A 143,094-nucleotide genomic window follows, 5' to 3' on the forward strand; every position below is an offset into this window, starting at 1 on the left:
GGCCTCCTTGGGCAGTGCACTCATGTGCACAGACCCCCCCACACACACGTTGCATGTTGTGGGGTATTTGTACACTGTGTGAAGGTATACTGCTGTGATTGATGTAATAAGGAGCTGAACAACCAACCAATAGCTAGGCAGGAGGTATAGGCAGGACTTCTGGGCAGAGAGAGGAGGTGCAGAGTAGACACCAACAAGACATGGAGGGATAGGCATACAAAATGGAAGAAAGATAAAAAGTCACATGGGCCGGGCGGTGGTGGCGCAGGCCTTTGATCCCAACACTGGGAGGCAGAACCAGGTGGATCTCTGTGAGTTCGAGGCCAGCCTGGGCTACAGAGTGAGTTCCAGGAAAGGCGCAAAGCAATACAGAGAAACCCTGTCTGGGGAAAAAAAAAAAGTCACATGGTAAAATGTAGATGAGTAAAAACAAGTTAAGTTATGAGCTAGTGGGACAAGCCTAAGCTAAGGCTGAACTTTCACAATAAATAATAAGTCTCTGTGTCTTTATTTGCCAGCTGGTGGCCCAAAGAAAAATCCGACTACATGTGGTACCCAATGTGGGGCTCAAATATCCACGTAGAGCCTGAAAAGTGGTCTCTTGGGTAGGCTTGGCATGCAGAGGTGCGGCTCTTTTAAGAAGCTCTGCTGTGCATGAGGCTAGGCTCTCAGGGAAGCAAGGGGAGCACACACACCCAGCTTATTGATATTAATTTAAGATTATTTTTGTTATAATGTATATATGTTTCTATTCTTGTTTAAGGTATTGTACCTATACAGCTCATTTAAAAATGTAAAGTTTTAGTCATTTAGAGCTAGTTAAAAGCAAGCCTAAGCTAAAGGCCAACATTTCACAATTAATAGGAAGTCTTCGTGTCATTATTTGGGAGCTGGTAGGACAGAGAAAGACTCATTACAGACACACATACATGTACATAAATAACAGTAAGCAAAAAAAAAAAAGAGCTATATTTGAAAAAGAGAGACAATGATTTGCTCACAGTTTGGGAGGTCCAAGAGCCTGGTGCTGACATATTCCAGCCTAGATGAGGTCGTAAACACATCATGGCAGTCAGGTGGGGGTTCACGAGGAGAGACCACATGGAATAGCAGATTTCAAGTTTACTCTCTCTTTTTGTTGTTGTTGCATTTTTTTTAAAGACAGTCTCACTCTATTCCAAGCTGACCTGGAACTTGCTCTGTAGCCCAGGCTGGCCTTGACCTCAGAGTACTCCTGACCTCTGCCTCCTAAGTGCTGGGATTCAGGCAGGAGCCACTGTGCCTGGCATTCCCACTCTTTAAAAATGCTTTTTAGTAGTATACATTAATTACACATAATAGCGGGTTTCATTATAACTTGTCATAGATGTACATAGTTTATTTCGATCATATTTACCCCCTTATCCTCTCTTCCCCCATCACTATTGCTAATCATTTTCCTCTTTCCAATTAGCCCTCTTCTACTTTCATGGTGTGTGTGTGTGTGTGTGTGTGTGTGTGTCTGACAGAGAGCTTATGCAAGCCCAATAAACTAATGAATTTCATTAGGGTCACTAACAGGAGCATGAGAACCTTAACCAGTGGCCACACCATCAACCATTAACTGCATAAACCCCCCAGACAGGGGTGGGGTCCAGCTCACTCTGTAAACCAGTCTTTCAGGAACTAACCCTCTCTGTGGGTATCCCCAGTGACCTCATTGCTCTGGGCCTCTCCTCTTAAAGGTTCCAGTAGGGAGTGGAGGTGTAGCTCAGTGGAAAAGTAACACATATATCATGCAGGAGGCCCTGGGCTCTATCTCCTGGCCCAAAACCATTCCATTGCCACACTCAGGACTAAGCTTGCAACACACCAATTCCTGGAGGACAATCCACATCTACACCACAGTAATCCCCAGAACAATTTCAGACTCCTTATGGTAACCTCCCATTGCTAAGAATGGTGGGTTAAACTGACTGTCTGCCATGAGCCTATAGGCCAGAGGATTTAGAACTAGGAGACTGAGCCAACCTAGGCTAACAAAGTGAGACCAGGTCTCAAAAAACCCAAGTAAACTCCAGGCAGTGGTGGCGCATTCCTTTAATCCCAGCACTGGGAGGCAGAGGCAGGTGGATCTCTGTGAATTTGAGGCTAGCCTGGGCTGCAGAGTGAGTTCCAGGAAAGGCTCCAAAGCTACACAGAGAAACTCTGTCTCAAAACAAAACAAAACGAAACAAAACAAAACAAACCCCCAAGTAATGGGCTGGGGACAAGGCTCAGTAAGTAAAGTGCCTGCCGCACAAGCATGGGAATGTGAGTACAGAACACGAGGACTCAGGTAATAAAGTGGGTGTGGCAGCCTGCTTCTATAACCCCTGTGCTGGGTGGAATTGGGGTACAGAGACAAGAGGACATTGGACATTGACACCCATGCAACCCTACACGCAATCTGCAGGGCGCAGCAGCATCCATCTGGAACCTGGGGGAGGGAGTGAAGTAACAGGCAGGATCCCTCTGCCATACCTTCACTAACAACACCTAAGTCTCACAGTGGGGCAGAGGCTGGGTGGTACCCTACTCCCACGTAGTTCACAGACATCATCTCTGGGAGCCCCCACAAACTCACCCTCTGTGTTATTACAACTCCCAGAAGACACTTCCCTGGCAGAAGTGGAGATAGAGACGGGAACAATCCCAGAGCTTATGGGCCAGCTATCCTGGCTGGTTCTGTGAGCTCCAAGTTCAGTGAGATGCTCTGCCTCAAAAAATAAGGTGGAAGACTAGGCAAAGGCGTGTTGCTGCCTTCTGATCCCAGCGCTCTGAGGCAGAAGCAAGTGGATCTCTGTGAGTTTGAGATTTTTGGTGTGGTTTTTCAAGACAGGGTTTCTCTGTGTAGCCCCTGGCTGTCCTTGAACTCATTCTGTAGACCAGGCTGGCCCAGAACTCAGAGATCCTCCTGCTTCTGCCTCCAGAGTGCTAGGATTAAAGGTGTGTGCCACCACCACCCCTCAGAGGATTCCTATTAGCCTGGGCTACATAGCAAGACCATGTAGCTTGAGCTACAGAGTAAGATTGTGTCTCAAAAGTCCCAAATCAAAACAACAAAGGCCTAAACAAAACAAGGAGTGCTATTTAATGATAAAAACGCCTTCGCTTCCCCAGAACAGCCTGGAGCATAGTGAATGCTCACTGATTTCACTTAACTGAACACACTGTCCCCCAGCTTTACTGTCAGAACCTCTTCTACCCTAGGAGGCCTGGCCAGGAGGCATTGTGAGTCATAGCTGGCAGACAAGCGGGGTGAAGTGATCCAGAAATGGGGCCAGGCCTGGGACCGCAGCTTGGGCACCTCCACCACATCTTCCAGGTAAGGAACAACTCGCAAGGAATGTCAAGGAACAGTCTTCCGGGGAGTTGTAACCCCAAGGATAGATGTGCAGGGGCTTCCAGAAGTGGTCTCCATAAACTAGACATGGGTGGGGAATCAATGAGCCTGCCTCTGCCCAAATGTGTGTTGATTTAATGCAGGTGTGGCAGAGGGAACCCTGCCTGTATTTCTCTTTACTCCCACCACCGGCAGGAAAGGTCTTTAAAACAACACACCGTACAATCAGTACTTTGTAGGTGTTGGGAAAAGAGATAAGAAGCAGGTAGAGGGGGCTGGAGAGATGGCTCAGAGGTTAAGAGCACTGCTTGTTCTTCCAAAGGTCCTGAGTTCAATTCCCAGCAGCTACATGGTGGCTCACAACCATCTGTAATGAGATCTGGTGCCCTCTTCTGGTTTGCAGGGATATGTGCAGACAGAACACTGTAGACATAATAAATAAATCTTTTTTTAAAAAAAAAAGGGCCGGGCGGTGGTGGCACACGCCTTTAATCCCAGCACTCGGGAGGCAGAGGCAGGCGGATCTTTGTGAGTTCGAGGCCAGCCTGGTCTCCAAAGCGAGTTCCAGGAAAGGCGCAAAGCTACACAGAGAAACCCTGTCTTGAAAAGAAAAAAAAAAAAAAAAAGAAGCAGGTAGAATGGAACTCTGGGCTTTAGAATCCTTGAGGTAGTAGTCTGCTAGGAACAAAATTCAGCTCTACTGTTCAGGATCCGAGTCTCCTTAAAGCTAGGCTTAGGTCTAGGCCAAGACATGTGTCCCAGGATATCACTGACCACACTGGACTTCAATACTTGTCTTTCCAGTTGGACCAGGAACATCTTGAGGGTAGATAATGGCTGTGCTGATGGTACCCTCTGTGCAGACCAGGCCTGGCAAGGAGCCACGTAAGAAAGACACTCTGTGGAATCCATACTAAATCTGGCTCTGCAACCTTCAGCAGCCTCTCTTAAGGAGTGATGCCTCAACTGTCCACCTTGCCTGTACTGCACGTCAGGATGCCCTGGCTCACCTTTCTAACCTACTTTCCTGCTTGCTATTCTCAGAACCAACCTTATGCCCAGGCTCTTCCACACATCTGGAACATGACAGCCTAGCCTCACTGTCACCCTGCCTCAAAGCTCTCCATTACATTCCCATTCCACTTAGCAAAGGCTGTCCTACTGATCCCCACCTGTGGTCCCTTACAGCTGCATTCCCAGGCCTTTCTCTACATTATCTCTTGCACACCCACAAATGAAGGGTCCTGGGGGAGTTGTTTTGGTAAATGCCGGTATGAATAAGCAGGAATGGGCTCCCCTAGTGGCCTGGAACTGTAGAGCCCTGGTGGTGGGGACAGCCTGTCCTGAGCGGGCGGCTCACCGGCCATTTGCTTCTCAGCAGTGCCACTGGCTCGCCTCCATCAATTCCAGGACAGCAGGGCTCCAGACACCCACGCGCTCCGCGTGGCCCACCCACACTTCGCCCTGGAGGCCTTCAAGTCCCTGGTCGCGAGCCACGCGAGCCACCTATGGGAGGAGCTGCGGCAGTTCTGGGCCGACCACTTCTCGCGCCGCTTCTCGCCGCGGAGGCCGCCGCTGCGCCACTTCTCATCCATGTCCACCTTCTACCTGCTGGACCACCGCACGCGCCAGGCCGAGCTGGGGCTGAACTACGGCGCGCCGCGCACCCGGCTGAGCAACGAGGAATTCGTGTTCCGCGGCGGCCGCTGGACCGCGGAGGAGGAGTGTCACTCACGCCCGCGGTCGCCGCCGCCCTCGTCCACCGGCCCGGCCTGGGAGCCACAGGTGCAGCCGATCAAGAGCCAGGTGCTGCTGGAGGAGAACAACTACCTGAAGCTGCAGCAAGAACTGCTCATGGACATGCTGACCGAGACCACCGCGCGCCTGCGCCTGCTGGAAAAGAAGGGGGACGCGGATGTAGATCCCGAGGTCGCGGCGCGCGCCTGGCAGAGGAAGATGCGCAAGCACGGGGGCGCGGGCGTGCTTATGATCCCGGCGCGCGCTCTGGAGTCGCGGTGACGCAATAAAGCCATGCAGAAAGCCGAGCTGCGCGTGCGCGTCTCACCTCGTCCAGCCAGTGGCTAGGGTGGCCGCTTGCCCGCGTGCAGGCCCGGTGCTTCATGGTGGCACTGTGTGCGGTCCAGATATCCGGGTGCAGGAGGCAGAGAGCGTGTGGCGCTCGGGCTGGGGAGAGGTGGGCAGACTGGGGCGTTGCGCTTCACTTTTTCTTTTTCTTTTTTTTTTTTTTTTTTTGGTTTTTCGAGACAGGGTTTCTCTGTGTAGCTTTGCGCCTTTCCTGGAACTCACTTGGTAGCCCAGGCTGGCCTCGAACTCACAGAGATCCGCCTGCCTCTGCCTCCCGAGTGCTGGGATTAAAGGCGTGTGCCACCACCGCCCGGCTTCACTTTTTCTTGATCCAGGGCCTTAAAGGAGTTTCTTGAAACCTTGGGTCCTGCTTTCCCGCACTTGCCAGAGTGGTTCACTTTGCTGTTTTCCAATCATGTCTCCGATAGGGTCTGATTTTTCTCCTTCGTGGAATAAAGGTATCTATTTGACTGAACATTTTTAAAAATACATTGGGAGCGGGGCAGTGGTGGCATGTCCCTGTAATCCCAGCACTCAGGAGGCAGAGGCAGGTTGATCTGAGTTCCAAGCGAGTCTGGTCTACAGAGCTAGTTCTAGGACAGCCAGGGATACAAAGAGAAACCCTATCTCGAAAAACAAAAACGAACCAACCAACAACAACAAAATGCACTGGGGCCCCACAACTTCACACATAAATAAGGTGTGTGTGGCATATATATGTGTACAGCACATATATGGCATATGTGTGTATGGTGCATAGATACATGGCAGGAAAGAGCTTGACACACAGCTCAGTGTTAGAACACTTGTCTAATATGCAAGGCCGTGTGTTCAAACTCCATTACTTCAATAATTCATTTTTGAGTTAAGGGTCTCACTATGCATGCTGGGGTTAAAGAGGTGTGCCACCACACCCAGCAGCAAACAACTACTTAAACATGTTTCTAATACACGGGAGGTTGTGGAAAAGCTGATAAGACACATATGAGAGGCCGAGTCACAGCAAGGGGGAAATGGATTTGACACTTTGCAGGGGGGCGGGGCTCTTCTCTAGAGACCAAATGCACATCCCTTGTCGAAAATCCCATAATGGGCGGTGAGCTCAGAAAGCAGAGGTCATAAGACCAGAGCTTCTACCTACAGACAAGCACTCCTGAAGAAGACCCACACACACCCTGCACAGCGGGGCTTCCTCTGAAACCCCAGATTAGACACAAACCACACTCAAACACCTGTTTTCACAGAGACATTATTATTATTTTTTTTTTTTTTGGTTTTTCGAGACAGGGTTTCTCTGTGTAGCTTTGCGCCTTTCCTGGGACTCACTTGGTAGCCCAGGCTGGCCTCGAACTCACAGAGATCCGCCTGGCTCTGCCTCCCGAGTGCTGGGATTAAAGGCGTGCGCCACCACCGCCCGGCTCACAGAGAGATTATTAAGCTGGGAAGAAAAGTTAGAGTGGCTACTTTCTGACTCAGGCAGAAAAACAGCAGCAAATGACCTTGCACGTGTAATTTTTAAGAGGAGAAGGGGAGGTCTGTGTTAGAATGGGCTGGGATGTGGGGTAAAGGAGATAGAGAACAAGGGAGAAGGGGACAAGGGAAAGGGGGCAGGGGTATTTGTCCCAGAGGGACAAAGGACTGCCTTCTGGATAGAGGAGACAGAAGTTGCACATAGGGAATGGGGTTTATAAAGGGAAAAGGGGAGCTGGGTAGTGGTGGCACACAATTTTAATCCCAGCACTTGGGAGGTAGAGACAGGCGGATCTCTGTGAGTTTGAGGCCAGCCTGGTCTACAGAGCCAGATCCAAGACAGGCAGGGCTGTTTCACAGAGAAACTCTGTCTCAAAAAGCAAAAACAAAACAAAAGGTAAAAGGGAAAACCCCATGTTAGGATGAAGTATTTAATTTTGATTGGGCATGTTAATTAGGGTGACCACAGGGGACTTTTGATGGCTGGACTTCAGTACTTTGATAGCTGGACCTTGGTAGTCAGCCTCAGGAGGAGGAAGTGGCCAAATAAGAGAATAGACCTTGGGGGCTAACTTCAGAAATGCAATCTAAGGGGTTTTAGTAAGGCAGAGGGAACTGGGGAGAAGAGCAAAGGCCTGCCAGAGCGACATGAGTAGGCTAGAGTCCCTTCACTACCTACCAGCTCAGGTGGCATATGGCAGCTGAAATTTGAGCAAGGGCCAGGAAAAATGGTCAATGGTAAAGACTGATACAGAATGGAGTACAGCATAAAACCAACCAAGTGTTCCTGGTTTGCACCTGTGATCCTAGCTAGCACTTGGGAGTCTGAGGCAGGAGGATTGTTTCAAGTTCAAGACCAGACAGGGCTACATAGTTGCAGGCCAGCCTGGGCTACAGAATACACCCTTGTCTCAAATACACATACATACATAGGAACCCCAAACCAACCAAGCAAAAAGGAAACAGAATGGACAGAGGACCCCTTATCTAAAAATACCTGGGACCAGAAGTATATCAGATTTTATTATTTTGTATTTTATGAATTTTTTTTGTTTTGTGTTTTGCCTACATATATGTATGTGCACCATATAATTGTCTTATGCTTTCTGAGGTCAGAAGAGGGCATCAGACCCCCTGGAACTAGAGTTAGGTGCTATGGGCCACAGGCATATTATAAAAACTCAGCTGGTTATGGCAAAGCCACTACCTGAAGGGATCAAGGAATTCCTTCAGAGGAAGCCAAATTACAAGGAGTATTTGGTGATATTTGTCTTGTTATATATCATATCAGCTGTCTTGTTATTAAAATCATGTGTGCCTTCATAGTTTTCCCAATTGATTTTTCCCTAAGAATTGCTAACAGTGTGGACTGATCACTCTTTGGACATATACATTCAAGGTATTTGGAGAACAGCTTCAGGAAAGGCTTCCTTCCCCCCAGCCTATCCTTTTCTCCCCTTTTAGCACTGGAATCAGATATCTCCCTTAGCCACTTTCAAGGACTAACAGAAATAACAGACCAGACCACCACATGCTAGTCTCCTGATTCAAGGTAAATTCCACAAGGAGACACCACCTAGGTCAGGTGGACCTTAAGTAATAGCTTTACTTCTTACCTAACCACTTTTCAGAATATAGACTGAACACATAGATCCCCTTTTGATATACTAACTAGTCATTAGCACTCAGTTGACCTTCTCTTTTACCACTCCCATTTGGGGTTATAAAAGAAAGCCTGACAGTTGCTGCCTGAGGAAAACTCTTTTTAATATTTTTATTTTATAATTAATTTACATATCAGCCATGGATTCCCCTGTCTTCCCTCCTCCCACCTCCACCTTTATGACCCCGTAAAATTCAAGCCTGGTAACCTTGCTCAACCAGGGGATTGCTATTGCTTGGGTTTATAAGTGGGTTCCTGGGAGACTTAAGAGAGAAGTGGAGGACTGAGAGACGGAGAATGGAGAGGGATAAGGAGGATTTTGACCAGAGAGAACGTGTGGACGAGATGGAAGATGAGGAATAGCCAGATGGGAAAGTACTAGCTGGGTAAGAGTGAGATGAAAAGAACCTAGATGAGGCAGAATTAAGACAAAAGAATTAAGATAGAACTTAGAGGGAGCAGTAGATAAATATAGAGAGAAATCAGGCAAGAAAGGAGCTAGGCACCAGAACAGAACTGAAGCTGTGTAAACAGGAAGTTATCCCAGAGGAATTAAAGCAAGTGGACTAAAGAGCTCGGTGTGGATCCCCTGAGACTAAAGTTACATGGGTCGTAAGCCTCCTTATGGATTCTGAGCCATTGAGCCATTGCTTCAGCTCCTAAAACAGGGTCTCACTCAGCAGTCCAGTCATTCTTTGTTAGAATCACAGCAATCTCCTGCCTCAGTCTCCCAAGTGCTGAGGTTACAGGTGTGCACCACCACAACCCGACTGATGCAGCCTTGGGATCAGACTCGGGGCTTCATGCATGCCGGTTAGTACTCCACCAACTGAGCCACTTCTCCAGCCCCAAGATAATAGGTCAACAGGGGAAAGGTTTGTCCGTTCGGGACTTCAGAGGTTTCAGCCATAGTCTCTGGGCCCTTTGGCTGCACAGTGAAGCATGGTGAGAGCACACGAGGAGCACCTCTGTTCAGAGGCAGGAAAGCAGAGAGGATGGGTCCAACATCCCTTCAGGGACACGGCTAGCCACCAGCTTCCTTCTTCTAGGCCCCACTTCCTAAAAACTCCACCATCCCGACAGCGTTGCAGGCTTACAGTCTTTGGAGACGGTGTTTAGCAGTGTCCTCCGAGACCCAAACACTCCATCCTGCAAGGCAGCTCCTTAAACGGAAGGTAAACAACTCAAAATAGCTTCAGGAAGTACCTGAAACTGACCAGACTCACTAGCCCCTCCTTGCCACAAACAATAAAAGTTGAGAGCCTCTCTCTGATGAACAAAAGCTGAGTAACATCGGAGACTCTCGGAGAGCTAAGCTGAGAAGACTCTGAAACCAGACCAAGCTGCCTGGAAGAAGCAGAAACCAGCCGAGCTGCCTGAGAGAGGTTTAGACCGTCTGAGGAACCAGGCAAGGCCACTCTGCAACCTGTTGAGCAGCCTGTAGGCTGTGCAGTGGGCTCCAGGTTCCCAGTTTTGTGAGCTGTCACCCGTGCTGGGGTGGGCTTTGGTAATTAATGCAGCTGTCTTTGAGTCATTTCTGCTCCTGTAAGTAACCCCTCATCTATATTTCTGTGATTACAATAAAACTCATTGGTTCTACCAAATTGAACTTTGGTGATATCCATACTTTGGTGTGTCATGGGTTCCCTAACTGGGATGAGTGGATATGTGTGTTGCATTTCCCCAGGAAGAGTTTTGTTACACAACAGGCATGTTGGCCTTTGAGGGACATTTCAGATCGAAACCATGACAGTACAGAGTTTTGTACTGGTGAGATCATGTCGTCACTCAAAACATGTCAGATTTTGGAGTGTTTTGGATTTCAGATTTTTTTCAGGTTAGACTGTGTTAGCAAAACACAAGAAACAGGAGCAAAACTGATTTTAGAAATTTGTTTGCTTGGAAGTGGTGGACCATGCCCTTAATCCTAACACTTGGGAGGCAGAGGTAGGCAGGTCTTTGAGTTTGAGGCCAGCCTGCCCTACAGAGTGAGTTCTAGAACAGCCAGAGCTACAAAGAGAAACCCTGTCTCAAAAAAAAAAAAAAACTCAATAAACAAATATAATAAAAATAAAATTAGTTAAGGGGTTGGAGAGATGGCTCAGCAGTTAAGAGCACTTGCTGCCCTTGCAGAGGCCTGGGTTCAATTCTCAGCATCCACATGATGCCGGGCAACAGTAACTCCGGTTCCAGAGGATCCGATGCCCTCTTCTGGCCCACACCGGCACTGCATGCATGTGACACAGACACTCAGGCCAAAAAACACCCATCACATAAAAATAATAAAAACAAAGGCAGGGTATTTCCTTGGCTGACTAGCCACAGGGATTTGCCTGTTTCTGCCTCATCAGGGCCTGGATACAAGCATATGCCACCGTACCTGGCTTTTTTTCCCCAGTTTTTTAAAAAGCAACTTTATTGAAGTATAATTTACACACCAAATTAAACAACCACAATTGTATGTTACCTTGCCAGCCCCAACTCATAATTTTCTTATTTATAGGTTTGAATTTTTTGGCCATTTCTTTTTTCCAAGTTTTTCTTTTTAAAATTTTTTTCATAGTTATTTATTTTTCTATTATCAGCTTGATACAGTACAAATTCTTATCCTAATAGTGAAATGTTTCACTGAGGCTTGCCCAGTGATTGAGTAAAACCAAAACTTATTATAAGCCACAGTCATCCTAGGGTCCCCCCTGCTATGTAGCCTCCCTGGATCTGTGGGTTGCAGTCTGATTGTTCTTTGCTTTATATCTAGTATCCACTTATGAGTGAGTACATATGTTTGTCCTTCTGGGTTTGGGTTACCTCACTCAGGGTGATAATTTCTAGTTCCATCCATTTGCCTGCAAATTTCATGATGTCATTGTTTTTCTCCACTGAGTAGTACTCCATTGTGTATATGTACCACATTTTCTTAATCCATTCTTCAGTTGACGGGCATATAGATTGTTTCCAGGTTCTGGCTATTATGAATAATGCTGCTAGGAACATAGTTGAGCATGTATCTTTGTGGTATGATTGAGCATTCCTTGGATATATGCCCAAGAGTGGTATGGCTGGGTCTTGAGGTAGATCGATTCCCAATTTTCTGAGAAACCGCCATACTGATTTCCACAGTGGTTGTACAAGTTTGCACTCCCACCAACAGTGGAGGAGTGCTCCTTTTGCTCCACATCCTCTCCAACATAGACTGTCGTTAGTGTTTTTGATCTTAGCCATTCTGACAGGTGTAAGGTGGTATCTCAGAGTTGTTTTGATTTGCATTTCCCTGATGATTAAGGATGTTGAGCATTTCTTTAAATGTCTTTCAGCCATTTGTGATTCTTCTTTTGAGAATTCTCTGTTTAGCTCTTTAGCCCATTTTTTAATTGGACTGTTCAGTATTTTGATGTCTAGTTTCTTGAGTTCTTTATATACCTTGGAGATCAGTCCTCTGTCAGATGTGGGGTTGGTGAAGGTCTTTTCCCATTCTGTAGGCTGTCATTTTGTCTTATTGACCGTGTCTTTTGCCCTACAAAAGCTTCTCAGTTTCAAGAGGTCCCATTTATTAATTGTTGTGCTCAGGGTTTGTGCTGCTGGTGTTATATTTAGGAAGTGATCTCCTGTGCCAATGCATTCAAGACTACTTCCTACTTTCTCTTCTATCAAGTTCAGTATAACTGGATTTACGTTGAGGTCTTTGATCCATTTGGACTTGAGTTTGTGCATGGTGACAGATAGGGATCTATTTGTAATCTTTTACATATTGACATCCAGTTATGCCAGCACCATTTGTTGAAGATAGTTTCTTTTTTCCATTGTATAGTTTTGGCTTCTTTGTCAAAAATCAGGTGTTTATATGTGCGTGGATTAATGTCAGGGTCTTCAATTTGATTCCATTCATACCTGGATTTTTTCATGGAGTTCTGCAGATTGAACTTTGATCACGGTGCTTCTGTTTTATCAGCTGAGCCATCTCTGCAGCCGGAGAAGCACAACTCATAAGGGGGGAAAACAGGAGTGTCCTACTAGAAAACAGGAAGTACTTGTAAGAACTGTGCAGGATAAGGGGGTTGGAACAGATGTGACCACTCACGGCTCTGGCAGGTTTTGCCCTCCCTTCTCCTCCATTCCCTCTGCCTTGCTAAAAAACCTTTAGATTACATTCCTGAAGCTAGCCCCCAAGGTCTATGCCCTTATTTGGCCACTTCCTCCTCCTGAGGCTGACTACCAAGGTCCAGCTATCAAAGTACTGAAGTCCAGCAATCACAAGACCCCTTTGGCTCACGTAATTAACATGCCCAATCAAAATTAAACACCTCACCCTAACACAGGGTTTCCCCTTTTACCTTTATAAACCGCCATTTGCCTATGTGTGACATCAGTCTCTCTATCCAGAGGCAGTTCTTCGTCCCTCAGGGACAAATACCTCTGCCCTGCTCCCTTGTTCCCTTCCCCTTCTCCCTCATCCTCTATCTCCTCTGTATCTTTTTTTTTTTTTTTTTTTTTTTTTTTTTTTTTTTTTTTGGTTTTTCAAGACAGGGTTTCTCTGTGTAGCTTTGCACCTTTCCTGGAACTCACTTGGTAGCCCAGGCTGGCCTCGAACTCACAGAGATCCGCCTGGCTCTGCCTCCCGAGTGCTGGGATTAAAGGCGTGCGCCGCCACCACCGCTTGGCCTCTCCTCTGTATCTTTTATTTCCTGCTCTCTGTCCCTCCTGGGAAAATAAATCTCCTTTGTGCTGAGTTTCCTTTCTCATGCTCTGTAAGAGACCACCAAAACATGTAAGGCAACTGGGGGAAAATTGTATGTGTGGGTGCATGTTATGTGTTGATGCTGACTATGTAATATTTTTTTTAAAAAGATTTTTTGTGTGTATGTGCACAAGCGTGCCTGAGTTTATGTGTGTGCACCACATAGGTGTAGTGTCTGTGGATGTCAGAAGAAGGCATTGGAGCTTCTGAACTTACATATGATTGTGAACTATCGTGGGTCCTGGGAACTGAACTTGGATCCTCTGCAAAAAACAGCAAGTGCTCTTAGCCCCGAGCCACGTCTCCAGGGCATGACTGATTTTGATTGATCGATTGATTTTGAGACAGGGTCTCACTATGTAGCTCTGGCTGAAACTCGCTATGTAGAGAAGGCTGGCTTCCTGAGTGCTGGGATTCAAGGTGTTTGACACTACACCTGGCTTAGTCCATCTTTCTTAACATAACACTCTTATAAACCTGGTATTAATTGGCTCAGTGGACTGTGCATCAAACATCGTCTCTCTCATGCCCAGTTCCTTCGGTCATACCTGTCCTTCATCTACTGTCCCATGTTCATGGGGACATCAGCTAGCAAAAACAAAATCAGCAGCCACTTCAAGGTCCTGCTTTCTTCCCAGCCTCCATGATTTCAATGTACCCTTGTACAACGGGCCAGAATAAGTGAGTAAATGTATAAGTAACTGAGCATAAAATTTCAGTCAGAGAAAAACCGAACAGCTTTGGAGACAGCGTGCAGCGATAGTTGTACACCATTGTGAATAGACTTAACACTCCAAATTATACAGTCCCAATGCTTCCCTCTCTAGGACTGTATAATGAAAAGGACATGTGTGCACACCTGTAATCCCAGTGCTCAGAGGTGCAAATGGGTAACTAGAAGTTCAACGTCATTCTTGACTTGAGACTTTGCATAAAAACAAAACAAATGCAAACAACCAAATAATAAAGTAAAATCAGCGGCTAGCTCAGTTGGTAGGATGCTTGTCTAGAATGCACAAGGCCCCGGGTTTGAGCCCCAGCACCGTTACACTTCTGTCACGCCAGCACTAGAGAGGTAGAAGAGGAAGGAACTAAAGTTCAAGGTTATCCTCAGCTAAATATCAAGTTCCAGGCTAGTTCGAGATGCCGAAGATCCTGTATCAGAAGGGGTGGGGGGCATCTAGAGACATTGCTCTAAGTAAGAAATTTGAGAAAATCCAGGCAGGGTATGCAGAACCACAGTGTCCGTATTACTGCATTAGCTGTATCAATTACTATGACTGTATATTTTACTGTATTAGCTGTAGTAATTACTATGTAGCTATGACCAAACTACCTAATTAAAGGATAAAGGATCGTGTTTGACTTTCAGCTTCAGAGGGTTAATCTGTAATTTCTTTGACTCGTGGCTTTGGTAGAACATCATGGTAAAAGGACTGTGTGATACAGATTTTTTTTTAATCTAGTGGCAGAGAGGAAGTAAAGTTATTAGTCACTTTTCCGTTGCTGTGATAAAATATTGTGGCCAAAGACAACTTAAGAAGAGAATTTTGGGCTGAAGAGATGTATCAGCAGTTAAGAGCACTTGCTGCTCTTACACAGGATTTAGTTTCAGTTTCTAGCACCCACATGGTAGCTCACAACCATCTGTGGCTCAAGGTCCTCTACAGACTCCTGCATGCACTCAGGCATGTACATAAGTAAATATTTTAAAAAGAGGAGAGTTTCTTTTGTCTGATGGTTGCAGTCCACCATGGTGGGGAGGCGTGGCAGCACTCGGCAGCCATGGTGGCAAGAAAGAAGCTGAAGTAAACTGGAAGTGATCTGTTTGTGTCGAAGCCTGCCCCAAGTGACACATCTCCTCCAGCAAGGTCACACCTCCTAGTCCTTCCCAAACAGCATCACCACCTGAGGCCTAAGTGTTCAAATACCTGATGGAAGACGTTTCTCATTCTAACCACCACATGACAAATATAGAAGAGGCCAGAGCCAGGTATAGCCTCCAAGAATACACACGCCAGTGACCTAGTTCTACCAGCTAGGCTCCACCTCCTACCTTTACCACCGTCCAATAACGCCGTCTGTGGTGGTTTGAATGAGAATGGTCCCCACAGGTTCATATGTTTGACTGCTTGGTCCCTAGTTAATGGGATGGGAAGGAGGAGGAGATGTGGCCTTGTTGAAGGATGTTTGTCACTGAGAGTGGGTTTTGAGATTTCGAAAGCCAGGCCCAGTGTCTTTCTCTTGGCCTGCAACTTAGGGAAGAGATGCACTCTCTCTGCTACTGCTCCGGCACCGTGTCTGCCGCCACACTCCCTGCCATGATCACCACGGACTCACTTTCTGAAACTGTAAGCAAGCCCTCAATCAAATTCTTCCTTTTATTGTTTTGTTTGTTTGTTTTGAGACAGGGTTTCTCTGTGTAGCCCTAGCTGTCGTAGAACTCACTCTGTAGACCAGGCTGGCCTCCAACTCATGAGGTCCGCCTGCCTCTGCCTTCCAAGTGCTGTTAAAGACCTGTGCCACCACCACGCCTGGCAAATTCTTCCTTTTATAAGTTGCCTTGCTCATGGTGTTTCATCACAGCAATAGACCAGTGACTAAGACACTGTCATATTAAGAATCCATCAAGAAGCTGGGTGGTGGTGGTGCACACTTTTTTTTTTTTTTTTTTTGGTTTTTTCGAGACAGGGTTTCTCTGTGTAGCTTTGCGCCTTTCCTGGATCTCTCTCTGTAGACCAGGCTGGCCTCGAACTCACAGAGATCCGCCTGCCTCTGCCTCCCGAGTGCTGGGATTAAAGGCGTGCGCCACCACCGCCTGGCTAGTGGTGGTGCACACTTTTAATCCCAGCACTAGGGAGACAGTCTCAGGTTCAAGACCAACCTGATCTACCCTATCTTGAAAAACAACAACAACAAAATCCATCAAGAGATTAATCCATCATCCAGTCAGGGCCCTCACGATCCAATCGATCCAATCGTCTCTGGAAATAACCTCACAGACACACCCAGTCATGTGTTACCATTCTCATAGGATCGGAAAGGTTAACAGTTACAATAAACCACCAGCATGGCATCATTGGTTTGGGATTCAGAACCCATTTTGGTGACTTATGATTTCTTGGACTACATAAAGAAAAATTAACCTAAACAGAGACTTGCAGGGCACAGGCCATATAAGAAAAGGAGCCCTTAGGAAAATAGCAAAAGGAATGTCAGAACAGAAAGAAAAACAGTCAAAAGTGCTGCAGCATGCAGTGTGGGTGCTGGGAGAGGCAGGGGTAAGGACGCTGGAAGATTTGTCAAGAGGATTAGTGAACCCTAAAGACTTCTATAATGGTTAGGTGGGCTGGTGAGATGGCTCAGCAGGTGAAACGCACTTGTGCAAGCCTGCTGACATGGGTCTGACCCCCGTGTAGGTAGGGGGAGCACTGACTCCCAAAGGGTGCCCACTAGCCTCTGCATGTGCTCATACATACATCATACATACATACACACATGATACGTGCACAATAATAATCATTTTTGTAAATAGGTTTCTGGGTATGGTGGCTCATTCCTTTAACTCTAGCACTCAGGAGGCAGAGGATCTCTGCAATTCCTGGACTGGCCAGAAGAGAAACACACTGAGACCTTGCCACAAACAAACAAACAAACAAACAAAACCAAGGGGGCACGAGATATGGCTCCACGGGTAAGAGCACTGACTGCTCTTCCAGAAACCCACCTTCCATTCCCAGCATCCATACGGCTGCTTGTAACTGTCTATAGCTCCAGTCCTAGGGAATCCAGTGCCTTCTTCTGGCTTCCGTGGATACTGGCATGCAATGGTGAACAGATGTGTGCAGGCAAAACACTCATACACATAAACGAAAATAGTTTTGTTTGTTTGTTTTGGTTTTCGAGACAAGGTTTCTCCCTGTAGCCAGGCCTGTAGCCCTGGCTATCCTGAAACTTGCTCTGTAGACCAGACTGGCCTTGGATTCATAGAGATCAGCCTGCCAATGCCTCTTGAGTCCTGGGATTAAAGGCATGCATGGCTTATTATTTTTTTTTTTTAAGATTTATTTACTTATTATGTATACAGTGTTCTGTTTGCATGTATCCCTGCAGGCCAGAAGAGGGCATCAGATCTCATTACAGATGGTTGTGAGCCACCATATGGGTGCTGGGAATTGAACTCAGGACCTCTGGAAGAATAGCCAGTGTTCTTAACCTCTGAGCCATCTCTCCAGCCCGGCTTAATTTTTTAAAAAACACAAAAAGAAAAAGGCTAAAGCAGGCCTGCAGGGGGTTGAGGATTTAGCTCAGTGGTAGAGCGCTTGCCTAGCAAGCGCAAGGCCCTGGGTTCGGTCCTCAGCTCTGGGAAAAAAAAAATGGCTTTAGACTGGTGGTGGTGGTGGTGGTGCATGTCTTTAATCCTAGCACTCAGATCTCTGAGCTCAAGGCCAGCCTGGTTCTACAACACGAGTTCCAGGACAGCCAGGGCTACACAGAGAAACTGTCTCAGAAGAAAAAAAAAGGATTTATGTTACATATATATATATATATAATCTCTCCCTCTTTTTATAATCTAAGGAATATTAGCTCTCAGTACATTTTGAACACAGCTTGAGATGTAACTACAGTGACTGACCTTGGCTGAGGGGTGAGGGAGCCAGGACCAGTCTTCACAAGATTCAAAATCTGTTGGGTTGGGGGTGCAGCTCAGAGCACTTGCCGAAGCTGGCAAGGCTCCAGGTACCATCCCAAATACCACAAAAACGAAACATTTTTACCACAACAGCAAGCAATTGAAGACAAAGACCGTTTTTCTAAAGAATGCACCGAGCGAACTGAAGAGGGCGCAGAACTGCAGCCCTTGACGATCACGATCACGGTGGAGCTGTGAGATGCCTTCCTCCTCACATGGATTCTCACTGACTAGTTTAAAATGGTTGCCAGGCCATCGCCTGGCAGTGGCAGAGCTATCCTATTTACAGCAAGGAGGCGGCAGGGCGAGCCCCATAGGGACCCACCTGGCGCTCCCACTGCTTTTCCCAGGTCATTGCAGCTTTGGGGAGTTGTCATCTGGGCAGGCCAGCTACGGGGGAGGGGGAGGTTCACCTCCTGGCGGTCCGAGGCTCTTTTAATGTTTTAGTCTGCTGGGGATGGAATCCATGACAAGTGGGCTCGGTAAGCGCTCTTCCGCTGAGCTGAACTCCCAGTCCATCTCGACTCAGCCAGCGTTCTGATAATCCTTAAAACTAAAAATTTTAGTCCATCCCTCCAAAATCCATCCAATCTGTTTTTTGAGACTGGGTCTCTCTGAAACTATGAATGGTCTAGAACTCGTTCTTCAGACCAGGCTGGCCTCAAACTTGTGATCCTCCTGCCTCTGCCTCCGGAGTGGTAGGATTATTGGCTAAAAATTAGATCCATAAGTTACTGAGTATTCAGCATTATGGCAGTTATAACTACTGAGAAGAAAAAAATCCATTCATGTTTCCATTATCAAAAGATAGTCTATGAGAACATTTTAAAATACCTGCTCAGATATATTTTTCTGTGTATGTGTGTAATTATACGTATTTCACAAATCTGAGTACTATGCCTCACTTGGCTTTGAGGCATCAAAAGCTCATGCTGCCAGATGTGATGGCATACACCTTTAATCCCAGCACTCAGTCTCAATCAAACAGAATTGAAAATATATTTTCCATTGGCGGTGGTAGTGCACGCCTTTAATCCCAGCACTTAGGAGGCAGAGACAGGTGGATCTCTGTGAGTTCAAGGCCAGCCTGATCTGCAGAGCAAGTTCCAAGACAGCCAAAGCCACACAGAGTAACCCTGTTTCAAAAAGCAAAATCAATAATTATTGAATGAATACTGCGAATGTAATCAATGAATACCACAAATGTAGTTAATATCATGAGTATAATTAAAAATTAAAGAAAATCAAACAAACAAACATATTATATTTTGAGGACCTTCAGCTTTTCATACTTTCTTATTTTTTCTCCAGAGACATGGGATTAAAGGCGTGCGCCACCACCGCCCAGCTCTTTTCACGCTTTTAAACCTAAATCTTTCCACTAGGCATGGTAACACCTACCTATAATCCCAGCACCAGAGCCTGAATGAGATGGGAGGATTCTACTAGTTCAAAGCCAGTCTGGGCTACATGGTGAGCTCTAGGCTAGCTTGGGCTACATGTTGAGTTCCAAGCTAACCCAGGCTATGATGTAGAAACTTTTCTCAAAACAAAACAACAACACAAAACAAAAACCCAAATCTCCCAATATATATTTAATTATTTTAAGAGCTGCTTGAAGTTCATTTTAGTTTATACTTTGAGATAGAGCATCAATGTTCTTTTGTTCCAAATTGCCAGACATTAATTTTAACATTTATTGAAGGTATTTTCTATGCTGGTAGGAAATGATTGATACCTTAGTGGATAATGAATTCTAAACTGCACTTTGGGCCTCTCCTAGACTGTTCCATTGCATAGTCAATGAACCAGTATCATATATATATATATTTTGGTTTTTCGAGACAGGGTTTCTCTGTGTAGCTTTGTGCCTTTCCTGGAACTCACTTGGTAGCCCAGGTTGGCCTTGAACTCACAGAGATCCGCCTGTCTCTGCCTCCCAAGTGCTGGGATTAAAGGCGTGCGCCACCACGCCAGGCAACCAGTTTTTGTCATCAGCTTTAGGACTCATTATTTATATATCCCTAAGAAAAAAAATTCTGACAACCAAACTCTGACATGCCACTTATCTTAAGCTATATTCATATTTTGGATAAGTTAAACTGTAAAAATGTGTTTTACAATTGCTGAAAAAAGATAGTGACTGTTTTATGTCTAGATGGGAATGGGTGTTTTCAAGGTTTGTCTTTGTTTCCCCACATAATCCCTTTTTAAAATGTATGTGTACGAGGCTAGGCATGGTGGTACACATCTTCAGTCCTAGGACTTGGAGAGACAGAAGCAGTCAAATTTGAGGCCAGCCTGGTCTACCTAGTGAGTTCCAGGCCAGTCAGAGCTACACAGTGAGACTCTATCTCACACACACAAAAACAATGTATGTATATGCTGCTGTGTGAATGTATGTCCCATGTGTGGGTGCCCACAGAGGCCAAAAGAGGGAATCCCCTGGAGTTGTTCAGTGTGAGTATTGGGAACTGACCTCAGGTCCTCTGGAAAAGCAGCAGGTGGTCTTAACCACTGAGCAATCTCTCCAGCTCCTCATATAAACCTTTTAATAAGTAGCCTATTCATGGATTAGAATGTACTTCATATTTGCAGATAAGAAATTCATTTAGGCTCAAATAATAACAACAAAGCTACAGCTGCTTCAAGAAATGCAAGCCCCTACTCTTGCTGGGCGGTGGTGGCGCATGCCTTTAATCCCAGCACTCGGGAGGCAGAGGCAGGCGGATTTCTGTGAGTTCGAGGCCAGCCTGGGCTACCAAGTGAGTCCCAGGAAAGGCGCAAAGCTACACAGAGAAACCCTGTCTCAAACCCCCCCCCCCAAAAAAGAAATGCAAGCCCCACGTGCATTTTACACCCTGAAACAAAGGCCAGGATGTATATCAACCCCTTCGATGTCTGGAGTAGGGAAAGAGCAGCTGATATCAAGTATATGCAGCAGCACCATCTGACCCTCATCTTTCTGCTGCAGAACCCATGCAAGACCATCCCTCTGTTAAGACAAAAGCATTAGTTATGTAGGATAACCATCAGTAAGTACAGAACAGTATCAGGACAGGAAGAGGAAGCTACATAGATAATCTCGTTTCTTCCAGAATACAGCAACAGGGACTGGGGAGATGGCTCGGCCAGTAAAGGTACTTGCTTTCCAACACTGGGGTTTAATCCTCCACTTGGAAGACTTTGAGCCTTGCTCATTAAATTTAATATCTGAAGTATCTTCTGCTGCTTAATCTGCTTAGCTGCTAAAGAGCTTTTTATAGTATTGTGTAAGAGGCATCCAAGAGCCAGCTGTGGTGGCTCAAGCCTGTAATTCCAGCAATCTGGAGGCCAAAGGAGGAGGATGTCTATGGACACCAGGCTAGCCTGGGCTATATCAAGTTCAAGGTTAACCTGGGATACAGAGACTCTCGATCAAAAAAAGAAGAAAGCAACACTAAGACCAAGGACGAAGAGACAAGCAGATCTTTCTGTGTTCAAGGCCATCCTGCTCTACATAGCAAGTTCTAGGCCAGGCAGGGATATATAGTAAGACCTTGTCTAAAAACAACAAACTAAATATGAACTAAGTAGACCAGACTGGCCTCACTGAGATCTGACTACCCTGCTGGGATTAAAGATGTGTGCAATTGTGCCTGGCCCCAGAAGCTGAACTTTTTGTGTGAGAAATCTTTGTGTTGGACAATTTACATAAAGGAGAATGGCTATATCATAAAATTTACTCCCCCTCATTAGTGATCTGATGCAGAGAATTACCATTTTCCCAGTATTAAATTAGTAAAGATTAGAGGAAAAGACACTGTGTTAGTGAAATTGGATTTAGGCATATGGAACCCTCAAATACAAGAGGAACTTCAAACTCTACCTTTCATTATTAGAAGTTAAAAAAATACTCAGCCTTCTGTTGAATAATTGTCCATCTGTAAATCCTAAATTAGGTGTGGTGGCACATACCTTAATCCCATCACTCCAGAGGTGGATGATCAGACATTCAAGGCCATGCTTGTCAACAAGGGGAGTTAGGGGCCAGCCTGGGATATGTGCAATGATGCCTCAAAAACAAAATCTATCCTCAGGAAGGATTTTTTTCTATGATTATATGTTGTATTTACTCTTATTATGGAAGAAAACCCCCCACATACAACTAGAAAAGAATCTAAAAAAAACATTTTAGGAATGTGGCTATGTTGTTAAAAGGGAAACTTTGTTTTTTTTTGAGACAGGGTTTCTCTGTTTAGTTCTGGCTGTCCTGGAATCCACTCTGTAGACCAGGCTGGCCTCAGAGATCCACCTGCTTCTACCTCCTGAGCGCTGAGATTAAAAGCGTGCACCACCACTGCCCGGCTCATTTTCTACCCTCCTCAGGTCAAGGTCTGGAAGTCCTAAATTGAAAGGATTCTCCCATCTCAGCATTTCGGGTACATGGAAATACAGGCACACCACGGTACAAAGTGAAAAAGATGATTAAAACATAAAATGGTATGCATGCCTCAAGATGTAGTTCAGGGCCAGCGGTGGTAGCACACGCCTTTAATCCCAGCACTCCGGAGGCAGAGCCAGGTAGATCTCTGTGAGTTCAAGGCCAGCCTGGTCTACAGAGCGAGATCCAGGACAGGCACCAAAGCTACACAGAGAAACCTTGTCTCGAAAAACAAAACAAAAAAACCTCCAAAAATATGTAGTTCAGTAGTAGAGCATGCATCTCTCCCTCCCATCGAATCATCTAATCATAAACCAATAATAAGACTAGAGCTCTCAAATGCTGCGAATTAACTAAAGAGTCCTTTTTTTTTTTTTTTTTTTTTTTTTTTTGGTTTTTCGAGACAGGGTTTCTCTGTGTAGCTTTGCGCCTTTTCCTGGAACTCACTTGGTAGCCCAGGCTGGCCTCGAACTCACAGAGATCCGCCTGGCTCTGCCTCCCGAGTGCTGGGATTAAAGGCGTGCGCCACCACCGCCCGGCTAAAGAGTCCTTTTTGGGGGGCAATCTATTTCATGTCTCAAGAAGTTTCATGATGTGGGAGAGACGTACTAGGCAAGCACTCTACCACTAAGATTTCTCCAGCCTTCTTTTTGAGACAGGTTCTCACTAAATTTCCCAGGCTGCCTTGAACTCACTCTTGCCCAGGCAGATCTTGAAGTCGCAATCCTCTTTGGCTTGAGTTCTTGCTTTTAACCAACCTTCTGGCTGGAAGACTTGGGGAGTCTCATCTTTCAATGATCTAGCTAGAGTTTTCCGTCTTCTCTAGATCCTCTGCAGATGAGGTCTTGCACCGTTATTCTCTCTGTTTCATCTGAGTTTCCCTTACACCTAAAGTTTCACGTTACACAGCTCCTGTTGCTCTCTCTCGCTGAAGGCTTATGATGTCCTCCTGTATACTTAACCCCCTTGCTCAGGCTTAAAGGGTCCGAGTTATGCCCGCATTTCCGCGCACTTTTCCTTTGATTCCTCCATTTTTGTTTGTTTGTTTGTTTGTTTCGAGACAAGGTTTTTCTTTGTAACCCTGGCTGTCCTGGAACTCGCGCTACAGACCAAGCTGGCCTTCGCCTGTTTTTGCCTTTCTAGTGATGGGATTAAAGGCGTGCGCCACCAGTGCAAGACTCTCCATTTTTATCAAATTGTCCAAACCGGATTTGGTCTCCTCGATATTGCACTTGGGAGGAAAACGTATTTCCCCTGCAACCTCTTGTGATGGCACTCAGGTTTACCAATTGTGATACCCACTGTGGCACCGCCCCTACACTGTCTCATTATTAATTTCTACTAGGGCTGGCTGGGGTGCGTCAGAAGGTCAAATCCGGAGACTCGGGGCATCATCGGCTTTCTGCGGTGCTGCCTGAATTCAATAATATTACCCATTTATTGCTGTGTGCACACACGGGGTGACCCGGGGGCATTCTCGACCTCGGTGTCTTCACCTGGGAAAGAGGCTCGTTGGTCCGGCGCAGCGCTCCGGGGCTGAGTCCTGCGCTCACCTGGCCGACTCGGCCTTCACCCGCGAGGCGCAGCACACAGGGCACTTCGCGTGCGAGGGCCCGCGGCCCTGGGAAGGGCGAGGGGTTCGCAGAGTGCGAGTTCGTTGGGCAAAGTGGGGTGCAAGACTCTGGCTCGGGCACTTGCAGCCCGTGCGGGACGGGGGCTGAATCCCCCAAAGCGGCAGGTAAGGGGACCCGCCCCAGGCCCCCCGCGGTGACCGCGGCTTTGGGCGCAGGGGCGGGGCGGCGTGGAGAAGATGCTTGGCACCACCCGGCTCTTTATCTGCCACCGGTTTAGGCGAGAAAGGGTGGGGCTCCCTTTTCCCCCCGGGCTGTCTTTCAAAACTGACGGGAGCGGGTGAAAAGCTGCGGATTAAGGGTAGAACAACCACCTCTGCAAACCAGAACTCTGGGTTCCTAGCTAGTCCCTACGGGGGGGGGGGTGGTGGTGGTGGTGGTGATCGCCGCCATTCCCCTCCCCCACTCTGGCGGGTATGTCTAGAGAACGGTTTGGAGGAAGACGCATGCGCAGGAAGTAAAACGATAAACCGCTCAGACGCCAAGCGCAATAGTTGCAAAAGGGCGCAGGCGCAGAAAAAACCTCGGCCGGTTTATGAAGAGGGCTGGGCCCAAACGCATGCGTGCAATCATCTGACGGCGGGAGAGCGCCCGCTGTCTGGTATTACGCATGCGTTTAATCTTTGTGTGACGCAAGTGGGCGGGGCAGGCCACGGGGTGCGCATGCGCAGAGCTTGTTCGGAGGGCTTTATTTAGGCTGCGCAGGCGCCCGCTAATCATTTCTCCTCAGCCACGCCGAGGCTTTGTGTGGAGGTGAGTGGTGGTCCGTCTTCGTTTGCTGCCAGAGCCCTTCTCCGGCGCCTGTTTTTGTGACGATTGCTTGTCCCTGAACCTAGGTTACAACCTGAGGGGCCGTGGCAAGCGCAGGCTGCCACCGGGAGCCGCGAGGGTCCCGCCGGCGTGGCAGCGCCGCCTAGGCCTGCAGGCCGCGCCGCTTCTATTGTGTGAGGTGTCTGAGGAGGCGGAGCGGAAGCGGCGGCCGCCATTTCCTTGCCTCCACCATGGCTCTAGGCCGGGGTCTCCTTAGCTTGGGGCCCTCGACACCGGGCACACGGGGTGGCTTCGGGCGTCGGGTCGCTAGCAGAGGCCGGGTTGCATGCTTGAGTCTCCGGGGCTCGGGGCTCTGCGCGGGCGGGGCTCCCGCCGCGGCGGCCCGGTCCCGCAGGGCGCCTGGCAGTGGGAGGGCCCTTTAAATGCCTCGTTCTCGGCGGCGCTCCTAACACACCCCCCACCCCACCCCCGCCGCCCTGCAGTCTGTTTCGACGCCAGGACCCACGGAGAGACGATGATGCTGGGCGCAGAAGGTGGAGAGGGCTTCGTGGTGAAGGTCCGGGGCTTGCCCTGGTCCTGCTCCGCGGACGAAGTGCAGCGCTTTTTTTCCGGTGAGTTGAGGCGGGAGTTGTCAGCGGCGCCCGCGGCTGCGCTGGGGCGGGGCGGACCTGCCTCTCGGGCTCCCCCTAGCGGGTCGCGGCCCCGAGCCGTTCCCCCGGCGCCTGGCGCCCTGCTGCCCGCTGTTACGCAATGGTAATTGCGAAATCCGACCCCCCCCCCCTCCCCTTGGGGATGCTGGCGCCCCGATGGAAATTTTCTTCTTCGTCTTTTCTGCCTCTCAGCACCAATCCATGCGTTCTGAAGTTGTCTTTACTTAAATTTAAATAGGGAAAGATGTTATTTCTCCTCCCGCAAACAAGCAGTTGGACAAGTGATAATATTAATTCTGCCTAGAAGCCATACTGCATTCCGTATATATTCATTTGAAAAGGGGCGTTCTGATTCAGAAAGTTAATTTTTCGTAATTAGATTTGGTAATCAAATCGTGTTCTAGATCTGGTTACTTCATAATCTGGCTCCCTTCACAATTGAGGACGTCAAAACCAAGGAAGTTTTAGCACTGTAGAGTTTTGTTTTAACACATATAGGCTTCCTGAATAATTTCTCCCAGACTCTTGTTCCCACTGTTGTAAGAGAAGACTAGTTGAAAGTTTTATTTGGAAAAAGTTGAAAAGTTTTGTGAAGGTACTTATAGTGTTGACCTTACTATCTGAATTTAGCTGTGGTAACAGAAAACTGCCTGTAAAACGTGTATTGGAAGCAATTGCAGGGGGCAGTTGCCGAATGGGTTTGACTTGAGCTGTGTAACTTGGAGCCATTAGTAGTTAACATTGATCCCCTTTCAGGTGAGTTCTGGGCTGGAGTTTGGATTTGAATGAGAAATTGTCATGTGGCTGTTGGTGCCCAAGCCAGAAAACAGGAACTCACTTGGTAGCCCAGGCTGGCCTCGAACTCAAAAGAGATCCGCCTGGCTCTGCCTCCCAAGTGCTGGGATTAAAGGCGTGCGCCACCACCGCCCAGCCCAATGAGATTATTCTAAAAGATTGCAAAAAAGATGTTTAGTGCACCGGGCGGTGGTGCCACACGCCTTTAATCCCAGCACTTGGGAGGTAGAGGCAGGCGCATGTCTGAGTTCAAGGCCAGCCTGGTCTACAAAGCAGGTGGCAGAGGCAGGTGGATCTCTGAGTTAAAGGCCAGCCTGGTCTACACAGCAGGTTCCAGGAAACAAACAAACAAAAAATGTGGAGTGGAAACTTGAAGACAAGGCTATAACTTCCTTAGAACTTGCTTTTGAGTATTGAGTTATCTTGATGAATTAGGAATGTATCTGCAGTAATTTGATGGTGCCAGTGCTTGGTCAATTTAGTCTTAACACATGGTGGGTTTTGTAGTGACATGAATATGCATTTCATCTGTATCATTCGTACATGCTTTTAGGTTTTAAATTCTGTATTAACTGTTGTTTTCTTTTCAGACTGCAAAATTCAAAATGGGGCCCAAGGTATTCGTTTCATCTACACCAGAGAAGGCAGACCAAGTGGAGAGGCTTTTGTTGAACTTGAATCAGAAGATGAAGTCAAATTGGCCTTGAAAAAAGACAGAGAAACTATGGGACACAGATATGTTGAAGGTTTGATTTACATTGCCCTAGTAACAGTAAATGTTTAAACACATAGAGGTCTTACCCCTTCTGAATTTTAGGTATTTGACCGCATGGAAAAATGGTCATCTAAGGGAGTTTATGGCAGCTCTTCCTAGTTATTTAAAAACCCAGGAAATCTGAACTTTGATCTCTAACTTAATTGACTAATTCTAAGCACCTCTTTCAGTATTCAAGTCAAACAACGTTGAAATGGATTGGGTGTTGAAGCATACTGGTCCAAATAGTCCTGACACAGCCAATGATGGCTTTGTACGGCTTAGAGGACTCCCTTTTGGATGTAGCAAGGAAGAAATTGTTCAGTTTTTCTCAGGTATGTAGTCCTGTTTGTTGCTGAGCAGTGAGGTATGGCAGCTTCTGGCGACATGATTTAGTATTAGACTTAAAAGTTGAGTAGTCTAGGTACTTAAGTAGGCTGTTAAATTGTTGTTATTGAATTCACATTTTCTTCCTGGAGACCTTCAAGTAACTTGAGCCCATCTTAAAGGTGGAAATTAGAAGTACTTCCAAAGTGTTAACTTTGCCTATATTTAGTATTGTAGTTCAGAGTAGACCTTTGAGGATTCTACTCAACCATCTTAACTACTTCCTCATATTGCTGTTTAGCAAAAGTACTTCAAGTTAAAGGTAAGCTCTTTTAACATTAGATTAGTGTGAGTTTAGATTGTTATACTTTATTGTATTTGTTGTAAGTTAACTTATTTTGAGTCAAGGGACCAGAAATACATCAATTAGTCTAATTCTCTGTAAATTTTGTACTTAGCTAGCCTGTTAGAAGTCAAATGTAGCAAGTGTAGGTTGAATGCTTATAGTCTCAGTAAGAAACAGTATAGAGTATTTTAAAGTTCTGGGCCTAAAGTATTTAAATGTTTTTATGTTGACAAGCTGATAGGATTGCATGTTTAGGAGAATGTTAAATCTTTATTAATCTTTATTAATACTCTTGATATCATAAATGGAATTAAATCCTTTCATAGTTTTTATTTAGCATATGTGTTAGAACTTTGACTTAGATATGTATCAATATTTTATTTGAAATCAAGTCTGTTTTGTTTTTTATCTAAATTGGTGAGAATTGAATGCTATCTGTCAACGTTAAATATGAACATAATTTCATATCTTCTAGGAAAGTGCTTTAAGGCCTTTTTGTAAGCTTGGGAATGTATCCACGGGAAGGATTTTTCATAGACGGAATTTCCAGAAGTGAATCATACTACTATTAGAGCATATAAGAGTGCATGATTGTTGTGTAGATAGTTATTGTTGAAAGTTTAGTTTGTATGTTTGTCAATTATGATTCTTAAATAATGTTTTCAATTTTTACATTAATGTTTAAATGTGTAATTTTAAGCTTGAAGTTCCAATAACTTAAAGAATTGAAGTATATAATGAGGTTAAAAGGAGTCTTGTTTACTTAAACTGTTATTTTAATGCTTAAAATTTTTTAAAATTTTGTATAATTTTATTAAGTTGCATAGATTAAAATGTTTTTAATTGTTTAATTCTTAATTCACCCTCTGGAGTATCAAGTTTTTTTTTTTAAATGTATATATTGTGCCTTGGGTGTGTTAAGAATTGAGTTATACTTTGTTAATAGTGGAACTTCTTATTATTGCAATGCATATTTTAAGAGTACTTGTTGAAAGCATACCATTCACCTAAAGTTAAAATTCTGGTTTATTTAAAGCTATAAGAAGAATCATTTCTGGGCTTGTGATGTTAATATTGCCCCCCTACTGGGGTTATTTGTCCTTGGGTTGAAGGGTTGGAAATCGTGCCAAATGGGATAACATTGCCGGTGGACTTCCAGGGGAGGAGTACGGGGGAGGCCTTCGTGCAGTTTGCTTCACAGGAAATAGCTGAAAAGGCTCTAAAGAAACACAAGGAAAGAATAGGGCACAGGTGGGGATGGATGGTTGGTTGGATATGTCACTTTTCTTATGGTAAACAATTAAATCCATATTCTCTCTGCTTAGGAGGAGGAAATAACCCATTTCCCATTCCCAGTCAATTGATAACCTGCTATAAATTGTAAATTCTTTATAGTTCATGTATTTCATTCAAACTAAATTTTAGGTTTTAAAATTATCCCTAGTTTATTTGGGCCATCTTTACAATTTTGTAGGACTCTTTAGATTATTAACCCCAATCAATAGAGTCGAGAGACTATGGCTTTAAAAAAAATTAATGCAAACCTGTCTTTAGCTGTAATAACACCCACATAGGAAATTAATATTACCATAAGAAAATGTGATACTTTCTGATCTTGTTTTTAAAGTTGAAATGCAACAAACTTTCTTGCTGTATAAATATTCTGCATATGTATTAATAAGCATAGCTTTCAAGAAATTGTCACAAAAGGTTTTATTCTCTTTGCTTGTGACTATTTTTCATTGAAGCATGCGCTTTTTACCTATGCTGATTCCTACTAAAAGCATAGGCTGGGTATTGGCGAAAAGAAGTGTGTAGTGTGGGCTAGACTGTTGGTGGAGGCTGGCTTTTTAGCCCACTTGCTATACATGCTGCCAAAGGATTTAAGAGTTGAAATATTGAAAGTTGAGTGGAATTCTTCCCTCCTAAACCATTTATTTGTAATTCTCCTCTGCCTCTAAGGTTGGGCTCTGCCTCAGAGGAGTTTGTTGTTTTTTTGTTTTTTGTTTTTTTTTTTCTATAAAGTATAAATAGTCTTGAGTGAATTTCTGGTCATTGCCTATGCAAATGTAAGAAATCTGGCTTTAAATATTAGTCAGTTTCATGGCTATGACTAAATTGTTTTTCTTGTATAATAACTACTAAGTAACTGTATGACATGAACTAATGTTTTCTCTCCCCTCCCCATCCCCCTTCCTTTTGGACAATGCTTTAGGTATATTGAAATATTTAAGAGCAGTCGAGCTGAAGTTAGAACTCATTATGATCCACCACGAAAACTTATGGCCATGCAGCGGCCAGGTCCCTATGACAGACCTGGGGCTGGCAGAGGGTATAACAGCATTGGCAGAGGAGCTGGTTTTGAGAGGATGAGGCGTGGTGCTTATGGTGGAGGTGTGTATGTGCCATTATATGCAAAGTTGAACCAGTTTCTTTGGTCTAGGTGGGTTTTTTTTTTGTAACTAATTGTATTTCTTATCTTTCAGGCTATGGAGGCTATGATGATTATAATGGCTATAATGATGGCTATGGATTTGGTTCGGATAGATTTGGAAGAGGTAAGGTAAGAATTGAATTTCTCAGTTCAAGGGTACTTACACACTTGTCCATCTAGACCTCAATTACTGTTTTTCAGGAATGTCTGACCACAGATATGGGGATGGTGGCTCTACTTTCCAGAGTACAACAGGACACTGTGTACACATGCGGGGATTACCATACAGAGCTACTGAGAATGACATTTATAACGTAAGTGTTCAGATAAATTCACCTCAGGTAATTCAGTACAGCAGTACAAATGTGGGATGGGATGATCATAATAAAATTTAGATTTAAAAATTAATTTTTTTGAAATCACTTGTATTTTAGTTTTTTTCACCACTCAATCCTGTGAGAGTACATATTGAGATTGGACCTGATGGCAGAGTAACTGGTGAAGCAGATGTCGAGTTTGCGACCCATGAAGATGCTGTTGCAGCTATGTCAAAAGATAAAGCAAATATGCGTAAGTGTAATTAAAGCACTTGTAACCTCAGGCAGTTCAGTGACTAGCATTTAGAGTAGAAGATACAATTAATAGTAAGAATTTATAGGAGAGGTTTGATTGGGGTAGCTTAGATGTATTGAAAAAAGCTTAGGTTTTTAAAACTATTTGGGGATTTGTGATTGGACATAATCTTAAGTTTGTCCTTAATTGGTAGTTTAGATGAGTGTTTTGAAAGCTAGAGTTCTTGTCTGTAGAGATGGCTTAGTGATTAAGAGCACTGGCTGCTCTTCCAGAGGTCCTGAGTTCAATTCCCAGCAACCACATAGTGGCTCACAACCATCTGTAATGAGATCTGGCACACAGGCAGAACACTGCATACATAATAAATAAATAAGTCTTTAAAAAGAAAGCTAGAGAGTTCTTAACATGGGAATTTTTCTTTTTTGTCAACATTTGTGATTCACAAATTACTTTTAAATTGCTTGTTTTCTTTTACCAACAAACATTTTCAAACTTTTTTTTTTCTCATTTCAGAACACAGATATGTAGAACTCTTCTTGAATTCTACAGCAGGAGCAAGCGGTGGTGCTTACGGTAGCCAAATGCTAGGAGGCATGGGTTTGTGTAAATATCACTTTAGTGTCTTTTTTTTAAGCTAACCTTGTATGCCTTTTCTCTCATTTCAGAACACAGATATGTAGAACTCTTCTTGAATTCTACAGCAGGAGCAAGCGGTGGTGCTTATGGTAGCCAAATGATGGGAGGCATGGGCTTGTGTAAATATCGTTAGTTTTTTTAAAAACCAAAACATTTATATCTGTATAAGTAGATAGCTTAGTATATAATTAATTAGCCATAAGAGTTTGTCAGCATAATAATTTTGTTATAATCTTAAGTTAGCAAATAGAATTAGGCAAAGAAATTTGAGCAAATTTTATAATTACTGTATTAATTACTAAAGTCTTGTAAATAACAAAGCTGCTTAGGGTAGATTACTTAAAGTAAATATAAGTACTTTTGGGGGAGGGGACTATTGAATGTGTTACAGTGTCTAAATTGTAAGTCTAAAATACTTAGCAAAAATACAGGAATAAAAATTTTATTTTGGGAACTTAATTAGTTGGGCATGATTAACTAGGTGTTAACTGATACTTGTATAGTGACATATCTAAATATATATCAAGCTAAGGGGGGAAACCCCCTAAAGTTTCATAAGATCATCAAAAAATGGTTCTATTTAGTGAATCATGTGTATTTAGTCCTCTATGCTTATAAACAATTGACTAGCTCAGATAATGAATATAAAGGTTAATCTGGTCATAGTCTTGTCATAGATAGTAGGCAGGAGACAGGAATATAAGATCAAGACTGGAAAATTGTAGACATAGAATTACAAGCCCGGTACCACCAGGTACCACATTGGATAAAAAGCAAAGCTCTAATGTTCTCTTAACTTAACAGCAAACCAGTCCAGTTACGGTGGCCCAGCCAGCCAGCAGCTGAGTGGTGGTTATGGAGGTGGCTACGGCGGCCAGAGCAGCATGAGTGGATATGGTAAGTTTGGTTTTTTTATATACCTAGAGTAAGTTTTAGGTTGGTTTTAGTTGGGGATATTACAGGCTTCTTTTTAAAAAAAAGAGTGGGTTATTAAATGGATTTCTTTTTATTATAATTCTTAATAGTGTAATTTGTAGAAACAGTTATTGGGAGGAGGGGGAATGTATGGGTTCTAGTCATTGCAATTTTGGAACACTGTCAAGCCAGAAATCAACTATGTTCATTTATTAAAACATTAGTTTGCTTTTCTGCTGTAGCATTAAATTTTTGATGGAGGTTAATATTTTTAAATATTGGTGGTTGGGTTCAGGACAGTGTCTTATTAGGGATGGTTTTATTTTTTTCAATTGGTCTAAAGAATGGTGATTTTGGTATTATAGTCTTACCCTACAAAATCCTTTTGCAGACCAAGTTTTACAGGAAAACTCCAGTGATTTTCAATCAAACATTGCATAGGTAAATATTTTCTCAAAAAATATAATTTAAATTCCCAATAGCAAATACTGATAATATTGTGATAACACTTTATATAGTAGTCAGTGACTCTGACTTGATTCCATGGAGGCTGCCATTTTGGGCACAGTGAGTTGCCTTTAGTCCAACTTTTGTCCTCTCACTTCTTGCCCACCATGAATAGGCAAAGCAAAAGACTTCCCCTGTGCTCCCTATTCATGCACACCATTCGATGGACACATGGTACATGTTTATGGTAAATTTTTTTAAATGCTTTTTTTTTTAGCTTTAAAAACTGGAAGTAATTTTGCAATTTTTGAAAAACACTAGTTTTCCTTTAAACTTAAAATTTCCACGTTGATCCTGAAGAATCCACTTAAAATGGTAGCACAAGAGTCTGGCAAGTTGGTACTGCAGAGAAAAGGGTTTAACTGAGATTTGTTTGGAGTCGGGATTCCCTTTTCCTAAACATGCTTCTCGCCAATTGGACAGCAGCCATTTGCACTCGTATACCTTTTAAACTTTTTCTTGGAATGTTATTTTATTTAATTGATTATTTGACACCATTCCTAACTTGTCAAATGGATTTCTTTGCAGGTAGCCAAGGAGCAGTGAACAGCAGCTACTACAGTAGCGGAAGCCGTGCATCTATGGGCGTGAATGGAATGGGAGGGATGTCTAGCATGTCCAGTATGAGTGGTGGATGGGGAATGTAATTGATTTTGATCACTGACTCTTGGTCATTTTTTTTTTTTTTAAACTTCAGTTTAACAGTTTTGCAATCTAGCTAGCCTTGTGATTGATGCCTCCTCTTAAGTGAACATTGGCATCACTCAAAGGACTACAGTTCAATGTTGAACATAGTCACCTAGGATGATACAGTGAAGTTGAGTGAACTGTAACTGTTAAACAATTCCCAGCTTTTCTCTAGTTACTGTAGGATGTACGTAAGCAGTAAGCGTATTTAGGTTAAAGCAGTTGAATTATGTTAAATGTTGCTCTTATACATACATTACATTGAACACTGTTGGTGCATGTTGAAAAGACATGCTTTTTTGTAAAACTCAATATAGGAGCTGCGTCTACAATTAAAGTGAAACATTTGGCATGTTTGTTCTAATTTCATTTGATAAACCTGTAAGGCACGTGAGTTTAAAGCTTTTTTTTCTCCCTTTTTTTTTAAGTTAATGGAGTAATTTTGAGACGCAATATCATTTACTTTAGGATTTTTGGTCTTGGTGTTTGTATGAAATTCTGAGGCCTTGATTTAAGTCTTTCATTGTATTGTGATTTCCTTTTAGGTGTATTGCGCTAAGTGAACCTTGTCAAATAAATCTTCCTTTTAAAAGCTACATTTTTTCTTGTCTGTGCTTCGGTGTCATGTAGACTTGGTTGGTGTTTTATTCCTGCCTGGGGTATAGGTCCATGTCTCTATGACAAAAAGACTGGGTGGCTGAGGCTGCTGTTTAGATGTCTTCAGACTTCTTCCAATGCAAGTAAACAGAAAGTAAACCTGGCTGTTCGGTCTTAGTTTGATTGAGCCTGGCTGCCTATAACTTATTCCACTGAGTACAAGGCTCACAAGGACCAGTGCTCACTGTATGTCATAATAGGCTTTCAGCCAGGTGGTGGTGGTGGTGGTGGCACATGCGTTTAATCCCAGCATTTCGGAGGCAGAGCCAGGCGGATCTCTGAGTTCAAGGCAAGTCTGGTCTGCAGAGCGAGATCCAGGACGGGCACCAAAGCTACACAGAGAAACCCTGTCTTGAACCCCCCCCCCCAAAAAAAAAGGGGGGGCGCTTTCAGGCATGGCTGGAACAAGTGCCAGAGCAAAGGGGTAACTCCTTATTCAAAAGGCACTGTGATGTCCTCAAGAATATCCATAAATGTTTTCTTACAGGTTGGAGTTTTTTTTCTTGAGATAGTCTCCAATCCCCAGGCTGGTCTCCAGCCTCCTGAGTGCTGGTTCCGTGTGTGCTGCATCCCTCCCCACTCAGGATCTTACACCTGGCTGAAGGTCTACCACAGAGCTATACCCTTAGCCCTCAGATGCTTTTGGAATATGCAAGGTGCATATTCCACATCCACTTGGAAATAAGGTGCCATTAATAACCTTGGCAGTTGTGGCTCATTCCTTTAACAGTGCTTGGGAGGCAGAAGCAGGTGGATTGTGAGTTTGAGACCAGCCTGGTCTACAGAGCAAGTTCCAGGACAATTGGGGCTGGTAAGGGACAAGAGACAAAACACTGAAAAAGTTTCTGTATCCCTGGCTATCATGGAACTAGCTTTATAGACTATGCTGGCTTCAAACTCAAATCCTCCTGCCTCCCTAGTGCTGGGATTAAAGATCGCACCACCACCCTGGGAGAAACCCTAACAACTTGGAGACAGGATCTTACTGTGTAGCTATGACTGGTAGAAGCAGAACCAATTCCTTTAAGTGTCCTCTGACCTCCATTTGCAAGATGGTATACTCATAGACAAGAAAAATGAACTTTAAAGTTCAGTGCTAGGCACCATAGCACATGCCCTCTAGTCCAAGCACTAGGAAAGCAGAGCAGAGGTAGGCAGATAGATCCCTGTGGCCTTTGCACACAAACGTTATAAAATCTGTCTAGTCTGCCACGATCTGTCTCTCTACATTTATGCTTGAACAGAAGTATTGTAGAGCACATGTTCCTCTGTTCAGGCTGGAAGGTTACGTATCAAACCAGGGACTGAAGCATTACCCAGACTTGGCAACTAAATACTGGTGACTTGGGACCTGGAACTATTATGAATAATTTACTGAATATTGTGTTACTTGGTGGGTAGAGTTGAAGTTGGGAGGACAAAGGGGATGATGGAGAAAAAAAACTCAAAAACCCTGAACATGTGTATGCCAGATGGTGGGACTTGATGTGCGCTTTTACTGAGCAGCAGCATGAAAATAGGTGTTACCTTGCTTCCTCTTGTGTGCAGATGAAAGATGTGACACTCAGAAGTGAAGTGCCTTGACTAATGTTCTCAGAAAGCTGGAGCCTAACTTGGGTAACTTTTTTTTTTTTTTTTTTTCTTCGAGACAGGGTTTCTCTGTGTAGCTTTGCGCCTTTCCAGGGACTCACTTGGTAGTCCAGGCTGGCCTCGAACTCACAGAGATCCGCCTGGCTCTGCCTCCCGAGTGCTGGGATTAAAGTCGTGTGCCACCACCGCCCGGCTTTAACTTGGGTAACTTTTTTTTTTTTTTTTTTTTTTTTTGGTTTTTCGAGACAGGGTTTCTCTGTGTAGCTTTGCGCCTTTCCTGGAACTCACTTGGTAGCCCAGGCTGGCCTCGAACTCACAGAGATCCGCCTGGCTCTGCCTCCCGAGTGCTGGGATTAAAGGCGTGCGCCACCACCGCCCGGCTTAACTTGGGTAACTTAACTAGAACAGTTTGGAGGCAGTACAGTGGGATGTGAACTTAGTGGGAAATTGGTCCTGTTTGAGGTTAGTAAAAGGGGCTCAAGCAGGGAAGGAGTAGACTCCTTTGGCCCTTTTCACTGCCTGCAGTTTAGAACACGGGTTGGAGCTGTTCAGGCCTGGTTTTAATGCTGGCTGCACAGTCCTTGCTGTTGGACTTCGGGTAAATGGGGGTTGGGGAAAGGCAGATGAGAAACAACATCCTCGTTTCTCATCTGCAGAACATGGGGAACCTTGCTGAAAGTAAAGCACCAGAACCAGTACTGACGAAGTTGGGGAAGCTGAGATAGGCTTGGGTTGGTTTGGGGCAGAGTCTGGACAGTAAACCAGGTCAGGGAATTGGTGAGAAGGTGTCAACTATGAACAAGGTATTAGGTCTAGAAGGGTGGAAAAGTACAAGGACTAAGAGACAGGTGGACTGGCTGCCTTGTCTGACGGATGTTACAATACTTGAAATAAGCCTTCAGAGTCTCAGGCCAGCAAGATGGCTCATTAAGTAAAGGAGTTTGATCCCTGGAAGTCACATGGCGGAGAGAACTCATTCTAGGAAGCTGCCATCTAACCTTGCACTCTGGTACATGTCTGCCTCCGTCCCATGCCTGCCCAACGAAGTCTGAGGCCATTGGCCTGAGTGGGTTGGGTATGTGAACTTGCACTTGGGTGGGACCCTGAGAAGATGGCACAGTCTGCATGGCCAGAGACATCTGTGCTAGCACTTCAAGTCCCATGTAGCTAGATGGTTCTGATGTGTGGCTCAGCTTTGCCATGGTGTAGAAGTACTTGCATAACCAGCTTTCAGGAAATTATTGAGATAATCCAACACCTATAAAATAAGCTTTGTATGTTTTGCTGGATATGGTGGCACATGCTTGTAATTCCAGTACTTGGGAGGTGGAGGAAAAGGGATCAGTTCAAGGCCAGCCTTGGCTGCATTTGAATTTGAGACCAGGCCAGGCTATTTGAGACTTGTCTCAAAACAAAAAGGAGCTGTGTTGGCTGAGTCTGCCTATTTGCAAGCTCAATGTCCTAAGCACTTTTAAGGCATGCTAAGTGAGGTGTACAGTGGCCATTCTTGGCTCATTCCTACATGATCGCAATGAGCATGCAACCCCACTGCAAGTCAGGCATCTGGGGAAATATGTACTTGTACTTTGGTGACAGGCTTGAGGTCCTTTACCCTGGCCTTGGTCCACCTGGGTGGAGCAGCCTGAGTCTAGCAACACAACAGCTGAAGAGCTCTAACAGAGCAGGCCCTCCTCCCCAGGCCTCGCTACGCCCTCCACAGGCAAGCTGGAGGCCAGCACTTTGTACAAGAGTGAAAAATAAAGGATTTTATTGCAGGGCCAATGGTAGGTGTTGACAGGGGCATGATGGCAAATGCTGGGTGTTGAAGCAGACAAGGCACACTGACAGACCCATGAGTTCAAAGCACTGCAGAAATCAAGGTTTCTATGGGATGTGGTAGGAAAGAGAAAGGATTCTGTACCGGTGCAACTGCTGCAAAACACGTTAATCCTTTGAAAAGTGGAAGTGACAGTAGCAAAATCATGAAGTTCCACCGTCCCAAAGCCAGGACACAACTGAGGACACAGACGTGTCAGACCAGAGGAGCTGGCTCCACACGAACCGTGGACAAATGCTCAGCTGCCACTGGCGCTGTCATCAGAGGCTGACAGCGTGGTGAGGGTTTCATTCTTTCCTGTGATTCTCTTGGGCCCTTACAGGTCTCTGGAGACGCAGAGTTTGGCACTGTACCTGAGGCTTTCCTCCACTCTGAGGATGGAGGTCAACAGGTTAAGGTCCCTACTGGTGGGGCTGCTGGCCTCAGGAGGCCGTGGAGGAGCAGCGCTGCAGGAGCAGGGTGTGACAGCTGTCACACACGCGCACTGGCTTAGGGTAGGAGGGCAGGGCCAGCTCGTTGCTGGAGCACGTGTTGCAGAAAATGTGGCCACAGTTTCGGCAGTGGTGCTGGAAGACAGGAAAAAGGCCATCAAGACAACTGGGGAGACGCAACCCTACACCTACTCTGCTTTGTAAAGCCTGGCTTCTCTAACGGCCATGTCTTAGACTTAACATGCTCTCAGATAGCCTCTCCCGACTGGGGGCAAACAGTTGTGGTTTATAAACGGGCTGAGAATCTGGTACTTATTGGAGTTAGGTTTTTTTGTTTTTGTTTTTTCCAGAGCTGAAGACCGAACCCAGGGCCTTGCGCTTGCTAGGCAAGCGCTCTACCACTGAGCTAAATGCCCAACCCCTTTTTATTTATTTATTTATTTTTTGGTGGGGAGATAAGGTCTCACTATGTGTCCCCTGGCTGGCATGAAACTTGCTTCTGTCTCTGCTTCCTGAAAGTGGGGATTAAAGACATGCATCACCACACCTGGCTGTGTTGGGTTCTTTGGGCATGTGATGGACGCCAAGCTCAGCCTGGACAGCCTCTGCTCCTGGCTCTATAGACAATTAGGCTAGACTGCACAAGACTGTTCACGGGGGGATGGCCAGACTCTGCTGCCTCAGCCTTCAGCAAGTCTTGACAAATGGGAGGTCATTTCCTATTCTGAACTTAACTTAGTTTGGCACTTCAGCTTTCTGTTTCCCACAGATGAAAGCTACGGATGGGAACAGAGAGGCGGTGAGCCCACAGCTGTGGACAGTGATCCCCTAAATGCCCAGGATTACGTACTTTTCCAAGCCCATTCTCTGTCCAATTGGTCTTTGATGAGGCAGTTCAAGGTCCCACTACCATGGACCAAAAAGGCACCCAGGAAGGACTCTCTGTTACTAGAGCCTTGCAGCAGGCTACATGGGTAGACAGGGCGCAGTTCACCCAGTGAGGTTCTTTTGACCTGACACCTTACAGCTTCCTATGGTGGTTTGCTGAGTCAGTCAAGTAACTGGTCCTGCTGCACACAGAGGATTGCCCCGGTACACCCGCTTTTAGCAGCTCCACAGAGAAGCCACTCTGCTCCAAGCATGTCAGTCATTAAAGGACATGGGGCAAGGGCCTCCAGCCGAACAACAGGCACAGCTGCAGTGCAGAGACAGGCGCTTCGGACGTGGAGAGGAGAATCTGGGCGCACGTGGCCGCTACATACCTTTCGCCGGGAAATGGAGAACTCCTTCTCACACTGCTTACAGTGGGTTGCTTCATCATCTTTCAACCACGTGTGGCCCTGAGGAAGAAAACAGACCTGAGAACTTCACCTCCTATCAGCCCCTGGAGGCTGCATCTACTGTCTTGTGACTGTCCCTACTTTCTTGGGAGGCCTTGCTGTTTCACCAGATGTAGCCTCAGAGGAATAATGGAGCCTTTCTGTCATACTGGCTGCAAGTGGCATTCACATATCCTTACGAAGTGCCTGCTCTCAGCATACTGGCCACAATCACGGCTGATTCACTCCCCTGCCCCTTTAAGAAGTCCTCTATACCTGAGGTCACTACAGTCCCAGTGCTGCCTGCAACCCCAGGCCCAGCCTGAGACATGATCCCATGACTAGCTAAACTGGCAGGAGGGAAGGCTAACCAGATCCACGCTAGGCTCAAACAGGTGACATGGACCTCTACAGAGAGACAACGTGTAGGGAGGAATGCCTTCAGGTTCAGTGAAGCTCTTCTGCACACCCAGCCCTGCATCCTCAGTGGCTCTGGGAAACAGCTTGCTACATTACGTAAGAGAAAAGGAGGCTGTGGAAGAGGGTGTTTTGCAAGTTGTTACCAGGGAAAACTGATCTGGGAAGTATCATCCCTTAGGAATTCTGTATGTGATCAAAGGGGTCAAGGGCCCCTTGCCACATCCTTCACTGTGCCAGAGAAGCAGGCTGCTGGGGCCCTCTGGAGCTGTCCGCTGCCACTGCCATACAAATACCGAATGGCAAGACAGAGGCCTGCAGCTGACAACAATTATAATCAAGGACCTTCATTTAAAGAGCAGGAGCAGCTGGGGATCCATACACCTGCTGGGCTGGAGGTGGCTGCACAGCTTGGCCTCCCACCGTGAAGGAGCCCCTCTCTGCCTTTCAGCTTCTTTCTGCTCTGCTGTGGCAACCGGGCGAGGCAGGCCTCTCCTCCGGGCCCCTTGTGTGTGTGCAGAACAGAGCTCCACTGTCCGCTAACTTCTTGGGCACACAGCAGGTCAGAGGCAGCCACTGGGCACAGTGCCTACCGAGAGCTTGGGCTTAGAGAAACCGCCACCAGAAGAGCCAGCCTCCAGCTCATGCCTGTCCACCTGCGGCCATCTCAGACATGCGTGTGGTACTATGTTGTCACCACTGTGGGGGAAACAGTAAGCAGTCTTTTTTTTTTTTTTTTTTTTCCGACAGTTTCACTGTGTAACCCTGGCTGGCCTGGAGCTCGCTATGGAGACTAGGCAGGCTGGCCCTGAATCCAGAGATCGAGGGCTTTTGCCTCTGGAGTACCAGGATACAGGTGTGCTCCACCGTGATCAGCTCTAAGTGACTTTGCTCATATAAGTAACTTCGATACCTTCAGTGCCTTGTTTACTTCCTTTATGTCTTCCATCTTTAGTTTGGACCTATAAAAAAAAAGACAGTATTTTAGTAGGAAAGACTGTGACACTGCTAATGTGGTGACTATGGCTGTGTGTGGAACACTGGAGTAGGAAGAGGGCAAAACAGGGTTTCTCGGTGTAACAGTCCTGGCTGTCCCGGAACTGGCTCTGTAGACCAGGCTGGCCTGGAATCACAGAGATCCACCTGCCTCCCAAGTGCTGGGGTTACAGGCGTGCACCACCACTGCCGGGTAAAACATGGGTTCTTTTCAAGTGCTTCCCATTTTTGTGTGACCCGAGGTTGTATATTCACACCCCTAGCTCATGTGTCTGCTAAACCTGGGACCATGTGGCTTAAGAGCAGACTTGCAAGCCCACGAGGGTCAAAAAGGACTGAAGTGGCTGAGTGTCGAATGAGCCGGGCGCGATGGCGCACACCTTTAATCCCAGCACTCCAGAGGCAGAGGCAGGCGGATCTCTGTGATTCCAGGCCAGCCTGGTCTACAGAGAGAGTTCCAGGCCAGCCAGGACTACAAAGAGAAACCCTGTCTCAATAAACAAACAAACAAACAAACAAACAAACAAACAAACAAGAAGGCTGGCGAATGAGCTCCGGATGTCTAGCTCTGGCTTCTCTGGGTAGCTGTCCCTGCACTTAATGTACTTGTGTAAGGCCAGGGAGTCCTGGCCTAGCTGCCACTCTCGGTAGAGACCTCAACCTCCCAGGCTTCTTGGAGATTGTTCAGCCCACTGCACAGTCCAGCAGGGACAGGCTGGGAGGCTCCACTAACTCTCCATCCTTTAAGATGAACAATTCCTTCACATAAAAGATAGGTTTGAACAAGGTTTAGATTGGTAGAACTGCATCTGCAAAAATGAAACACTACGCCTTTAATCTCAGCACTCAGGAGGCAGAGGCAGGTGGATCTCTGTGAGTTCGGGGCCAGCCTGGTCTACAGAGCAAGTTCCAGGACAGCCAGGGCAATACAGAGAAACCTTGTCTCAAAAAAACAAAAACAAAACAAAATGAAACTCTACATGCTGGTGATCTAGGGAAACCTTTTGGACTTTTTTGTGTGTGTATGTGTGGTGTGTATGTATGTATGTGCACATGCTTATTCACATATGTCATATGGGTACAAATGCATATGTACAGGCCAGAGGAAGATGTTGGTATCTTCCTTGAGCACTCTTCTACTTTCCTTAGCTGGAGCTCCCAGACTTGGCTAGTATAACCAGCCACCTCACCCTGGGGATCTTCTGTCTACTGAGTGTTGGGATTACAGGTGGATCACCACACTGGATGGCTTTTTTATGAAGCTGCTAGGGATCCAAGCTCCAGTACCCATGCTTGTATGGCAAGTAAGTGCTTTATCCAATGAGGCATCTTCCCAGTCCCAGGAGTAGTTCAAGCTGGTCTCAACTTGGTGATCCTCCTGCCTCCACCTCTTTAGTATTTCCTATGGGTATGTGCTACCACGACTGGCAAAGGCCTTTTAGGTCCGCCCCCACCCCAGGCTCAGAGGTACCCTGCAGGTTGATGCAGGGACACCGTGACAACTGCACTGGGGCTAGAGCCCTTTCTTATTTCTATGTTTTTACTTACTCTATTGAGACAGGGTCTTAGGTTCCAGGCTAGCCTGGAGCTCGATATGTAGATCAGGCTAGCCTCAAACTCATCAGCTTCTACCTCCCAAAATGCTGGGAATAATAGTGTCCACCACCATGCCTGGCAACAGCTCCTACCCCCTTTTTGGGACAGGGTCTGACTATGGTCCTGTATTAGAACTCACTATGTAGACCAGGTTGGCCTTGAACTCACAGAGATCTGCCTGCCTCTGCCTCCTGAGTGCTGGGATTAAAGGTGTGTACTCTCACACCTGGGGCCTTAAAAGCTGATTAGTCTAAAATGTCTTAGATTTCTAGGTGACAAGTGGTTTCTGAGAGACAGGTGAATTAAGCCAGAGCTTACAAAACAGCATCAGAACATTCAAAACCACCATGGCCTTCATTAATGACTAGCAGGTAGCCCCTTTCTAGTCTAGCTGTAGAAAAAGGCCAGCAGACTGGCTGGACCAGAGGCTGTCCCATGGACAGACCTTGGGAGACCAGGTCAAGATGGTAGCCTGTCCACACAGACCTCTAGGAAACAACTTGGGGAGTGTCTACAAGTCTCCAAGATACAGAAACTGCAAATGTTCCTATAGCTGAGAAGAAAGCATTTGCTCCTTCGAAAACAGCATCAGAACATTCAGAAAACCACTGTGGCCTTCATTAATGGCCAGCAGACAGCCCCTCCCTGTCCAGCTGCAGAAAAAGTTTAGCCAACTTACTGGACCAGAAGCTGTCCCAGCATGGGCTTACAGGAAGGGAAGATGGGGGAACGTGGCTACTTGAGCGATCCTGTCTGGGTTGCATGTACACCTAACTCTGCTACAGCCACACGGCTTGGCTCTGAGAGACACGGTGACTGAGTATCTCCAGATAGGATTCCAAAGCTAGATCAGGTGGTAGCACTGAGACATGCCCAAAGTCAGAAAATCACTGACATCTTTGAGGACCATTGGGTCTGACTCTGTTTTGTGTCCATCCAGTGTGGGGACAGGAAGAAGAGAGTCCCAGGTATAAACCCAAGTAGTCCCCTCCAGCCAGCTCCACATCTGCTTCTGGAGAGTGCTTCTCGGCTGCCCAAGGAGTTGAGCTGTGCTTGACATGGGGACAGACACTTGGCCTTGTGTTTGCTCAGGGCGAGTAGGCTAGGGTGGGGAAGAGGGCAGAACACACCAAGTACCGGGTCAGGAGAAAGCAGTGTGGGGTGTGCGAGAGGGTTAGGGGTCAGAGTGGTATATTGCCCAACGGTAGCCCTGTGTATCTCCAGAAAGATGCTGGGAGAGAACAGAGAATGAGCAACCTTTGTTTGCACCTGAAAGAGGCCAAAGCCAGAACATTCATTCTCCTTTCCTAGTAACAGGAGACCATCCAGCAGCCATGGTGGTGCATGCTCTAATCCTGGTATGGAGGCTGCAGAAGGCCAAGTTCAAGGCTAGCTTGAGATACATAGTAAGACTGTCTTAAAACAATCTCTGGTATTAAACTCATACAGCAAAGTAGGAGACCTTGGGGCTGGAGATACTCAGTAGTTAAGAGCACTCACTGCTGCTCTAGGGGACCTGAGTTCAGCTGCCAGCATCCACGTCACGTGGCTCATAATTGCCTGTAACTCCAGCTCCAGGAAACCCAATGCCTTTGGCCTCTGAGGGCATCAGCACTTATGTGAATATACCACCTCCCCACTTAAAAATAATAAAAATAAACTATTTAAAAAACAAAATAGGAGACCTTCCAACTTTGCAGACAAAACAAAAGGTTATATATATTCTCATACTTCTTGAATTTTTCTAGCTTTTTCTCTCTCATTTGGTTCCCATCTCTGAACCTCTTCAGGCTACATGTATCCTTGCAGTTAAAGGTCACAACTCTCCAGTGCTCTGGTCATGGGTGGAGCAAGAGGAACTTTTCTTCTGCTAGCCCTGCCAGGTGCCAGATACACCAGTGTCTGGTCACAGGAGAAAATAATCCTCAAGGGACTAGGAGTCACACAGTTGCCTCCTACGGCCTGGCTTCCTGAGGTCACCGAGGAACAGCTGCGAGGCTTCCTGGCCAGCTCTCCCAGCACCAGGCCTGGAAGGTGCACAGATCTAGCCTTGCATGTGAGTGCTCTTACTGGCTGAGGTGCAGTCCCATTTCCTGGAGGGCTTGCTCCTGCTCCTCACAGACCTTCCGTAACTCCGCCTTCTCATCTTGGAGCTCCCGTAGCTCCTGAAATAGACAAGCCACATGTCACACACAACTACATTTTCCTTTTTTAAATGTTTAGTAACCAGTGTGGTCAGGAGATCAGAATGTCTTGCAGAGGCAAAGAATAGTTTTGTTGCATGAATATCATCCAAGAGAGGGTTCTCTTGTGGATAATTTTATACCAGCTATGGGCAGATGATACAGTGGGACCCTCTCAAGCAACAACTACAAGTGGTTCTAAGATGGATCCAAAGATACAAGACAGGGATGAGATACATTCAGGCCAGTTAAGAAGAGTTACCTAGGTTGGGCATGTTGGCCAACACTTTTAATCCCAGCACTCAGGAGGCAGAGGTGGACAGATCTCTGAGTTCGAGGCCAGTCTAGTCTACAGAGTGAGTTCCAAGACAGCCAGGGTTACACAGAGAAACCTTGTCTCTAAAAACCAAAAACCAAAAAGGGGGGCAGTTACGCTGCCCTTGCTGTTCCTGGTGGTATATACTTCACGCTTTTAATCCCAGTATTTGGGACACAGAAGCAAGTGGATCTTTTGTGAGATCCAGGCCAGTCTTGTCTACATGGTGAGACCCTGTCTATATAGTCCCTGTCTTAAAAAAAAAACAGTTACTCCAACGGACAAGTAAAGCTTTGCTTGTCTACTAAAGGCTGGGTTTTAAACGCATAGTTATCTGGGCTGGATATAGTAATGCATTGTGTGATCTTAGTTCCTGGGAGGTGGAGACAGCATTAGGAGCTCAATGTGCTCCTCTACTACATACTGAGTTCAAGATCAGCCTGGGCTACAAGAGACCCTATCACAAAACAAAACACAAGTCACTCCCCTCCCACGACTATCCTTCAAAAGTGGCTTTAAATTTTTTTTCCATTTATTTCTTTGTGTGTCTGCATGTGCATGCATGGGTAAGGGCACACATACGGGGAGGTCGGAGGGTAGCCTTCAGGAGTCTGTTCTCCCCTTTTACCCTGAGCATTGCAGGGATTGAACCTAGGTGGTCAGGCTTAGAGGCAAGCTCCTTTATCTGCTAAGCCATCCCATGGGCTCTAAAGTCTATTTCATTCTAATTAATTAATGAGTTAATTAATTAATTTAGGTTTTTCAGTGTAGTCCTGGCTGTTCTGGTTCCTTGAATCCCTCTGCCTCCCAAGTGCTGGGATTAAAGGTGTGTGCCACCACCGTCCTGCCCTAAAGTCTATTTTAAAATACCTTGGGAGAAAAAAAAAAGTCTCTGGGTAGAGGAGATGGCATAGTGGGTTAAGATACTTTCTACCAAGTCTGACAACTTGATTTGACTTCTAAATCCACAGAGTGGAAGGAGAAAACTGATACCTGTAAGCTGCCCTCTAACTTCCACACGTGCACACGCATGTATACACACACAAAATAAATACATTTAATAAAGTATTCCCAAAAGACCTTTAATAAAACTCCAACTGCTAATCCCAGCACTAGGGAGGCAGAGGCAGGCAGAACTCTGTGAGTTTGAGGCCCGCCTGGGCTACAGAGTGAGTTCCAGGAAAGGCGCAAAGCTACACAGAGAAACCCTGTCTTGAAAAAACAAAACAAAACAAAACAAAACAAACAAACAAAAAACCCTCCAACTGTTTTGTACTGGCTGGTCCTGGAATTCTTTTCTTCACCAAACCCTGGATTTGTCAAGGTCAAGGTCTCTAAAAGATGAAAGGGCTGGGCATGGCGGCACACCCCTTTAATCCCAGTATCTGGGAGGCAGAGGCAGGCTCTGTGAGCTCAAGGTTGGTCTGCTCTCTATATAAAGTTTCTGGCCAGCCAGAGCAACACAGTAAGACCCTGTCTCAAACAACAAGATGATGGGAACCCCCTAGGCTGCTGTGAGTGACAGTGAGGAACTGTGTCTCTGCCCCCTTTACTGATGGCATCCCCAAGCCTGCTGTGTGGTATGCTGTTGTGGAATATTTGCCTACACTGTGAGGATATGTCTTTGCCAAGGCGTCTTCTGATTGGTTTAATAAAGAGCTGAATGGCCAATAGCTAGGCAGGACTTCCGGGGACAGAGAGGACTCTGGGAAGAAGACAGGCTGAGTCGCCAGCCAGACACAGGGAGGAGACAGGAGGTGTGGGACGGAAGAGGGGCAATCAAATTGGCAGAGCGTAGATGAATAGAAATGGGTTAATTTAAGTTATAAGCTAAAGGCCAAGCTTTCATAATTAATAATAAGTTTCTGTGTCATTATTTGTGAGCTGGCAGCCAACGAAAAAGCTTGCTATAGTGTGTAGAATTCAAATGCGGACTCAAGTATTTTGAGGTGGGTATGTTCAGGTCCAGTGTCCTCCCCTCCGCTCTCTGAGACTGGCCTGGCTCTTGTGCCCCTTCCTTCCCTTGAAGCTCTTTCGAAGAGCAGTGCAGAGCCTCTGGCCCACGCTGCACAGGGCACCCATTACTACTCTGACAGCTGCCTAGTCCACAAGGCTGTGTGGAGGGGAGCGCACATTTGGCTTTGTTGCCCTGGGGTCAGTAGGTCTGGGAGCCTGATGTTAGGGTGCATGGAGGTATCCAGGAAATCAGTCCAGCATGCTGCTGTCAGCTGACTCTCCTGAGAGATCTGCTTCTACAAGAACGTCACTAGGGCAACACCCACTTGCTCACAGGATCCAGGACATTCTGAGAGTGACACTGGGGACTCCAGAAAACTGAAGTGATGTCAGAAGGAATTGGAGCATGGGATGATTATAGGGTCTGGTTCTGCCTGTCTCCTGGGATGACTTGAGCTTTGGGAAGAATGGCCAGCTAACCTCTGGGGAGAAGTCATGTGCACGGGCTTTTGCTGAAAATGTTGACTGGTTCCTCACAGTTTCCTCAGACAGGAGGCCAGCACCAGCATGCCACAGTAGCTGGTTTTAAGACCACCTGTAAGGGGCACCCCCCCTCCCCCAGGGTACACGGGTGGCTGGCCTGGCTCTCTCCCAGGCCTCTGCTTCTCTATCTGCTCTTTCCAGCTCCTCTATGCCTTCTGTTCCCCCTCTCAGACCCATGTGGCTGACTCCATGGCTTACCCCCGCCTCTGCCATCTCCTCTTAGGATAGATGCCCTGTGCACAGGGCGGGAACAGTGCTCCAGACTCGGCTCCCACACAGAGGCACTGGAGAGACTGGCCTTGGCAGCGGGTTCTGGAGAAGACGCGATGCTTTGCCCACAGGCAGCCATCTTACCTTCTTTAGTCCTTCCACTTGCTGCAGCTCTGTCTGGAGCAGACAGGAGGTGTCTTTCTCACGCTGTAATTCTCTCTGGAGAGCTTGCCTCTGTTCTTTTTCTGATTTCAGTTCTTTCTCTAGACCTGAGCTGTTGTTTGCCCAAGAGTGAACTAGAGTTAGTTTCAGTGGGAGATTTCCATGGAAGACCCACCATCTACCATACAAGATAGGGGGAACCATCTGAATGGCCACATGGACATCAAAACCCTTACATGGAGTGAAACCAGGCCTCCTCCTGTAGGGTCAGCCGTACCCCCAAAAGATTAGGAGCTGCCAGGTACACACTTGGCTGTTTACACCAAGGAGCGGAAACCACTGAGGACTACAAGGACCAGAGAGCAGCAACACAGTTCAGTATCCGCCTGGCTTTTTACAGCCCACATTCAGTAGACAGGAAGATCCCAAGGAGGTGGGATAGAGTGACCAAGGTCAGGGGTGAGCTTGGCTGGATCTGACTCATCTTTCACCAGCTGAGGAGGCTGGGGACACAGCTGGCCCCGGGAGCCTGCCTGCTCAGTTCCTGTTTGTGAAGCAGGGCACACACTCTCATGCTGTCCTGCCTTGCAGGGGTGAACTCAGGTGCGAGACTGCCTATCTCCTACTCTTTCTTCTTGGAGACAAGAAGAAAGGTAGGAAGCCACTTCCTAGTCCTGTCCAGCTGACCTCTCACAGGTGCCCCGGCTCCTTACCATTGGTCACGCAGCTGGGACAGCTGTAGCTGCAGGGCACTGACCCTTCCGCTGAGCTCCTGCTGTACTTTGTGGCTCCGTTCCTCTGCCCCCTGTCTGGCCCTTTCCGCCTGCTGTAACCTGGAAGCAACGCCAAGCAGACACATTCGGTCTTTGTAAGGAAAGGCTCACACCTCTCAGACTGAAAAACTTTTGGCTTGAGCTGCTTGTCTCCTTCCTCCCTCCCTCCCTCCCTCCCTCCTTTCTTTTGGTTTTTTGAGATAGGGTTTTGCTCTGTAGCTTAGGCTACAGAACTTGCTACCTAGTTCAACTGGTTTCAAACTCATGATCTTCCTACCACAGCTGCAGTGTGTACCACACACAGGTGTACACCTCCATGGAATAGCTTGTCACCTAAACGGTCATTTACACGGTGGATGCTGCTCCATCTTTTCCTTTCTTTCTTTCTTTCTTTCTTTCTTTTTTTTTAAATTTTTTTATTTTTTGAGACAGGATTTCTTTGCGTATCTCTGGCTATTCTGAAACTCAGACCAGGCTGGCCTTGAACTCACAGATCCTCCCGCCTCTGCCTCTAGAGTGCTGGGATTAAAGGCGTGTGACACCTTGCCCAGTAAACTGAGAATTTTGATACAGTCTAATTCACCAAGTTTTTCGTGGTGGTTTGAATAGAAATAGTCCCTAGAGGCTCATATATTTGAATGTTTGGTCATTAGCGAATAGCGCTACTTGACAGGGATTAGGAGGAGTGGTCTTGTTGGAGGAAGTATATCATTGAGGGTGGGCTTTTTGGGGTTTCAAACGCTCAATTCAGGCCCAGTGTCTATCTTGCTCCCCCTGCAGCCCACTGATCCAGATGTAGAACGCTCGGCTCCTTCTCCAGCACCATGTCTGCCTGCATGCCACCATGCTTCCTGCCATGATGATAATGGACTAAAGTTCTAAACCTGTAAGCCAGCCCCAGTTAAATGTTTTGTTTTTGTTTTTTTAAATAAGATTGCCGTGGCCATGGTGTCTCTTCACAGCACATGAAACATCAACTAAGATATAGTCATGCTTTTATGCTACCTCAAAAAGAAATCTTGGGGCTGGAGAGATGGTTCAGTGGTTAAGAGCTTGGGTTGCTCTTCCAGAGGTCCTGAGTTCAATTCCCAGCAACCACATGGTGGCTCACAACCATCTATAATGGGATCTGATGCCCTCTTCTGGCATTAAGTTGAATATGCAGATAGAGCACTCATATACATTAAAAAATAAAAAATCTCTTCGCCTACCCCAAAGTTATAGTTTTCTGTTTCCTTCCAAACACTTTTTAGTTTTTCACTGAAATTTATGATGCCTTTTGAGCCAGCTGTTCTGTCATATTGGAGGTGTGGGTTGAGAGTCACTGGTTTGCAGACGGAGACCAATTGCTCCAATACTATTTACTGAAAAGACCATCTTTTCTGTGCAATGGTGGTGCATACCTTTAATCCCAGCACTTCAGAGGCAGAGGCAGGTAAATCTCTGAGTTCCAGGCCAGGTAGGTCTATAGGACTGCCAGGGCTACATAGAGAAATCCTGTCTTAGACAACCTCCCTCTAAAAAAAAAGACTGCCTTTGCTCTATGGAGTAGCATCCCATTTCCCAAAAAGCAGCCACATTTGTGTATATCTACTTTGGGGTGCTATCATTTTTTAAATTTTATGTGTGTGTGTGTGTGTGTGTGTGTGTGTGTGTGTGTGTGTGTGTGTGTGCTGGAGCCTGCAGAGACTATATCTCGTGGAGCTGGAGTTAGAGGTCATTGTGAACAATCCAATATGGGTGCTGTGAACTGAACTAGAGTCCTCTCTAATAACAGTAAGTGCTCTTAAGTGCTGAGCCATCTCTCTAGCCCCTGAAATTCTATGCTGATCCACTGCTGAGCTGATATTTGAATGTGACAGTGACAATCCACTCTTTGTCTAGTTCCAAAGCCTGACAGGACATTCTGATGCAGTGGTCAAAAGCCAGACTAACTGACCAGAGCTTAGGCCAGACTGGTTGGTGCACCCAGCCTTTTCCTTAGACAGAGGGTGGGCAAAGAAAGGACAGTCAACCCAATTTGTCTGTACTTCTCCGTGAGACTCTGTGGTTGTTTCTGTCCAAGCATGCCCAGAACCTTCTAGAGATGTCCTGTCTACCAGGGAAGTGGTTACCTTTCTTCCATTTGTTTCATGCTGGACATCACTTGGTTGGTTTTCCCTTCAAAGGATGCAATGGCTTCATTCTTCTGCTGTAAAGTGTTCTCTGCATTCTATGAAAGCAAGGAGAGGGGACCATAAGCTGCCCAGGCCTCCTCCACACCTCTGCATTACAACCGGCCTCACTGTTCATACGGACTTGGCAACACTCTCAAGAGTATGTCATTAATTGCTGTTCTTCCCTAGAGCCCTGGAAGACAGACCAGGTCAAGGCTCGAGCTCTGGCAGAAGAGCAAAGCGGCAGGTACTGGGGTCTGCTTGCTGCACTCAGTGTGCACTCTGCTCCCGAGGATCCTCTTGGCCTGGGCACACTTGCCAGTTCATGTGTCCCTTCAAGGGTTCTCAAGGGAGGCATTGTCAGCTTCAATTTACTGTTGAGAGGGAGGCTCAGAGAGAAGAGCCAGTCAGAGGCAGGGCTGTTCCCACAGCCCTGTCTGTGAGACTCACCCTGTCCCAATTTTAATCAGAACAGGTATCCAGGCCCAGCAAGCAGGAGGGAGCACTCTGTAGTCACAAGATATACACCGTATGATAAAGGCTACAGAGAGGCTGTTGCAGAAGGAAGTCGGGATGAGTTCCTAAGGAACACAGACTGCACTCTCTGACTGAAGCTTACACTCAGGACAAACTGATGAAACAGAACAGCATGCTAAGTGCTGTTCAACTTAAAGAAAAAGTAACGGAAACTATGCAATGCTCAGACCTGGAAGACCACAGCACCGTGATACTCACTGCAGTGAAATGAAGCTGTATCACAACTTACACATGAAGAAAAGCAGCTGAAACACGACATGCCCTAGCTCTAAGAGGCATCTGATTCCGAGACGCTGCAATGGGGAGACATGCTTCTCTGGGGATGAAATACTTTTGCCAGGATTTGAGGGACACAGTTTGTTCTCTTTTTGGCTGGTGCTGACGATTAGATAAGCATTCTGTCCCCGAGCTGCGGGTACCCTCAGGTTCCGTGTGTGTGTGTGCGCGCGCATGTGTGTGTGTGTGTGTGTGTGCATGTGCATGTACGTTAGACAAGTATTCTGTCCCCGAGCTGCGTGTACCCTCAGGTTCCGTGTGTGTGTATGTGTGTGTGTGTGTGTGTGTGTGTGCATGTGCATGTACGTTAGACAAGTATTCTGTCCCCGAGCTGCGTGTACCCTCAGGTTCCGTGTGTGTGTGTGTGTGTGTGTGTGTGTGTGTGTGTGTGTGTGTGTGTGTATGTGCGCGCGCGCGCGCGTGCGCATGTGCATGTACGTTAGACAAGCATTCTGTCCCCGAGCTGCATGTACCCTCAGGTTCCCTGTGTGTGTATGTGTGTGTGTGTGCATGTGCATGTACGTTAGACAAGTATTCTGTCCCCGAGCTGCGTGTACCCTCAGGTTCTGTGTGTGCGTGCGTGCGCGCGTGCGCATGTGCATGTACGTTAGACAAGCATTCTGTCCCCGAGCTGCGTGTACCCTCAGGTTCCCTGTGTGTGTGTGTGTGTGTGTGTGTGTGTGCGCGCGCGCGTGCATGTATGTTAGACAAGCATTCTGTCCCTGAGCTGTCGGTACCCTCTGGTACCCTTTCTCTCTTTCTGTTTTTTTTAAAGTTTTATTTATTTATCATGAATACAGTATTCTGTCTACATGTATACCTGCAGGCCAGAAGAGGGCACCAGATCTCACTACAGATGGTTGTGAGCCACCATGTGGTTGCTAGGAATTGAACTCAGGCCCTCTGGAAGAGCAGCCAGTGCTCTTAACCTCTGAGCCATCTCTCTAGCCCCCCTTTCTCTCTTTTTCTCCATCTCTCTCACTCTGTTTGAGACAAGATCTTACGATGTGGCCTAAGCTGGCCTTACCAGTCTGTGATCCCATGTCCCATTCTCAGGAATGCTGGGATTAAGTGATGGATCACAGGTATGCACCAGCTTTCTTTTTTTTGGCAATGGTGGGGATGGAACCCAGGGCCTCCTGCATACCAGGCAAGTGCTCTATTCCTCAGCTCTCTTGTGCTAATTTCCTCTGCATGGTGAGACACGTGTGTAGCTTGATCTGCTTGGGGGGTCCCCTGGCGGTAGGATCAGAATTCATCCCTGGTACATGAGGACACTCTAGGATGGGACACCTCGTGCAGCCTTGAGGCACAGGGGAAGGGCTTGGACTTGCCTCTACTGGATGTGTCTCACCATGGGAGGCCTTGCCTTCTTGTGGGGGGAAGTGGGTTGGGAGGGGGAGGCTGGGGGGATGGGAGGAGGGAAGAGGGGGAATCTTTGATTGGTGTGTAAAATGAATGAAAAATTTTTCTTAATAAAATAAAATAAAATTCCATGAAAGCAGGTGTGGTGGTGCATGCCTTTAACCCTAACACTTGGGAGGCAGAAAAGCAGCCAGCCTGGCCAAATTCCAGGGCAGTTAGGGCTACAAAGAGAGACCCTGTCTCAAAAACAAACAAATCCCAACAAAAACGACAACAATAAAACCCCTAAATTAAAAAAAAAAAATACTATGAACGAAGAGAAAGTGAATGAGCTACAGAGGAAATGCAGAGAAGGTGGAGCATAATAAAGGCGAGGGTGACTGCTTTATTACTAACACTTCTGACACCAGTGTGTGGGTGGCTCCCATGTCTGAACCTTGATGCCCCCTGGGTATTCTGCAGTTCAGTTTAAGTCTTGCTAGCACCCTGCAGAGCTGGTGCAGATGCCACAGGTGAAATGCACGCCACAAGACTACCCACTCTCCTCACCCCAGCGGAAGTCCCAAGGTTACCTCCAGCCTGTTTCTCTGTTGGCACGTTTTAATCAGTGGAGAGGTGGACATGTGGACAGACAAGAGGGTCGACACAGGAGTGCTGCTCTCTCTCCAAGCAAAGGCTGCACAGAAGGGTTTGACCCTGTCAGAGCTGATGTGACAAGCTGGGAGGCTGGTGGTCCTCACCTAACAGCCGTGCAGAGCAGTCAGTAAACTAACTCAGTCACCCAAACTAGGGAGACAGTTAGTGCCCACTCTGCCACCTCCCCAGGAGAGGTGGCTGGGGAGAATCGGAACGCTGGCAGCTGTCAGTGGTCCTTACTGCTTGGGCAAGGTTCTGGAAGATGAGAGTCTGGGCCAAAGCTGCTAGTTTGCAGAGATGCACAGCAAGAGTCCAGAGGAAGGGCCTGGAGGAGCCAACTGCTCTGGACCACTTAGCATGTAAGACTAAACACTAGGCTGGGCATGGTGGCACATACCTGTAATCCCAGCACTTGGAAGGCAGAGGCAAGCCTGGTCTACATAGTGAGTTCCAGGACAGCCACGTATACATAGTGAGACCCTGTCTCAAAAAACAACAGAATAAAACAAAACAAAAGACTAAACACTGGGCCATAAAGGCCCTGTCAATCAGCTCATGCAGGCTGGAGGTATGGATCAGAGGTAAAGCACTTGCCTAGCATGCAGGTAGCCCCACTTAGTGAAAATCAGACCCAAGTCTCCTTCATGTAAGTCTAGGATTTTGGATGATCTGTCATTAATAAAACAGAGAGACAAGACACACACCCAGACTCAGACCCTGACACAACCATGCAAAGCAGTGAGCAAGAGGCAGAAGTGAATGCACTGAACCTGGGTCCCTGATAAACACATGGGAGAGAAATAAAGAGACCAGAGCCTGTGACAGAGGTGACAGACTGCCAACAGCCAAGAATCTGCTATGAAAAAGACTTATGACTATGGTTCCTACCGCAGATGCCAGGCTGCAAGCTGACGCCAGCAAGAGGCTGGCCACCAAAGCTGTTCATCTTCTAGAACGACTTACTCCCCACACTCCCTCAGAATGTGGCCAAGGATGGTCGTGGCCCTTGGGTGACATAAAAGTCCTTGTAGAAGGCAGAAACAAAGCCCACTGTTGGGGGCTGTGGTCTTGGCGGTTCCTACTCAGACAGTGTGTATTTCTTTTCCAAGTGGTATTCTTCATTTTTCTACCCCAGCATCACAGGCTGTGATGGGCCAATGTGAGACAGACAGTTGGCTTCTAGCTCATAGGTCATGTGGACTGCTGGAGAATTACTGCCCATCAGCCAGGGGCTGTGGCCTTTGAGGAGGATGCACGGTCTGGATGGAACTTCCCAGCAGAAATCTTGAAGCTAACTATAGACAGACAATTATGTGCCCACCAACAAATATTCTCTTTTATATGGCTGCAGCCCAGAAAAGATGGAGTTCCCAGGGCCCTGCAGCTACGATGATCAGCCCTTCCCCATGGAGCTGACTGGAGGCAATGTGTACAACCTCCTTCTCACTTTGAGACAAGAAGTGTTTGGCTGGCTCTAGATGGTTCCTTTTCCTCTTCCCAAGCAGAGGGAGGACTAGTGCCCTGCAAAGCTGCAGCCCCTCCGCCTGGGTCTCCGAGTGACCACCAAGAGCAAGCCTGCTGCGAGGCTTACGGTGTTACAGATATACTTCCATGCTTCAAAGGCATTCTAGTAGATTATTAGAGCAGTTTCCCTAACACACACTATTATATCTCTATATGGGCCAAAACCTGAAAAAAACCGTAAAAACTTAAAACAGATGTGGTTTGACAAGAAGTCCTGGCACCCACACTGGGAAGCTCACATATGCTGTAGGAATCTGACGTGTCTGGCCTCCTCAGGTACTTGCACACACGTGTGTATACATTCACAAAGCCATAAATGTACACACATAAACTAAACATTTAAAATAAATCTACGCAGCAGGTATGGCAGTACACACCTTCAATCCCAGCATTCAGAAGGCAGAGACAGGCGGAGCTCTGAGTCTGAGGTTAGCCTGGTCTATGTAGTGAGTTCCAGGCCAACCAGAGCTGAGACCCCGTCTCAAGCAAAAAAACGCAAACACTGCAATAACACGGGGCTGAGGGTCAGGCTTGCCGCATCCTCTGCAGGAGCGGACACAGCACCGGAGGGCGCTGGTGTAGACATGAGGGCAGTTCTCACCTGGACTTTGTGAAACATCTGTAAGTTGATTGCTTTGACTTCCTCCAGCTGCTGGCGGAGGGCGACAAGTGTGTCCTGCTTCTCATGGGTGTCCTTCTCCAGCAGCTTCATGGCGATTTCCATCTCCGTCTTCATTCCGATCTGTAACTCCAGCTCCTTTTCTAGTTCCTTCAAAGACACGGACGAGGAGAGCACTGAGGCAGCATCCTATTTAACTGACACGGGAGTCACTGCACAGGGCAGGCTTGCAGGACGGAGAAAGGTCTGGTGGGATTACTTACAGCATCCTCTCCTCCCTGCTTCCGCTTCCTTCCTGACTTCTCCCCTCTGTCTCTCCCACCTTCCCTCTTCTTTCTCCCCTCTCTTCTTCCCTCCTCTTAGTAACCTAGGCTGGCCTTTAACTTATAATCCTCCTGCCTCAGCTCCCGAGTTACTGGGAGTACAGTACCACCACAATGGCTCTGTATCAAGTCAACAGAACACTGACTTGGCAACATGAGCCCAGGTTCTGAAGACAGGTCGCCCCCAAACGGAAAACAGAACCTCGAGTCTGCAGGAACGCCAGGCTTGTCTCCGAGGAGACCTGACGGTAAGACTGCTGGTTCTGAGTACTTCGGACTTTACCACGGCACAGGGGCCACCGTTCTGAAATGGTTCTTATGTCCTGGGTACCTCAGGGCACAGTGCCCCACATTTATTCCAGGAAGCCAGGACGAGAAAGCACACAGGAGAACTAGGTTTGGAGAGGAACCGTGGCTGCCAGTGCACAGACTGAAGTGAGTCACAGAGCCTGTGACTGAGGGGACAGACTGGTCTCATAACCACTTAGAAAAGATTCACACCATGACAACAAACACAAATGACGATGATACAGAACTGCAGTGTAAAGATGAGTTAAAGAGGACAATTCCTGGCTTTCTGTGAGTGCCAGCAAGTGTAAGCATGTGTGTAGAGGGGAGGGCAGACTCTTTCTAAGGGCACTGGGTCCCACTTACCAGTCGGACTTTCTTCTCCTCCTTCAGCTGCTTCCACACATCACTGTACATTTCGTCCAGGCCCTGCCGGGTCTGCTTGTAAGTCTCCAGCTCAACTTTGGTGTCCTGTTTTGTTATCTGATCGCACAAGAAACCCAAGAATGACTCACTCTTGGAAAGTGAACTAGCCACTATACATTTCAAAATGTCACAACCCAAACAACAACAACAAAAGGATAATTTTCTATTTTTTTCCCCCCGAGACGGGGTTTTCTTGTGTATGTTTGGCTGTCCTGGAACTCACTCTGTAACCAGGATGGCCTTGAACTCACAAGATCCTCCTGCCTCTGCCTCCTGGGTGGGCACCACCATTACCTGGCTTAATTTTCTACCTTTTAAACATGATGAATCTTGAGCCAGGTGTTTGTGTGTGTACACACATGTATACATACAATATATATGAATATGAATGACAGCAGGCCAATAGATCTGCGTATGGCTGTGTAACAGGATCTCGCTATGTACCTTGGACAGGACTTGAACTTGTGATCCTCCTGCTTCTGCCTCCCGAGTGCTGGGATCACAGGTGTGTGGATAACCCACTAGATTTTTATAACAAGGTAGGCTGTGTAATGTTTTAGTTAATTTTCTTTCCTGCTGGGAAAGACTCTTATTTGATCCACCACACAGTGTTTGTTGGCCATCTTTACCTAGTGCCGGGGCCTGGGGTGACTCAGCCCTGATCTCTACCACTGGGCCACCAGGTGAGGCAGAGCATCTGCAGAAGCATCTGCTGTGAAGGAAGAACAAGCACTGAGGGAGTTTGGGAGGAGGAGGGCATGTCCAGTCATGGAAGCAGGGACCGATGACAGCCCACTCCGCACTGAGCCGAAGTTAAACTAACACCTGGAACCCGGAGTGCAAAGGCTGGGAGTTTCGGGAGTCTTAGTGATCTAGGTGGCCTGTGAGTGACACGGGTGGGGACAGCAGCAAGAGGTACTGATGTCAAACAAGACACCTTTGTACATTCTGGGACTGGGACAGAGTTAGCTCACAGCTGGCCTTGCTATCTGCAGGCTCAGCACCAGTGGCCTCACTGAGCGTGGAGTGGGGATAGTGAAGAAAACCCTCTGCACAGAATAGACTCAGACTTTCTTCCCTCGACAAGCCAGGGCGGCCACTGTTTCCACAGGTCACTTGAAAGCATCCTGAAGGACCTGTGTGGGCTATCTGTGACTGTGACGCCATTTTATACAAGAGACTCAGTACTCAGGGGGATTCTGAAGCTTTTCCTCCATGATGCAGCTTGCGACTAACAATGGATGTGTGTGTGTGTGTGTGTGTGTGTGTGTGTGTGTGTGTGTGAACACTTCCCAGCCATCAGGTCACCCTCTCACCTCCACACTCTTTTCGCTTCTTTCCCGAATTAATTCATTCTGTTCTCTCAGCTGCTGCTGCTCCTCTTGCAGGGAACAAATTCGGTCTGTTGCAGCTGAAAGCTGATTAAGAAAGATTTCTTACATGTTTTAACATCAAAATTAATCTTGCTGTCCAAATTAAGAGCTGACATTTACTTAGATCGAACAATGCATCTTATTGTTTGATATTTTACTTCCTTGCTTTGAATAGGAAATGCATGGTTCGAACTTACAAAGACACCTATGAAGTAAACCCTCTGTTGCATACTCCCAGCTTTCTGTACCATCTCCAATTTCTTCCCTCACATTGCAAAATCAGTTATTTGATGCTTCATGCGAGTGATAATTTATGTATACACACACACACACACACACACACACACACACACACACACACACAAACACATGTGAGCATGTATGGGAAAAAAATTAGAGTTCAGATATACACTATTACAGGAGCAACAAACAGAAATCTGTTATTCAAACATTTAGTTTGTTATTCAAACAAATAGTGGTGTCCCCCCCCCCCCTTCTAAGACAAGATTTCTCTGTGTAGCTCTGGCTGTCCTGGAACTGGCTCTGTAGACTAGGCTGTCCTCGAACTTACAGAGATCTACCTGACTCTGCCTCCTGATTAAAGGCATGTGCCACTACTACTTGGCGGTTAGGATAGCTTTTAATGACTTGAGAACATACTTATACCAAAAGAGGGAAAGTTTATATGGTATGCTCTCATCTGTAATCAAAAAAAAAAAATCAGTAGGCTAAAAATTTGTAAAATAAAGGCTATTTATGCTAACGGCAGGCACAGGGATGGTGGACTGGTTTGGTTTGATTCATCATTTTTCTTAGGGGTGTTTTTGTTTTTTGAGACAGGGTCTCACTGTGTAGCTATCGGCTGCCCTGGAACTCACAGAGATCTGCCTGCCTCTGCCTCCGAGTACTGGGATTAATGCTGTGTGCTACCACACGCAGCCCCACTTGCTGGTGTGTGTGTGTTTGTGCACTTACGCTTGCCTGTACACGCACATGTGAATACCAGAAGTTGACAGTGGGGTCCTCTCCATTGCTCCACCTTTTTTTTTTTTTTTCTTTTTGTTGAGGCAGGGTCTCTCAGTGAACCTCGAGTGTACTGTTTTGGCTAGGCTTGCTGGCTCAGCAAGCCCCAGGATCTCTGCTTCCCAGCATGGTGGTTACAGACGCATGCGGTCCTGCCTGGCTTTGACTCAGTGCTGGAGATACCGAATCAGTTCCTCATGCTTGTGGAGCAAGTATTTTACTACTGAGCCATCTCCCTGATTCCCATTTTTAGTTTCTTGATAAGCAGAAATATGTTTTATTGTCAAGGGAAATTAAAGATTTTGGAGGAAAGACTCGAACTTCAATCATCAGAAACAGGCCCTCCTCCTGAAATGTGTCATCTTGGCTTCAGGGAAGGAAAGCTGGATTTGTTCATGAATGTGTCTAGCAAGCGGCTATCACAGGAGGCGAAGGGGGTGGGACAACGCAGAAGCCAGACCCCTCCCTATTCCAGCTCCAGGCTCCAGCTTGCGGAAGAGGAGGGAGACCGGAGGAGGAGCAAGAAGGGAGTCATCTGTCCACTTTTCCTCAGCGGAGGGATCTTGAGGCACTGAACTGTCCTCTAAAATCCTTTAGAGTCCTCCACAGACCCCGGGCTGACCTTTCTAAATAACAGCAGTGCCTAAGGAAGACCTCCAAGGCTCTGAAGGTGTTAGTTGTCAAAAGGGAGAAGCATGCCATGGCCATCAGCTCCTTCCCATCCCCTGATCCTCCTGAGGGATTCTCTATAGGACATCTTTTTTGTTTGTTTTTTTGAGACAGAGTTTCTCTGTGTAACCTTGGCTGTCCTGGAACTTGCTCTGTAGACCAGGCTGGCCTCGAACTTAGAGATTCGCTTGCTTCTGCCTCCCAAATGCTGGGTTAAAGGTGTGCGCCACCACCGCCCGGCTCTAAAGGACATTTCTCCCTCTTGTTACATGCTGAAGAAAACACCCAGCCACCGAGTTCCAAGACTACACTCAGCCCTCCGGTTGAAGCATGCCACCTGAATGAACAGCAGCACTTTCTTCTAAAGTCAACCACGTCTCCAGCCCCTCCCCCAGTGCTGCTTCATGGGTATTTATACCACAGCAAACTGACTGAATCTCTACAACAAAATTATAAAATTGATCTATCACCCTACTTGGAGACATTAAGACAAGGCTTAAAGACCTACCGCCTGCCTCCACAGAAACTCCCAGGCCTGCCTCCCAAGCAAGGTATGTGTGAGTCCCCAGGCTAACTGCAGTGGCTTCTCCCATGACACTGCCCTGGGAAAACTATCTTTGTATCTCCTTCAACTCACACAATCCGGAGCCTCTCCCCTGGGAGCCCCTCAGGACAGCAGTCAGCCCACAGTGAGCCTTAGCAGGTCCTTCACTCAGAGACCCTCCTGGCCCCTGCACCCTGCCTCTGTGCTGTGGGGTGACCCTTTTTAAGCCCCTTCTCAAAGCTCTCCTCCTTCCTACTACCTGTGGAAAGTCTCAAGGCTGAGCAACCCCCCTCCTGCTAACAGGAGACAAGATGTGTCCACCAGGGAGACTGCCGGGCAGCGGGCAGCAAGCCTTCTTCCTCGGCCTCAGCCCTCCTTCTTCCTGTCCTCTCATTCTCTCTCTTCCTAGTGAGAAAGCAGAGAAAGACCATGCTGTGGGGAGACTGGATCTGTGCTCGCTACAGGCCAAAACAGAAAAGTGGGCTGGGGTGCCTCTTCCATGCTCTCTGGGGCAGCAGGGAAGCCTGTGATCCTATAGCAAAGGTGGGTAGAAAAGAAAACTACCATCTCACGTCCACCCGATGGTGCTCTAACCAGAGGTGATAAAACAGGCCGCCGGAAACTGCCTCAGGACCAGCTTCCGTGTCTCCCCGGGAACCCTTCACAGTGGAAGGTAAATGCTCTGTCTTCCGTGTAGCCCAGCTCCACCTGAGGCTGGCTCCTCTTCCTCCCAGTAGGACGCTCTGGTCAGATGTACCAACCATCCCATCTCTTTCTCGCTATGCTTTTTCTTGTACTACGTACTGAACCTAGGGCCTTGTCTATACTAGACAACATTCTACCATGGAGTCCTCTTTACTTTCTGAGACAGGGTCTCCTTAAGTTGTTCAGGCTGGTTCTGAACTCACTCTCTAGCCCAGGCAGGCTTTGAACTTGCAATCCTCCTAAGTAGCTGGGATGACAGGCCTCCTGCCACCAGGCTGACATGTACCACTTCTTTTAACCTTGGGTCATGCTATTTTGTTTAAGCAAAAGTTACAAACCTCTTCTTGAAGCTTTGAGTTCGTCTTTTCCAAGCCATCTATCTTGGTTTGAAGATCCCCAACTGTGCAGCTGTAGAGAATAAACACACTGGGTCAGCCTAAACTTCAGTCCGTGGACTGTTTTCCTAAGTGGTGAAGGAGAAGGCAGAGTCCTGACTTTCTGCATGAAAGGGAAGGCGCAGGGCTGCTCAGAATCTGAAGTAGGAACTCAGTGTGTGTGGATACTGAAATAACAACAACCAAAACTACTGTCAGCCGGGCCGTGGTGTGCACACTTTTAATCCCAGCACTCAGGAGGCAGAGGCAGATGGATCTCTGTGAGTTCAAGGCCAGCCTGGTCTACAGAGTGAGTTTCATGACATCCAGGGCTATATAGAGAAACCCTGTTTGTTTGTTTGTTTGTTTAAGATTTATTTACTTTATGTATTGCTATGGGCTGCAGGAATATAAAATAGAGATTCAGCTGTATATGATAAAGCTATACCTACAAGGATCAAGGAATCCTTCTGGAGAAGTCAAAAATCAAGGAATATTTGGTGATAGCTGGACCCCCCCCTCCCCCGCCACCATAGACCCTGTTAATGTATGAATGCTCTATCTGCATGGATGCCTTTATGCCAGAAGAAGGCATCAGATCCCACTAGAGATGGCTGTGAGCACCATGTGGTTGCTGGGAATTGAACCCAGGTCCTCTAGAAGAGCAGCCAGTGCTCTTAACCTCTGAGCCATCTCTCCAGTCCCTTATTTGTTTGTTTTTTTAAATATTTATTTTATGTAAATGTGCTTTGCTTGAATGTGTGCCTGGTAGCTAAGAAGGCCAGTAGAGGGTATCAGAGCTCCTGGTACTGGAGTTACGGATGGTTGTGATCCACCCACGTGGTGCTGAGGATGGAACTCAGGGCCTTTGCAAGAGCACCAAGTGCTCTTAACCACTGGGCCATTGCTTCAGCCACTTCTACAACATTGTAAGTTACTCTTATTCCGTGAAAAATGTAAAGAACCCGCCAACAGGACAACAGCAGGTGTGATGACAGCAGTAAGCCGCTGGACTGAGAGCAGGAACTCAGCTTCTGCTCTGCATGCCACGCTGTCTTTGCTGTGAGCATTTGAAATGCATCAACTCACTTAATTCTCCCCATAATCGGAAGTAGTCGGTCATTCTGTTAATCTACTTTGCAGATCATCAAACATAAGCATTTATGTTAAAGAACTTAAATACATATATGAATGGCTCCTTCTCTCACCCAACTTTTTTTTTTTGTGTGTTTGTGTGTTTGTGTGTGTGTGTGTGTGTGATGGGGATGGAACCTCGTTTTTTTTTTTTTTCTTTTGGGCATCTCTATTTTAAACTGGGCATAGTGACTCACACCTTTAATCTCAGCACTGGAGAGGCAGAGGCTGGTGGATCTTTGTGTGTTCCAGGCTCCAGGCCAACCAGGACTACATATTCAGACCCTACTTCACACACACACACACTCTGTGCACATGTGTGCAGGTACCAATGGAGGTCAGAGCTGCCAGCTCCCTCTGGAATTGGAGTTGTAGGCAGTGGAGAGCTGACTGAGGAGGGTACTGGAACAGAACTATGAGAGCAATATGACTTCCTAACTGCTGAGCTCTCTCTCTAGCCCTTCCTTCCATTTTCATAGTATTTGTTTCTTTCCCTAAGGCTGTGGGGTAGGGGCAGAGGCTGCATGCTCTGCGTATTTACCTCTCGATGCTGTATAACAGCACAAACAAAGCCAAAGAGCCCCCCAAAGCTGTTTATCAGGAAGGCGTCCTCTTCCAGGCTGGACACATGAATGTGGCTTGGGTGATTACAACTGGCCTCTCAGTTTGGACAAAATGTAGCTATGACAGTTAAAACGGTGGGTCTCCTGCAAAGCTCTCCGGTATGGAGACAGAGTAAAACTGGCACTGAGGAGGAGCGAGCCTTACCTTAAGTGCCGATTAAGTTCTTCCACGTAGTTTTTCTGATCGAGGACATCGGTAATTCTTTCATGCCTTGTGAAAAGAGTACACAAAGATAACAACTTCTTAAGTTCATGTCAGACCGCTTCTAACGGTTCCCCACCCTTCTGAAGACTTTGCAGAAACCAAGAGGCAGTCAGAGCTACCTATGAGTAAACAGAGCAGGGCCGGCCTGACCCAGCAGCAAGGCCTGAGGATAGGCCACCCTGACAGCAGGTCTGCAGATAGACTGCCTGGGCTTCTGCAGGGCACAGAAAGCCAGGGGCATTTGTGCATCGTGAACACGCCTGCCTGCCACATGCAATGGCTCCAGAAATGGCAGAGAACTCAGTTTCACTTTCCTGAAAGAAGGGGATATACTCTGAAGGAAACAGACTTTGCAGAACACGGCAGAGCAACCTACAGGCCAGGGAAGTTCGAGTCAAAAAGTCTTCACCATTTGGCAGTCAAGCTTTCCCTCTGACTGACTGATTCCTTTTTTAAAAAATTCCAATCATTTAAAAATTATGTGTTTTCCTGTTTGTCAGTATATGCACCATATGCAAGTACCCACGGGAGCCAGAAGAGAGTGTCAGATCTCCCGCGGCTGGAGTTACAAGCAGTGTGAGCCACCTGATGTGGGTTGTGTACAAGAACAGCAAGCGTTCTTAACCATGGAGCCATCTCTCCAGGCCCTTTCTTTAAATCACATCTGTGTGTTTGTGTGTGCGCACGCACGTGTAGGTCGGAGGACAACTTGTCAGTTCACTCACCCTCTGGGTCCCAGGGATTGAACCCAGGTTGTCAGGGTTGGCAGCAGGCACCTTTACCCACTGAACCATCTCACTGCTTCCTGTGACCTCTTTAAACACACGTTACATATGTAGTTCACACACACTGACATATGTAGTCACATACATTTACACATGTAGTCCACATAAAGTTACATGTGTAGTTCACCGTTTCATGCCACAGGTGCTGGTTTGTTTTTCAGTTGCTATTTTTTTCCTTCTTTTACATGTTCTTCCCTTTACACAGCTCTCCCAGGGAACCCACAGTAACGGCTTGAGTGAGCTTCTCTGGGTATATAACCATCACTCTAGCTAACATAAATGTAGTATACATATCATGTGTATATACTGAACTTTTGGCTTATAGAAAAGGAATACATATATTCCTTGGCATCCTACTTTTCCCACCCATCATCTTTCGGGAAAAATCTCAAAGTCCACTCTGCAAGAAGCTCTGATTCTCTCTTCACATCTGCATAACACACAATGGTGTGTCCACTACAGATGGCCCATGATTCTTTTAACTCCTTCCTGGTAGAGAATCTCAAGATGTTTTGGATATTCAATAAAATAAATACTGAAGGACTAATGAAATGGTCCAGCGGGTCGAGCACTTGCTGTGCAAACCTGAGGACCTAAGGGCAGACAGAGAGAACCAACTCTGTTGTCCTCTGACCTACATGTGCGCTGTGGCATATGCATCCACGCACATGCCACACATGCGCACACGCACGCACACGTTTGGAAGGAAGTGACCACAGCAGCTTCCTATGGGGAGAGGAGTGAGACTAGGCTGGAATGGGCAGAGGAGGTGGTATGAAAAGGAACTTTCACATGCATGCTCTATTCCGAGCTCAACTCCTGAAACAATGAGGATGCCATGAGATTCACCTCTTGTAACTAAACTAACTCAACAAAGCTAAAATTGCAGAGCAAGACCAAGCCACCGTCTTGCCGGCCGGTGAAGAGCTACAAGCAGCACTGTACTCACTCTCTGCCGCTGTCAAGATCCTGGACATCCTTCAGATAGAGGGAAAAGTCAATCACGCCAACCTGAGAGAAATAAAGGCCACAGGCTTAGATAAGACATGGCAGCCCTCCTTCCCACAAACCTTGTAAGCCTTGAAATTCAGCACGATCACTCCACTACTGTACCTGCATCCAAAGGAGGATCATGGTATTATTTATAAAGCAACAAAGGACAAAGGTTTTGGGGTACAAAATACTTTTATACTTTTATCTCTTTTTTTTGGGGGGGCGGGTTTTGAGACAGGAGGGTTTCTCTGTGTAACTTTGGAGCCTGTCCTGGAACTCACTCTGTACACTAGGCTGTCCTCGAACTCACAGAGATCTGCCTGTCTCTGCCAGAGCTAGTGAAGTCATGGATTTTTAAGAGGAACCTACAGCCACCACTTTACTAAACCAGCATTAATATTGAACTACATTCTAAATATTTATCCTTATACCCACAGATAAGTGTAGTCCTTACCCTCATTAAAGAAAACTTTTCTTTGCAACAACTGGAGACCATTACAAAAAACCACAACCAATCAAAATGTAGAGTTGTGGAGCCCAGTCCCAATGGACACATCTGTAATACAACTCCCACCCTAAGGCTCAGGGATCATTGTGAAAGAGGGGATAGAAGGATTTTAAGAGTCAGAGAAAGCCGGACAGTGGTGGCGCACGCCTTTAATCCCAGCACTCGGGAGGCAGAGCCAGGCAGATCTTTGTGAGTTCGAGGCCAGCCTGGTCTACAGAGCGAGATCCAGGAAAGGTGCAAAGCTACACAGAGAAACCCTGTCTCAAAAAAACAAAAAAACAAAACAAGACAAAAAAAAGAGTCAGAGAAGCAGGGAGTTTGCTGTGAGGTTGTGTCTCCTCAGAATGTCTGGAGCACTCCTTATGAAGTCTCATCAACATGACTGCCTAAACATGAGCCGAGCAAGGACAGCAGTAATAGACATGCTAATGAGCATGGGGGTGTGAAGAGGGGGAAGCCCAGGAGGCTTCAGCCTACACAAAGAACTGCAGGCAACCAAGGAACACTGAGATCTGGAGAAAGTCTTCCTCAGGGAAGAGCATACCAGTTGGTTATCTAACACTAAGTGATCAGCCCTTAAAACACACATACAAGTAACTTTCTACAGACTGAGCAGGTTGTACTTATGTATTTAGGAACACACACACACGATTTTTTTAAGGGAATACAAACTTTCAAAGAAGAAAACCAACAAGTAAAGAGCCAACTTTGTGTTCTACTGAAGTGTATTAGAGAACAGGAGGGTGACTGTCTCCTAGTTCAACCTATGAGGGAACATAATCCCTGGAGGAGGCAAAGGCCCACGGGAAACTCAGAACAGTTTCACGTGTTAAGCAGAAACACATGATTTGGGGGTACAGGAAATGACACAATAACCAAGTAGGCCTTATTTTAGGAACACAGCAGCAGTACTGTTATGGGAAAGTCACACATTAACTGTTCTGTTTAAGTCAGGTGCCAACCAAACAAGACATCGGCTAGAGTTCAAAGTCCACTTCTAATAAAATCACAAAGTAAATTAGAAAGCTAAAATAAAACAGTATATACATTTACCTTTCCTAGAGATATCCATCTGTCTGTCTATCTCTTTATCTATCTACTGATCTATCTCTACATTTTTGGAGACCGAAGTCTCACTAAATGGTCCAGCCTGTCCTCAATCTTGCAACCCTCCTGCCCTGGTCCCCCAAGTACCTGGCTTCCAAGTATGTGCTACTATGCCCAGCTTAAAACAGGACTTTTATTTTTATTAATTTTTTTTTTTTTTGGATGTGTGTAAGCTGTTGTCTGTGGTGTGTGCACGTTCGTGTATATGCATTCAGAGGCCCCAGGTTGACTCTGGGTGTCTTCTGTTTGAGTCTTTGAGCAGAGCTGACTATTTTATTAAAGGTATGTTATACAGGCTTCAGCCTAAGGATTAGAAAGAGGTGCTCAGAAGCCAGTGAGGCTCTTGAGAGCAGGCTGCGGGCTCACCTTTTTTTGAGAAGGGTCTCACTACCTTGCTGGCCCCAAACTCACTAGATCAGGCTTGCCTGGCACTTACAAAAATCCACCTTTCTTCTGCGTCCCCAGTGCTGGTATTAAAGGCCTATGTGGGAGCCCATTCTCGGGTTCCTCGTGGCTTTACCCAGCAGGTCCACATAGAGGATGATTAGACCACGGGCCTGAGTGCAGGTGTCTGAGATGGTCTGCACTTGGCTGTGCTGGGGGAGGAGGTCTTTTGCTCCACCCCTTGGCGTCTCTATAAAAACCCTGGGGCAGAGACAGTCGGGGCCCGTTGGAATAGGTTCCAGGCCCTCTCGAGGCTATCCTTTATTTTCTATCTGTTTATCTCCGCGATATTCTCCGCAATAAATCCTTCTATCTAATATTTCCTGCTGCTCGCACTCAAGAAAACTCTGGGGAACTGTGGGGGTGGTTGGGTAAACGCCCCACAGAATGGCGCCATGAACAGGGACTAAAGAAAAAAGAAAAAAAAGGGACTAAAGAAAAAAAGGGGGGACTAAAAAAAAGGGGACTAAAGACAAATGAACAGGGACTAAAGACAAAGTAATAGGAACTAAAGATAAAGGAAAATAATAGTTTTATTACAGAGTTTTTGGCGAAAGTGCTGAGTTCAGCCCTGCCAGTGGATGAGGCATGCCGGTGTTATGGAAAATATATATTTTTTATATATATTGAGAGGCAGGGGTTTTATCCTCGAGAGAAAAGGAAAGCGGACTGGAAGGATGTCCGATGCTGCAGCGAAATTCTCTTCTGTCAAAATTTTCTATCTTCTATCCCTTTCTCAATTTCTATCTGTGAAAAATAAGTATAAGGCATAGGGTAGTAAAATAGTGTAGGAAAAACTTAGAAGTGTAAGATTGTGTAGGAAAAAATAAGTAAGGCAACTAGACAGAAAAACTCTTCAATTTTCTAACTTGGGGCTCTGAATGCAAACTGGGGGAAAAAATCTTTCTTTGGGCTATTTGGGTAGTAAAAAAGCTCTTCGAGCTTATGGGGAAGAATAAGTTTCCTATGGAAGCTTTTGACCTGGGGACAGCTGAAATGCTAAGTCCAAGCGGCAGGAGAAAGTGATTTCTCCCTGAGGCAAAAATGGGGATGTAAAAAGCCAAAAAGTTTAAAGTTGGGAAGTTTTGGGAAAAGTTGCTCTTTCTCTTGGGGGGAAAAAAACCTTTCTCTTAAAGCTTTTCTTGGAAAATTTGGGGGAAAAAACTCTAAAAAGCCATCTTTCTCAAAAGCTCTCAAACTTAAAAACTAAAGCCTTTAACTTTCTCTCAGAAGGGCAAAAATTAGAATCACCTGAAGATATTAGTATGGGGACCACCTGTGATTAGCTCTAAGGGAAAACAACAAACCTCTTTTTTTTTTTTTTTTTTTTTTTTTTTTGGTTTTTCGAGACAGGGTTTCTCTGTGTAGCTTTGCGCCTTTCCTGGAACTCACTTGGTAGCCCAGGCTGGCCTCGAACTCACAGAGATCCGCCTGGCTCTGCCTCCCGAGTGCTGGGATTAAAGGCGTGCGCCACCACCGCCCGGCTAACAACAAACCTCTTAAGACAGCAAAACCTCTAAGTTCTCTTTCAAGCTTTAAAAATCCTCCCTGCAATGCAGGAGGCAGGGACAAGTTCCTAAAAAACCTCTAAGCTCTGTCTCTTCAAGCCAGTAAAAGACAGTGGGTCAGAGTACCCTGAGGGAAACGCTTGGGAGAGTGTGGGTAAAGAGCTACAGAGAGCCCAAAAGGGCAAGAAACTTTACCTGAGAAAAGCAAAAAAGCCAAGCTTTTCAGTTACAACCGAGCTGAGGCATCAAGGGTTTTGTTTCTGAGTTGAGCATTTCAGAATGAAAAGGTGCTCCTAATGGTCCTAATGCAAAGATCCCCTGAAGCAATGCAAACTGTTAGCATTGTATCCTCACTTCTGACCAAAAACCCAGAGGCGACTGGCCAGCGTCTCTGAGTTGGGGTGCATTTCAGGGATACTAGGGTTCCTGCAGTGGTAAACTTCCTGGAGCACAGAGCTGAGGCAGGAAGGTGCAGGACCCAGGGGAAGATTGCCAATGAACAAAACTAAAGCCAGTGGGAACAGCACAGTTGTCTGCTTTCCTACAAGTCCCGGGTTGGTAGGTCCACTGCTGCAAAAAGACATCTGAAAAAAGCTTTCCTATCAGTAAGGACCTTTCTGGGAAAACAGTAAAGCTGAACTGTGTCTGAAGCAGTTATGCTGCTGAGTTAGAACGCTGTCTGGGGAAAGAGCCCAGCCAGGGCAGAACAGAACTATCCAGGAGTAAAGCTTTTTTTTCTGTCAGAAAGCATCTCTTAGAGAAAAGCTTTGTTTCAACTGACTCCCATGAGATGAGGGAGTGTAGCCCTGAGGGGTGATTGCCTCTGGCATAAGCTCTGTCCTTGAGCACCCAGACAAGCAAATGCAACCCACTGGGGGACTAGGCCAGGTGAAGGCCTAATGAGGCAAAAAACCTGTCCTAATGGGAGTTTAGAAATGGCAAAAACCTCCCTTGTTAGACTTTCAGTCTGTACGCAAACCACACAGACCCCAAAAACAGACGGACAAAAAGCCCCTACCTTCAGTAGCAGGGAAAGCCGCCACTGTAGTGTCGGAAACTTTCTGGGGTAGAGGGGATAAACTGAGACCAAACTGGGAACTGTCTGGGAGAAAGACTCTAAAGAAACAGAAGGGACCGATTCCTCCCCAGAAAAATATGACCTGAAAAAGCTGCTAGAATTTGAGGCAGATTTGGGGGGAGAAAAAAGCCCCTACCTCCAAAGGCAGCTAGCAGAGAAACAGAGCTGCAAATACTTGAAGCTCTGCATCTGGGGAAGGGAGGAACAAGCAAAATGAGATAGATCAGTGGGAGAAAATCTCTCCGAAAGAGCTATGGAAAAGCTGTAGTGCATGATCTTGTTTTTCACTGACTGGCTAAGGCAAACACAAACCCCAAGGAAAGTTGCTATCAGAAATTGTCCACCTCAATGCGCGCTAACGAGGCAGGTGCAGTTCTGATTTGGGGGCCAGTGTCAATTAAAGGAGAGACACCTGTTAAAGCCAGCTGAGGAGAGACCAGAAACCTCCCAATGTCCCATAATTGAAAATGTAAAATGCCTGTTCAAATCTCCCGTTGCAAAAGCAAAAAACTTTGTTCAAACCTCCCGGGCAAGAATTTGTAAGCAAGTCTGGTAAAAAAGAACTTAAAAGTTGACTCTCAGACCCAAAAAGAACTATGGGAAATGACTGATATAAGGGAAATGATATAAAGGACTGATTTAAGGGACTGATACTATTATGGACTGATATAAGGGAAATGCATTCTGGGAAAGGTAGTTTTTCTGCTAAAGATGGCGACATTGCCCTGAAACACTTTTGTCAGCTCGAAAATACGTTCATGGTAAACTTTAAAATACAGCTTTTAAAAGAATAAGGAGGAAAGTCGTCTAAGAGTTTAAGTATCAGTTCCAATGAAAAATTGAAAGGATATGGAGCTAGGTGCTTTGCGGTTTGGGGCTCCGTTGGTAAAATGCCTTATTTACCCTAATAGCTGTGCAAACTTTTTACCGTAGTTGGATGACAAAAAGCTACCTATAAGAGCAAACAAGCCACTTTAAGTGAAATTAAAAATTATTTACCTCTTGAACAAACTGCCTGCAATGAGTGATTCCTTTGCAAATCTAATTAAGGGGATAAGAAATAGGCATTCAAAAAGAAATGACTGCTTTATAGATGGGAAACAAACTTCAGAAAAATTTGTCTTAAAAAGCTTCACCTAAAAGTTCCTTATAAGAAATCAATGCTAAATATTACAGCCGCTAATAACATCAGGAGTTAAAGCTAATGAAGTGAAAATACTAAATAGAGTTCGGAGCTGTGCCGCTTTTGGCTTTACTAGCTCCTTTGGAAAAATACTTTATATCACCTAATAACTGTGCGATATTTGGCAAAGAGCTTACAGCAGCTAAATACGGTAATTTCACCGTCAGCGTGAAGGGAAGTTTTTCGGTAGAACAAACCAAGAGTACTGCTGTAATAGAAACATTTGTCTGAATTGAAGCACTTAGGGGAACTATTATGAATTTGGGTGAAGGGACAGCCTCTAGTTAAAAACCGTCTACCGCTGACAGTGCATCTCTGCCGGTCCGGAACGGCTGAGAGAACTGGCAACTTTGGAGTGTGGCGTCATCCTGGGAAGGTTATAGTCCCCTAGCAACAACTATTACAATTCTATAACAACAACACTCACTAAATCCTAGTGTTTTATAACAAAGCTGACTATAAACTCTAAACTTTAGAAATGATGTACGTACTTCCTGTCTAGTTAAGAATCTTTCTAATAGAGATAGTGATAATAATTAAGAGTAAGAAATAGAAAAAGATGAAAATAAGATATGTAAGTTTATAAAAATTCTCTTGTTAGATCTGTTAAAAAATCTTTAGGTGTTTGCTAAGTTAAATATATGCTAATGGTAGCCCTATATAAGTTTGTAAAATAGATCTATAGATCCTTTAAGAATATAAGCTTGCAAGAAGTATCTAAGGTAGTCTTAAGACATGTAGTGATAAGCTTGTAAGAAGTAAAGATGTTAGCTGTGAATGTAAGTTTAAATAAGAATAAGATGGAATGAATATAAGAAATATGTAAGTAATAAGAAGTATATTTGCTAAAGTAGTTCTATAGTTTCCTTAAGGAGTATAAATAAGTAGATGTTAATACGTTATATGTGAGTTTGTAAAATGTAGATGTTGAATGTGAGTCTAAATGCTTTGCAAGGCAAAAGGTTATATGTGAGTTTGTAAAATGTAAATGTTAAGTGTGAGTCTATTCTTAATGTATATGGTGAAAGAACCTGAGACACAGAAGTTAGTGTCCCAGCAGACTGCAAAGCAGGCAGTCTGAGCGGTTTTCAAAAGCTCCAAAAGCCGCTAAGAAACTAAGAATGGCGGACGCCAGAACTAGCACAAGGCATCCGCAGCTGAGATTCATGGAAAATCAACGCAACACAGAAAAACCTGAGCTAACATCAAAAACGGTGCGGTTTAGAATACTACTGTACCTAAAAAGGTCTGTCTGTGAGAACAAAAGTTGCAGAGACGCTTGTTTGAAGTAAAATTGTTAACGGCAAAAAGTTTTGGTTGAAAACCATCTCTTCATATTTGGAAGTGAAAGCCTGATACTAGAATTTATTTCTTGTTTGAACTTTTTGAACTTAAAATGAGATAAAACTACAAAGATTTTGGTTATGGATTTCTTCATATTTGGAAGGCTCGTACCAGAATTTATCATGTGAATTTTGGGACTTAAGAAATGAAATGAACAGTAGAGATTTCATTGCAATGGGACAATTTTGAGTTTATTCATAGTAATGACCTAGAACTGTTTTCTGGAATTGGGTTAAAAATGGAACTGTTTAAATGAAGAAATTATTTCTACCTAGAATCAAGATGCAGTTTTGTGTATGCATATATGCTTTATTAACTGGTGATTCATGAATTGTTTTGTGGAACTGTTTATGTAAAATGGAATTACTTATGGAACTGGTTTGTGTTACAAACGGAACTGTTTAAACAGAAGTTTGGGTTTTCTAACTAGGCTTGAGATTTTGCTTAAATTATAAAGAAAAGGGGGAGAGTTAATATTCCTTAGTCTAATTTCAAAAGTTGTTTGAGTGGATTAATGTCATGTTTTTGTTAGTAAGAAATGCAAATGGGGTATATTAAGAGACTGCTTTTAAAGTGTAAAGAGTTTTATTAAGAAACTGCTTTTGGATGTTTTGCTAAGTTTTCAAAGTGTTAATGGTTAGATTGAGAAGATTGCTTTTCAATATGGGTTTGTAGGAATTGTATGAGTTTGGGTTCTTCTAACTAGGTTTTAGATTTTGTTTAAAAAATTATAAAGAAAAGGAGGAGTTATGAGGTTGAATTATGTTTGCAGAAATTATATTTATCCTATTGATATTAATGCACCCTGGTTTTGTGGAGTTAAGGAATATTTAAGTTTGATATGAATACATCGAAGTTTTTCCTATGTTCTGTTAACAAGAAAATTCAAATGATTGAGTTAAAGTTGTAAGACGGAGAAAATTGTTAACTATATTTAGCACCATATATGCTAATTCAAATGGTTCTGTTAAGAGTTTGCTTTGAGTTGTAAGACTGAGAGAATTGTGGCTATGTATAGCAATATTTATGTTAACCTGTTAATGGTAATGATGAAGCTAAGGGATTCTTTAAGTTTGTAGTCGCCTTAAGAGTTTTTGGCTTAGAAAGGGCTTGAGGCAGCTAAGACTGCTGTAGTCACCTTGGACCTAATTCAAAAGAGAAATGCCATCTATATCATCCTCTACTCCCATATTGGGAGGTGTAACAGCTATGGAGATTGCTGTAAGCCATTAATAGTTATTTTTTTTATATATTAAGAAAGGGGGACCTGTGGGAGCCCATTCTCGGGTTCCTCGTGGCTTTACCCAGCAGGTCCACATAGAGGATGATTAGACCACGGGCCTGAGTGCAGGTGTCTGAGATGGTCTGCACTTGGCTGTGCTGGGGGAGGAGGTCTTTTGCTCCATCCCTTGGTGTCTCTATAAAAACCCTGGGGCAGAGACAGTCGGGGCCCGTTGGAATAGGTTCCAGGCCCTCTCGAGGCTATCCTTTATTTTCTATCTGTTTATCTCCGCGATATTCTCCGCAATAAATCCTTCTATCTAATATTTCCTGCTGCTCGCACTCAAGAAAACTCTGGGGAACTGTGGGGGTGGTTGGGTAAACGCCCCACAGGCCTACACCATTACTCCCAGCCTCTCTTTATTTAAAAAAAAAAAAAAAGATACAATGTAAAGTTGAGTTTATTCTCTCTCTCTCTTTGAAAAAAATCTATTTTTGGGGGGCGATATTTATATTTATTTGATGTGAATGGTTGTTGTGCCTGCTTGTGTATCTTGTATATCACATGCAGTGCCTCTGGAGGCCAGAAGAGGGCGATGGCTTCCCTGGAACTGGAGTTAGTTGTTAGGGGCTATGTGGGTGCTGGGAACTAAACCTGGTTCTCTGGAAGAGCAACCAGTGCTTTTAGCCAGTGAGCCATCTCTCCAGTCCCATCTCTTTTTTTTTTTTTGAGACATGGTTTCATGTATCCCACACTGGCCTTGAACTTGGCTATGTACTGAGGATGACCTTCTGATCCTCCTGGCTCCACTTCCAGAGTGCCGGGATTACAGGCATGCACCACCATGCCTGGTTTATGTGAAGTTAGGAACCAAACCTAAGGCCTTGTGTATGCTCCGCAAGCACTCTACCAACTGAGCCACATCCCCACCTCTGCCCATGTTACTTCTTCACTCTTCTGAGACATCCCCTTCCCACTTCCCCAGCACCGCAGTCTGCCCAACCTCTACCAAAGGCTTCCTGCCTTCTATCTCTTTCTTAGGATCAGTACATGTCTGCAGATTTCATGTAAAAAATTCCTGGCCTGATTCATTCCATCAAAGCCCAAATCCCATATTACCTGAGAATCCAAGTCTTCTCCCTTTAAGCAGAGATTGGCATCCAGAACATTGAGTCCCACCAGCAGACCGACAATCACCATGCCCTCTTCCTCCATCATTAGTGCCTCGGGCTCATAGAACTCACTGCAAGAGACTGACATGTCAGGGAGCTGCTCAGAGACACGTCACTCCTCACTCACCCCAGTCCTGCCTTGTCCTGTCTGGCTGCCACCGGGCTTCCAGCCCCACCCTGGAGCAAAGGCCCTCAGGGAGCTTACTTTCTCCCACCACATCAAGCGCTTCCTCTTCTGCTATGGTTAGAACCTAAGTGTCTCCAAAGGCCCATGTGGCAGAGTTGCTCCCCAGTTTAATGCTGTTAAAACCATAAGTGGGGCCAACTGAGAGGTCGTTAGGTCGCTGGGGGTGTGCTCTGAAGGGGGTGTGACCTTTTTCCCCTTTTCCTCTCTCTCTCTGTGACCAGGAAGCCAGGAGTTTTAAGTCTACCTACCAAATGCTTCCCTCACAATATGCTGCCTTGCCACAGGCACAAAGCAAGAGGACCAGTTATGGACTAAACTGTGGGCCAAACAAACCTTTTCTTTTTCTTTCATATATGTACATGTGTTTTCGTAGGACCATGTATGTGGATGTGCATGCATATTTTCTCTGCATGAACTACAGTTTCCAAACCCAGTTTTGTAGTGGAGGTGCTGGGGATTGAACCTCACGCCTGCACAGCAAGCCGTTTATATACTGAGACACCTCTCTGGCTCTTTCTCTTTCAAAGCTGATTCTCTCAGGTTCTGTGACAGCAACAGAGAGCTGCCAAGCTGCCTAGCAGGCTCCTCGGCTTAGATCTGGATCTCGAGCCTTCTCATCCACTCTTGGCCGCTGCCTTCCTGTCTTTCTGCTTCGTGTTCCTGTGTCTTCACTGGCTCCTCTCTGTACATGGAACTTCCGTCTCAAACATTAGGTCACCAGGGCTGGCCTGGGAGGTGGCAGTGCATAAAGGCACCTGCCAACGGCCTGACAACCTGAGTTGATCTCTGGAACCAACTGGACTGAAGGAGAGAACTTAGCTCTATGTGTGTGTATGTGTGTGTGTGTGTGTGTGTGTGTGTGTGTGTGTGTGTGTGTGGTGCACACCTTTAATCCCTGCGCTCGTGAGGTTGACTTGAAAATTCTGAAATATCTGGGTCTAGGCCAAGATATAAAGGATATTTTTATCTGAACTGGATAAGAGAATTAACTCTAGAGGTTTCCGCCATATCAATTTTCAGTCTAGAGAAAATCCCATTTATAATGGCTACTTGTTTATACAGCCATAAATATAAAGAATGAGTCAGTCATAAATTTCAGTAATAGCCACTATTTAAGATTTTTAAAAATTATTTTTAAAGTTTTATTTATTTTATATATATGATGCTCTATCTGCATGTATGCCTGCACACCAGAAGAGGGCATCAGATCCCATTACAGATGGTTGTGAGCCACCATGTGGTTGCTGAGAATTGAACTCAGGACCTCTGGAAGAGCTGCCAATGCTCTTAACTGCTGAGCCAACTCTCCAGCCCTTAAGTTTTTACTAATGCTAAGAAATACATATTTTATAAACTGGATATGAAATCTTCAGCTAGATTATGTACCTATGTTCTCTTATAAAAAAAAAATCACCCACAGTCCCTAGTTCAAAAGTTATTTTATTCCTGTTATCATCCAGTCTAATAAGTACCATTTTATTGAAACTTAATTGAATGGGCTGCCAGTCAGTAAATTATAAGTATTGATATTTTGGGAGATTATCTTCAGAATTTCAAAATGAAGTCTCATTTACAATGAGAGTCTCATTTATAATGCTTCTGAGATGTCAGGGCTCAACAAAGAAACACTTCAAGCCTCAGAGCACTGAGATTAGTAAGGATTTCGATCTTAGCTATGGACATTATTCTGGTTCCTCTGTTTCACAAGGATCTACAGACTGTGCTGCAACTTCAGAGTAAAAGACAAACACAATGATGGAATACCTTAAGAGATGCTTATTGTCTATGAGGACTTTCAGATAATCTGCCAGTTTCTTCTGCATGAGAGCAAGATAAAGCCAAGCTCTGCCTCTTCCCACGGCTGTCCTAGAATTCAGAGAATCAGACCACTAAGGCATAATAACAGCAACAAATACAGAAGAAACTAAAATGAGCTAGGGGAGGGGTGTACATACACATACACACACACACACACACACACACGGAGGTGGGGTTGGGGAGAGTCACATGGTAGTTTAGGGGTTAGAGAGGTACTGTGTGAGCAGAGAGAATGCTCACTGTACAAGTTAGGTACTTTTTGAATTTTGCACCACAGGCACTTCAAGTGTTCAAGTCCCACAAGATTCTGAGGCTAAGGCTCATATATGCAATTTGATATTGGTGCTAAAACACGTCATAAGATGTACCACACTGGGCTGGAAACACAGCTGCAAGTTCCCGGATTCCCACGTTCCACCTGATGTGGGTGCTGGAAACAAAACTCCAGTCCTCAGCAAGAGCAACAAGCACTCTTAACCGCTGAGCCATACCCGCAGCCCCAACAACAGATTTAAACCATGTGAACCATGAGGCAACTGCTGCCTTCACACTCAAGAGCCAGGAGTCTGGGGCCCAGGAAGGTTCACATCTTACGTGAACCATGAGCAGCAGAGGCGGGATTAGAATCCAAGCTGAGCATGGATCCCGTTACAGTGGTCCAAATCAGAAGAGAACTGAGGGGAGGCAAACAGCAGCGAGGAAAAAGCAAACATGCAGGCAGCATTAGCACTTCTTACTTTAATTCCGGAAGATTCCTGACACTGGTGGCTATATCTGATGCTTCAGGACAAAGTTTTTCCACCAGCTCCAACGGACCAAAGAAAGATTTGTTTTGGCCAATGAAACTCTTCTTAACTAAAAGAGAAAACAACAGTGTTAGTCATGAGAACAGGGTGCAGTTTCTTCTGGGGCTCACAGGCTTTCTTTCAAAAGCCAAGCACAGCTCCACAGCTCCACAGCTCCAAGCTCAAGTCTATGACCCAGCCTTTCGGACTAGGAGAGGCCACGGGACAAATCAGCTCTGCTTTCCTTTGGCAACGTGGTTTCTCTGTTATCATGATCTTTTGTTCAAGAACTTGCTGCTTATGAACTGAAATCTGCCACATCCTGCCACCTCTGTCCTGGTGGCAGCATCAGTGATCAACTCCTAACTGTCACAGCCACAGTAACTGAACTGCTTTTCCTAATATCTTCATTCCTTACCCTTATAATTTGTTCTCGATTTGGGAAAGTTGTTTTCTTTTCTTTTTTTAAGATGCAAACCAAGTCACATTTCTCCCTCAAACTCCTCCAAACTCACTTAGAAGAAAACACAGCTCCCTGTCATGATCTCTTAAGGGCCTGCATGATCCAGCCCCTCCCCACTTCCTGGTCTCATCTCCCATTCTTTCATTCCACACTCCCTGGTTACCAGGTATCTGCCTCAAGCCAAGGTTGACCCACTCAGGACATCTGCACCTTTGCCTCTGTTTGGTTTTGTCTCTTGTGCTAGGGAAGTTGTGGGCCCAAATCTCTGCAGTGTTCTCTCTTCCCTAGATCTCAGCTCACGTGTCACCCCTTCAGAAGGAACTTTTCTTCTTGCATCTGAACGTTCCCTGTCTTCATCTCTACCCCCTTACTTGTTTTGCTCCCCTGAATCGGTAGCGGTTTCTAATTCTGTTTCTGTATTCACCGTCTTGGCCTTTAATACTGTGTTCCCCGAGGCCACTGACAGCCACACGTGTTACTAGTGGGGCTCCTGCAGTGTGGCTAGTGCAGCCGAGGAACTGGACATGTGCTGGCGATGTAAAACACGGTAGATCTTAAACCTTACTATTAGAAAGTGCCTACCAGAGAGGTAAGAATGGCCTCTGCAGCTTGCAGTGCTATTGGTACTGGACAGCACCGCTCTCGATCACAGGGAATTTGTCTGTTCTGTGTGCTCTTCTCCTCTCTACACCCGCCACAATGCTTGGCACTAGAGAGGGCAAAGACTTAGTCCACATTTCTATGCTCCTAAACGCCCCCGGCTCACCTTTCAGCCCGTGTTTGAGGCAATGCTCCATCACTACAAAGAACTGCTGCAAGGGGGCATGGTCTGCATCCAGACTGCGTCCCAGGCTAAGGGCAGACTGGAGTAAGACCTTAATGCTGAGTTTCATCATGTGCATCAGGTTGGCACGCTCCTCCATCATCTGGCCCTTGGAAGCTGTGGGCACAAGCAAGGACAGCTTCGTTAGTGGGCTGAGTGGGGTTTGGAGGTGGGAGGGGTCAGACTGGCGCAGCAGCGGGCCAGGGGCTTGCTCGGGGTGAGGACGCACTGGCGGGAGGATATCCAGGGCTCGTAGTCAAGTCGCAGTCCATCTCTGCAGGCCACAGCTCCTGGGCAGCCTCCGGCGCCTTCTGTGGAAGCAGAGACGGAGAGCCTCAGGCGGGATCCTTTCCCAAGCGGCTCCTTGCGTTGCTAGGGCAATGACTCTAACAAGACTCGCCGCGATTGGTTTTTTCCCTGACCAATGAGAAGACGCAAAGTCTGGGCTGCTTTGCCCTCAAACTAGAAGATGTACAGAGGAAGCGCCCCGCCCCTGACCACTCCTATTAGACAAAGCCAGCTCAGGCCACGCCCACGGAGGAGGACGGTCATTATGCACCTTAGTCTTGGTCCAAAGGAACCCTGGCTTACAGGGTTTGGGGATGTCCTTATATCCTGTCTACTATACGTGCCTTCAGGAAAGCGTCTTCCCTTCTTTCCGGACCCTGAGCCTTCATCCACGACGTGTGGCCTTTCTATGTCATTCTATGTTTTGCACACACTTTAAAAAGTTTGTTAGAAATAACTACATTTCTGTTTCTACTATATTTGTCTTGTCACTTTGTTTGGAGAGTTAGTACGGGACATCTAGGACAAGTGCTTACAGGATGTTCGCTTAAGCCCAGGAAAATGACATCCTAGAGTTAAAAAGTTTAGACTCCAGTACTGGAGAGATGGCTGTGCGGTTATGAACATGTACTGCTCTTTCAGAGGACCCAGGCCTACCATTCAGGCTCACAACCAACCGTAGGTCTAGCTCCAGGGCATCCTGCACCGTTTTCTGGACTCTGCAGACACATGCACATACCCACCTTCCCCCCATACACACATAACTAAAAATAAAAACAAACCTTAAAAAAATTAGACTCCAAACTAAAAGCCCCGCAGGTGTGCTAGCTGCAGGGTGAAGGGGTCTCCCCGTGGTATGCTCCCAGCTCTCGGCCTGGGCCACCCTTCACTCTTGTCCTTTGGTGCAGCAGATCCTAGTTTGTTTGTTTGCAGCTGTCTGCTTGCTTACCATCAGGTCAAGCAGCTTTCCAGTCTGCTGCCTCCTGGTGGTTTTTTTTTTTTCTTCCCTGCAAACCACTTGCTCAATCTTTACATTTTTGCCCTTATTGGTGATGTGTACATTCTGGAAGTGAGCACTGATGAGGGCATAGAATTAAAAGAGAATATGCAGGTGCCATTTAAATGAAAATGAGGACATGACCACTCCTAGATATAGTTGAGGAGAAGGTTTTTATGTGGATATGAGGGAGAGCACAGCCAGAGGCACCTGAAAGGGTCCAGACTGAACATGGCCAGTAGAATAAAGGGCCATGAGAGGAGAGAGAGGGCACAGGGTTGAAGAGAGGAGCCGAGGACCCAGAGTGGAGCCCGGGGGAAGCCAAGATGGAAAGTAGCCAAATGGTTGAGTTAAAAGGAAAGGAAAGCTGGGAGAGGGGAAGCGAAGCTGGGTGAGGGAGAGGTTTAGGGTAGGGGGCGGGGCATGCCAGCCAGGACGACTCTGTAAGAGACACTTGACAGTAGGGAATGAGGGAGCCTAGGGCCTAGCACAGACTCTGATATGGTAATAGACACCACAGTCATAGGTAAATGGATGAGCCGGATGTCACTTCTGCCAGGCTGAGGAGATGACTCCTTTTAGCAAGCAGGAACTATCTTCTTAAGTGCCCGAGGGAAGGCTGGCTTTTGTCTAAATGCCAGGCTTTGGGGAAAGGGATTTCTTAGGACCTAATACCACTTAATACATATATAGAAACTAAACAATAGTTAAATCTAAAAGTCAGGTTTATAACTTCAAGTTTATAATAAAGATTAAGATTGCAATGGGGATAAAATTTCTAAATTCTTTTTGGCAAAACACAAGAAGTCCAGAGAGGGTTGCTGGGTCCACAGTCTCTCAAAATTTCATCTTGGCCTTGGGGAGGAAGAAGTGGGTTAAGTAAAGCATTTGGATAGGAGTGGTAAAGTTATTTTTAACTTGAGAAAATCCTATTAATTAAATGTTTATATTATAAAGAGATTGGGAAAAACTGTAAAACGAGAAAAAACAAGAAAAATGGGAGACTTATTTAAGAAAAAACATGAATATATCACAATCATAGAAGTCTATAAAAATTTACTTACTTATTTGTTTTTTTGAGACAGTTTCTCTGTATAGCCCAAGCTGTCCTGGATCTCGCTCTGTAGACCAGGCTGGCCTCGAACTAAGAGATCTGCTTGCCTCTGCCTCCTGAGTGCTGGGATTAAAGTTGTGTGCCACCATTGCAGGTCCCTGAGGTCTTTCAGTGAGGGCATTTTGAGACCTCAGGTTTCATGTGCATTCTTCCCCTCCTTTATAAAGGCAAGTGATCCCTGAGCCCAGTAGCTTTTCTCAATTCAGTGACATCAGGGGCAGAAGACTTTTAATATATATATATATCTTGCATTGACAAAAGGATAATGAAATAAGCAACATTTAGATCATTTTGGGTTTTCTGGGTTAAACAAGGTGTGTAAATGGAAGACTAACAAGTATAATTACCAGTTGGTAAGTCTTGGTGGAATTTTTTTTTTATTTCTCAGAAGTTTGTGGAGACCCACAGAGGTTTTCTAGTGAGATCTGAGCTTGCTTTACACAGCAGGGCTGCAGAGGGGAATGACTGAACCACAGGCATGGTTACCAGCTCTTTGGAAGGGTCTGCACTTGGCTGTGCAGTGTGCTTTGATCTAGCAAGGAGAGGTCTTTTGCCCCACACCTTGGCATTGTTATAAAAAGCCCTTTTGAAGAGACAGAAGGGGCTGGTGGATTTTGATCCAGGTCCTCCCGAAGCTATCCTTGTTTCTGTCTGTCTCTTCTTTATTATCTTTCTATTTGAAAAGTTTCTTATTCCTCTCTCCTCCTCATAGAAGCCCTTTAAAAGGTGGGAACTGGCCTCCCACAGAAGTTGAGACATTCTTTTTTTTTTTTAAAGCATTTTTAAAGGTTTATTTTTATGCCGTGTATGGGTATTTTGTCTGCGTGTATGTATGTGTCCCACATGTGCCTGGTGCCCATGGAGGTCAGAAGAGGGTATATCATACATAGCCTTGGACTGGAGTTACAGATAGTTGTAAGCCTTCGTGTGGGTGCTAGGAATCAAAAGAGTCCTCTGGAAGAGCAGCCAGGATTCTTAACCACCAAGCCATCTCTCCAGCCCACAATTTTGTTTAAAGTCAGTATCTAGCCCCGCATGTTAAGATGGCTCAGTATGCTAAAGTGTCTGCTGCCAAGCTCGAGAATCTGAGCTCTGGTCTATTCCTAGGACACACATGGTGGAAGGAGAGAACCAACTCCTTCAAGTTATCCTCTGACTTACAGCAGCATGGCCTCCACACTACATGTACAAGAATGCACACAAAATAGGAAAGAGATGAAAGTCAATATGACCTTGAACTTGTGATCCTTTTTGCCTTTACCTTGTAAAGGCTGAGATTACTGGCATGTGCTACCATCCCCATTTATCTTGTGTTGGGTATTGAATCCAAGGTCTGGTGCACACCAGGCAAGTACTCTGCCACTGAGCTACACCCCCAGCTTCACGGTCTGTTAATATGGGGTAGTGTTATCCTGCGCTGAACCAAAAGCAAGAACAATCCTGGGCTTTCTGGATTTTTGGAAATGTTCTCTTCTTGTTTTTATAGCTGACTAAAGTGAAGGGGGAAAGCTAGCCTGTGGGAGGTGGGAGGTCAGAGCCCAAAACCAGTCTTGTCTACATAGCAAGTTTGAGGCCAGATTGGATTACATGAGACTGTCTCAAAAAGCAAAGAAAACCAAACAAAAACCATGGACAAGAACAGGCTGACAAGCCGGGCGGTGGTGGCGCACAACTTTAATCCCAGCACTTGGGAGGCAGAGGCAGGTGGATCTTTGTGAATTCGAGGCCAGCCTGGGCTACAGAGTGAGTTCCAGGAAAGGCGCAAAGCTACACAGAGAAACCCTGTCTCGGAAAAAAAAAAAAGATCAGGCTGACAAAGTTCACACCATGACCCGATGAGACAGACACAATGAGATGACTTTTTCCAGATTGTCTGCCACTATTCTACCTAGGATATATAGCTTTCAGCTCCTGGCTCCGCTGGCCTCTTGCCCCAGCCTGTGAATAGTTAAGACTCCATCCAGCCTTATCTAAAGAATTGTGAATTAAAGACTGCCCGAATGGGTACTGTTACTCATCCTTTAGACAGTTTCACTCTAAAAGGCAAGATGTGCCTTTTGGTATATCCAGTGTGCATGAAAGCACTAGTGGAGAGAGGAAATCTGGGGAGCCGTGTGCAAAGACACTTGGAAAGATTCAGCACTACATATGAGTACTCATGCACACAAGCATGTGTAAGAAAAATCCCACCTTAAACAAGACAACTATGCACCCGAGCCCATGTGGGAGATTTTAAAACAAAGCATCCACAACATTCCACACAGCAATTTCTTTTTCCCTTCTCGCTCCTCTGTGTCTGTCCATCTTTGTCTCCCTGTCTCTCTCTGTCTCCATCTGTCTCTGTCTCTGTTTTTCCCCTCTCTCCCCTCCCCTCCCCTTCCCATCTGGGATGGATGGCTCAGAAGTTAAGAGCACTGGCTGCTCTTCAAGAGGTCCTGAGTTCAATTCCCAGCATTACGACCATCGATAATGAGATCTGGCGCCCTCTTCTGGCCTGCAGGGAAACATGCAGACAGAACACTGTACATAATAAATAAATAAATCTTAAAAAAAAAAAGAGTTCTGCTACCATTCAACCTCTGCTCCTAAACCTGCCATTCTCACCTTCGAGTGCGTGCCCATGGCAACAGTGACGGAGAGGGTCATCGGGGCCTGGCCTGCAGCGCTGGCCACTGACTTGCCTGGTCCCTTGTCCCTCCTAGGCCTTAGTAGAGTGGTGGCTTACGAGCTGATGGCTTCAAACATGGCTGTGTCACACACCCAAACCTAGCAGTTCCTCCGACTGTGACCCTTAAGAAGCCACGCTCATATTTTGCCACATTCTGCGGCTGTTATTACTTAATACTTTTATTGAATTGGTTAATTTCAAAACCCCACATTGTTACACTTCACATGAGAAGTTACCTAAGGAGAGAGGTGCTGTGGGATGTATGGCAAATGTGTTGCTAATTAATCAATAAAACACTGATTGGCCGTTGGCTAGGCAGGAAGTATAGGCGGGGCAAGGAGGAGAATAAAGCTGGGAAGTGGAAGGCTGAGTCAGAGAGACACTGCCAGCCACCACGATGAGGAACAGCTTGTGAAGATGCCGGTAAGCCACGAGCCATGTGGCAAGGCATAGATTAATGGAAATGGATTAATTTAAGCTACAGGAACAGTTAGCAAGAAGCCTGCCATGGCCATACAGTTTGAAAGCAACATAAGTCTCTGTGTTTACTTGGTCGGGTCTGAGAGGCTGTGGGACTGGCAGGTGAGAGAGATTTGTCCTGACTGTGGGCCAGGCAGGAAAACTCTAGCAACAGAGAGGTAGTTCTGTGTTGTGACTAGCAGCATAACATGGGCTTGAGAGATACACTGTCTTGGTTCAAGTTTCCCTCTTTAAATGATGGGATAACGGGACTGGCAAGATGGCTCAGTGGGTAAAGGTGTGCGCTGCCAGGCCTTACCACCTGAGCTCAATACCCAACCCACAAGGTGGAAGGAGAAAACAACTCCTGGAAGCTGTCCTCTGACTTCCACACGCAGATCACACACACACACACACACACACACACACACACACACGCTCTCACAAAATAAATAAAATGTAATAAAACTGGATGAGGATAATAGTAACTATCACTTGGGTCCACTACACAATTCATAAAGCCCATGTAAAATCTGGGCCTGGACCACAGCACCAACGTCAATCTTCCCTTCCCAAAGATGGGCTTCCCTATAGGGACGATGGGTGACAGTCTCCTCCTCAGTGGCTTGGCTAGTGTGCTGTGGTTCCACCCTGCCCTGAAATTCAGAGGGCTCAGAGGGCTCTGTCCCTACCCTTGCTGGCCACTCATGGCTACAGTGGAGTTGAGGAGTGTGAGGGAGAAGATTCCAAGTTTTTGAGAAGGCAGCCGGGGATCCGGCATGAGCATGGCTCCAAGTGCCCCCGCCACGCTCCCTGGTCCCAGTGGTAGTTCCCGCCAGCCACAGGAGTTACATCATCACCCGTCGCCAGGTGCCTTTCCACGTCAGCTATGGGACATGTGTGCCCCTTAAAAGGGTCCGCCAGGCACAGCTCTCTCTCTTACCTCTCTTATCCCTCTTCCTATTCTTTCCTCTTTTTCTTCTCTTGGCTTCTTGTCTCCCGCCGCCTCTCCTCTTCCCTGTCCTCTCTGTCTGTCTCTCTCATCCCCCCCTCTGAGACGGCCTTTCACTCCTCACCCCCCCCCCCCAACCTCTTGCACTAGTCCTGTTGCACCTGGAGTTCTTGTTAGTGGCAGACCTCGGCAGGGCCTGTCCAAAGGTGCCCACTTTCTTTCTTTCCTTTTTTTTTTTTTTTTTTTTTTTTTTTAATCCTTTCACTCAGGACACTTCATTATAAAACACACTTCATTCAGAGCTAGTGAGCTGGTTTATCAATTAAGAGTGTGTGCTGGTCTTTCAGAGGATCTGAGTTTGGTTCCCAGCACCCACATAAGGCACCTCACTCCAGCTCCAGGGGATCCGATGCCCTCTTCTGGCCTCCGCAAGCACCTACACTTATGGTATGAACGTGCATATACACATAAAAAATTAATTACCCCCCCAATTCAAGGAAAAGTATTATTGTATAATTCTTTTTTTGGAGGGGGAAATGACAGAAGTCTCACTATGTAGGCCAAGCTAGCCTCAAACTTAATGGTAATTCTCCTGCCTCAATCGCTCTAGTGCTAGTATTACAGGAGTGAGACATGACACCTTGCTGAAAAAAATTATCATCAACTCCAAGCACGGGGCTTCTTTAACCTTGCCCTTGGGCCGCAGTAGCTGCATTGAATACACACGCATAAAGCCAGCCCAGCTACCATCCAGGCTCTTGTGGAACGGGAGTCAAAAGGATGGTGATGGTGTGAATACGCTCTAACACTGTTGTGGCATTCAGTAAGTGCACTGTTAAGTGTTGTCTACTCTTTAAATCATTGTCCTAAAAGGAAAACAGGACCTTTCCAGATACACACTTGTTCATCAGATATTGATTATCTATGAGTCTGGAGAGGCACAGACACATTTTATCTATCAATGAACAGTATGAGCTATATAACAACGCTTCAGTCAGTGACTGACCAAGTACAAGACTACAAGGGAACAGAAGAATTCCCATGGCCTGTGACCTCATTCCAGTTGTGTTGTGGGATATTTGATCACAATGTGAACCCCAAGATTGCATTAAATAAAATCAGTCATAGGTTGAGAGGCAGAGCAAGCAACCATAGAGTGTGAGCGGAAGTCAGAGGTTGGAGAAAGAGGCACAAGAAGTAGAAGGGAGGAACATCTGGTTGGAGGAGTTTTGTTTTCAGACAGAGTAGGAGAGGGTCTCCTTCGACTGCAGATGAGGAAGGTCACCCAGTTGCTCTCTCTGCCTCTCTGAGCTAGCAGGTTTTTACTCCAGCATCTGGCACCCGAGTCTTTATTGGTAAAAATAAAAGGATAGAGACTTAGTTAAAACATTTGACTCCCTATGGGGAGGCAGCTGAAGCAGGGGTGGGATGCCAAGGCTCCCCTGGCCTGCGGCCTCAGCAGGGAGGCTGCGCCAGGTGGCTGTGGAGACAGTCAGCAACTGAGGCAGCAGTAGATCAGGTGTAGCCACTGTCCAGCAGATATAAAAACAACACTGTTGCAAAACTGCATTCCTCATGCACTGTGGGACCGCCCTGTAAACAAACCTGCTGGACTGCTGGAGGTGCGGAGTACAGCCCACAGTCAGGGATAGTAACAGAAATCTGGTAGGGATAAGTCACAGTTACTGGCTCATGTGCTCACTATAGTACGCTTTTTATCATTATTGTAGTACGTACTCCTTCTACACTTAAAAAACAAACTGTGAAATTCGATGGGCCAGCCTGACTCCATTTTAAGATTAAAAACCATCTTCTTACAAGGTCAAATAAATTCATTTTTATTTTCTGTAAAACTTGGGTTTGACCATGTCTGGACCCATTTTCTGGAATTTGACATGTTCCACACCCTGTACCCTGACCTCCACCCTGAAAAGATGTTCTGCCAAAGAATCTTGAGCTGTTCTGTCAAGTTCCTACTAACCAAAATGCTGTGGGATGGTCTGTATGTCAAGTGTGTTGCTGATTGGTCAATAAATAAATCACTGATTGGCCAGTGGCCAGGCAGGAAGTATAGGCGGGGCAAGGAGGAGAATAAAGCTGGGAAGTGGAAGGCTGAGTCAGAGAGACACTGCCAGCCACCACGATGAGGAACAGCTTGTGAAGATGCCGGTAAGCCACGAGCCATGTGGCAAGGCATAGATTAATGGAAATGGATTAATTTAAGCTACAGGAACAGTTAGCAAGAAGCCTGCCATGGCCATACAGTTTGAAAGCAACATAAGTCTCTGTGTTTACTTGGTCGGGTCTGAGAGGCTGTGGGACTGGCAGGTGAGAGAGATTTGTCCTGACTGTGGGCCAGGCAGGAAAACTCTAGCAACAGAGAGGTAGTTCTGTGTTGTGACTAGCAGCATAACATGGGCTTGAGAGATACACTGTCTTGGTTCAAGTTTCCCTCTTTAAATGATGGGATAACGGGACTGGCAAGATGGCTCAGTGGGTAAAGGTGTGCGCTGCCAGGCCTTACCACCTGAGCTCAATACCCAACCCACAAGGTGGAAGGAGAAAACAACTCCTGGAAGCTGTCCTCTGACTTCCACACGCAGATCACACACACACACACACACACACACACACACACGCTCTCACGAAATAAATAAAATGTAATAAAACTGGATGAGGATAATAGTAACTATCACTTGGGTCCACTACACAATTCATAAAGCCCATGTAAAATCTGGGCCTGGACCACAGCACCAACGTCAATCTTCCCTTCCCAAAGATGGGCTTCCCTATAGGGACGATGGGTGACAGTCTCCTCCTCAGTGGCTTGGCTAGTGTGCTGTGGTTCCACCCTGCCCTGAAATTCAGAGGGCTCAGAGGGCTCTGTCCCTACCCTTGCTGGCCACTCATGGCTACAGTGGAGTTGAGGAGTGTGAGGGAGAAGATTCCAAGTTTTTGAGAAGGCAGCCGGGGATCCGGCATGAGCATGGCTCCAAGTGCCCCCGCCACGCTCCCTGGTCCCAGTGGTAGTTCCCGCCAGCCACAGGAGTTACATCATCACCCGTCGCCAGGTGCCTTTCCACGTCAGCTATGGGACATGTGTGCCCCTTAAAAGGGTCCGCCAGGCACAGCTCTCTCTCTTACCTCTCTTATCCCTCTTCCTATTCTTTCCTCTTTTTCTTCTCTTGGCTTCTTGTCTCCCGCCGCCTCTCCTCTTCCCTGTCCTCTCTGTCTGTCTCTCTCATCCCCCCCTCTGAGACGGCCTTTCACTCCTCACCCCCCCCCCCAACCTCTTGCACTAGTCCTGTTGCACCTGGAGTTCTTGTTAGTGGCAGACCTCGGCAGGGCCTGTCCAAAGGTGCCCACTTTCTTTCTTTCCTTTTTTTTTTTTTTTTTTTTTTTTTTAATCCTTTCACTCAGGACACTTCATTATAAAACACACTTCATTCAGAGCTAGTGAGCTGGTTTATCAATTAAGAGTGTGTGCTGGTCTTTCAGAGGATCTGAGTTTGGTTCCCAGCACCCACATAAGGCACCTCACTCCAGCTCCAGGGGATCCGATGCCCTCTTCTGGCCTCCGCAAGCACCTACACTTATGGTATGAACGTGCATATACACATAAAAAATTAATTACCCCCCCAATTCAAGGAAAAGTATTATTGTATAATTCTTTTTTTGGAGGGGGAAATGACAGAAGTCTCACTATGTAGGCCAAGCTAGCCTCAAACTTAATGGTAATTCTCCTGCCTCAATCGCTCTAGTGCTAGTATTACAGGAGTGAGACATGACACCTTGCTGAAAAAAATTATCATCAACTCCAAGCACGGGGCTTCTTTAACCTTGCCCTTGGGCCGCAGTAGCTGCATTGAATACACACGCATAAAGCCAGCCCAGCTACCATCCAGGCTCTTGTGGAACGGGAGTCAAAAGGATGGTGATGGTGTGAATACGCTCTAACACTGTTGTGGCATTCAGTAAGTGCACTGTTAAGTGTTGTCTACTCTTTAAATCATTGTCCTAAAAGGAAAACAGGACCTTTCCAGATACACACTTGTTCATCAGATATTGATTATCTATGAGTCTGGAGAGGCACAGACACATTTTATCTATCAATGAACAGTATGAGCTATATAACAACGCTTCAGTCAGTGACTGACCAAGTACAAGACTACAAGGGAACAGAAGAATTCCCATGGCCTGTGACCTCATTCCAGTTGTGTTGTGGGATATTTGATCACAATGTGAACCCCAAGATTGCATTAAATAAAATCAGTCATAGGTTGAGAGGCAGAGCAAGCAACCATAGAGTGTGAGCGGAAGTCAGAGGTTGGAGAAAGAGGCACAAGAAGTAGAAGGGAGGAACATCTGGTTGGAGGAGTTTTGTTTTCAGACAGAGTAGGAGAGGGTCTCCTTCGACTGCAGATGAGGAAGGTCACCCAGTTGCTCTCTCTGCCTCTCTGAGCTAGCAGGTTTTTACTCCAGCATCTGGCACCCGAGTCTTTATTGGTAAAAATAAAAGGATAGAGACTTAGTTAAAACATTTGACTCCCTATGGGGAGGCAGCTGAAGCAGGGGTGGGATGCCAAGGCTCCCCTGGCCTGCGGCCTCAGCAGGGAGGCTGCGCCAGGTGGCTGTGGAGACAGTCAGCAACTGAGGCAGCAGTAGATCAGGTGTAGCCACTGTCCAGCAGATATAAAAACAACACTGTTGCAAAACTGCATTCCTCATGCACTGTGGGACCGCCCTGTAAACAAACCTGCTGGACTGCTGGAGGTGCGGAGTACAGCCCACAGTCAGGGATAGTAACAGAAATCTGGTAGGGATAAGTCACAGTTACTGGCTCATGTGCTCACTATAGTACGCTTTTTATCATTATTGTAGTACGTACTCCTTCTACACTTAAAAAACAAACTGTGAAATTCGATGGGCCAGCCTGACTCCATTTTAAGATTAAAAACCATCTTCTTACAAGGTCAAATAAATTCATTTTTATTTTCTGTAAAACTTGGGTTTGACCATGTCTGGACCCATTTTCTGGAATTTGACATGTTCCACACCCTGTACCCTGACCTCCACCCTGAAAAGATGTTCTGCCAAAGAATCTTGAGCTGTTCTGTCAAGTTCCTACTAACCAAAATGCTGTGGGATGGTCTGTATGTCAAGTGTGTTGCTGATTGGTCAATAAATAAATCACTGATTGGCCAGTGGCCAGGCAGGAAGTATAGGTGGGACAAGGAGGAGAATAAAGCTGGGAAGTGGAAGGCTGAGTCAGAGAGACACTGCCAGCCACCACGATGAGAAACAGCTTGTGAAGATGCCGGTAAGCCACGAGCCATGTGGCAAGGCATAGATTAATGGAAATGGGTTAATTTAAGCTGTAAGAACAGTTGGCAAGAAGCCTGCCACGGCCATACAGTTTGTAACCAATATAAGTCTCTGTGTTTACTTGGTTGGGTCTGAGCGATTGTGGGACTGGTGGGTGACAAAGATTTGTCCTGACTGTGGGCCAGGCAGGAAAACTCAAGCTACACAAAAAAACCATGGGAACCCCTTAGCCTTGCAGTTTGGGGGCTAATATAAAACCCACCTTTTCCTATGTTTGATGCTATTTTCTCAAACCCCACTTTAGGGAGATAGCCCTGTCTGACAGAAAATAGAGCTTGCATAATTTGAACAAAGAATTCAGGTAATGGTCTTTACTCTTGTTTGGTGGGATTAACAAATGTTACACACAGAGTACTGTTGAATATTCCTTTACACTGTGTGATTATATGTTGCCGTGATTGGTTTAATAAAGAAGCTGACTGGCCAATAGCTCGACAGGATAAGGGTAGGGGAAGAGCCAAACAGAGAATTCTGGGAAGAAGAAGGGCAGAGTCAGAGGAGTCACCAACAGCTGCAGAGAAAAGCAAGATGGGCATGTCGTACTGAGAAAAGGTACCAAGCCATGTGGCAAAGCATAGATAAGAAATATGGGTTAATTTAAATATAAGAGTCAGCTAGTAACAAGTCTGAGCTATTGACTGAGCAATTAGTAATTCTTCTCCTTGTTGGTTATTTGGGAACTGGTGCGAGGGAAAGAAAAGTCCACTGGAATTTCTGCATGGAACCTGACAAGGCTTGAGGGAAGGTTCTAAAAACGTGCAGTGATGGAGCCAAATGCAGCTTCCTAGTCTTGTGTCTCTGATGTGAGCCACAGTACAGAGATGTTAGCAGCTGCCTGCAGGCTTGAGCCGCCAGCGTGAGCTGAACCAACGCACTATGTGGTGGGTTTGGGGATATGCTCACACAGACAGAAAAGGTTACAGATATACAGTAAAGACAGATCAGACAGAAAAAATTCTAAATGGGTCACAGTGTGTTTAAAAATATACATAGGCTTGGGAGAGAAAAGAGAAAGGATATATAAAAAATAGTTTAAAGTAATAAAGTCCTTATAAAGGGAGTAAAGTAATAAAAACCAAAAAAGCCATGTAAAGATGGGAACTACACAGAGAGTCTGTATGTTATTGTGTTGTCTTTAAATTTTTTGGCTGCTAAGAGACACTGGATTATAAAAACTGCTAGACTAAACCAATCTATATATTTTAAAAATATCTTGACTTCAAAATTTAAGACAAAAGGTATGTTGCTTTAGGGGAGAGGTAATGCTTTTATCTCCACAGGAAATGAGAAGCTATGGATTCATTCTGGGTTAAAGAAAATCAGGTTTGATTGAGGAAGACCCTCTGAAATCCTGGCTATAGACATTAAAAAAAAAAATAAACCTAAAAGAACTACAAGACACGTAATGTATATTTTACCTGCTCAAATATAAAAAAAAAAATTTTAACTGACTTGTACACACCACATATTTTATACTTGTAATATATGTTACCTTTAAAAGTTTATTTATATCAGAACAAGAGGACCAAACACCAATAAAAATGGATGGCCCAGGTGATCTAGCATTTCAAAAGGCCTCTGTTACAGTCTCCTCAAAAGCTGCATCCAAATCAGCTTCAAGGCTGCTGGCTGAGATGGTCCAACCTCACAGACTACTCCAGCCAGGACTTCATTATTATCCCAATTTTCTCAAGGTTCCCCCAAAGATACCAGTGTCCCCACACAATAGGAAATAGTCTATAGAACAATGCTCACATTCCCAAAATATTGGTTATGGATGTTTGTTATCGTTTAAGGGGGGGGGTTGGTTACAAGTTGTTATGGATAATGGTCAGAAAAAAAGCTGAACAAAGGAGATTAGATTCAGGGATCTTGTTCTGAAAAGAAAAAAAGGAATATAGAAATAGTAGGGTAAAAGGGTAGATTATTGAATCTACTTTTAAACTAAAAAAAAACAACTATTAATCTCAAAGTATTTTACCTTGGTATGGATTTTGGTTTATTTATATAAATTTAAAGTTATTTTTGCTATACTGTATGTATGTTTCAACTATTTTAGCATATTGTGTTTATGCAGCTTATTTAAAAATGAAATGTATAATTAAGAAATACAGATTAATAGTCATTTGTAATAGTCAAACTTATAGTCATGTTAGGTATGTTTTCAAGGTCATACACAGATATATTTAGATAGATGGTCTTCAAACACTTCAAAGACCTACAGAATATGACATTTAATATGTTTAATAATCCAAGGCTTTTCACGACAGTGAGACACGTCTGCTTCTGGCAGCACCAATTTACCTAAAATGACAGTGAGACACATCTGCTCCTGGCAGCACCAATTTACCTAAAAGAAGATGATGGGCATCAAAGAACCTCTGTATGGAGTTTGCTTTCTTTGTGGCAAAAGTTAGCCACTGGGCAAGAAACTGCCCTTGCCTTGACTGCTGACAGTGTGCTGTCCAAACCGGACCAGCTGGATGCAAACAAGGCCACTGCCAAACTCTATCAAGACAAGGCAGGCAGGACAGTCCTTCAGAATCCCTGCTTCTCAGAACGTCTGTCAGATACACTAGGCCTCAGGCCAGAGTTGGATGCCCCAGTGTTACAGAAGATACTAGGGTGACTAACCAGGCAGCCAGATGTCCCTGTGGTTAGGTAACATTTCATACTTCTGGGGTCTTTGATGGAGATGAAGACTAGACAGTTAAAGTTTTCCTTAGTTACGATAGAAGGTAAATTAGATACAGAGCTTTGGACTCATCAAGATAGAATAAATAATAGAGTATTCTCTAAATTTGCCAAATACAAATGGACTGGATGCTGTAACTGTAATTCTTTTTTTTGTTTTTTTTTTTGTTTTTTTGTTTTTGTTTGTTTTTGTTTTTGTTTTTCGAGACAGGGTTTCTCTGTGTAGTTTTGCGCCTTTCCTGGAATTCACTTTGTAGACCAGGTTGGCCTCGAACTCACAGAGATCTGCCTGGTTCTGCCTCCCAAGTGCTGGGATTAAAGGTGTGCGCCGCCGCCGCTGCCGCCGCCACCCAGCGTAACTGTAATTCTTACTTGATGACATTTTGTCGTATATAATTTTACTCTGTTAAAGTTGAAAACTTCAATTTTAGTTAGACAAAAGGAGGAAATGTGACATTTCTTTACACTGTGTGAATATATGTTGCTGTGATTGGTTTAATAAAGAAGCTGACTGGTCAATAGCTCAACAGAGTAAGGTTGGGGGAGAGCCAAACAGAGAATTCTGGGAAGAAGGATGGGTCAGAGGAGACACCAAAAAATAGAGAGAGAAGCAAGATGGACACGCAGTATTGAGAGAAGGTACCAAGCCATGTGGCAAAGCATAGATAAGAAATATGGGTTAATTTAAACATAAGAGTCAGCTAGTAACAAGCCTGAGCTATGGCCAAACACTTATAATTAATATTAAGCCTCTGTGTCGTTATTTGGGAGCAGTTTGTGGGACAGAAACTTGTCAACAGGATGGGGGAGCATGTTCTAGAAGAAGGTGTTGTTAACACAAGTGTCAGCTCTATGTGTGTTGTTTCCTGAAGATTTTCCAGTGGGACAAGATGTGGAGGCAGAAGTGTGATAGTCATGATCCTGACCTTCGAGGTCTGAGCTAATGTATCTTATTAAAAAAAAAAAAATATATATATATATACACATATATATACATACAATATGTATATACATACATACACCCATATACACGCGTGTTTATTTAGTGTGTTGGGTGTGTGTGTGTATGCCATGGTACACATATAGTGAGCAGAGATCAACTTGTAAGCGTTTATTCTCCCCTACCACGTGGGTCCTGGGGATTAAACTCAGACCATCAGACTTGGAGGCAAGCACCTTTACCCACTGAGCCATCTTGCCAACATATATTGATATTTTAAATTGCAACAGTAATTGTACATATTTAAGGGGTACACTGACAGTTTAGGTATACGTGTAGTGATCATCAGGGAGACTGGCATATTCACCACCTTGGGTTGCCTTTCTCTGTATTGGGAACATTTAAAATCTTTCCACGGGCTGGAGTGATGGCTCAGAGGTTAAAAGCACCAACTGTTCTTCCAGAGGTCCTGAGTTCAATTCCCAGCAACCACATGGTGGCTCACAACCATCTGTAATGAGATCTGGCGCCCTCTTCTGTATACACAATAAATAATCTTAAAAAAAAAAAAATATATATATATATATATATATATATATATATATAAAATCTTTCCACTAGCTGTTAAAAAATATTTAATAGTTGTTGCAGATCTTAGCTATTCTAACTATGCTGCAGAACTCCAGAAACCACTCCTGCTATCCAGTTCTACCCTGAATTCATTAACCAGCCCCTTTCTATCCTCACCCCAAGCTTCCTGAGACTTGGGGACTATTGTCTGTTCTCCATGTATCTTTGCTCTTAGCCAAAAGGCTTAAGTAAAAACTAAAACCAAAACAACTTTAAATAGAAAAATGATAAGATATGGATATAAAGAAAGAAAATATTTTTTGATTAGGTATATAATGTGTGTGTGTGTGTGTGTGTGTGTGTGTGTGTGTGTGTGTGTTTTAAGGTGATGTTATAAGAGTCAAAAAGTACAAAAATCAGGGCTGGTGAGATGGCTCGGAGGGTAAAGGCAGTTGTTGACAAGGCTGGTGACCTGAGTTCCAGCCCTGGAAGGTAGAAGGAGAGAACTGACTCCGGAAAGGCATCCTCTGACCTCCACAGGTGCACCATGGCATGCATGGTAATAAAAAAGTCAAGAACAGCAGGGCTGGAGAGATGAAAAAGTGATTGCCTGTTGGAACCCATTGGGGTTCCTAGTGCCTTTATCCAGCAGGTCTGCATAAAGAGGATGATTGGACCACGGGCCTGAGTACCAGGTTTTTGGAAGGGTCTACACTTGGCTGTATAGAGCAAGGGGGAGGTCCTTTGCTCCTCCCCTTGGCACTATGATAAAAAGCCCTTTGGAATAAAGTTCTGGGCTGGTGGATTAGGATCCAGGCCCTCCCAAGGCCATCCTGTGTTTCTGTCTTTCCTCTTGTTGTCTAGGTATCTCTTTCTAGATAATATTTCTCACTTCTCCCTACTCAAGAGTACCCTGGTTGTAAAAGTGGCGGCTGGTCCGCCAAAATTGCCTGGCAAATGTGAAGATCTTAGTTCAGAGCCACAGCGCTAAAAACTGGGCATGGCGGTATCCGCTAGTATTCCCAGTGCCAGAAGAGTAGAGACGGGAGGACACCTGGGTCTTGTTGGACAGTGTGGCCAATTGGTGAGCTCCAGGGCTAGTGAGAGACCTTGTCTCAAAACTAAGGTGGATTAAACAGTTAAGGAAGATATCCAACTTCTACCTCTGGTCTTCAAGTGCACAAACACATGTACAAACATGTATGAATCCATATACACACACAAAAGTAAAGGTTATAAAGCAGAAAAGTTACAATAAACCAAAGTTAATTTATTACCAAGAAAAGAAGCGGGTTTTTGTTGCTGTTGTTTTGTTTAAATAAACTCCGGGTAACAAATTTAATTTTTGCACGAAGTCTCAGGCATTTACAGTCAACACTCACACTACCACAGCAACTTGAAATCTGCATGGTCCATTCACAGTAAGTGCCCTCGCCAAGTGAAGCATCCTTATTTATTATTTATTTTGAGACAGAGGCTCACTATGTAGACAGGCGGGTCTCGAACTCACAGAGATCCATCTGCCTTTACCTCCCAAGTGCTGGGATTAAAGGCGAGCAACACAATGCCCGAAACCATGGCTGTCTTTTATACTGTATTTTTAGTTAGGTTTAGAAACACAAACACCACTGCATTAAAATTAGCACCGTACTGAGTACATTAACATGCTGTTCGGGCAGTATGTACCTGCATCACCATACCATGTCATAATCACTTGTTTTTATTCTTTCTTACTGGTATGCTGAAATTCTATTCTAGATCATAAGGGCTGAACTGGGCTTTAGAAGGTTGCTTATTTTAAAAAAAAAAAAATCCCCATTTTATAGGTTGGGAAATGCGAGTAGGAGGGGTGCTATGGCTTGTTCACGTCCTACGGGGCTTTTGGTGGCGGAGTACAAAGGGAACCAAAACCTCCTGACTCTGACTCGCCGCTCTCACCAACTTTGGAATATGTTGTCAACCTCAGTCGCAGGTGCACGAGCGGCTAGCGGCCGAGAGGGTTAACAGGGGGCCAGCACCAGACTTCGTTTCTCAAGTATGCAAAACAGAAACACAGACGACTTTCCGTCTGAGCCTCTTATTTAATCCTCTTATTTAAAGTCCGTGATCACGACGCCGCTGTTCTGGGGGTTCACAAAGACAAACGCAAGGTGGGAGGGGGCAGTCCCCGGCCGCCACCCGCCCTGTCTGGCGCTTTTCCTGCCGGGTCCTACCACGTACAGAAGAAGCCTGCGCCGCGCGGCACAGGTCGGCGGAGCAGCTCGCCCAACTCTCGGGCTCCCCCAGTCCTGTAGCAGCCCTAGCCCGCGGGACCCCGGCCTACCTGCGCGCTCCCCGCCGCCGCCGCCGCCGCCGCCGCCGCCGCCGTCTCCGAGCCCCGCGGCCGCGCGCAGCGCGCTCCCGCAGCTCGCCGACAGGTTCCCGGTGGCTCTGCGCGCCAGCGTCAGGATGGGCGCCGACCAGCCGTCAGCCGCTCGAGGCCGCGCCGCGCTCCGCAGCTCGCCATGGCTCGGCAGCTGGCTCCTGTCCACGATCTCGAACTCTTCCCCCGACTCTAGGCCTGCCTCGGGCCCGGCCTCCGGCCCCGGCTCCTGCCCGGGCTCCGGCTCCTGCCCCGCCCGGCGGCACTCTCCGCGGGCGGCCATGTTGGCCGGTCACGTGACCCGCCCCTGGCCTGGGCTGAGCCGCCTGGCGCTGCTCCCTGCGGCCGCTTCCCTCTCTGCTCCTTCTCTGCTGGTGCTCGCCTGGTCTTGCTTTCCTTGAATAACGCTCGCTCGGGAAAGTAGGACTCCTCAGAAACGCCCGTGATCTCCAGCCGGGGGTACTTGGAAGTTACATTTGAACTTTCTTCTTCCCAGGACTTGGAATGCACCTTAGTTTAGCGTTCCGGCAACCCCGTTGGTCTTTGTGCCACAGCTTCCTCTTTTGAACTTTCATTTCACGACTATTTTTTTTTTTTTCCTTTGAGACAAAATCTCACTGTTGGATTTTTATTTGCTGTTGTTGTTTCCCGGACAAGGCCTCTTGTTGCCCAGGCTGGCCTCAAAATAGACCACGTAGCCAGGCGGTGGTGGTGCCTGCCTTTAAGCCCAGCGCTTGGGAAGCAGAGGCAGGCAGATCTCTGAGTTCAAGGCTAGCCTGGTCTATGGCACGAGTTTCAGGATAGCCAGGGCTACACAGAGAAACCCTATCTCCACCCTCCCCCCCCCAAAAAAAAGCCACGTAGCAAGGAGGTTCTTGACTACATTTTTTTCTTTTGGGGGTGTGTGCAGTTTTGGTAATTGAACCTTAGACTCACACATGCTAATCTAGACCTCTTCCACTGAGCTTCATTTCACCCTCAGCACATATGTAACCAACGGGGACGTTGAATTTGTGATTTTCCTGCCTCCATCTCCCAAGTGCATCCGACACCACATCACACACACCCTGCTAGGCATGCATGCACTCTTACCAACTGAGCTACATTCTCAGTCAGACTCTCAATTCTGTAGCACAGGGCCTAGACCTCAGTAATGTAGCACTAGCTGGCCTTGAACTCATGGTGATCCTCCTGCCTCTGCTTCCTGAGTCCTGAGAATGCACGTGTGCCTCACGATGCCACGTCGTGTCTAATATTTTCAACTTTATCATTTTTCTGCAGCATTCTTCAGAACAGGCTGGAAAAGGGCTGTTGCAGAAACTAGGACAGATGAGTCAGAGGTGTGTGTGGAGGGGGAGGGGGGGACTTCGCTTTTAAATCAAATGAATATGAGCGACAGCTTGGCAGGCAAGATCCATAGGGGTAGACTGGAAATGGGATCCGGATTCTGCTATTAATTGTTGTAGGATTGAACCAACTTCATTACTAAATAAGATTTCACAATAAGAAAACACAGCACACAGTCTCCCTTGTGATTATTGTCTCTGCTTTCCGACTCTGGCCTGGATAAGTTACCACACATATATGTGGTTATTCAGCCTATTTTCTTAACAGGAAAAGGAGGGAATTTGGCCAGATTTAGACAAAAATGTCATTAGAAATTAACAGTTTGCAAAAACAGGGGACATGGACCACATCAAACTCCAGATCTGTCAGATTTAAAAATTGTTAAAAAGTTGCAGGCCAGGCATGGTGGCACACACTTTTAATCTTAGTATTCTGGAAGCGGAGGCAGATGAATCTTTGTGAGTCCAAGGTCAGCCTAGTTTATATAACCAGTTCTAGTCCAGCCAGGGCTATCCAGTAAGATCCTGTCTCAAAAAGTAAAATAAAAATGAAAAGTAGTGGCAGAGGGAGATCAAATAATTTCACCTAAATATCTGGATTTTAGCCTTTTCTTGAATCATTGAAAGACGGGACAACTTAGAATATGCTTCCTGATGGTAACACGTTAGTGGTAGTAGCTACTGTGAGAAATGATCTACTGTGCTCCCTGTGGCAGCACAGGTACTAAACTTGGAACCATACAGAGAAGCTTAGCCGAGTGTCCCCGTGCTCCACGGCACAGAGGCAAAGGCTCACACTGTCTAGATCATCGTGTTCTTTTCACCAGGCTGAAGAAGGAGCGTGAGATTGAGGCCTCCACAGGGCCAGGCTCAAGTTCACTGACCACCAGAAGATCCACTCACATCTTACAGAGTGGAGCCTTGACCAAATGTAATGCAGATGAATTGGAAGACCTGAGAAGTGACTCATCCTCTGCACCTTCATGAGGCTCCGTGGTTTCTGTGGCGGAAGTTTCCCAGACAGTCCTGCCTGTTTTGGAAATCTGGCTGAGGCTAACACAGATTCTTTGATTCCAATCTTAATTCTCCTATCACACTGCACACAGTAAACTTAGCTTTCTGTGGGTGCTTTCTATTATGTGTTTTACAGAGTGAATGTAAGTTAAAGCGGCTACAGCAGAGAAGTGGGCTGTTAGAAATGTCGGTAGAATCTGTATAGATAAGAAACCTGAGTCCAGTCCTGGGAGGAAGTTGCTGTTGTGGCCCAAGGAAGGTCCTGCCTGAAAGACAGGCTTCAGGGTGGAGTCTAGGTGAGAGTGGAAACAGGTTGGAGCAGGAAAGTGTGTGTGTGTGTGTGTGTGTGTGTGTGTGTGTGTGTGTGTGTGTGTTCAGGTCCAGCAGGCAGTCCATTGGGCAGCAGGGGACCAAGCTGCCCTGAAGCCCAGGGACAGACTAGCGTTTTCTCACAGTTGGTCCTCCACACACTGGGTATCAGGTTGGTGGACCATGCCATGCCATCTTAGTGTAAGGTGTCTGCCAATTTATGGGGTCCAGGGAGTTACACCCTTTCCTTGGTGTGGTATGGCCAATAAGTTCTTGGGCCAGGTTTCCCAGATACGATTTTAAAATATCCATGTTCCCCCATCATCTCAATCCCCCCTGACAAACTTAGAGTTTGGTTCTATTCCCAGGAATAAGCCATTTAATAAGTCTGTGTTGCATGGTTGATGCCTGACAGATGGTGAGGTTTGTGGATTCATCCTGGGTTATACTCATCCTTGAGAGGGCACAACTTAGAGGCAGCTCCATTCCAGCCTGAACAGTGCCCCTTCCTATGACTACTGTCCAGCCTGAGTAGTGACCCCCTTCCTGTGACTACTGTCCAGCCTGAACAGCGGCCCCTTCCTGTGACTACTGTCCAGCCTGAGTAGTGACCCCCTTCCTGTGACTACTGTTCAGCCTGAACAGTGGCCCCTTCTGTGACTACTGTCCAGCCTGAACAGTTTCCCCTTCCTGTGACTACTGTCCAGCCTGAACAGTGGCCCCTTCTGTGACTACTGTCTAGCCTGAACAGTTCCCCCTTCCTATGACTACTGTCCAGCCTGAACAGCAGCTCCTTCCTGTGACTACTGTCCAGCCTGAACAGCGGCCCCCTCCTGTAACAAGTTTCAATTACCCGAAGTCAACATTATTAACACCAATCCTGCACATTCTAGTTTAACTATTAACCCTGCCTGACCAAACCAGACCTTGATCCCTCTGCCAGCCCTGATCCCCCAGCGCTGATAAACCCCTCACCTGTAAGAGAAGTTCGCTGTCTCTTACCTTCTCTGATAAGAGGCCTTCTCAGGTTTATTCCAAAACAAACCTGGTCCCTCATCATTGAGCCTCCTCAGTTTTCTTTTCTCCTTACACCTCTCCTCCCTAAATAGAGCCCAAAGCTGTCTGTAAAACAGTGGCTCCTAGGGCACAGACTGAAACATCACTGTTTTACACACCATGGAGTAAGTTAGAGCCGGGCCTAGCCTGGCCTCAGGATCCTTTGTTAAGACAAAAGAGTGTCATCTCATAAGCTGTCCCTCCTGCTTTTCTCCCACCGTGACCCATTGAGGGTGTGGCAACTTTGGTTTTATATTCAGCACTGTGAATGGGAGGAAGCTGCTTGCTCCAGGGGTAGCAGTTGGGGGATTTGGCTTCTCTAGACCTGCCGTGGTCATGGCTGGACCAAAGGCATTAACAGCTTTGCACAGCTGTAGCCAGCCTAGCCTGTAAGGGCTGTGCTAATCTGTGACATCGGAAACCCGGCTATTTCTCAGTGAAGAATATGAATGTTTTTAAATTTATACCACTAGAAAGAGGCATCTGGGAACTGAAGAGATGGCTCTGTGGTTAACAGAGCTTTCTGCTCTTCTGGAGGACTGGAGTTTGGTTCTCCATGTCTGGCTGCTCACCACTGCCTGTGACTCCAGCTCCAGGGGAACTGATCCTCTCTTCTGGCTCCTGAAGACACATGCACCTACTCATACACACATGCATAGAAATAAAAACAATAGGAAAAAGAAAGAGCATTCATGTAACGAATGGAAAACACTTGGCTTCCATCTAGTGGCCTAAAATGGATTTGGGTTTCTAACCATCCAGGATTTGACAGTATCTATCTATGTATATATCCATCTATGCATCCACCCATGTACTTATGCATCCATCCTCCCATTCTCCCACCTATTTATCCTTAACTATCCTCCAATCCATACATATCCATTTTCTACCCATCTGGCCATTGTGCGACTCTATGAGACCTGTCATAGTATGTGGATTTGTGAACCCCTCATTTATGTTCTTTATGATCTCTTTGTGTTCTTTATGTAATTATAATCTCTATGTTCTTTAAAAACATTATTTATTTATTTATCTGCTTATTTATTTATTTATTTATTTGAGACAAAGTCTCTCTATGTAGCTCTGGTTGTTCTAGAGCTTGCTGCATAGACTAGGCTGGCCTTGAACTCACAGAGATCCTACTGCCTTTGCATCTCAGTACTGGGATTAAAGTTGTGCACCACCACACCAGACAGTTTGTATTTATTTATGTGTAGCTCTGTGTGTGTGTGCACACGAATGTATGTATATCACATGTGTGCAGTGCCCTCAGAGGCCAAAGGGTGTTGGATCTCCTGGAACTGGAGTTATATGTAGTTGTGGTTAATATGATGTTGGTCTAGGAACAGAACCCAGGTCCCCAGGAAGAGCAGCAAGCACTTTTAACGGATGAGAAATCTCTTCAGCCTTTTCTTTCTGTTCTTAAAGACTCCAAACTAACTCTTTGCATAGACTCTGCACCCTATACCAGTTTTAGCATGACTGGCTGGCTTTAAAAAATACATTTATTTTTATTTATGTGTATGTTGTACATCTGTATGTATCTGTTACATGTGTTCAGGTATCCTTAGAGGCCAGAAGAAGGTGTTGATTCCCTCTGAACCACTGAACCACCTCTCCAGCCTTTTTTTTTTTTTTTTTTTTTTTTTTGGTTTTTCGAGACAGGGTTTCTCTGTGTAGCTTTGCGCCTTTCCTGGAACTCACTTGGTAGCCCAGGCCGGCCTCGAACTCACAGAGATCCACCTGGCTCTGCCTCCCGAGTGCTGGGATTAAAGGCGTGCGCCACCACCGCCCGGCCCCAGCCTTTTTTTTAAAACATCATCATTCAAGTTCAATTCCACTCAACTTTTCACCACACAACAAAGTAACAAAATAACAAAATAACCTTAAATTTGTATCAATATACAAAAATTCATACCAATGTAAAATATTTAAGACTAGTAGTTGCCTTTTTAGTTTAAAAGTAGATTTATCCTATCATTCCTATACCCCCCCCCCATTCTTTTCAGAAAGAGATCCCTGAATCTACCTTTCGCTTAGTTTTTCCCCTGACCATGACTAGTAACAACTTGTAACCAACTGCCCCTCAAATGATGACAAACATCTATAATCTACCCAATGACCCCAAACCACCCATCCCACCTGTTGGGAATGTGGGCGTCATATTTTCTAGACTGACTCCTCTTCTCTGGGGATGATGGCATTTTATGGGACTCTGAGAAAATTGGGATAATGGTCAAATCTTGGGAGAGCTGAATGTATTATTTTTTGTTTAGTCTCTATGTGATGGGAAAGAGTAGAGTTTATCTGAAGTCCTGGCTGGAGTAGTCTGTGAGGCTGGACAATCTCAGCTAACCTCCTTGAAATTGTTCTGGATACAAAAATTTGAGGAAACTGCAACAGAGGCATTCTGAGAGGCTGGATCACCTAGGTTACTTGTTTTCATTGGTGTCTGGTCCTTTTTTCCCCACACAAACACACAAACTTTTCAAGGTAACATATATATCTGTATTAACACAAGTATGGAATGTATGGTATGCACAAGTCAGCTGAAGATGACTTTTTGTTCTATGTTTGAGCAGGTAAAAGGCATCTGTTATAAAGTCAACAAAAGTTAACAAAGTTATAAAGTCTGTTTGGACTGTATAACCAAACCTCTATTTATGCCATATGAAAAGATGACATGTAATAATGTCATTAGGACTTTGTAGCCAACAAGATTTATCATGCCTCGTCCAGTCTCAGAGCTGTCAAGGGAACAGCACATATGTCACCTGCCTTATAGTTTTTCTTTTGTTTCTTTCTATGTCTATAGCCAAGATTTTCAGGAGGTCTGTCCTGATCAAATCTGGTCCTTATTAATTTTGAAGAAATCCATAGCTTTTTGTTTCCTGTGGAAACAAAAGCAAAACCTCTCCTCCAATGCAACATATTTTCTGACTTTCATTCTGAAGTTAAGACATTCGTAAAATACATAAGTTGGTTTAATTTAGCAGTTTCTATAATCCAATGTCTCTCAGCAGCTATTGTATTTTGTTCATCAGCATTTAAAAAATTTAAAGTTGGGCTGGAGAGATGGCTCAGAGGTTAAAAGCACTGGCTGTTCTTCCAGAGGTCCTGAGTTCAATTCTCCCCAAACCACCTGGTGGTTTACAACCATCTGTAATGAGATCTGGCGCCCTCTTCTGGCCTGCAGGCAGAACACCATAAACATAATAAGTAAATATTTAAAAAAAATAAAAAATAATAAAAAATAAAAAATTTAAAGTCAATAAAGCACCATACAGGATCCAGACCCTGTGTATTTCCCATCTTTATGTGGCTTTTTCCTTTTATATTACTTTAATCTCTCTTTAAAGACTTTTTTATTTTTATTTTAGTTTATTTTTTTGGTTTTTTTCTAGACAGGATTTCTCTGTGTAGTTTTAGTGCCTGTCCTGGATCTCGCTCTGTAGACCAGGCTGGCCTCGAACTCACAGAGATGCACCTGCCTCTGTCTCCCGAGTTCCGGGATTAAAGGCGTGCGCCACCATCGCCCAGCAAAGACTTTAATATTTTTAAACTATTTATTTTTCTATGACTGTCTATACCCATTTTCTTTTCTTTCTTCAGCATCTAAGCACATTTTTAAGCATACTATATATGTCTAAAGGTTTTCTTGTTTTGGACCTGTGTATTTGCAGCCTTCTCTGATCATGTCAGCCAAACCTTACTGCTAAGCGGAGGCTAGGCAGGCCCATGGCCTGTATGGCACATCCAACTTACTCTAAGTCTGCTGGTTATTAAACCAATCAGAAGGCGCCTTAGGCAGACACATCTTTTTTAAATTTTATTTTTATTTTTATTTTTATTTTTATTTATTTATTTATTTATTTATTTATTTATTTATTTATTTATTTATTTTGAGACAGGGTTTCTCTGTGTAGCTTTGGTGCCTTTCCTGGAACTCACTCTGTAGCCCAGGCTGGCCTTGAACTCACAGAGATCTGCCTGCCCCTGCCTCCCGAGCCTGGGATTAAAGATGTATGCCACCACCGGCCGACAGACACATCTTTACAGTGTAAACAAATATTCTGAAACAGGGCAGGATGGGGAATAGTTCTCCCACTTCTCTGGTCCACTCCTGCTTTTCAGACAGAAAAGGAAGCCTCACCTCAAGTGGTTAGTCTCTTACCCACCCCCAATGGTTATCCACCTACCCCCCACTCCAAGTGGTTATCTGCTTACCCCCCACTCCAAGTGGTTCACTTCCTGTCCCAGCCTCCTGGGAGCTGAGAATACTGGCATGTACCACCACACTGATATTGGGAGGGGTTTGAATTTTGTCTTAGTCAACTTGGTGCCATAGTGATAAAATAATTTAATAATCAACTTAACATGGGAAAATATTTATCTTGACAAGGGTTTTTTTTTTATTTTTTGAGATTATAATGTAATTAGACCATTTCCCCTTTCCCTTTCCTCCTTCCAAATCCTGCCATTATTCCTCCTTGCTCTCATTCAAATTCATGGCTTCTTTTTTCATTGATTGTTGTTATACACATATATGATTATGTATATAAATATATTTTCCTAAATATGCAAATGCCCCCTGCCCAGTCTGTATTATGTTATGTGTATGTATGTCTTTAGGGTTATCATTTGGTACTGGATAACCAGTCGGGGTGCTCTTCTCTGGGGAAGAGTGTTTCTCTCACTCTCAGCCTCCCTTAGTTGCCCATAGTTCCTCGCGAGGGGTTGAGGCCGCGTGGACTTTCTCCCTCCCGCTTTAGCGTGGCAGTTGTTGCTGACTGACAAGGTTTTAGTCCATTGACACTTGGCCTTGATCCTTCGGGCTTGTGGTGAGGTAGCACACCATGGCAGGTAGTGTGCGTGTGTGCGTGCGTGCGTGCGTGCGTGCGTGTGTGTGTGTGTGCGTGTGTGTGTTGGTTTTGTTAGCTGTATTTTACTTTATCCTTAGGATCTTCCTCTGGAAGAGCAGCAAGTGCTCTGAACTGCTGAGCCACCTCTCCAGCCCCATAGCAATAATCTTCAAGTAGAAAGGTTAAATGTCAGAGTACGACAATGGAAACAAAAGGCGCAATAAATGGCATGGGTAACGGGGGGGTGGGGTGGGGGGGGTGGGGGGTGGGGGGAAGCGCCAAAGAGAGAGTTCCTATAGTGGGACATGGGGATTAAGCAACACTCCCAGAAGCAGCAGAGGGCACCCAGAGCTACTAAATGATAAAAGGAAAGGGGAGACATTTTCTGGAGAGATGACCCAGAGGTTAAGAGCACTTGCTGCTCTTGCAGAGGATCGAGGTCCAGTTCCTAGAACCCACATAGTGGCTCACAACCATCTGTAACTCCAGTCCCATGGAATCTGATGCCCTCCCTCTTCTGGCCTCCACAGGCACCAGGCACACACAGGGTGCACATGTACACATGCAGGCAAACACTTATATACAAAAAAAAAATGAATAAAAATAAATCTTTTTTTAAAAATAAAAAGAAATTTAGAAAACATGTTCATAAACACGTGAGTTCAGATCCCCAGCACAATGTAAAAAGCTGGGCATGGCTACATGTATCTGCAGTTCCAGATTTGGGGTGGGGTGGGCAGAAACAGGCAGCTCCCTGGAGTTTGCTGGCCAGCCAGACTAATCAAAATGGCAAGCTCCAAGTTCAGTGAAGAGACCTTGTCTCAAAAAATAAGGTGGAGAGCGATTAAGGTAGATACTCAACACCAACCTTTGTTCTTGACAAGCACATATATGGATGCATATACCCACGTACACATGTGCACACGTGTTATCACCAACACATAATTACCACCTGTGCACACTCATACATGATAGAGACGTTACCTTGCTACTGGTAGTTTAGGAGTAAGATTGGCCTCCGAGTTTCTGAGGCAGCAAAAAATGAAAACACAGAACAAGTGTCCTAGGTTTGCTTTTGTTGCCGTGATAGAATATCCCTGACCCTGAATCTTAAAGGAGTAAAGGGTTACTTTAGCTCAGAGTTCCAGATTACAGTTTACTGCAGGGAAATCACAGAGGCAGGAGCTTGAAGCAGCTGGTTTTTTACACCCATAATCCAGAGCACAGAAAAGCAAACACATGTGTGCTTAGTGCTCAGCTAGCCCTCTCCACTCTTAGACAGTCCAGGGCCCAAACCACCGAACGGTGCTGTCCACTTTCAGCCCGGGTCTTCCTATCTCAATTAAAGCAATCAAGACAACCCCCACAGACATACCCAGAGGCCAACCTATCTACACAACGCCTCATTGAGACTTCCTTCCCAGTGGGTTCGCCATTGTGTCCCCTTGACAATTAAACAATGACAAGGGAGTGCATTTTTCAGTGCACTGAGCCTGGCTGTGCAGCTCTCCAGGCAAACTTTCATTCAAACATGTGCATGTCATTAAATCACACTCTCAAGCAGGCAGCTCCTCCGATGTTTGCGCACACAGTGACTCACATTGGAAACAAGTCTCGCTTCCTATGACTCAAAATCCAGAAGCAATAAGAGCAATAATGGATACACTGTATTACACAAAAAATAAAACTTGGGGGCTCTGTGGGTTCTTACTTGCACCTACTGCAGAGGACCAAAGTTCAGTTCCCAACACCCATGTGAGGAATCTCACAGCCGCCTGTAAGTAAGTTCTAGAGGATCTGATGCCCTCTTCTGTCTTCCTTGGGCACTGTGTGCATATGGTATGCATACATACGCTCAGGCACACTCTTCCACTTCAGATGGTGTGCACATCCATCTCTTTCTCTCTATGCTATATGCTGGATGCCTTCCTTTTTAGCTAATGAATTTCCAGTTTGTGTACAAAATAATAGGGCTCATTATGACATTTCCATACATATGTACCACTGTGCTTTGCGTATCCGACCTCCATTATCCTCTCTTTTCCCTCTTCCCCATTCTGCTGCTCCTCTTCCTCCTCCCAAAGAGTCCCCCTTCTGCTTCCATCACACACACACACACACACACACACACACACACACACACACACACACACCTAGATTCTGCATAAAAGAGAAAACATGATATTTATTGGTCTACTGGAACAATACAATAATTTCTGGTTCTATCTGTTTTCCTGAAAATAACATAATTTCCACTTCTTAGTTCAGGGTGGTGGCGATCATCCTGCCTCTGCTTCCCAAGTGCTGAGATTAGAGGAATATGTCACCATGACCAGCTTTAAAAAGTTATTATTGTCGGGTGGTGGAGGCACATGCCTTTAATCCCAGCACTTGGGAGGCACAGGTAGGTGGATTTCAGTGAGTTCAGGGTCAGCCTGGTCTATAAAGTGAGTTCCAGGACAGCCAGGACTGTTACACAGGGAAACCCTGTCTCGAAAACCACCCCCCAAGATATTGTTAATTATTTCTGTGCATAGGTGTTTGGTCTGCATGTGTCTGTGCACCACTTCCATGCTTGGTATCCATAGAAACCAGAAGAGGGCCTCAGATTCCCTGGACTGGAGTTACAGAGCTGTTAGCCATCATGCAGGGGCGGGGAAGATGGTTCAGTTGATAAAGATGCCTGTCATTCAAGAACGAGGACCTGAGTCCAGATCCCCAACAGCATCACAAAACCCAGCATTGCTGTCAGCATCTGTAACCCTAGCATTGGAGGGGTGTGGAAAGAGAACACAGAGACACAAGGATCCCTGGAGTTCACTGGCCAGCCAGCTGAGTCAACCACCAAGCTTCAGGGTCAGTGAGAGAAGAGACCTTGTCTCAAAATCTAAGGCAGAGAGTGAGTGAGAAAGACATACACTGTTAATCTCTGGCCTCCCTACACATGCACACACATGTGCACACACACTTATACATGCAAACACCTATAGCAACATGTGCATCACACACACACACACATACACACACACACACACACACGGACACACACGGACACACACACACACACACACACACACACATGTGAGTGGGGAGGGAGAGGGAGAGAGAGAATTCACTTTTGTATACAGTGAGTTTGAGATATCTAACATTCTATTGGGGTGTTGACTAGGTGGTTGGCTAGTTGAGTTTAGACTCTGGGAAGATCTATGAATGTAGACATTATTAATAAACAGACAGTATTTAAGCACAAACCTGGGCAAGATTACTATATCAGTCAGGCAGACTTGGGCCTCTGCCTCTTTAACAAACAGCTCCCAAATTCTTGCGGTTAGACTTTTCAAAAAAGTTTTTTCTGAGAGTCTTACTATGTAGCTCAGGCTGGCCTGGAACTTGCAGTCCTCTTGCCTCCGCTTGCCAAGTGCTGGAATTTCAGGCGTGCACCATCACACCTGGCACCATACTTTGTTTCTTGCTCATATGAAGCCTGCTGCAGGTCTGGGCTCCTTCCCAGCCCATCTGTCTCTCATAGAGTGACTCAGCCATCCAGCTGCTTTGGTTTTTGGTCACACATCTCCATGTGAAGATCTTTAAAAATTGCTGGAGCCAGAGAAAAGGCAGCTGGAGAGTGGTGTGCCAGGGGGTGCCGGGAAGTGACTGGTCTCTTCTAGTCACAGCTGCTGGACCAGAACCAGTTGCAGGAGCCCTTCCACTGGCTGGCAGAGGAGGAGAGGGGATACAGACGAGCCAAGGGAACAAGGGAAAGTAGGTGGGCACAGATGTAAAGAAGGCCGTGGAGAAGTAGAGCCACCAAAGTGGACGGAGGAATGTTGGCGGTGCAGGAGTGGGGGTGGGGGTTGGGATGAGGGGGCAGGAGATATCACAGAGCCCAAGGAGGGAACGATCAAGGTGGACAGGAAAGCCAGCTGCAACCCCAGCGCTTAGCAGGCTGAGGCTGGAGGACTGAGAAATGGAGCTAGCCTGGGCTCCCCCACCCCCCACCCCCCACCCCCACAAAGAAGGACAAAACAGGAAAGTGAGATGACTGAGGACTAGCAGGCAGAAACGATCTGAGATCTTGATTAAAGTAATTTCCCAGAGCCACATGAAAAACCAAGCAAACAAAAGCCTGTTTGGAGTGGGCTTAAGAGAGACGGTGGGATGTGAGGCGGAATGAGAGATGAGCAAAGCCAAGAAGCTGTCAGAGGAAGCAGGGTTGAGACAGGACGTTCTGTTTGTTCTTCTCAGTCAGGGTGGGCAACAGCATCTTAATACGACAGAGAAGGTCCAGCAATGTGGAAAGCTGATGATGTCGGAGAGAGGACGGTGGTGATGGACAGCACCCTTGGATAGGCGAGGGGTGGGCTGAGAGATGGGGCCGGCATAGGCGCAGCCTGGATTCCTCTCCATGGATGGGTAGCAGGGCGAAGGAAAAGGCAGTGGTAAGGATTCTGAGACGAGACAGTTCCCTCGGGGGAATAAAAACCCTTACATTGTTTTTATTCAGAAGCTTCCTTCTTGTTCACCTTCTGCTAGTTTATATTTTTGTGGTGCTGGAGATTAACCCAGGGTGCCAAGCTTATTAGGCAGGTCCCCTTCCACTGAGCCCTTGCCCTACACATGGGATTTATATATGTTTTATTTTATGTTCATTGATGTTTTGCCTGCATGTATGTCTGTGAGAGGGTGTCAGAAACCTTGGAACTGGAGTTGTAGACAGGTATGAGCTGCCACGTGGATGCTAGGAATTGAACCTAGGTCCTCTGGAAGAGCAGCCAGTGCTCTTAACCCACTGAGCCATCTCTCCAGCCCTGGAATTTTTTTTTTTTAATCTAAGAGAAATGTAATAACATGTTGATGTTTACATAGTGACATTAATACTATGAAATTATGTTTACATTTGATGTTGCAATCGGCATTAATATGTCAACTACATTAGCATTTCATGTTACTTTTTATAACACTATCATTAGTTTATAACAATGTTTATCACTAGTCACAGTTTATGACATTAAGCCCCTTGCTGGTCAGAAGACTCAATCTGGAATCCCAGATCTACTGTTTATTCACTGGAGCTAGCCACTTCGGCTGTGAGAACGCCATCACAGGAAAATAGAGTCAATAAATAAAATCAACCCTGAAGTTGATGGAGGAAGCCTGTTGGAGGGGAACAGATGTCTCCTGAGGACTTTGGCCTGCCTGTTAGTCCCTGGCACCCAGAGTTGGGGTGGTTTAATGCATACTTCGTGAAAGGATGAAAGGACTCAGTGCAGAGGGATCACATATGCAGAAGATAATGAAATGTTAACTCTTCTACATGAAGTCCTAAACACATAGCACACATGCATAGGTGCCCCACAGACAAACACACAACACATGCCAGCATACACCACACACAATACATACGCAGAAAGAATTCACATAGACACAATGCACTGCAGCAAAATACATGCTGTGTGCACATATCACACACAATATGACTGATGCATGTCACATAGAATACTGTATATATACCCAGATAAGACAGGCACATACTATATGTACCTGCATACCCACAAAGACACATACATTACATGACATATATTATGTCACATGCATACACAAGAAAACACAGACATACTTCATACACTGCATACACACATATAATATCACAACACACATATACAAACCATATGCACGTACTACGTACACACACATTTATACCATGCCATATGCACACATGCCATGCTCACAATACACTGCATATCATTGCACACATACAACCTATGCTTATACACTCCACTTGCTCATAAACCATATTATAGATCTAAGGCGCAAACAACTGCGATCCATAGCCAGAAATCGCAATAACTAAAAGTACCACTAGGGGACACTGTGTCACTTATCCAGAGATTGGTATTTGCCTATTTTCATGCAGTAATGATTAGACTGTATACAGTAGTTTTAAAAGAATAGCCCCAAATATTTTCACAAGAATGTTAAGATTTCATTTGCCTTATAAAAGCACATACTTCTCATTCTCCCCTGAGTATGCAGTGGAATTTTCCAGAGAGACTGCAAGATGTGTGCATTCAGTAGACAGAACACTGAAGCAGATGTGAGAATCCAGCTGTCACCCACTAAGCCAGGAATTTTTTTTAGAGAGCTGTAAATGTTACCATGCTGCTCTTCAAACTAATTTAAAAAGTTTGTTTGTTTTTCTGAGACACTGTTTCACTATGTAGCTTTGGCTGGCCTAGGACTTGCTATGTAGACCAGGCTGGGCTGGAACTCACAGAGATCCACCTGCCTCTGCCTCCTGTTAAAGCATGTGCTATACCATTCTCAGCTTCTTACTTATTTTTAATAATATGTAGTTATTGTCATATAATATTGTTAAAATGCAAAGCATTCATTATTTCTATTAAAAAATGTAAATATTCTAGGGGCTGAAGAAATGACTTAGTGGTTAAGAGCACTTGCTGTTCTTTCGAGGAACTGGTTCAGTTTCCAGCACCTACACTGGATGGTTCACCTACACAGAGCTGGTTCTTGTAAGTCCAGCTCTGGGGGAATCTAACACTCTTTTGTGGCATCTATGGGCACCTGCATGTGTGTGATGAACATATACACACTAATACATACCACGATAAAATAAAAAATAAAAATTTAAATATTAAAAATAGTTTTAAAGTTTTAATTACACCTATGTGTTGGGGGAATGTGCACATGAATGCAGTTGCCTGGAGAGGCCAGAAGAGGGCACCAGATTTTCCCTAAAGCTGGAGTTACAGGCAGTTTTGAGCCTTCTCTTCAGTCCCCCATAATTTTAAAATACTTATTAAATTGAAATACGATAAATTAAAAACTTCATATATCTATTATGTCTAGCATGATGTTTTGAATATGTACTCATCATGGAGTAGTTAAGTCAAGCTCATTTAGGTAATTTCTTTACACACTATTTTGGCGATGAGAACACTTTAAATCTATTCTCAGTGACTTTAATATTATCTTAATGACAAATATTACTTAAATGAATCATAATTACATATTTTGAAATACATACAATGCCAAAAATCTCCTCAATTTCTTATGAAGAGAAGAAAAATTGGAAGCCTGAGAACATGGCACTGGCGTTGGCGTGCCTGTGGTGAGGACCTCAGGACGCACGACAGCACAGAGCGCCTACCCAGCTTATGTCTTACTGACAGCATCGTTGTTTTCGTCTCTTTTTATTCCCCACGCTGGGGATGGAGCACAAGGCCTTGCTATTCCGGGCAGGTACTGTTGTCACTGAGCCCGAGTCCCAAGCTCCTTCACCACCCCCCTCCCCCGAGACAGGGTTTCTCTGTGTAGCTTTGCGCCTTTCCTGGAACTCACTGTGTAGCCCAGGCTGACCTCAAACTCACAGAGATCTGCCTGGCTCTGTCTCCTGAGTGCTGGGATCAAAGGTGTGCACCCCCCTCCTTGGATTTATTTATTTTTATTATATGTGCATGAGTGTTTTGCCTGTGTGTATGTAATGGCACTGTGTGTGTGCGGCTGGTGCCCTCAGAGGCCAAAAGAAGACGCCAGATCCCCTGGAACTGGAGTTACAGATGGTTGTGTACTGCTCTGTGGGTGCTAGAACTTGAACATGGGTCCTCTGTGCGAGCAGTTAGTGCTGGTAACCTTTGTGAATTTGTTTTTGAGATGGGGTCTCACTATGTTGCCTGGGCTGTTCTGGAACTCACTATGTTGGCCAGACGGGCCTTGAACTCACAGAGATCCACCCTGCCTCTGCCTCTCCAGTGCTGGGATTAACCTTTGAGCCATCTCTCCAGCCCCAAATGGAGTCTCCTTTAAAGTGAGCATTTGTGTGGTGTGTAGCAGAACCTCAGAATTTAAATCTGTACAACATGTTTAATTTTGCAGGTATTTTATATTTATTTATTTATTTATTTATTTATTTTTATTTATTTATTTATTTTTTTGTTTTTCTGAGACAGGGTTTCTCTGTGTAGCTTTGCGCCTTTCCTGGGACTCACTTGGTAGTCCAGGCTGGCCTCGAACTCACAGAGATCCTCCTGGCTCTGCCTCCCGAGTGCTGGGATTAAAGGCGTGCGCCACCACCGCCCGGCTTATTTTTATTTTTTAAAGACAGGATCTCATAGACCCCAGACTCACTCAGTCTCACTGTACAGTTGAGGATGATCTTACTTCCCTTCCCCTCCCAAGTGTTCAATTACAGGTGTGTACCGCCACACCCAGCTTCTTCAGTGCTGGGGGTAGAACCCAGGGCTTCATGTATGCCAGGCCAGCACTCTATCCACTGAGTCATATTCCGCCCCCTCAAATTATTTTATTTATGAACATATTCATGTTTTTGCCTTATCCCAGTGTCGGGGACAGTTCTTATGACATATTCCTGCGGCCTGCAACATCCCAGGCAATGTTTTAAGGTAATTTTGTTTCTTACCTTTTCCCCCCTTACTTTTGTTCTATGGACTCTCATGCTGTGATTTATTTTGGAAGCATTTAAAAAGCTCTGAGTGAGTCGCACAGTCTCGATGGCTATTGTAGGTCTGAAGGTTCAGTTAGATGGACATCACTAGTACTAGGTAGGTAGTCCAGGAAGGTGGCCCCGTCTTTCTGGGCCCCTGGGAAACTTACAGTTCCGTGAGCATTGACTGGGAAGATGCAGGTAAAAACCTTAGAGATGTTTAGTAAACGCTTCTTTCTAGTGTGAGCCACACTGGCCCTGTGCAGAAAGCCCTTTCCTCTCCTTAGGATCAACACACAGAAGTGAGATTACTGGGTCGGTGGGTGTCAGCATTGTGAAGACTCTGACAGCTGTCTCCACACTGTTGCCCTAGTCTCTCTCTTCAGCAGCCTTCTAGAACACTGGAGTCACTGTGCCGTGCTTGGAAAGGAGTAACTCTTCCAGAACGGAATGCCCACCCACCTGAGCAAGAGTAGCCATTTTAACAATAAGACCCAGGAGCTGCTCGTCAGGCACCACAGAGGTGCCTGAATGCTCAGGCCCCACGTATCAGTTAGCTAAATGTTACAGTCATGTTGCATAACAAGCCATCCCCAAGTCACAGTGGCATCCAATGAAAAGCATTTGTTCTTAGCCAGAGTTTGCAGGTGATTGCTATGGCAACTGGGCAGCTCCTCTCTACATGTCTGTCATCCCTGTCCTTGGGTTAGTAAGGGTATGTACACCTACGGGTGACGTCAGGGGCCCAAAGGGGCATATCTACCATACAAACACATTTCAAGTTTTTCCTTGTGTCAGCTCTGCTGACATCCTATTGGCCAAACCCAAGGTCAAGGGCTGGGAAATGGCTTCCCCCTATAGTAAGGCTGTGGCTAGAGTGTGGGCACAGGTAAAGATTTGGGGCCAAAAAGTGAATCCACTACACCCTGTGTCCTGCAGTCATCGCTTACAAGAAAGTTTTTTTTTATTGGACTTGAAAGGACAAAGGAGATATTTCTGTTTGCTTATTACGGCCATAAGCAGATGGTTCCTATGTTGGTTATTTTTCATCACCATGATCCAAATAGCTGACCATTTAATGGAGGAGAGATTCCTTTTGACTCACAGTCAAGAGGCATTTCAGTCCATCATGGTAGGGAAGGCTCAGTGGAGGGATACAGTGGAGGGATACAGTCCCCGGTGGCAGGAGCTGGTGGTCACAGCTTGTTCCGGCTTGTTGTTCACACGGTACCAAGCAGAGGGCAGAGAGTGCAGACAGGCCAGAACCAGGCTCAGGTGTTAGCTCTCAGAGGCCCTGCCTCCTGGAGTCTCCACAGCCTTTAGAACAGCACCACAAGTTGGGAAATGAGCATTTGAAACAGGAGCCTATGGGGGACATTTTAGATTCAAAACACAACGGTACCCGGCGTGTGAGAATGTGACTCAGTGGAGTTTCAAGCTCCTGATGATGGAAGTATTCAGTAGCAACCATACTTTGAGTTTTCAGTTTGGATCGTTCTCCATTATGGTGCTGTTGGGTGCTCTCTGTTAAACTGTGTTGCTGTGTGTACTGTGATTGGTAGGCTAGGACAAGTTAATTTTTTTTTTTTTTTGAGATGTGGTCTCCTTATATAACCCAGGCTGACCTTAAGCTCACCATCCGCCTGCTGTAGCTTCTTAAGTGCTGTGATTGCAGGCATGTGCCATAGCACCTAGCTTCCAATGCCTTTTTTGACTTAAGTTTCAGTTCTTGATGTGTACAATGAGGACTTAATCCCGCTGTAAGTGTAGGAGCACCTATCAGGAATGTTGCTTTACAGAGCCCAGTGGCTTAGAGTTCTAAGAGAATCTACCTGCACTAGGCATTCAGCCTCAGTGGTGGGGTGAGTGTCTAGTGCATGTGGGAGGCTGTGAGTGTGGGCCCCAGCATACATACAATCAGAAAAAAATAGAGATGGAGATAGAAGGAGAGAGAGAGGGAGAGAGGGAGAGAGAGGGAGAGAGAGGGAGGGGGAGTGAGAGAGAGAGAGAGAGAGAGAGAGAGAGAGAGAGAGAGAGAGAGAGGGAGAGAGGAAGAGAGAGAGGGAGAGAGGGAGAGAGAGGGAGGGAGAGAGAGAGAGGGAGAGGGAGGGAGGGAGAGAGAGGGGGGGAGGGAGAGAGAGAGAGAGAGAGAGAAAGGGAGAGAGAGAGGGAGAGAGAGAGGAGAGAGAGGGAGAGAGAGAGAAGACAGATTGATTTTGTTCATACAGCACCTCCCTCAATTTAGGCATTTCTCTGGTTATCATGACTTTTTTTTTTTTTTGAGACAGAGTTTCTCTCTGTAACAGCTCTGGTTGTCCTGAAACTCGCTTTGTAGACCAGACTGGCCTCGAACTCACAGAGATCTGCCTGCCTCTGCCTCCTGAGTGCTGTGACTAAAGGTATGTGCCACCACTGCCTGGTTTATATATTTTGTTTTAAAGGCAGGGTCTCATTCTGTAGTCCATGCTGTTCTCAAACTCAGGATCCTCTTGCCTCGGGTTCCTGACAGATGGGGTTCCAGGCATGTACCAGCACATTCATGAGTTTTCCTCTGGTTCCTTTTCTTTCTTATGATGTTAGGACTGAACCTATGACCTTACACACTAAGTTAGCACTCTGCTGCTAACTTAGTCCTTGCATGACTAGCTAAAAGGGAGCTGAGAAAGACATGCAATTATTGAAGGACATTTTTTAGGTGGTTTCCTTTTTTTTTTTTTACCCCTGCCCCTGAGTGAATTCAAAGACGTGAAATTGAAATTTTCATTCGTTCAAAAGAGCAAAACTAGTTTATTGGTTCAATGATTTAGAGAGCTATTAAATTACATTTCTTTTAGAAGTGTGGCAGCTATTAAAAAATATGTCAATATGCATTGATGGTGTACGCCTTTAATCCCAGCACTCGAGAGGCAGAGGCAGGCAGATATCTGTGAGTTCAAGGTTAGACTGATCTATGAGCAAGTTCCAGGACAGCCAGAGCTACACAAAAGAAACCCCATCTCAAACAAAACAAAACAAAACAAAACAAAACACAACACAAAATTTCTTTAATATTTAATTTTTTTTGTGTGTGTATGTGTATGAGTGTATGTGTGTGTACATGCTTGTGAATGCAATGTCTAGAGAGAGCAGAAGACCATGTGGGGGCTCAAAATGAACTCAAGCATCTGCAAGAGCAGCGAATGTTCTTAGCTGCTGAGCCATCTCTCCAGCCCAGGTGTGACAGGGCTAACTGGATAATTCCCAAGAAGCCCTGCTCTTGCATTTGAACAGGGATGCACGTGGAGTGTGAATGGGCTCTTTCCTCTCACTGCTCCTTTACTGCAATAGTTCCTACTGTCGTCAGCTCATTTGAGATTTCACTTTCATACTGAAATTTAATATTTATGGCAATGTTGTTGGCTTTTCGAGATTGAATCTTGAAGTGTAGCTTTGAATTTGTGATCTTTCTGCCCCGCCCCCAAGGGCTGGGATTATAGGCGTGTACCACCACATCTGGCTGGAATTTAATATTAATTTTTTTATGTTTATTTGTGTGTGTGTGTGTGTGTGTGAATGTAGGAGTCCAGAAGAGGGCATTAGATCCCTTGGAACTGGAGCTATGGGTAGTTGTGAGCTGCCCAATGTGGCTGCTGAGAATCCAGCTTGATTCTCTATCTTTTATAGGTTCTTGGGAAGTGGCATGATCCTGCACATGCTTGGAAACATCTTTATCTTACATTTACCCTTGAATGATAGTTTGGTTGGTTATTGAAATCTAAATTAAAAGTGCTTTTTAGAATGAAGAGATGGGTCAGCGATTGAGTTCTTGCTGCTCTTGGGGCAGCCCTGCGTTCTGTTCCCAGCACCTACATGCCAGTACACTATCATCTGTAACTCCAGTTCTAGGGGATCTAATGCTGTCTTCTCAGCTCCATGGGCACCAGGTACACACATGGAGCACATACATACATGCGGACAAACACTCATAAGATAAAAATAAATGAATCTTCAGAAAATAATCATTTTCCTAAAAGAATGTCAGTGAAATTGTTCCATGGTCTTCTAGCTCTCAGCTTTGCTGGTATACCTAATGCCAAGATATTTTTCATGCTATTATGATTAACCTATCTCTTCTCTCTAAAAGTATTAGGACTTTTCTCTTATTTTTGATATTATAAATATTTCCTGCCATGTGCCTAGATTTTGAAACTTCTCTTACTTTTTGTTTGATCCACTTGACATGAACTAGACCTGGTCAACGTGATGAGTGACGTCCTTCCTCATGTCTGCAGCTCTTCCCTCATTTGATCCACTTGGCATCAACTAGACCTGGTCAACGTGATGAGTGACGTCCTTCTTCATGTCTGCAGCTCTTCCCTCATTTGATCCACTTGACATTAACTAAACCTGGTCAACGTGATGAGTGACGTCCTTCTTCACATCTGCAGCTCTCACCACCACTGGTTCTTTTTGTTCTTCAGTCCCCTTTAATGTGTTCTCTTCTGGAACTCTTGTCATACTGGCATTGGAATTTCTGGGTCTGTCCTTAACATCTGCTGAGTTTTACCCCGAGTATTTACTTCTCTGTCCTTTCCCATTTAGCTTCAGAACAATTGGTTTCATCTTCCATGACACCAATTTCCCTGAGTGTGTAATTCATTATTCCTTCTGTTGACTTCAAATAAATATGTATTTATTTTATTTTATTTTACGTGTGTGTGTGTGTGTGTGTGTGTGTGTGTGTGTGTGTGTGTGTGTATGTGTGTGTATGTGTATGTGCAGATGCCCATAAAGGCCAGAAGAGAGCGCCAGACCCTCTGGAGCTGGAGTTACAGGTGATTGTGACTAGCCCGATGTGGGTGCTGAGAATAATACTCTGGTTTTCTAAAAGAACGGCGAGTGTTCTTAACGGTGGACTCCCTTTCCAGTTCCTATCTATTGCATTTTAAAAACTAATCTTCAGTTTCTACTATTTATAACCTATTTGAGATGAAGTCTCACCATGAAACTCAGGCTGGCCTCAAACACATCCTCCTGCCTCAACCTCCTGAGTTCTTACAGATATGCACCACCACACCCAGCTCTAGTTATAATTTTTTAAATGAATGAACTATTTTCTATTATATAATAGAAGATGAGAATTATATCTATTATATTTTCTTTATTTTTTCCATTAATTTTCTTAGGTTGTGCTTCTTTGATGATACATTAATTTTTTTTTTTTCAGTCATGGTGCTTTTTTTTTTAAGTGCTTGTAGATTCTTGGCCATCTGCCCATCTTTTTGTCTGAGAATTCCCAGTAACCTGATTCTATTCTTTGATGATTATGGGGGTGGGCCAGGTTCTGTTCCTTAAGTGTGGTATAGGAGTTCCCTGTCCTTTCTGGGGACAGAGCTTCAGTTATCACCGAGGGTAGGGCCCTGTCTCTCACACCCCCAGCTTTAGATTGACAGGAAATGCCGTGGCCAGTGATGCTGGCCTTTCTTACCCTCCCACGCCAGCATGGCTCTGCCTTTCATTTCTCCCTCTTTCTTCTTCTTTTACTCACAGAAGACTTTTCTGTCATTTGTGGCACTCAGGCTAGGAGGGAGGTCAAATGGGGGTGCTTGGTCCTCCATCTGGCTCCAATCTGCATTTTAGCAAAACAACTAAGTTTGGAAGTTTGAGACTAACAACATTAGGGTTGAGAGATTTCTTAATGTGAATATATTTCAGTAGAGTTAATGAAAACTTGGAGTTCTTACAAAGTTGGGTATATTACATGTGTGACAAATTATATATAAACCAGATTTCATTTCCTGTTTTTTTTTTCTTCTTCTTTTAATCAGCAAAGGGAAAAAATGGCAAGAAAACCAAGTCTCCTATAATACAGCTACACATTTTGGGGGGATAATGCATATTTAAACATTTCAACATTTGCTGTTAAAATGTGTAAAACTTCACCAAAAAGTGCCCCCCAAAGTATGAAGTTTCATACATAGATGAACCCCTCTTTCAGATATGGTATGGGCTGTGCCTCCCAGGGCCCGTCAGGCCTAGGCTGCTGCTGTTAGCAACCATCATTTCTCTCACGTCTCTCTCTCTCTCATCACTATGGTGATTCTTGTTAAATAAAGTGAACAGCCCCTGTCATGCGCCCTGACGCCTAATTCGGCATCTTTAGCTGTGTCTGTCAATCGCCACAAAACACCGCTGATCTAGTCAGTCAATATTTGATGAATATCTACCGTTCACTTAATTCCAGGGACCCAAAGAGGAATGGGACAAGGTGCTGTCCCCTCAGGAAATTTTCTAGGGAGAAGAAGAGGCCATAGCTTCCATGGAATGTGTTTTCCAAATGAGACCCAACTTCGCACATCTTTATGAAGGTGACTGAACTAAAAAATAGTTCACACTTGTGTAAGTAAAACCTTTTTAAAAACTTTAACTTCCCAATGGAAGTTGACCATAACATGATTCAACAATCAAAATGATGTAGAAGAAAAACATTCTCAGCAACTCCCCCTCCAATCTTTGCTTTCTTGTGGTGCTGAGGACTGAGCCACGGATCTTGTACATGCCAAGCAAGAGCTATACCACTGAGCTACAACCATGGTCCTATAGGTTTTTTTTTTTTGAGACAGGGTTTCTCTGTGTAGCTTTGCACCTTTCCTGGATCTTGCTCTGTAGACCAGGCTGGCCTCGAACTCACAAAGATCCACCTGCCTCTGCCTCCCAAGTGCTGGGATTAAAGGCATGTGTCACCACTGCCTGGCATGATAATAATTTTTAATAGATTTTTGTTTATATTTCTAGTGTTTCTTATTTTTTAAAAATTAATTAACTAAAAAAAAATTTTTTTTGAGACAAGGTCTCATGTAGTCCAGACTGGCCTTGAACTTGCTATATAACTGAGGATGATCTTGAACTTCTGATCCTCCTGCCTCCATCTCCTGAGTGCTGGGATTCTGGGCATGTGTCACCAGGTTTGATTTTATGCAGTGCAGAGGACCAAATCCAGGGTTTTGTGCATGTTACATAACCTCACCAACAGAGCTATAAGCCTGGTGTTTATTTATGCACATGTATATGAATATTTTTCCTTTCCCTGCCTTAAAAAATATGGTGTGCCATATACTTACCAAATGTGGTAGTTTGAATGTCATTGGCTTCCATAATCTCATATGGAATAGTACTATTAGGAGATGTTTCCTTGTGTGGTCTTGTTGGAGGAAATGTATCACTATGAAGACGGGCTTTGAGGTCTCCTATGCTCAAGACACCACCCTGTGTCTCAGTCTACTTCCTGTTGCCTGCATATCAACATGTAGCAGCTACCTCTCAAGCACCATGTCTGCCTACACACCACCATGTCCTGCTGTGATGATAATGGACTGAACCTCTGAAACTGTAAGCCAGCCACCACAATTAAATGTTTTCCTTTGTAAGAGTTGCCATAGTCATGGTATCTCTTCACAGCAATAGAAACCCTAACTAAGACACCAATATTTGCTGGAACTCCCTAGCTGACTGGCAGCTCTGGGTACCCCCCTAGTGTTAATGGGTCACAGAACATTAACTAGCCCCTATTGTTAGCAACTGGTGGGGATTTCAAATGTCTGCTATTCCAGTGAATGCCCCAGAGAATAAACTTGTGTACCAGCCATTTGTCTGTGTGAAGGGGTCTCTGTAGAATTGATTTTCAGAAGTGGGAGTGCTACATCAAAGAGCACTTACATCTAGTTTTTTTTTTACAGATTTGTCTGGCTGTCCCTTTGTTAGAGTTACACCATCCAACCTACCTTCTCCCATCAATGACCAAGAGTCTCTTTCTTTGAGGAGAATATTTCTAATTCTTTCTTGCTTTCTAGCTACCAAGTCAGCTGTGTTCACACTTTTTCCTTGCAGCATGGAATTTGCTTCAGGGTATTACCAAAGCTTTTATTTTTACAAGTCAAATTGCTCCTGAGATGTCCTGTTAGACTTGATTTATGGTGTTTTAGAATAGGGACTCTTTATTTAATTATATATATTTTGGAGAAAGGGTCTCATGTAGTTTGGCCTTGGGCTCCTACTGTCTTTACCTTCTGAGTGCTTGGCTCACAGGCCTGTGCCACCATGCTTGGCTAGGATAAGGAATCTTGAAGGGAGCCCAGACAGTTTAAAGAATGATGGACAGGCAAGCCAGTGGGGATTCAAGTTCAAGCTGTTGGATGATTAGAAGGGAGGTTCAGGGTCAGGAATAGGTTGTGGAGAACCTGGGCTGTCATGCACTAAGAGGATAGTTTGTGTATGTGTATATGTGCACATAGGCTTTGAGAAAAAGATCTCACTGTTTAGTCTCTGTCTATCTCAGAACCGTGTAGACCAGGTTAGACTTGTACACGTGTACTATCCCCACCGCCCCCTTTCCGCTTTTCACTGGTCAGTCAGTGAAGACTTCACGGAGGAGGGAGATGGTTAAAATGCCAGGAGGATTTTAATGCCTGGAACCCGTGCAGGGCGTGGAAGAGGACAGATCTCTAACGTTTAATTCTTAACTTCCTGCTGTGTGCTGTGGAGAGATTGCTCTTTAGTCTATTTAGCAATCACGTGTTCCACGGAGGGGTGGGGTGTGCTGTGGGGGTGTAATTTTGCAATTCAGCTTATGGGCTGTAAAGGTTGAGAGGCCACTTTCCCACTGGGTCCTTATCGTTGTTATTCAAATGCGTAGTAACCGAGACAGCTCCGGAGAAGCTGGTGCCTCTGAATGTCTCCTGCAAGAGATCTATCTGCCTTCCCAAAGGGGATGCAGTCATTAGTGGGGCTATCTTGTTGAAGACACCGTGAAGGTGGGGGGTCATCCTGGAGCAGAGAAAGCTCAGCTGGTTTAGTGTTTTGTTTTGTCTTTCCCACCCATCCTGTGGCCTTGCCAAACGCGGTCGTCTGGCTCCTGCAGGGTGTGAGCTGCAGGCGATGCTGTGTGCGGTTTCCATGGCAGTGGGCGGCGGGGACTCGTGGGGATGCTCAGCCAGGTGGCTGGCGCTGGCTCACCTGCTCGGTTGCTGGCAGCCTCGTCGAGGAGGCAGCAGGTTCCCCTTTCCGTTTCTCTTTAGTTCCTGGAGCTCTGGTTACGGTCTTTATGAGTCTGAGCTCTGTGTGAGAGAACTTTAAAAAGTTCCGTGTGACTTTATCTGGGGAGCGGACCGAATGGCAGCGATTCAGAAGGCGAGGGTGGAAAAGTACCAGAGGCGAGGCTGGTGCAAGAGGCCGAGCTTTCTGCAAAAAGGAAGCATTCCACAGCCAGGCTCTCCATCACCGAAGGCCCCCCGGGGTTCTCTTCGCGTGCCCTTGACCCCAGCAGGCGCAATTCAAGGGCTGGCTGTCAATGTTTGATCTCTTTATTTAACAAACTCACGAAATGCTGGGGACTTGCTGAAGCCCAACAATGACAGTTTAATCATTGCCCCGTAGTTTTCTAGTGAGGACTCGTTATCCAAGAATTACTTGGAATTCAGGGTTGGGAGGGAGGGAGCACAGAGAATCTCAAACAGATAAAGATGTGGAAGTCAGGTCCAAGTTCACAGTGTGTTTTTTCAGCAAGTTCTTGCTGGTTTCCAGGCAGAGGCTTTGTCTGCTCTTTGAACCCAGTGATACCGGAAACTCATGGGGGGCTGGGCCCTCAGGGTGGGTTCTGGCAGACCACAGGCTTTATCTATAGAGCTAATGCTTAGAAGAATCCCATGACCAGGGTGGAAGAAAAGCTTGGGGTCGGAGACGTGGATTGTGCCCAGAAGATAAAGATGAATCGGATGGAGTCCACCCAACACAGTCATGAGGGCTGGGATGGTTGGGACCTCCAGAATGTGGAGCAGAACAGAGCCACCTCCATTGTCCAAGATCTGGAAGAAGTGGTCCCAAAGCCACATTCTTCTTGGACACACAAAGCAGAAGATGTTTTAACATCAAAGAGCCACTTACACTCAGTGTAAGACCACACACTGTCAGATCACAGGCTCTCTAGCTTCCCGACTCTCACCCAGATGTCAGGCCACACCTCCCTAGTTAATTTACTTAACTACGGGATCCATCTCTCCAGCCCTTCTCCAGCTTTTGAAGGGGAGCCTCTCAGTCCCTCTCATACCTCCTGCTTTCTCTGGTATATGTTGCTGTATTTCTTTTTTTTTTTTTTTTTTTTGGTTTTCGAGACAGGGTTTCTCTGTGTAGCTTTGCGCCTTTCCTGGAACTCACTTGGTAGCCCAGGCTGGCCTCGAACTCACAGAGATCCGCCTGGCTCTGCCTCCCGAGTGCTGGGATTAAAGGCGTGCGCCACCACGGCCCGGCTGTTGCTGTATTTCTTAATGCTCTCCTAAGGCTCCATCACAACCCCCAACCTGCTAGCAAGGCTCTCTCCCTTAGCAAAGCTCATTCTGAAGGGTAATTTCTTTCTTTCTTTCTTTCTTTCTTTCTTTCTTTCTTTCTTTCTTTTTATAAAGATTTATTTTTATTTTATGTGCATTGGTGTTTTTGCTGCATGTATGTCTGTGTGAGGGTGCCAGATTCCCTGGAACTGGAGTTACAGACAGTTGTAGGTGCTGGGACTTGAACCCAGGTCCTCGGGATGAGCAGCCAGTGCACTTAACCTCTGAGCCACCTCTCTAGCCCTTGAAGGGTAATCTCATATCCTTTCCCAAGCCTGCCACTCTGACCTGCACAAAAGCTGATGTCATCTCCTCAAGGAGCAAAATATTCTTTGTTCTAGTCATCTGCCATTAAACCATGAATGGACACAATGAAAGATGGTACCCTTCTTCCAAAGTAAATCAACACGTTTCTTCAGTTCTACACTAGGGTCAGTTACGGGGAAGACAGTGGCAAATCAGGCCATGAAATCACGCAATTGTGCATTTTTTTTTTTTTTTTCTGAGATAGAGTGTGGTGGTTTGGATGAGGATGGTCCCCATAGACTCATCTGTTTGGATACTTGGTCTATGGCTGGTGGAACTGTTTGGAAAGGATTAGGAAGTGTGGTCTTGTTGGAGGAGGTGTGCCACTGAGAGTGGTATGGAGGCTTTGAGGTTTCAAAAGACCACACCATTCCTTGTGTATTCTCCCTGCCTTATACTTATAGAAGAGATGGGAGTTCTCAGTTACTGCTCCAGCACCATGCCTGCCTGCCTGCTGCCATGCTCCCTGCCATGATTGATAGATTCACAACACGCCCCAATGGTTGGGCATGGTTGCGCAAGCCCAGTGGACCTAGACACTTCTGTCTAGCCAGTTCCGGGTCAAAATAGCCATTTCCGGGTCAAAACGTCTCGCGTGACCAGGACACCGTGGCTTTGCATGGTTGCGTAAAGCGCGCAACACAACCATGTGATCTATGCGCATGCGTGGAGTAGCCACATGAGCCTGTGTACGTATGCGCCACCCAGCCTTTATAAGCCAGCTCCATATTCCTGGCTCCCTTCTTTATGCACGTATCTTTCTAACAGGCCTGAGCACACCTGTCTCTCTCTCTTATCTTAATAAAACTCTTGTTAGTAGATTCTGTCGTGTTTCGTGACATTTCCTCGCAGGGTAAGAGCGCCGCCAAATAACTAACAATGACAATAATGGACTCACACTCTGGAACTGTCCCAATCAATTCTTTTTTTTTTTTTTCTTAATTTTAATTTTTTTCAAGATTTGTTTTTATGTGTATTAGTGTTTTGCCTGCATGTATATGTGTGAGGGCACCATATCCCCTGGAACTGGAGTTACGGACAGTTGTGAGCTGCCATGTGGGTGCTGGGAATTGAACCCAGGTCCTCTAAAAGAGCAGCCAGTGTTCTTTAACTGATGAGCCATCTTCTTAGCCCCTCAATTATTTCTTTCATAAGTTGCCTTGCTTATGCTGTCTCTTCAGAGCAATAGAAAAGTAACCAAGACACAGTCTCACTATATAACCTTGGCTGGCCTGGAACTTAGTTATAGACCAGGCTGGCCTTGAACTTGCAGAGATCTACCTGACTCAGCCTCTGGAGTGCTGGGATCAAAGATGTGTGCCACCACCCCTGGCTATGCAAGTATTTTCTGATGACTTCCGATGTTTGGCCTCCAAGGTAGGAATTCAGTGACCAAGCATTGGTCCCCATGAGACCGATAAGCTGGCTGAGGGTTCTTTTGTTCTACCTAGGTAAAAGTAGTGAGTAGGCAAGAAGTTCTATAAAAACTAGTTTGGGAACTGAATATAGCTCAGTTGGTAGAGGGCTTACCTACCATGCACAGGCCCTGAGTTTGATCTCAGCGTCACATAAATCTACCGTGGTGGTGCACACCTTGAATCCCAGCACTTGGGAAGCAAAGGCAGGAGGATCAGAAGTTCCAGGTCCTCTTCAGCTGCAGAGCAAGTTTGAGGCCAGCCTGGGATACAGAAGACCCTCTCACACATGAACAAACGAAGGAACAAATGAACAAAGCTGGTCTCTAGCAGCTTTCCTGTTCCCCTAGTGTTTGGTTGGAGTGCAGCAGCAGCAGCAGCAGCAGCAGCAGCAGCAGGAGGAGGAGGAAGGCAAAGCAGTGGACCAGTGGCCCTTCTACCGCTACAGCCTTCCCGCTCGGTATCTGGACCTTGGCAGCCTCCAGTGTTTCAGCCCTTAGCCTGGGGCCCGAGGACACTTGGCCCTGAACACTTGACAGCCTCCTGGACATCTTGCCATGCCCGTGGCTGCAGGCTCTCTTCTCCAGCTCCTATGACCAAGTCTTAGCTTTCCCATGCTCTTTGGCCCTGAGTGTGTCTCTTCTTAGGGATCTGGCCCCTCTGGAAGTGCTCAGCTGCTTCCTCTATGGCTGCTGTCGGGACCAACTCCATGTACCCGCCTCTGCATGAGGAGCTGGAGCATCCATCGACCGCTGCTCAGAGCTGAGGTGCCCGGCAGGCCGTGGAGAAAGTCGGTGAACCCAGAATTCCAATGACTCAGGTGTTTGGGCTGTTCCTACCGGTGGGTGGGTGAGACCCCAGGATGGGTGGGATCAGTGGGTGGTCTGTGACTGTCCCTGCAGCCCACCACTGCAAGTCCTGTGGGTGAGTGGTTCTGAGGTCTCTAAGTTTCTGACACAGTGGATGGCCAGTGATGCACTAGCCCATGCTCCATGTTGGGAGGTGAGGGTGGGGGTGGTGGGGTGGAGGGGTGGAGTGGAGGGGTGGAGGGGTGGAGGGGTGAGGTGGCGGGGGTGATGATGGTGGTGGTGGTGGTGGTGGTGGTGTGGTGGGGGTTAGAGTGGAGACTGCTTGCAAATGGAGCTGCTGGGGAGGAGCACCCGGAACTGGGAACTGAGTACCAGACACCAGGACCCCAAGCAGAGGCTGTAGACAATTTGTGCAGGAAGCAGGGTCCCAGCAAGGCAAGCTGTGTTGCTCAGGAGCCCAGCACCAAGGATTGGAAGCCACTAGTACCTAGGCTGTTAAAATTTTTTTTTTTTTAAATATTTTTCAATTGTTAAGCTCCTTCATACGCAACCTCCACAACTGAGGCTATGTCAGAGAAGACCACATGAGAAAATGAAAGAGCCAATGGTTTAATATTGCTATATGGGCAAAGCAGTGAGGTACACCTACCTGTATACGGAAGAGGAGCAAGAGCAGCCTGCTTATGTATCCAGAGAAGGGGGGTTTGGACCAATCACAGCTTTAGGATGTGTTTTGGATCAATCACACCCTTGCTCCTTATCACTAGTGACAGTGGCCCTTCCACCGGACAGAAGTGCTCCTCCGGGCCAAAGAGGACATGGTTTGCCCAGGCTAGTGACTGTAGAAGTTTGGTACAAGCTACTGCAAAGGGCTTTGACTGAGCTATGCTTTCAGGGGCCACGGCAGTCAGAGCAGCCTTGGTGCAGTCACCTCAAGGTATCTGTGGATTGTTCCAGATGGCTCGGGCTGGCACAGGGTAGTTTGACCTGTGGTCTTTTCTCAAAGCAGCTCAGCAGCAAGGGAGAGGCCTGTGGCTGCTAATTAGGGAGTTGGATTGTCCCATACTAAACATCTTTGCCTGTTTATAGGAAAACCAATATCAGAAAAGGCACTGATAATAAAGTTGGAGAACTCACCAACGCCAACAGTGATTGCAACATTCTTTGAGTGAAGCAGTGTCGGTGGTGGACATCCACCAATGCCATGGAGTGGTGGTTCTCCCTCAGTTGTCCTGCTGTCTCACACAGAGGCTGAGCTTGGTAGGTTGCAGGGAAGCAAACGACCGAGGAACGGATAGCGGATGTCCCGGGCCGGGGATCAGAGGTTGCAATGGGAGGGTCAAGACTTTGGGTGGCAAACTCTACTGCTCACAGAAAAGACAGGAAGATGGTTTTGTTGGAGCTGCCTTGACTGGTTGATGGAAGGGGGTGGGCAAGGCTGTCTTGGAGACAAGTAATTCAGAGGGGTGGTAACAGGGGAAGCTAGAGAGAGAACAAGTAAGGATATGGGGGAAGTAAGGGTGTCAGACCCTGTGGATCCCAAGTTGGTCCTATGACTGGCAGAGGAACTGCAAGATTTGCTGGGCTAAAAACAAATAAAAAAATAACACAAGCCAGGCAGTGGTGGTGCATGCCTTTAATCCCAGCACTCGGGAGGCAGAGCCAGGTGGATCCAGCCTGGTCTACAGAGTGAGTTCCAGGACAGGCATCAAAGCTACAGAGAAACCCTGTCTCCAAACAACAAACAACAAATAAACAAACAAATAAAAACAAACCCGGCTGTTTGTGTATGTGGGAGCATGCGTGCCATGGGTGCACGTGTGTCGGTCAGAGGGACACCTTGCTGGAGTCAGTTCTCTTCCTCCACTCTGTGGCTTGGGGACCAAACTCAGGTCATCAAGCTTGGTGGCAAGCGCCTTTGCCCGCTGAGCCAATTCAGCTGTTCTGCTGTTTTAGGTGACTAAATTTGTAGTTTCTTTTTATTTTAAAAGTAGTATCTTGGTGTGTGTGTGTGTGTGTGTCCGGGTGCACTTGCCTGTGCAAATACACACAGAGGTATGTGTGTGGTGCACACCTTCCTCAGTCACTCTCTACCTTAGTGTTTGAGACAGTCCTTCTCTGAACCTGGAGCTTGGCAACTCAGATTGTGGCTAGCCAGGCAGCTCTGGAGGGTCTTCCGTCTCTGCCTCTCCAGCACTAAGATTACAGACACATGCCACTGTAAGCGGCTTTCACGGGCTCGTGGGGACTAAACTCAGTTTTTTATGCTTGCAGAGCACGAACTTCTCCAATGGAGACATTTCTCTGGCACTGTGGGAAGTTTTCTTTTTTTTTTTTTTAAACAGGGTCTCACCATCTCACCATTGTAACTCTGACTGACCTGCAATTACTGTGTCTCAAACTCACAGAGACATGCCTGCTTCTCCAGTGATGGGATTAAGGGTGGAGGCACCATGCTTGACTCCTCTGTGGTAACTTGTGTTTTTAATAGCAGCATAAGAAAAAATATCCTTTGAAGAATCAATTTTATATACATATGTGTGTGTGTGTGTATATAATTTTATGGTCTGTATGTGTCTCCAGTCTTTGAACTTGCCTCTAAATTGTTTGAAATATTTACTGGATTTTATCATTCATTCATGATTCAAGTAAAATCACTTCAATGTACTTATTTTAGGAAATCATGGCTTTATTCTCCTTAAAAAAATAATTATTTTCAACAAAGACGCCAAGACTATCCGATGGGGGGGATGGTCTTTTGAACAAATGGTGTTGAGAAAATTGTATACTCACATGCCAAAGAGTGACGCTGGTCTCCTACCTAACATCATATATAAAGAGTGACGCTGGTCTCCTACCTAACATCATATATAAAGAGTGACGCTGGTCTCCTACCTAACATCATATATAAAGAGTGACGCTGGTCTCCTACCTAACATCATATATAAAGAGTGACGCTGGTCTCCTACCTAACATCATATATAAAGAGTGACGCTGGTCTCCTACCTAACATCATATATAAAGAGTGACGCTGGTCTCCTACCTAACATCATATATAAAGAGTGACGCTGGTCTCCTACCTAACATCATATATAAAGAGTGACGCTGGTCTCCTACCTAACATCATATATAAAGAGTGACGCTGGTCTCCTACCTAACATCATATATAAAGAGTGACGCTGGTCTCCTACCTAACATCATATATAAAGAGTGACACTGGTCTCCTACCTAACATCATATATAAAGAGTGACGCTGGTCTCCTACCTAACATCATATATAAAGAGTGACGCTGGTCTCCTACCTAACATCATATATAAAGAGTGAGGCAGAATGGGGGCTGGAGAGGGGGCTCTGTGGTTACAGTGAGCACTGCTTTTGCAGAGGATCTGAGTTTGGTTCCTGGTACCCACATGACAGCTCACAAGTGTTAGTAACTCCAGCTCCAGAGATCTGATGCCCTCTCCTGGCCTTGGAAAGCCTGATTTGTTCCTTACCAATCTCCTTCAGGGCAGCCGCTGAGACTTCCAGCTTGCCCGCCTTCTCTTGTCTCCTCTCAAGCTCCAATAAAATTGTCCTGGAGTTTCCTTCTGAATCTGTTTTTAAAAAGTCTTTTATTTATAAATCCAAGAACTGACAAAGAAAATTTTATGTTCCCTGCTAACATTAGGCTATCTGTTATTTCAAACAAACAAACAAACAAACAAACAAACAAACACAAACAGAAAACAAGTGGTGTGAAAGTATAGAAAATCGAACTCCTGTGCATTGCTGGTGGAATGTGAAACAAAACCAAACAAACCAACAGAAAACTCAGCAGGAAAATGTAAAACACTTTGCAAAACAGGTGTATTTTTTTTTAAATTAACATACAAACTGCCATTTGATCCAGACATTTTACTTTGGGACACACACACAAAGAACTGAGACCAGCCATTTGGACAGTGTCCAAGGCAGCATTATTCATGACTGGTGGAGGCCAGAGTCCATCAGTGAGCAAATGCGTGGACAGCATATGTCCGTGCAGCAGAACGTTACTCAGCCCTGAAAAAGCAAGGGGATTTTGATGCCTGGAACCATAAGGATGAATCTGTTTTTTTTTTTTTTTTGAGACAAGGTTTCTGTATTATGTAGCTCTGGCTGTCCTGGAACTCACTCTGTAGCCCAGGCTGGACTTGAACTCACAGAGACCCTCTGCCTCCTGAGTGCTGGGATTGAAGGCATGCATCGCAGGACACAGAACAGCCAGTTTCTGGAGACAGAAGTGGGATGGTGGTTCCAAGAGGCAGGGAAGCAAGTTATTTAAGGAGCACAGAGACTCAGTTCGGTGGAAAGGCTTTGGAGATGCTGCTAGTGCTGGTTGCATAATATCGTGAATGCACTTAGTGGCTCTGAACGGAACATTTAAAATTGTTGAAACGGTAGCTGCTACGCTATGCATATATCCACCATATTGAAACAATGAAAAACTATGCTGTAACAGATCGAAAGGGCTAGGTACCAAAAAAAAGTATGCGAGACCCAATATGTGCATAATTGGGATCTACGAAGGAAGCCAACCAAAAGAGTGAATAATTACTTAAAAATATAATGTAAGAAAACTTTCCCCAAACAAAGATTTTAATCTACATATTGAGAAAGCAGACAGCATCCCAGAGAAAACTGCCACAGAGTGTCAACACTGACAGATACCCTCTAAAACGATGGGACGTGTAAGATAAAGAATCTTGGCTAGAGTCAGACAAAAATATTCCTGGAGGGAAATAAAATCAGGTTGGCATCACACTTCTCCACATTAGCATTCAGGAGACAGTAGGATAACATGCCCAAGAAATTCAATAAAAAAAAATGCGAGGCAAAGTCTGTGCAGCTAATCTCTGCTGCAAGGACGGAGGCTGAAGATGAGTTTTAACCATTCAAGAACATCAGCAGTCCAGGGTCCACGAGCGCTTGCTGAGGGCCGCCATCAGCCGGAGGGGGGCTGGCCGGGGAACTTCAGGGACTGGAGCGTGAGGAGCAGTGGCTGGCACACTGGCAGGCACCAGAACCAACAGGGAGGGGAATAAGTGTTACATCCCAATGAGGCAAAGCCAGTCAAGGCACAGAATGCCTGGTGGGGGAGAAATCAGAAAACGGTAAGTTTCTGAACACCTCGTCTGTGATAGAGTAAAGAATCTTGTTTCAACCAACAACATCAAGTGCCGGGTTTTGAGCATATTTAAGATGCCCGAGGTAAAGAGGGACCCAGGTCTACGTGGGTGGCTGAAGTCAGGGTATAAGAGAGAGGAATGGGGAGGAAGAGGATGGAAGTTAGAAAAAGAGAAAGACAGAGAGAGGTAGAGACAGAGAGGCCTAAGATTTAACTTATAACTTAACATACCATTTTAGTAATCTGCAGAGTAAAAAAAATTTTTCAACCTTCAGAACAAGAACGAAAGAACAGCAAGCTAAGTGCCCACCAACAGATGAGTATGTAAATAAAATGTGGTGTACGTCTACAATGGAATATTATTCAGAAAGAATAATGAAATCCTGTTATCAGCAGAACTGGAGGGATGATACGCTAACTGCAGTGTACCAGACAGAAGACAGGTACCGCATACTCTTTCTCATATGTGGAAGACAAAAAGAGTTGACCTGAATAATACTGACTACTAGAGGTGGTAGAGTGTGTGTGCATGTGTGTGTGTGTGTGTGTGTGTGTGTGTGTGTATGTGTTTATATATGTGTAGCTTCCTGCCGCCTGGGGCCTGCTTGGATGACCCCTCGAAGGATTTTTTTTTTAAGATTTATTTATTTTTATGGGCATTGGTGTTTTGCCTACATATATGCCTGCACAAGGGTGTCAGATCCTCTGGAACTGGAATTACAGACAGTTGTGAGCTACCGTGTGGGTGCTGAGACTTGAACCCCGGTCCTGTGGAAGAGCAGCCATCTGTCCAGCCTCCTCAAGGATTCTTATTTAGAAAACAGGAAGTTTTCACCAGGCTCAACAGTAAGAAATTCAGTTAGAAGATGGCAAAAGAGGGACGTTTTACCCCTTCAGAGAGCACTCAGGTACGGGAGGCAAGGACTGGCAGCCCTGATCTGGATCTGTAGTGTCTCCCAGAGGCTGGAGTGTTAAGAGGCCTGGTCCCTCGTCCACAGCAACATATTGTGAAGTAGTAGAATCTTTGAGAGGTAGCGACTAGTGGGAGGTTATTAGGGGAATTCCATTGTGTGTGGGGGGAGATACGGGGACATCAGACACTTCCCCTTTCCCTCCTTTTCCCCAGGCCACCATGAGGTAACAGACTTCCTCCACCACACACTTCTTTAATGACGGCTTGTGCTGCCATGGGCCTACAGCAATTAGAGCCTTCTGAAGACCACGTGTCAACAGCGACATTTCCTTCTTTTTTTTTTTTTTTTTTTTTTTTTTTTTTTTTTTTTTTTGAGACAGGGTTTCTCTGTGTAGCTTTGCGCCTTTCCTGGGACTCACTTGGTAGCCCAGGCTGGCCTCGAACTCACAGAGATCCACCTGGCTCTGCCTCCCGAGTGCTGGGATTAAAGGTGTGGGCCGCTGCCGCCGCCGCCGCCGCCGCCGCCGCCGCCGCCACCCGTCCTTCTTTTAAGTAGATTATCTCAGGTAGTTTTGTCATGGCAACCGGAAATAGACTATCATACTAGATGACAGGGAAACACAATTAAAGACGTGTGAAGTATCACTACACACCTACCAAAACAAGTAAAATAAGACATAGCGATGAAACCAAGTGCTGCTGGGATTGCAGAACACATTCGGCCATTTTTACATTTTAGGTAGGAGTGTGAAATGGTATCACCACTCTGGAAGATACTTTGGCACTGTAAAAGTGAATACAGTGGGCCGGGTGGTGGTGGCGCACGCCTTTAATCCCAGCACTCGGGAGGCAGAGCCAGGTGGATCTCCGTGAGTTTGAGGCCAGCCTGGGCTACCAAGTGAGTTCCAGGAAAGGCGCAAAGCTACACAGAGAAACCCTGTCTTGAAAAACCAAAAAAAAAAAAAAAAAAAAGAAAAAGAAAAAAAAAAAAGTGAATACAGTGATAATCGGCTTATCATATGACCTGGCAATCACACTCTTGGACATTTATCCCAGAGACATGGAGGTGAGTGTCTCCACAGAAACCCACATGGCATTGTTCACACCAGCTTTACTGGTGGTAGAGAAATATGAGGGGGAAAGGGGCTGGGTTCTAGTGAGAGCATGGCTAAGTCAACGGCGGCAGCCCACACAATGAAATGGATTATAAACACCTGACAGCTTGGTGGGTGTCCAGGGAGCTCTGCTGAGCAAACAGGCCAACCCCAAAAGGTCGTATGCTATGTTATTTTATTTATACAAACGCCCCCAGAATGTCAACAGTGTAGACATTATAATTAGTTTCCCAGGGCTGTCGCAAAGAATTATCACAAACCCGATGGCTTAAATAACAGAGATTTATTCTCTCATAGTTCTGGATGCCTAAAATCAGGTGTTGGCAGGTCAGCTCCCTTCCTGAGGCCCTGGATAGACAGTCCTATGCTGCTTTCTAGAGCATGCACACGAGTCTGTAATTTCAGTGGAGGTGAGGCAGAAGACAGAGAGAGGTGGGTCCTTGGAACTCACTGGCCAGCTAATCTTGGCTACTGGGTAAAATTTTAGGCCAGTGTGAGAATCTCTCGAGAAACAAAAGATGGTGCCTGGGGACTGACACCTGAGGTTGCCCTCTGACCTCTGCATGTGTGAGGTTGACCTCTGACCTCCACATGTGTGCTGTGCATAGCGTTCTCACACACACATACATGTGTGTCTCCACACACTAGCACACACACGAACAAGAGGGATCAATGATAGCTTTCCCGAGGGAGTGAGCTCTCACGGTCAAGAGCAGGATGGTAGCAGTTGAGGCTGCCTGCCCTGTGTGTCTCCCCTGCACACACTTACTCTCTTTTCTGCCACAAACCAAGTAGCACAAGGCCCTTATTGGATGGTGTGGGACAGAATCCAGGTCCAACCGTGAGACCCACCAGCCCCCAAATCATGAGCTAATATGTTCCTTAAATTTCTAAAAAAAAAAAAAAAAGTAAATTTGTTGAAAAATATTTATTTTTTATTTTATGTGCACGAGCATCAGCTTGGCTGCTGGTTTGCCCTGGGGGTAACCCCAGCAAGTGGCGAGTGGATCAGCAGAATCACGGGGCTGAACACACTGAATCCACAATTTCCAGGAACCATTCATCTTTGCTTTAAACCGCTGTTTTGAGGTAGTTTGTCTGATAGCAACAGCTGCTGTCTTTTCATTGATTGATTGATTGATTGTGTGTATGCATACATGTGTGGGCGGGCACATGTCTATTGCAATTCCTTTTATCGTTTATTAAAAAATAAAACTGGGGGATAAATATTAGGGAATAAACCTGAGAGATCCACAGAGCTACCGAAACATGATCCTGCCCCTCTCCACTTCCCAGATCGAAAATGCCGATCACCCTGTGTCCTACTATCTCCCCCTGAGTCGGCCAGGAAACTCTTTGGTCCATCCTGACCATCTGAATGTGGACTCTGCTCTCCAAACCGAGGCTGGACTCTATTGGTGGTCTCGGAGCAATCAACACAAACAGATCTCTCCCAACACAGGTTGCAGTATACATATGGAGGTCAGAGGACAACTTTCGGGAATTGGTTCTCTCCTATGACGTGGGTCTCAAGGGTGTAACTCAGATGTCAGTCTTGGCGGCAAGCACCTTTACCTGCTGAGCCATCTCGTAGGCCTAGGCAATGGACTCTGTAAGCCAAGCTTGAAGAGAAGCAGCAGCCTGTTTACAGAGGAAGCGAAGTCCTTAACAGTTAAGGGAGGGACACACAATCAGCCCTCATAGGAGGAATCCAAACAGAACTGCCTTTGGATGTCAGTTCTCACAAGTCAGTCATTCACGCATAGTCAGGCGTGGCTGTGGGGAAACAGGTTTTGTGGTGGAGAATGCAAAATTGGGCAGTCCTGGCAGAAAGCAGTTTGGCATTGCTTATGGAGATACCAAACGAGGTTGTGTGTCCTTTGAGCCAGCAATCCCCACCTCCAGGAATCCATCCTACACACAGCTATTCACGAGTGTTGAAGGGCCTGTGATGGAGGTCACACGGGGCAGCATTGTTTGTAATTGGAAAAGCTTGGCGCTCTGCCAAGGGACTGTCTACTGGGAGCTGATTAAATAAACATGAGCTGGGGCTGGGAGAAAGAAGGAGAATGTACTGGAGGAGAGACTAAGTCAATGAGGAAGGTGGAGAGCACTGTATAAATTACGTTACCTTTCTGTGAGGAAAGGGTAGGGAATCAGAACGTTATGTTGACCGATTTCCCTCCTATTTGCATACAAGTAATGAAACCGGCCACCTGTGGGAGGTCTGAAGAAGGAAGGGGTGGGGTAGAAGGGAGAACTTCCTGGGTATTCCTTCGCCCTGTTTTACAGCTCTCTGTCACTTTCAGTTTTGAACCATGTACATGTAAAACATATTAAAAACCAACCCCAGACAGTAAGGGGTGGGGTGGGGGTGGGGCAGAAGACTCTTGACGGATGGGGTTTCTGCAGAAGATGGTGAAATGGTCCGTTCAACTCTGGGAATATTGGAGCAAGCTTTGCTTAACATGTATGCTTAACATGGGGGAGTCTTGTAGCGTGTGAAATACATCCTTAGTAAAGGTGAAAGAAATGAGGAGCTGGGGAGGTAGCTCAGAGGGAAGAGTACTTACCATGTAAACATGAGGACCCAAATTCAATCTCCAGAACTATGCAGAAAAGCCAGGGGTGGAAGTGCATGCTTTTAATCCCAGGACTAAGAAGCAGGAGTGGGCAGAACCCTGGGGCATGATGGACAGCCAGCCCAGCCTAACGGAGAGACCCCGTGTTTTGGTTTCTTTTCCTGTTGCTGTGATGTAACACCCTGGCAAGAGCAACTTAAAGGAGAAAGGGTTTATTTTAATCCACAGTTCCTGAGCGATAGCGGGAGACAGGAGCTGGCTGGTCATATTGCGTCCACATCCAGGAGAACAGGAAGTAGGCCAGGCTCTGAAGCCTCAAGGCTGTCTTCCAGTGACCCGCTTCCTTCACTGAGGCCTCACTTTCTAGAGCTTTCCTAAACATTGGCACAAGCTAGGACCAAGTGTTCAGATCCACTATTCTTTGTCTCAAAAAATCAAGGTGAGGGCTGGGGAGATGGCTAAGAAAGCACTTACCACAGGTGAGTGAGGACCAGAGGTCCAGTTCCCAGCACCCACGGAACAGTCAAGGTGGGTATTACGGTCCAGCCGTAGTTATTGCACGGGAGACAAAGATGGAAGAAGGACAGCAGGCTCTGTGTTCAGTGAGAGAGCCTGCACCAGTGTGCAAGGTGGGGGGAGATGGCGGGAGACACCTGATGTCCACCTTGAGCCTCTACACATGTGTGCACATGTGCAAACATGGCCCCAACATGTGTCTCCGCTCACAGGAGCACATTTGTAGACATGCACATATAACACACACACACACACACACACACACACACACACACACACACACACTAAAACACAACCAAAAACCAAAAAACCAAACACGGTGCTGGCTCCTGAGGAACAATTCCCCAAGGGTTGACCTCTGGCCTACACACACACACACACACACACACACACACACACACACACGCCCACACAAACCTGTCCTCACATGTACATGCGGCCATAAATACAAAGAAATAAGACACCTTCAGGAATAATGAAAAAGGATAAGGCCCAGGTATAACACACACTAATGAGCAATTCAAACATGCTTGGGAGTGGAACGCTGGATGTAGTCCTCAGGCATCAGGGATGAACTCAGGGTCCAGTTAGATTCAGTTTTGTCCTGGAGGTCCCAGACATGCGAAGAAGGAAGACAAATTCATGGTGTAAGTCTTTAAAAAACGGAAATCAAATTGGAATTGTTATCTAATGATCCAATTCTATGAGAAGAGCAACCCCAGATTCACAGAGAAGTAGAATTAGTAAGGTAGCTTAGCAAGATTCTTGATATCTGATCAATACATAAAAATCAATTATCTTTCTTTGATCAAAAGAAAACGACAGTGAACAAACTAATTTACTGAAACAATAGCAACAAAATACCAGGTCCCTACCAATTAAACTAGCAACTGTTTCCCTGGGGGTTCCTAACGTCTGTTCCAGTGACCTCAGCCCCACCTCAGACGCAACAACAGAAGAGAGAAAAGGGGGGAGCCTGGGCTGGTGCCACAGACCCATCCACAGCTTCTGGTCAGTTTGAGTTAAACAGAAATGTAGTTACCTCCTTATCTGAGGGACACATGTCCCCAAGTCCTAGCGGCTACCTGATGGTTCCAGTGGTGCTGGGTCCTCACTGTACCATTTTCTCAATATGTATAGACTTATATCAAATTTAATTTATAAATTAGACATGGGTTAACAACTCTAATAAAACAGAACAGTTAAAACAATACAATGAAGCTGAGTGGCAGTGGCGCACACCTTTAATACCAACACTTGGGAGGCAGAGGCAGGAGGATCTCTGCAAGTTCAAGACCAGCCTGGTCTACAGAATGAGTTCCAGGACAGCCAAGGCTACACAGAGAAAAACTTGGTTTCGGAAAAAAAAATGAAATAACAACAAAAACAATACAGTGAAATAAAAGTTATATGTGTTCTCTTAATACTTTTTTTTTTTTTTTTGGACCGGATATCACTATGTAGTCCTGGCTGTCCTGGAACTTACTCTGTAGACCAGGCTGGCCTTGAACTCATAGAGATCTGCCTGCCTTTGCCTCCTGAGTGCTGGGATTAAAGGCATGAGCTACCACTGCCCAGCTGAATTAAATATTTTGTTACATTATTCTCTCTCTCTCTCTCTCTCTCTCTCTCTCTCTCTCTCTCTCTCTCTGTGTGTGTGTGTGTGTGTGTGTGTGTGTGTGTACTTGTACCATGTCCTTCATGTGAAGGTCAGAGAAAAACTTTCAGGAGTCGGTTTTCTTCCATCACGCGGGTCCTGGGGATTGAACTCTGTCCTTCAGTTTGGGGGCAAGCACAGTTACCTGCTGAGCCACCTCACTGACTGGAATGTGCTCTCTTGAGATGGTCAGTGCTGGGCTGCCTTCTCACTGCCTTCCCTGAGGAGCTGTAGACCTGCGGAAGCCTCCTGCTCCTCTGGAGGTGTCTCCACTCACACATGGCCCTAGCAGGTGTGGATCTCAGCTGCACCTGCTGGGTGGGAGAGGTGGGAATGGACCTCAGCGGCTGGCTGGGGATGCTCCCCTCAAACTTCTGCATGTTCTTTTAGGATAAATTTTATTGTGCAAGTAGGTAGTGCTATGGTCTGAATACCAGGTCTCTCCAAAGTTCATGCATTGAAACCTGACTTCTGTGTGAGGTTGCTGGGGCATGGAGCCTTTGGGGGAAGAGATGAGGACAGTGGCCTCTGGAGTCGATGGGCTCCTTTCCACACAGGCCCCAGGGGCTGTCATCCCTTTCATGTAGAACACTGTGAGGAGAGAAGCTGGGGCCCTCACCGGTGATTCTGTCAACACCTTGATCTTGACTTGCCAGCCTCCAGAGCTTTGCGAAATGCTGTTCCACAACTCCTCAGGCAGCCCATCTTTCCTGTTCTGTCACAGCATCCAGAGTGGGCCGGGGAAGGCATCAGCCCCTACAAACAAACCAACCTTGGCTTGGTGCATGATAGGCAGAGCAGCCAAGAGTAGGAAGTGGATTGAGTTGGACCAGCATGGCTGTCCAATCAGGACTCAGGTTTATCTGAGCATCTGAGGCCTCCTGACCCATGGCTGAGCCTATCCTCATCTGCCCTCCCTCCTCTCTCTTTCTTTCTTATGCTGCTGTGTGCATGCTCGTGAATGCACGCACATATGTGTCTTCCTTAATTGTGCTCCACCTTGTGTTTTTGGGACAGGAGCTCTCAGTTTTGTGTGGAACTCACCAGTTTGGCTAGGCTAGCTGGTCACTGACGCCCCCACCTCCCCAGGGACCCATCTGTCTCCACTTCATCACCATGCCCAGCTTTTATGCAGGTGTGGAGACTCGAACTCAGGTCCTTCTGCTTTTGCTGCAAGTCCTGCTGACCTTTCTCTCTGGCCATCAGAGGAAGCAAAGGAGCCGGGTAACTTGAACTTGAAAAGTCCCTCCACCCCAAGTCACCTGCTCTCCTGTTTCCGACCCTTAATACACCTTGCACTATAGGGCTGGTATGACCAAGAGGCCCCGGGTAGGTCTTCCTGACCAAGTCTGTCCCTGAGCCTTTCCTCTACAAGATGACACCATTTTCCCCACCACTTCTGGGGACAGACAGAGCTGAGCAGTGGTGTGGCCAGTAGGGGATATCTGCCTTGGGGACATGGGTGGGACCTGAGGGGAGGTGGTTGGTCTTTCTCGGTTGATGGGTTCTGGAGGGAGAGCCACCAAGAGGAGTAGTCTTGAGAGAGAGGCAGAGCACTGATGTCTTAGTGTGCTTGCTGTGGCTCTATCATGAGCGGTCTGCAGGCACATGCCTCTCACTAGGCCCCGCCTCCCAACAATGAGTAGTATGTTAGAATTCTCTAGAAGAACAGAAGGATAGAATGAGTCTATTTTGCAAAGGAGGTTTATCAGATTGCCTTACATGATACAGTCTGGGTGGTCCAACAATGGCTGGAGAGGCTGAGGACCTGGTAGCTGGTCAGTCCATGAGGTTGAAGCCTCAGCAGTCCCAATTTGCACAGAGGCTTGGGAGATTCCTGGAGAGCTGCTGGTCTTCAGTCCCCGTTGGAAGGCAGAGAGAGCTGAGTTCCGAAGTCAGGCTTTGAAGGCTGCAGCACAGCAACAGGATAGATGCATTCATCAACGGAAATCGAAGACGGGCAGACAGAGCACTGCTTTTTCCTGGGACTTCTTTACCTCTGGGCTGAAGGTCCTACACTCGGGAGAGTCTTCCCTTAGCTAAAGCTCCCTTGAGATCTCGCTGATCTGCCCACAGGCATGTTGCTTAATTGATTTCAGATCCAATCAAGTTGACAATCAAGATTAACCATTGCTGGGAGTTAAACCTGGACAGGAGTTAAACCTGTTGGTTGAGACAGGACCACATTTCAAGTGCCACCTTTCAGGCGGGACATTCTGGTCTAAGGGAACTGTTCCTGCAAGGGGAAACCTTGGGGGCTCACCTTGAGACACTTCTGGAACCCACCCTGGTCAGGAATGTATGCTTTGGGTCTCCACAAACCAAAGAGACTCCTGCGCCCCACAAAGCATCCCATCTGCCGTGGGTACCAGGGAAGGAAATGGAGAGGTGCTATCCTCCTGTGTGTGCCTCAAGACCCAATATCTAGAAAAAGGGATGCTCCAGGCAGGGCCTCAGCAACAAGCCAGAAGTTTTCATGTTTTCTCTAGGCTCTTGGATCCTGTGGGGCCTCTGGGTGGGGGTAGTGGCCCAGTGTCACTCTAGCCTGGGGCTGAGCTGGAGTGGGGCCAGAGGTGGCTTGCTCAAGCTCCTGATCCTTTGGGGTTGAACTATAGTCCTTACAGACAGCAACTGGGCAATAACAGCATCATAAAATGCTGATTGTTCTTACCCCATGGTCAAGTCAGTCCCAGGACAGGGAGAGAGGTGGTCCCTCTGGGTGTTGGTGGATTAAGGACCAACCTCAGGAATCTGAGCATTCTTGCCCTTCAAATCAAACCCCAAACACGGAATTTAGCATTTCCATTCTGCTGGAGATTTGTGGCTTACAACTGCTCCCGAGGCCATCCCAATGAGCGTGGCTTAAATGTCATGATGTAGTTTTCAGGTGCATAAGACACTAAAGATCACAGCTGTCTGCAAGAGTGAATTTTAATTAGTCAAGGGATCCCATAAAATCTCTCAGGCTCCAAGGGGGCACCCCCTCCCCCATGCTTTGTTCAGCCTTGGGTATGTGTTACCGCTTCAGATGGCTGGTGATAGTGTGCCAAGGACCCCTGGGGCTGGGGCTGTGAGGGTGGAAACTGGTTTTACCTTTCAAAGCTTATCTGTGAGGTCGCTCAAGCCAAATACCTCTGGAGAAAGAGGGCGACATAAAGACACTTTATGAGCAACTAACAATGGAACATGGCTCCTGTATTCTTCCTCCACAGGTAGTTTATGGGATCTAGAAAGAAATGATTGTCCCATAGGGACGGCCATTTGGAAAGGTGTCTGCTTACCTACTAGCATCTCACTTTCTCAAGCCTACTTCTCCACCCCCACTAATTTTAAAAAACTGCCCTTGAGGCTCTGCTGGGGAAAGCCAAGAGCATCCCTCTTCTTTGACGCTGTTTTGTATGTTCCAGAGATTGATGTACGATAACCGGGCCTTTAGTTTTGGATGAGCTAGTTCAGTAAGTACACAGCAAGCCAAAGTAAAAGAAGAAATAGCAAGAGACATAGAGGTATTTACATAGCCTAGAATGGGATGCTCAAAAACATCTAGCAAAAATCCACAGGGGAAGCCAGCCAGAATTTCTGATGAACAGAGGCATGGCCAAAGCAGAGTGTCCCCTCTGGCAAGGCTTCCCAGTAGAGCAACAAATAGCAACAGTAGTGATGACATCATCAAACCAGGCTTTCAAAACATCTACCAGAAACCCACTGGGGAAGTTGAGGCAGTTGGCTGGAGTTCCCAACTGAGCCTTCTGTCCACGGCTGAACTCAGCAGCTTTTGCTCCACTGCGAGTTCCCACAGGGGCTCCCATGGGCCGCGCTCTCACGGCCGGGCTCCCACGGCAAGCTCCCACAGCAAGCTCCCGCGGCCGGGCTCCCACTCCCACGGCAGGCTCCCACGGCTGAGCTTCCAGCTTCTCTCTCACTGCAGACACTTTCTGTCACGGGGACGAACAGTAGTAACGTCTGTTGGAGATGGATGACCTAGCTGTTCTCAAGGACATAATGTTTTCACTCTGTTTTGATGTTCTCGTCCTTTCTTCTCACAGAGTCAGGGGGCAGCCTATCCCCAAACAAGGGGCATTGGAGGACACTTTGAAACAAACATGTTTGGGCTTGAAAGTCGGAGGGGAGGGG

General features: G+C 45.9%; 3 protein-coding genes and 1 long non-coding RNA gene across 16 annotated transcripts; 2 read left to right on the plus strand and 2 right to left on the minus strand.

Moving 5' to 3' along the window:
• Nucleotides 1–1,345: 1,345 nt before the first annotated feature.
• On the minus strand, nt 1,346–5,393 carry LOC131916867 (uncharacterized). Its single transcript, XR_009380607.1, has 2 exons — nt 4,725–5,393; nt 1,346–3,787 (listed from the first exon to the last, which is right to left on the minus strand). It is a non-coding gene; the product is annotated as an uncharacterized LOC131916867 (long non-coding RNA).
• On the plus strand, nt 4,066–5,406 carry Cby3 (chibby family member 3). Its single transcript, XM_059270446.1, has 2 exons — nt 4,066–4,249; nt 4,743–5,406. The coding sequence occupies exons 1-2, from the start codon at nt 4,198–4,200 to the stop codon at nt 5,381–5,383; spliced, it is 693 nt and encodes a 230-aa protein (XP_059126429.1). The 5' UTR covers nt 4,066–4,197; the 3' UTR covers nt 5,384–5,406.
• Nucleotides 5,407–24,012: 18,606 nt separating this feature from the next.
• Nucleotides 24,013–34,055, plus strand: Hnrnph1 (heterogeneous nuclear ribonucleoprotein H1). Of its 12 annotated transcripts, none has more exons than XM_059270452.1 (14): nt 24,685–24,817; nt 25,318–25,446; nt 26,871–27,026; nt 27,226–27,369; nt 28,820–28,958; nt 29,923–30,101; nt 30,194–30,265; nt 30,322–30,455; nt 30,576–30,711; nt 31,228–31,287; nt 31,380–31,469; nt 32,155–32,247; nt 32,657–32,706; nt 33,301–33,436. In XM_059270452.1, exons 2-13 carry the CDS (start codon nt 25,350–25,352, stop codon nt 32,704–32,706), a joined length of 1,350 nt encoding a protein of 449 aa, XP_059126435.1. In that variant the 5' UTR covers nt 24,685–24,817; nt 25,318–25,349; the 3' UTR covers nt 33,301–33,436. The 12 variants fall into 12 exon arrangements, with proteins under 12 accessions (XP_059126431.1, XP_059126433.1, XP_059126432.1 ...); XM_059270456.1 differs by having other exon boundaries at nt 31,380–31,439; XM_059270455.1 differs by having other exon boundaries at nt 30,343–30,455.
• A 3,402-nt stretch (nt 34,056–37,457) lies between these two features.
• Nucleotides 37,458–97,398, minus strand: Rufy1 (RUN and FYVE domain containing 1). 2 transcript variants are annotated; one of them, XM_059270460.1, is made up of 18 exons: nt 97,056–97,398; nt 78,609–78,782; nt 77,332–77,449; nt 76,541–76,642; nt 74,537–74,660; nt 64,980–65,041; nt 63,186–63,251; nt 61,248–61,317; nt 57,912–58,013; nt 56,536–56,652; nt 55,541–55,708; nt 50,560–50,657; nt 48,386–48,505; nt 47,655–47,784; nt 44,373–44,467; nt 40,624–40,672; nt 39,237–39,314; nt 37,458–38,109 (listed from the first exon to the last, which is right to left on the minus strand). In XM_059270460.1, exons 1-18 carry the CDS (start codon nt 97,375–97,377, stop codon nt 37,966–37,968), a joined length of 2,139 nt encoding a protein of 712 aa, XP_059126443.1. In that variant the 5' UTR covers nt 97,378–97,398; the 3' UTR covers nt 37,458–37,965. The 2 variants fall into 2 exon arrangements, with proteins under 2 accessions (XP_059126443.1, XP_059126444.1); XM_059270461.1 differs by lacking the exon at nt 97,056–97,398 and adding an exon at nt 78,895–79,037.
• Nucleotides 97,399–143,094: the final 45,696 nt, after the last annotated feature.

The sequence above is a fragment of the Peromyscus eremicus genome, chromosome 8a (assembly GCF_949786415.1).
Source record: "Peromyscus eremicus chromosome 8a, PerEre_H2_v1, whole genome shotgun sequence".
Classification (NCBI taxonomy): domain Eukaryota; kingdom Metazoa; phylum Chordata; class Mammalia; order Rodentia; family Cricetidae; genus Peromyscus; species Peromyscus eremicus.

Bases quoted from the DNA above. Each gene is read 5' to 3' on its own strand.
- Cby3 (XM_059270446.1), top strand. From the start codon at position 4,198: ATGGCTGTGCTGATGGTACCCTCTGTGCAGACCAGGCCTGGCAAGGAG. The intron at 4,250-4,742 runs GTAAGAAAGACA...TTTGCTTCTCAG, and splicing joins CAGGCCTGGCAAGGAGCCAC to CAGTGCCACTGGCTCGCCTC.
- Hnrnph1 (XM_059270448.1), top strand. From the start codon at position 25,350: ATGATGCTGGGCGCAGAAGGTGGAGAGGGCTTCGTGGTGAAGGTCCGG. The intron at 28,959-29,922 runs GTGGGGATGGAT...ACAATGCTTTAG, and splicing joins AAGGAAAGAATAGGGCACAG to GTATATTGAAATATTTAAGA. The intron at 31,470-32,154 runs GTAAATATCGTT...TTAACTTAACAG, and splicing joins GATGGGAGGCATGGGCTTGT to CAAACCAGTCCAGTTACGGT.
- Rufy1 (XM_059270460.1), bottom strand. From the start codon at position 97,377: ATGGCCGCCCGCGGAGAGTGCCGCCGGGCGGGGCAGGAGCCGGAGCCC. The intron at 76,643-77,331 runs GTAAGAAGTGCT...TCTGAATTCTAG, and splicing joins AGGAATCTTCCGGAATTAAA to GACAGCCGTGGGAAGAGGCA. The intron at 58,014-61,247 runs GTTTGTAACTTT...TTTCTTAATCAG, and splicing joins ACTCAAAGCTTCAAGAAGAG to CTTTCAGCTGCAACAGACCG.